Raw genomic sequence first — 144179 nt, forward strand, 5'->3', positions numbered from 1 at the left:
GACTCCAGCTCTAGTAGTAAAAGAAACAGACAAATTGGCTTGTCCAGTGCTTGTCCTGGTGATACTTCTAATTGTTAACTGCAGCCTGTTTGTGTAAATATCCAAAAGAACATGCCAGTCAGGATCTGCCTTATTGCTTGGAATAGCAATGTGTCTTGGCCACAAAGACACAGGGAAATGGAGGGCAGTCCTGCTGTTCCTGCTGTGCAACTTCATCCCAGCGTACTTTTCCAAAGTCGGTGAACAGCTGTATGGTCAGAGGAGCAGGTTGATGTACGGTGGGATGTGCAGAAGACGTGTGCGTGGTCATAGCAGAATTGGCTCTATCTTGTGTCTATTCTAGTGTCTCCTCAGGTCTGCAGAGCTCTGATATTGACTGAATTGTAAGTTTTGCTGTGTTTGGAGCTGGTTTTTCAGGTCTCTCTCAGTTGGGGAAAAGAAGCATGTGAGGAGATTGTTTGGAAAGAACAAGTGAACACTGGCAGCTGTGTGCAGACACTCCACAAGTAGTTGCAGCTCTGATTTTTATTTATTATTTTTTTTTTACTCCTTTATGCTCCCCAGTCCAAGGAGCTTACAGAAGACAAGGCAACAGTTTTGCTGGATCTCTTCCTAAGGCCCTTCAGCTCTGCAGAGCAGCCTTGGAGAAAAGTCTGGGAGCAGCTTCCTCAGGAGTTCAGAGCAGTGTGGAAAATATCTAACAGGCTCTTTCAAAAATGCAAAGGCTAGCTCGGGGTCCATAAGGCCTTTTCTGATCACATTTTGGCTTTTAAATTGCAGGGAGCCCTAGCACAAATGCAAAAGCGTGGCTGTTTTGGAAACAAACTGAAAGCAGACATGAAGCATCCCCCACACACCTCCACATCCTCCCTTTCCTCTCCCTCCCTAGCCCCAAATCTCATGAAATGTTTTGTCCCGATCTCAGCAACTTGGACCTGAAACCTGTTTGCACACGAATTCTGCTACCAAAAAGGGGTTTTTTTCATGGCTGTGTTACTTTACTGAATGCAGGGACTGTGTTTTCATTAGGAGGACTAAAGCCTTTTGTCACTTTGTTAATGCTGAAGCCAGTTAAGAACCAACATGCAGCTGGCGATGGCTGTTTTGCAGCTGTTAGGACTGTTGCAGGTTACTCCACTTTCTCTTGGACTGAGCTGCCCCCCTCTGACAATGGCAAAATGAGCAGTTGTATGGCTGCTTTATGCTCTTACAGGTACAATTTTCCCTCCTTTGCCATTTTGAAGGGGTGTCCTCCCCCTGTCTCTCTCTCTTTGTCCACCTAGATGAAGTCTGTTCTGGCAACTTTCCTCCTCCGTTGGCCAGGGAGGAGGAAGCAGGGTGGAAAGGGAGGAACAAACAGCTGTCCTTTAGGTTTCAAATCAATGCAGCTCCTTAGCAGGCTGCCAGTGTGAGCTCAGTCATTAGGAAAGCTGCTCTTTGATTCAGAAGGCGACCTGAGCCAATTCTCCCCCAGTCCAAGACCAAAGAGGTAGGGAGTTTGGTCCTTTCCAGCTTGTAGGACCATTGCAGCTGGCACAGGCTCCTATTCCCAGTGTTTCATTCACGCAGTGCACTGGAGGACGATGTTGGCACTTCGGAGGTTAGCCTGTCTCAGGAAACTACTGAAATGTTGCAGTGCGCGTGCTTGAATTCCCATCTTTTCATGAAAGCCACCTCCCCTGAAATTGGGAGTGGGTATAGGAAGGAGATCTGGATTTTTCAGTTGAGGCTTGCTCGGGTTAAACCTGTAAATTGAGCAGGCTTTAAGAAAACAAGATGGATGGGGTCAGCCCCTCAGATGCCATTAGTACTGTAGTTCCCTTTGGCCTGCATGGGCAGTGCTGTGTAGCAACCGGAGGTTCTGCATACAGGGATAGTGAACACCTGAAGCTCCTAGGTGATTTTGGCAGGACTTGCAGATCTTACCTCGGTCCTGGTGAGAAAGATGGCATTTGGCTTCACCTTCCAAAATGTGTGCTGTGCTCCCCTTGCAGTTTTTCCTGCAAACTGCATGTGTATTGTGGCTCTGCTAAGCTGGTGTGCTGCATGTTGGGTTGTATTGTGTCATTTATATGGGCTGAAAAATACTGAACCCCCAGGAAAAAATAGACCAGAGTTAGACTGATGCACACTTAGACTAGACCGTAACTAGAAGTGGTGAGGTTTAGCACTGCCCAGGCCAGCCTAATGGCACCGCAGCATCAGGGGAGATAGTTCAGGACTTGCTGTCAACCTGTTTCTGAGCATTCTAATCTCTGCAGTGTGTTATGATCTCAGGGAGGATCGCAGCTAAAATCTCATTAGCAAATAATAGGTCTTGTGTGCAGAAATCTGCCTTGCTGACATCTTGAGCTTACTCTGCCACTTCTGATCAGCAGGGTTGAAAATTCATTCTGGTTTTGCAAGTGTGAACACCATGTCACTGCCCTGATTTACAAGTGACGGTGGAAAGAGCCGTGGTATGCAGTGGCAAGGGGGGGGTTAGCATGTTTACAGGAGGCATTTTCCAGACTTCCCAGTGTTGCTGATAGAGAAGTTCATTTTTTGAAGGATACAGAAAGTGCTGTCTGCAGCTATGGGATTTGAAAGATAAATATGCCTGTAATAAGACAGCAGATCTCATTTAGCAGCAGAAGGGTTGGTTAGTGGAAAAAGTACTTCTTTCTCAGGTGCTGTGTTGTTTTCTCCATGAATTTGAGCGTCTAATACCCTTCTGCCACCTGGCATACTGCTAAGTGGTCTCTAAATCAGTAATGGTCCTCAAATCTGAGAGCTTGCAGGGTGATGACGTCACTACTGGCAACAGATGAAAAAGGAAGTAATGCAATGGTATACTATACTGCCCCAAATTAAATATTTCCACCTTCAAAAGCATAGACCTGCTCTCCAAATTTTAAAGAAACCTTTCAAGATGCTGTTGTGCTGTAGGCAGGGACATATTTGCAGTGCGTTCGAACAGCATGAGGCATGCGAGGAACTCCAGACCGTACGTTAGCACATGCGTCCCCGATGTAAAGCAGGAGGGGAAGCTGTACAGCCACGGGATTGCATCACATTATATACACGCACGTGATTTTCTGGCCCTGCAAGCTTCCTGATCTTCTGTGTTTGGGAAAGTTAACGCTGCTGGAAGACAAGTATCAGTAGTGCCATTAGCTCCAGGTAGGCTTTCCTTCAATTGGCAGGCTTGTAAGTGAAGGTGAACTCTGCAGGTGCTGAGATGAACAGGGTGGTTCTGATTGCAAGGAACTCCTGTCAGCAGCTCTCCAGAAGTTTTTAAAAAAGGACAGATAAGAGGAGGGGGAAAAAAAGGCGGGGAGAAGCGTGGGGTTTTTGCTTTGGAAGTGCTGCGTTGGTTCTGCGGTGACAAGGGTGTGACAGGCAGAATACAGCAAAGATACACTAAGGGTTTCTCTCGGCCCCTGCTTCCCTGCCGCGAACCTAGCACTGACTTCCTTGGAGCCAGAAGCATTAGGGTAAAGCTAAAGGAGGTGGGGGAAGACTTTGATTTATGCCCTTGTAGGGTATGTTCAATCTTTTGATGGCCTTTTTCTCTTATTTTCTGTCTGCGTTGCTTATTTTTGTCTCCCTGGGTACTTCTCCCAAGACTTCTTAGCTCGTTTGTGTTTAATCTTCCTGATTTGTCTACAGCCTGGGTTGCTCTAATCTCTGCAGGTCACTGTGCAGTTTGCATGTTTGTTACTCCTTGGCTGTTTGCTGCGATCAGCACATTTGATTGTGGTTGAATTTACATCAAAGAAACACCTGACAAAGAAGCAGGCCTGATAATAGGCTTTAGTTTCTTCTGAGCAACCCAAACAGGTAGAGACGGGCGAGGGAACGCTGGCAGGATCACAGGGGAGTTCGTGCTCTACTTTCAACGCGGTGTGCTTTTCTCTCCTGCCTGACGGAGTACTGCAGACCCCGCTGCTGCTGTAGGTCCCCCCAAAATAGAGCTGCCACTGGAAAAGAGGAAAACAAGACAGAGGTAGGCCTTGCTCTACTCCTGCAAAGCAAACCCACACGTGGGAAACTAACTAGACGAGGAAGAAAAGGCTCTTCTGCAGTTGCTGTTGTAGCTGCAGAAGTGCAGCTCACAAATGACGGGTGCCCTTTCCCGGCAGGGAGAGTTGGCTCAAATGCCAGGGTCAAGAGAGACGCTACAGTCGCAGCGTGACTGTTACCTGCTTCTTCCGAGTTGGTCAAAGAAGAGGCTGATAAATTCAAGACTGGCTTCTCTAGAAAACGCTTCAACTGAAGCGTCTAAATAGGGATTTTTCATTTGCTTTTCTATGTATAACTTATGCTGGCCAGACCATTTTCCCTGTCTGGAGTTTGCTGTTAGGAGCTGGTTTTATGGAATGATTATATATAGTTATGTATGGCCACACACACACACAATGGCGGATGCACAGAGACAGATATATGTGACATTTGGTGCAGCAGGGAGTATTCTGTGAGGTATGGGATGCTGTTTAGGTTGGTGCCAGGGTCCAGTACAGAGGTGTCTCATGGGTGCATTGCTCAGGGTTTTGCAGCACACTGGAGACGCTCATCTTCGATATTGAAATGTTGTTTGGGGTGCTTACTGAACCTCAGCCCTTTCTCCTCTGCTGAAAGGAAAACTGGGGCACCATATCACGTCTCCTGTGGGTTTCACCCAGTGGTGGTCAACAGCTGCTACTCTTGAGGCCTGCAGTTCTCCAAGAAATAATTCTCCAGGCTCTGATGGATCCTGGGAGTCTGCGTGTGCTTGCCCTATGCTGGAGACCTCTGACAAGGAGAAAGCTCAGCTTCCCAAAAGGCTGTGAGGGGAGATTTGGAGCAAGGGGATGTCTTTGTTCCTCTGGCACAGCAGCAGCTTTAGAGTAGGAGCTGTGAAACCAGGAGTAATTGCAAGTCTGTCTAGAGGGGCAGAAGTGTGTGTGCTGGGAGCTCCCTGAAACTTCTCTCTCCTCCTGGGACATGGCCAAGGACCGTGAGGTCCTGGTGTGCAGGAACCCCAGCTCCCCACACTCTTCTGCACAGAACCAAGCTTTTTATTCTTTCATTTAACTCAGGCTAGCAAGGCACCTGGGTGTTTTGTGGGGTGCTGTAAATTGGAGGGGGAATGGCTAAGATCCTGTCACCTTTGGCTGAAGAAATGGTAACTGGAGCTACTTGGTGCTAGAGCTCCCTGGGCTTCTGCTCTGAGTGTGCAGGGCTAAAAGCAACATCCCCCTGGGAGGCATTTCCAGCTCCTTTCGTTTGGAGCAGGGGCAGAGATGGCTGGTTTCTCCCTGGTGTGAGTGTTGTGTCCCGGGAGGGCTGAGGATGGATGAGCCCTTCGCACCTCACCTGTGGGAAATGCCGCTGCCTCATGGACCAGAGATGCCGTGCTGCCCAGCTGCTCGCCTCTAGCCCTGCTGTGTCCCTGTAGTGCTGATAGCCGGCCGTTTGGGGATTAAAGGCGCTATTTTAAAAAATAATAATAATAAATCAAACCTGCCTGTGGTGTTATGTAGGGACACTAGTATTCAAATGAACTCATGATAAATGGAGGTACTGCCTCATTAAATACTGCTTTGGAGTTTGTCCTTGGAAGGCTACAGTTCCGTAGTGTAGTTGTGATTTGAGATGGTCCAAGTTCTGCTTTTTTTTTTTTTTTCTTCCAAGATTTCTCTGGGTTCAAAGCCGCTTTGAGCTGTGAGCTGTTAATTTCCAGCAAACTGTCACTCCTCATCCTTATGTGTTTATGAAATAGGAAAACCACTTTTATTTTGTTTTCTACTGTTTTAAAGCCAGGCTTGTGTGTGACATTTGGAATATCTGCTCTTTGCTTTCTACCTTTTCTGCTGAGGACCGTGGTGGGAAGCTGTGAATTACAACGGCGGGCTGTGCTAAAGCCCAGCTTAACTTAAAAATACGGCAGCTAGAAAAAATACAGCAGCATCGCCTTGCTCCCGCTTTCTGCCCTGGCACGTGAAGTGATCATATTCCAAATGAAAATGTAGATAAATCTGAATAAATCTCATCAATTTCTTTGGGCCCACATGAAGGGCACGGCTCCCGTCCCAGCTTGCCAGCCTGTGTCCCCATTTGAGGCATCAGAGCTGTTGAGCAGTCTGTATTAAACCCCCAGCAAAAGGCTGGGGGGAGGGCGGAGGCCATCCCAATTTCTGGAAGTGCGTACGGATGGATGCCTTTTCTTCTTCATCCCAGGGATTTAACTCCTCGCTGCCCTGGGTCTCTATGTATGCCTGCTGCATAGGTAGGTGCAACTACAGAGCACAAATAAGCAGAGACATAAATGAAAGAAATTGGGAAATGAAATGAGAATCTCACTGCGGCGTGGCGTTAAATCCTTGAATTGCATTAGTCTGAGTGGAAAGTCAGAAACCTGAATCCCAGGATTAAAAATAACACCGCCTTTATGAGAGCAGTGAGAATGCCCGCTAATTGTTGGTTTACAGGAGAAAAGCAGAAACACGCTGAAAAATTGGCTCACAATAGCAGTTGCTGTATCATAATCTCCTGGTTCCTTTCTTGCCTTGCTAATAAGAACTAAGACTAATTTAATTTTTACAACGTCCCAAATCTGTGGCTATACGATTCAGAGACTTAATAAGATTCTCCTGCCGAGCCAAGAAAAGCTTAGCGGTTTTTAGCTTACTTTCTTCTTCTGGGTTTCAGTTTCAGGACATTTGTGCAGTGGCTAAGACTTTTTTTTTTAAAGCCTGTATTTCATCAGGATTACTAATGTCTCTGTTTAAGTTATTATAGGTGTAAATTGGTTGTGCTGGAGCTGGGTAAAATCTTGAGCAAAAAAAGCAAATTTTGGCAAAATGAAAAGATTTTATGAGTTGTTTTAATTTGCCAAACTTTTTTCCTGGAGAGAAAAGGAAAAAAAAACCCCAACCTATTTTGTTTCAGCATTTTCCAGATGAAAGGCTTTGAAATTTCTCTTTGAAGCAACTTTTCATTTTGAATGATCTTCAGAGCTAACTTTTGTAAAGGCTGCAGAGTCAAAGCGAAACGTTTGTTTCGGTCGACCCCAAATGATTTTTTTTTTTTTTAACCTTTTTTTTTCAGGATTGCCAGCGAACCGAAAAATCAGTTATTCACCCAGCTTTATATACCGTATACTGATAGAAACTTCAGAGCGCCCCAGTGGCTGTTTATGTAGTGCAGCTGCCGCTAAGCCCTCCATTTATATGTTGGTAAATTATTATGCTTCTCAGGGTTGCGTGAGATAGTAAACCATCAGTAAGCGCCTGGTTTTTCTCCCTTGGGTTAACAAGGAGGCAATGTTTTACAAAATACGTTTCTGACTTTATTCTCATTGCGTGGCAGGTATTAACTTTGGCCGATGTACAGTTGCAGGACCTGTTTTACGCAGAAGGCGCACGTTAACCTCTTTAGAGACTTGGCTGTGTTAGGAGAAGGCGTCGCGTTGGGAGCTGTTTTAAAGCGGCAGAGTTGAGCTCGGCTTTGGGGATAGCTGTACTTCAAAAAGATGAGTGCAATAATCAAGAAAAGATAGAGTCCCTAATTTCAGGGTTAACCACAGTCAAAATAATGCATTTAAATTGTACTTTTCCTATGGTTACTCTGGGTGATACGTTATCTATAAACATGATGCTATTTATTGAAAACAGGTTGTTTTTAACCTTTTTTCAGTTATATGCAGATGGCACAGGACGTTCTGGAACAACAAGGCCAAATCGCCTGTTTCACTGAAGCTGATGGAAAAAAGTTTAGATTGATTCCTGCAGAACAGAGACCGTAACCAGAAATTGTTAGTCCTGGATTCCAAGTCTGCTGGCGAAAACGGAGTTGCACTAAATAGGTTTGTTCTGCTGTTCATCTTAAATCTTAATTTAAGCTTAAATTAAATGCCTCTCAGGTAAAGGCCTTCAGCATTTAGAACAGCAGAAGAAAACAGGCTCAGCGTGTTAAGTGCTCCTCAGGTTGCAGTTTTTCGTTCGTGCCATTGTCCCACCGAGATCTCGCCAGCCAGCCAGGGTGCGTTTCAGCACCCAGCTGTGATGCATAAAGCCGGGTTTGCCTGGGCACAGGTGCTAGGCAGGCTGGACCCACTGTGCCTGCTCTGAACCTGGCGAGCAGGGCCAGGAAGGCACCAGCTAGGCTGGGATTAACTGGAGAAGGGTATTCTTTATTTTTAATTTTTTTTTTTTTTTTTTTTTTATCCTCACCTTTGGAGAGCACTGACCCTGGCTCAGGTTGAGGCATGAAATGAAGTTAGTCTGCGCCAAGCAGATTCACTGCCCCCCAGGAGGAGCATGTGGACAGGTCAGTTTTTCTCCCATCCCTTCTGAGGACACTTCAATTCAGCAAGTCCCATGCCCTTGGAGCCCTCCTCCTTCCCTGGTCTCAGTCACTTCATCCCCTGCCCCTCCACTCCCCATGGGGACCTGTTTTCTAGGCTCCCATTTGATCTCCAGGTGCCAGCTCCTGCCTGGAGGGAGCAGCCCCGTGCGTGCTGGGAGGGAGGTCGCGTCAGGAGCACGGGGCGTGGGAGGGGAGGCAGGAATAAGTTTCTGGCAGGAGGGAGCAAGCTGGAACTTGCCACCTTTCTGAGCTCATCCGCAGGGCCACGTTGGAGAGCCGTCCCTCCTGCCCGGCACGTTTCTCTCCCCTTCTCCCCCGCTCCTTTGCCTGGGATTACACCGTCCCAGGTTGTCTTTGCTTTCGGGTGTGGGCCTTTAAACTGGTTGAACCAATTCATAGCGGATGATTCACTGGATGCGTTTCGGCCCTTGCTTTGTTCACGCAGCGTCTGTCAGCAGCTCACAATTTTTACAGACATGCTAGCTGTTGTTCTGTATCGCTGCCATCCCAGGAGCCCCTGCCATGCACCAGGCGCTGCTCCGTCACGCAGTGGGGATGGACAAATCATAATCATACTCTTTTCTGCAAGTAATTCTGGGTGTCCTGGTGATCCCTGACCCATTAAGTCGAGGCTTTTCAATAACCCAATTTGAGTGGCAGAGGTGATTAGGTGATTTTTTTTTTTTTGTTGTTGCATTAGGGTTATTTATTTAGATTGGACAAATGTAACCGTCCAGAATTAGGTTTGTAGTAATAAGCAGAGAGACTGTTGAGGCCACACAGTGCTTGGGGAGTAATCTGTAGCGCGGGAGGGATGGAGGTGGTGTTTTGAGCTCTGCTGAGAGCTGCTTTGGCTCTCTGTGTTTGTTGCTAAATGTGTGTGTTGGGGGGTCATCCAAACAGGGGTGGCCTCGCTGCCAGCATCACTTCTGCCAGAGCTGTCGCCTGCATCTGAGACGTCAAAGAGCAAACTGGAAGCTCAGCTCTTTCCCAGCTCCCCTGCCCTATTGCTTCCCTGAACTCTTTTCCTTTGCAAGGTGGGAGCAAGCTGGCTCCCAGAGCAGCAAAATCCAGTTTTCCCTCCCCAGCTACAGCAGCTGTGAGTCACTGTGCTCATGGGTTTCATCAGCAGGAGAAACTGGTCGGAGGAACCATGATGCCCTTGGAGCGTGACCAGCTTGCTTCTGTGCTGATGGTTACCCTGGGCTTTGCTTTCTCCTGTTGGATGGTGTCAGAGGGCAGGAGAGAGAGCAGCTGCTGCTGCTGCTGGAGGCCACGAGGATCCGCAGGTAACCCCAAAGGCTTTGGAGATCCTGGAGTTGGGCTGCTCCTGTCCTGACCTCCAAGCCCCTCCTTGGATGAAAGCTCCATAGCTGGGATGAAGTCTTGCTGCTGAAGGGGGATTATCTCTGAGCTGCACTGGCCAGCCCCATGTGGGTTTTGCGTATCGCTGCTGCTTCTATTTTTACATGTTTCCTCCTGGGGGATATGATCTGTGTCCAGACCCCACTCTTGCTTTCATCCAGTAAAAGCCGAGGTTTGGCAGCTCAGCTCGCCAGACCTTCCTTACACGCTGGCGCAGCCTAAAGCTACAGCCTTGCAGGTGGATTCACAGAGGCCCATGCCTGTAGCCTGCAGGGAAGAAAGATGTTTTGATGCACTTGCGCCAGGTGGTCTCCTGCTTTAAAAATGGAGTTACAGGACAGGTGTTCTCCAAATTGAGAAAAGGTGCTCCTCAGCCCTGAAATGAAAGCATTAATTTGTCTGTCTTCTCTGTTTGGAGGCAGCCATCAGGGGCTGAAGCGACCCTCAGTTCTATTCAGAGCCCAGAAGCAGCTTCTTTACGCTTGCTGGAGGCAGGAGGTGTGAAAGCTGACCCAGGACCTGTGCCGATTCCCACAGGCCGGGCATCGGCTGATGCCGCTGTTAGAGGCAAGACGTCACTGCGGAGGGCAGCCCTCCTGGCAGCCACCGCAGGCCTCTTCCTGACTCCCTCCCAGCCCCACGGAGGGCTGCACTTAAAAATGGCTGTCGTGAAATTGATAGCCCCTCGTGTTCGTGTTCTGAGCCAGCTGCCTCGCCTCGCTTGCAAATGCTGCTGTGTCTTCTAAAACAGGCAGGCCTCAAAGCCTCCCTCATCCCCCACGTCCCTCAGGCCCCTGGGTTTGTGGCCGAAATTCCCCTTCTGATTTTTCCCACTGCGGTCTCCTGCTTTGCGCCCCCCCCCCCCGCCGTTAATTTAAGGTCATGTTAGGCAGATCTGCTTCACCAAGCTGTCCCACCAGACAGGGCAGGGGAAGACACGCAGACCACTTCGAGTGACAATGCTAAAGGATTTAGGAGGGAACCTTTGCTTCAATTAAGGTGAATTGGCTGCAACAATATCAACCCCTGGCAGGCCTGAGGCAGGAAAAAGGTGGCGGTAGGCGATGACATTAGAGCGGAGGGAAGGGGATTTGTCCCTCCGTGCCTCCCTCACCAGAGCAGACACGCACACACACCCCAGCAGGCAGGAGCAGGCAGGAGCAGGCAGCAGGAGCTGGCTGGCCGCACTAGCTCTGATGAGGGATTGCAAACAATACAGCAAACTTTGTTTGGAGCAGCCCAAATAATCCCGTCCCCATGTGAGCTCTAAGACAGCGTGAGGGGAAAGCAAGACTGACGTACCCTGCCTGAGTATTGTCTTTTAGCAAACTTCCAGGGTTTCGTGGCTTTTTTTTTTTTCTTCTTCCCTCTCTAATAAATGCAGAGCTGGGCACAAGCACAAAATCCATCATCCCTGCTCACACCAGGAAGGGAGACGTAAAGGCAGCAGGCAATGAAGGCTGTAGGCCAAACTGCGCAAGGGAGAGAAAGCAAGGGGAGGAACGGGGAGGAGGAGGAAACCCAGTCAATAGGGGGAAAAGGAGAGGAAATAGTCCGGGGAGAGCAGCGTGAGGTGGGTAAGGCAAGGCTAGAAGAATGGAAGGAAATCCTTGCAGAAGTGGGTGATTTGAAAGCTGTTCCTTCTGTGCCGTGTGATGTGCCTTCCCCTGGCAGATGCTCTAGATCTGGAGATATCTGGGGGGGGGAATAGGCTGGCTTTTGGGGACACATCGGTTGGAAAAGGGAGAGGGAAGCAGAGCCAGAAAGAAACCTCCCTGCCCATGAGCCCAAGCACCTGGAGTACCTGGAACATCAGTCCCTGAGGATGAGTTTTGGAAGTCGGCAGGTGTGCCCAGCCCACTGCCGCAGTCCGTAGGGGTCTGAGGGATGCTGGCCTCTGCGGCCACAGCATGCAAGGTCTCAAGGCTCCTTCCCCTTCCCTGGCCATCTCGTTATTTGGAGGAGCGGGGGGTGGAAGGAAAAAAACCCATGATCTTGCTGGCCTGCTGCCAGTTGCTAAGGCAGTTTCTTCAAAAGGGAGAGGAGCCGTGGAAGGAGGGAGCTGCCTGGAGAGGAGGCAGATGATGCGCGCAGGGACCAGGCAGAGAGAGGAGCCTGCAACCATCAGCAATGGAAGCAAGTGGGACCACGGGCTCAACGGGAGTGGAGGTGAAGGAGCCCAGAGGAAAGGGATGAAGTGGAAAGGGGCGGGGGGGGGAGATGACCAGGGAGAAACAGCTCCTTGCACAGCTCAGCCATTGAGCCAGCATCCCTATGGACCTGTCGCAGCTGATCGGATAGCTGTGGTTCAGAGCAGCTCTATGAAACGTTGTCTGTGGCTGGAGGATTTTTTTTCCCCAATGGCTTTTCCCCTCTGTGGTTTCTCTGGTGAGTAGGAGATGCATGCAGTCCAGGGAAGCAGGCTCAGCTGTGCGGGCAGGGCTGGGAGCAGGGCTTGCTCCTGCTGCCAACCAGGGGAGGAACACGCACCCCTGCGAGCTGGGTTAGAGGCAGGGAGCCATTATCCCTCCTGGGCAAGGGCACCAGGTGTGCGGTGGGACAAAGGACCCTTTTGCTGCCCCCCTCCTTGCCTTGGTGCTGCGTCTGAGCGCGTTTCTGCCCACATGGCATATTCTTGAGCAAGGTTTGTGGAAGCTGGTGACTGCCTGGCCACAATGCCTCAATCTTCCAAGTATTTGGGCCCAGAGAGGAGCTTAGTAGCTGGTGTCAGCTGTCGAGTTGCTGCACTAGCTTGTGGTGACACCAGGCAGTGGCAGAGCTGAATGCCGACCTGAGCCAGCTCCGGGCCATCTCTGCCGGCAAGGAGCTGCTGCTCTGCACTGGGGTGGCTCCTCTGCCTGGAAACCCCAGTCCTGGGGTACATCAGCAGGTGCAGCTCAGACAGGAGGGACTGTCCTTCAGTCCTGAGACACCCCGGACTCCTGTCACCCCGAGAAACAAGGTAAGGGCTCTTTTCCTCTGGTGTGGTGTCAGTGTGTGAGGTACCTCAGCCCTGAACCTTGTCCACTGCAGGTCAGTGCCTGTGCTGAACCCCAGACCAGCTTTCTCTTGCCTCTCCCTGCATGGGTGAGCTTGGAGCAAGGGCTGGTTGGGGACAAATGCCTGGCACCTGCCGGGAAGCCCTCCAGCTGGGGGCAGACACTTGGAGGGAGGTGCAGCTCACTGCCTCCCCACGCAGGTACCCCATTTTAAAAGCCCAGAGCAATGGTTTGCCCTTGCTGAGCTGGAAAGCTGTAAGGTCTGGAGTGGGTGGCAAGCTGCTCACCTAAGGAAAGGGGTAAGCATGCAGCCTTGCGGTTTTTGGGCTGGAGGCATCTCTTGGTAACAAGTCACAAGCAAGAAAATGAGCTCTTAAATAGTAGGCGGCAACAAAACCAGAGCAGCTTTTGGGAATGCAACAGTGGCATCTCCACGTGTCCTGCATCAGGTCGATGCGCTGACAACTGGAAATGTCTGTATGGGAGCGGGCAGTGCATCGGTTCAGGGCGAGCACTGTTGTACCCTGCAAGGGAGCGGAGATGCCAGGGAAAGTGTTCACACTGTAGTCTCGGGTGCGTTTCACCCCTTTGAGCACGGTGCTTGCTGAGCAGACAGAAATTCAATCCCTGGGCTGGCTTTAATTCTTCCACTTCTCCTTTCTTTGCGTGTCCCCGCAGCCATTTGTCCCCGAGCGGCAGCTGGTGTGCAGGGCCCTGTGCCCCGTGCTGCCGCTGCTGCCTGCCGCCCTGGTAACACGAGCCAGTTCGCCGCAGCTGAGATGTTACGTGCGGCATGTCAGGACGGGGAAAACTTGCTGCTTTTCTGTCTGGTTTTTGGTTTGCCGTAAATCCAAAATGGAGCAGTTGCGTTTCCGTGGGTGTAGGAGGCCGGGCGAAGCGTGTGCTGGGGGGGTGGGGGTGGGGGTGTGTGACTCATTTGCTGTGCGCTGCAGCCAGGGCCAGCCCAACTGGCACTGCTCCATTGCCACAAAAGGCTTGAGCCAAAGACGGGTGAGATCTCCCTCCTGGCTGGCCCTGAAAGTAACACCAGTCACCTGAGGGGGGGAAAGAGGGCACCGATACATGAAGAAGTGGATTAAGGTATCAGATGTTTCCTGCTGGGATTTAATGCCCTACAGGCCAGCGCATTATACATATTAAAGCAGGGTAGATTCTGCTCCCAGGTAAGCGGCACGCACCGCTCGGGGCTGCAGCTCGCACCACAGCAGAGCTGAGCATCCCCTGGCACTCACCATCCAAGAATGGTGATGGGATGCGGCACGGCAGGCACCCACCTCTGTGTGGGGGACAAGAGCCTCGTGCCATGAAGGGGCCCCCATGCAAGACGACATTTCTCTTGTTCTGTAAGGCAACACGGGGTGAGAGCAGGCTGTCGAGACCCTCTCCTGCTGCTGGCCCCTGGGGCACATCTCCCCCTTTTTGTCCTCTTTTGTGCAGGGAAAGAAGGAAGCCGGGTGTTATTTTAATTGTTTATTGTATAATATAAAACTACAAAAGTAAGACTGCTCATTTCCATGTACATTTGTCCAATTGTTTTTTTTGATTACAGCCCATACCTACATGTGAATACAGTAATCTGGTTTCAGATGTATATGTCTGTAATATTGCATAGAAAAGGCACAGCTCTAAGGTCTGTGGGAGGGGAAGGGGAAATACAGCCGCCTTCTTTTTTTTTTTTTTCTTTTTTAAACAATAACAAGCCCTGTTCAAACAACCATGCACTGAACATGTCACACTATTTACACCTTTTCCAGAATCTTGGCCTTTGTAGGCACTAGTACGGATTACACTGGGAACTAGATAGGAGTTGAGGTTGGGATTTTTATCTGCAATTTGTGTTTTTAAAGAGGTTCCAGAACTTGCATTAGGCTTATTTTCAGAAAAAGTGCTTAAAAAATAACTAATTTATTTAAAAATGTTCAGTCTCATTAATTAATAGAAGCACTGAAAGCAACTTGCACAGAAGCAGGGTACTGAAACCCGACAGGGGAGTGGGAAACAAACCCCAAAACCAAACCAAAAGAAACCCTGTAACAAGAACAAAAAGTTCATGATATGCCGGAGTGACTCAAACCGTTTGTCAGACAGGACCCATTACAATTTACTCAATTTCACGGTGCTAAAAGTGTAAACTTTGGATTCAAAACATTGGTTTTAAACAACCTAGGCTATTGCCACGCAGCACTGAGGAAAGACCACGCAACCTTTCACAAGGCCTGAATTCATTCTTACAGCCATTGCTTCAGCCAGTGGCTGTAGGGTCTTGCTGTTCTAGATGGCTGCAAGCAAGGTGGCAGGTTGATGCAGCCAAATATGATGCTGCTCAACAATGTTCTCTTGAAGAGGAAGGTTCCCCTTCCTTTGCATATAGGGCTGTGGGGTCCCACCGGGCTCTGGAGGGGACCTGGGGGGGTCCGAGGACAGGTCGGTGGGACGCGCAGAGCAACACAGGGAGTTTGAACTTGAGCAAGCAAACCTTCTGCCACGTGTGCAGCGTGCGGTCGCGGCTCCTTGTCTGGCCTTACCTTCTGTGTCAGCTCTGTCGCAGCTTCTGGGGCTGGAGGCAACATCCTCCAACCTTCTTCAGCCATCCAGCCCCAGGGACTTCAGCTGGGCTTCCCTTGTGTGGTTAAAAAACAAAAAACACAAACCCTTAAAAAAAAAAAAAAAAAATCACTTTTTTCAAATATTTACCAGGCCAGCACGATGGAGATGATTGCATTTGCTCCTGGCTCCTGTTGCAGATTCCAGCAGAGTGCCGGGGGAGGCCAATCTTGAGAAGCTGGCGGGGTAGGAGCCTGACTGTGACTAATTTTGAACATAAAACTGTCCCTCATCCATACCTTTTTTTGCATATTTCAAACAACCAGACCCATATTAGAAAAAGAGTGGGGAAAAATAAAAAAAGTCCTGTGAACCATGCATATCCTGACTGGAACTCAATTCATTTTCTCTGAATCTGGCTCCCATACCCTTTTTCATACAGATTTACATTCCTACAAGAGAATACATTCCTACCATACATTCTGTACATGTTACAATCCAGATGTTGTTAGCTTCACAATAAAATAAATATATTTACAGAAGGAAAAAAAAAATAAATAATTTATGAAAAACAGGAAAAAAAAAAAAATCACTTCAAATCCAAAGCTCTGTTATTCTGCTCCCATCTTGTCACTTCATTGCACATTAATGTCGATCTCCATCCCTGGTGTAGACGTTCCACGTGTGGCTGCTGTTTGGACCGTGGCAAAGCCACCACTGAGCCCTTCCCTCCACAGCCTGCCATGGTTCCGGACCAGCACCAGCCTTGCTGACCTTTTATCTAGCCCCTATCTCGGGTATGTTTGTGTCCTATGGGATTTCCTCTACCGTAGGACATGCGCTTCAGCACCAAGGATACACAGACATCATCCTCCAAGTGGTAAAGTGGATTTAGAGCTCGTCTCCTGTTCTGTGGATACAAAAACTTCAACTAACCCCACTTAAATGCCAGCACAGCTCCCCAAAACTGGCATTCATTATGAACTTTTGACTAGCATACGGTCTTTGTTTAAATGCACAAGTAATCCTAAAAAAAAAAGGTAGCTCCGGCGCACTGTAAATTGGTTTTTAAATAAGTTACTGCATGCCTACATGTTGGTGCAGACGGGGGTCCTGCACGGCTAGCATTCTCCCAGTTACGAAAGGTGCAGAATCCAGCAGGGCTGTTTTCCTACAAGGGCCAAGGACTGCAGCTGAGCAACATCCAGTCGCTGCTGGGGGAGAGACAGACTGTCTCTCCCTCCTTGCCCACCCCCTCACTTCTGATGGTCCCTAAAGCTACGCTTGGTCAAGGGTTTTCTCTTTGAAGCAAAACTTTTTTTTTTCTTTTTTTTTTTTTTTTTTTTTGTAGTCAGTGTAAGGAAAAGACTGCGAATCCATCAGCAATCCTGCTGCTTCACTGAGTCTGGCTTGGAAAAAAAGAAGAAAGCACACACACCCTGCTCAGCCAGTTCCCCCCCCTCCTCCCCCAGCCTGATGTCTCACCCCAGCAGATGAATTAGGAGCCAAAAGCGCATTTTGTAATTGTACATGACGCATTTCATTTCGATTAGGAGTTCCTTCATTGCGAAACGTATTTGCTTTTATACTGTGTCTGTGTGCATATCTATGTTACATCTAGCTATATACTAATAAATATATATGGCCTGTTTTAAAGTGCCAATTTATAAAAAGCTGCCTCCTTAAAAGGCAGACAAGACCCAATTTCATCCATGACAAGAAGGGAGCAGAATTGACTGAATATTGCCAAATGACGTAAAACATAATTTAAAATTTCTTAAATAAATATAAAAGTTATTCCTAAAGAAGCCATAGGCATGTCAACAATATAGGTTGTAACCGGTGCTCAACAGCTAAAGTACCATTGAAAAACTAAAATGCCATAGCAACTTCAGCAATAGGCATGATACATTGCAAACATTTTTTTTTTTTTAAATTAAATGTACACCACAATGAACTTAAAAAAATGCTATTGGTGCAGTAATGAGAAGACTTCTCGGGTGTTACGGGGAACGGGACCATGCATAGAAAGCTGTGTCTGTATATTCGTTGTAAAATGGGTCTATAAAGTGTAAAGCAGGTAACACAGTTGATACAAGAAACCAACCCTATACGAGATGCCAAGTGATGTAACACGACTGGCTCCAGTTTCAACAGCAATGGATATTAACATGAGTCCATCCAGTGCAGGTAAGAGATGAGCTTCACTGCAGTAATACTGAAGTTGCCTTTTTCAGCACTTAGCACAGTGAGGTGGGGAGAGGGAAGGAGAAACGCTCCAAGAAAGGGCGAGTGGACACCGTCAATGCCGGTCTTCTGCCCGCTCCGCACATACGCCCGTCAGTCAGGAAGCTTGCCAGCAGAGGTGGTTCTCGGCGGGTGACGGGCACATGCCCCCTCAAAACCATTCCCAGGAGCTTCAGGTGAGGAAGTGCTGATCTGCCGCCGTGTTAAGGCGCTCCACGTCACGCAGGATGGATGCCCCGGCAAGGGGGACACGGGTGGGCTCGGGGATGCCGGCCCGATGCCGGGGCAGGGAGGCTGCAGCCGTGGTGGTGCGCAGGACCTCTTCGGGCGAAGTTCCACAACTGTTTCCTGCCAACTGCTTCACATACGTGTTGGAAAAGGACATGGCTCTAAGTTTCAGGAATCACAGTAGTGCGCAGTGGGTACAGCAGGGAGCAAACACTTGTGAAACTCCTGCAGAAGCAGCTCCCAGCCCTTTCTTAAAGCACTTTTTTGTTTGCATTCAGGGAAACCGACTGCAGGCTTATTTGATCCAATTTTCTCTTTGCACCATACACATATAAAACATTACAACTCTGTATAAAAGTACAAGTGGTTCTTGTACATCTGAATTATGCAGGAACTATGTGAGCAAATCCTATCAAAATAGCTATTTTTTTGTGTGTATAAACAGCATTTGTTTTTAGAAAAAACAATATCATAAACTGCAGAATCTGTACAAAAATATAAAATAAATTTGGGCAGCAGTTTCTAAACAGCCATGTAAATGCAACACTTAAAGAGGAGCAGGTTAATGCCTCCAAAAGGCTGAATTGCTAAGTCAACCTATACAGGGCTAAAATGGTATTGAGATTATCTAAATAATAAAATTTTTTACCTCTTGCAATAAAACTTATAGAAAAAATAGACAAATATGCACATGCAATTTACAGCTTTCCCCAACATAATCCTTGTGCTTAGCTGTTACAATTTTTTTTTCTTCTTTTTTTGTAATAACATAACATTGTCTACAATACATATTCTTTCCTATACCAGGATATTCGGTCTTCCTTGAGGAACCACTTTAAAAAAAATACATTAAAAGTGGTCATACATGGATGAAGGCACTCCAACTCTGCTTGAAGCAAAAACTAGTGTGATCCTTTTCTTTTCAAAAAAGGCAAGCAAGGATGCATGCACAGTGCTGTGAATTGGGGGTGGGAGGGACTATGGAAATACTACCAAGTGTATATACTGGTACTTAAAATTAAAATTTTTTTTAAAAAAAAGTTGCTATATTTCTATATTTTAAGACCCAACAAGCACCTCCATGATGTGATCCAGTTCTGTGAGGTCCATTTTGAAAGGCTGATTTGGAGTTACTGGTTGACTGCTGTATGGAGCAAGAGTTTTTAGGAGCTCATCTGCTGAGACAGGAGCCATTTTTGAGGCAGCCCCTGTGGCAGATGTGCAGGGATCAAAATCATACATGGACGTATCAATGTCAGCAAACAGAATATCATCCAGGGTCAAGTCTGTGAGGAAACCTGTGGAAGTCGTTATCTCAAAGTTGCCAGGTAGCGAGTCCATGAGTTTTGATTCGGCTGTTCTGCTCTCCGGGAGGCCCTCGGGCTTTTGAACATTGGACTCGCTGGGGTGGTCTTTAGAGTCATCAGCTGCTGTTTCAGCTGCTACTGCCTCTGCAGAGGTAGGTGCTGGACAAAGCTCCTCGATTTCATCCAAGGCTGAGGAGAAGCTGTCCTTGACTGGTTGGAGAGCAGGAGGTGGTGGTTTCGTCGGACCATCGTGCTGGACAGTCGGGGAAGTGCAAAAAGTGTCGTCCTCGAGCAAAGAGGCTGGGGTGAGGCAAGACTCCAGGGGCGTAGTGCTTACAAAGTCAGTGGGGAGAAGGGGCTGGGAGGCAAGATGGCTGAACGCCGGCTGGGCCTCACGGAAGTTGTCGCTGAGAGGGTCGGCGGGCTGCGAAGCGGTCACGAACACGGGCCTCAAGCTGCCTTCTTGTTTGAGTTCTTCCTGGATTCGCCTCAACATGTTGTTAATTAAAACTGTCTTTTGCAAGCTTGGCTCGGTTAATGGCCTGTGGTTATAAAGTTTCATAAGGGAAATGTTGAAGATAGTCTGACGCTGTAAGGTGTAAGACACCTTAGAGGGACCGTCAGTAGGAGACACCACTTTGCCTTCCAACCCATCTTCATGCTCGTCAAACTTCCGCTTTCCTCCTTTCCCCAACATATATCTGAAAGGAAAGAGAAGGCATCGATGAAGCCAGCAAAGCTTGAAGCCTGTTCTTCCCACCTGAATCACCACCCCAGTCCACCTACTCCCTTGCACGTGTGGTGTGGACAGATTGCCTGTCCTCTCCTCGCTTACCCTGAACAGTCATGAGCGGAAATCTGGCCACATCAGTAACTCGCTCTTGGCCCACAGCAGCGTTAATGAGGAAGCAGAAGCCGCCTCAACACAGTGCTCTGGTCCATCATGTTTATGCATGGGTACACTGGTAAATTCCAAGCAGGAATTCAAATGGCATCTATAAAACTCAAGCCCTTGCGTGCTTGGCAGCAAATTTTAGTCTTGCATCTGTTAAACGTATGGTCCCCAAATATCTGTACATAGGTGCACAAGCCACAGATACTGTATCGAACGTTCCTTTACATTTGCAGTACTATATCTGGGAATACAAACACAATACACCAAGGTTCTTGTATGAATTTCCCTTTTTATTCATAAGTCTCTTTGCAGGGGGAAGGGGAACAAGGCTCAAGCAATCATATAATGAGAGAAACCTTCCTGGTGAAGTCAGGAGATTCAACCCTTTGGGCACAGCGGGATCTATGCGTATCTGACCTCATGGGTTTATTAACTGATCACACAAGGACTAAACTGCTAGAGCAGGAACTGCAGTTGTTACATTCAGATAAATTACAGATGAAGATGATGATCCATCAGGTCATTTGGCCTGATCCCCAAGACCATTCTCTGCACTACCCTCTGCTGCCGCATCCAGGGCCTTCAATCCAGACAGTGCCTGGGTCCCAGTTTGAGGACAGGGGCGGCTGCCTCAGAAAGCCTGAAAGGAGTTTGGTGTCTCCTGAAGCGCTGAGCACCCCCCTCCAGGAACTGGGCCCCCGGGGAGCACCCCTAGTCCCACACTTGGAATCCACGTGGGAGCATGGGACCTGCCTGCCCCTTGTGCTGGGGGGGATGCACCGCGTCCCCACCTGCGCATGAAACAATGGCAGCTCTGACAGAGGGCTGGGGTGGGCTGTGCTCTCAGCCCCTGCTCTTCTGGGAAGCATTTTCACATAGCGGTGTTTGAACTCCCTTCCTCAGCTTCTGCCTGGCTAAGGCAATGCCAGCAGCCTTTGCCTCGTCCAGTAAGACTTTTGGGAGCTTGTTAGCCACGGACAGAATAGCTTTTGCACCAGAGCAAGAATGCATTGCTCCAGATGCAGCATTTGTCTTCACTTCTTCCCCATCAAAGCACGTCCCTCGCTCAGGACTACAACCATGTCAGGTTTCATTTGAGAACAAAAGACTGCCCTAGGGCTTTCTAAAGAAACAAAAATCAGCATAAATGCATGTGCTTTTCCTGGTCAGATGGCAGATTTTGAAGAGGGAAACAAAAGGAATTTTACCAAACTTGCCCCACATTGTAAATAATTTCTGAGCTAAGAGTAAGTAGGGCAGTTCAGTCCCTGGTGCGGTCTCTTCCAAGATGTTTCAGAGCACCTGGAAATGCTCCTCTACACAGCACAGTCCCAGCCTTGTTTTGTCACCGTTATTTTTGTGACATGAAGATCCCCTTAAATGCAGAGGAATGAAGGAATCGCTGTGCTGTGACAGATGCACCACCTAACGTTATGCATCTGAATGGGGAGGGCATTAGGGTCAGAAACCTTCTGCCCCACACCACCACCCATCTTCGGTGAGTAGCCAGGGTTTGGTCTGTTGAAATATCTGTGATTACTTGGGTGAAACAGCACCATCCCTGTAACAGGCAGTGCTTGTGAGACGGCTGGTTCCCTCGGACCCTCTCCCCCACTACCTGCATGGACCCAGTTTACCAGATAAGCTGTTTTATCAAATCTAACTCAAAACTAGAAGGAGCAGAGACTGTTACTACACTTCACTTGCCTGTCCCATGGGCTGCATCAAATCACCCGAGGAAAAGTCCTACGGAGACAGGAGTAGGATCGCAGGCGTTGCAGAGCAGCAGCTGTGCTTGGCCTGCTTCCACATCTTAGGGCAAATGTTTGGCTTTCCTCTCTTATTTTCCCAGGTACAGTAGTGAGGTGCTAACCCAGTTGCCCTTTTAATAGGATCACAGACAGCCCCCTATTCATCCCTGCATCCCTCTCTCCATTTAACAAAATTTTAATAAAATGGCATGAAGATTTCTCCCTGATTTTTTTTTTAAAAAGTAGAAGATGCTTTCTAGCTCCAGCTACCCAGAGAGACGTTGCAACAGGCATATAAATAGATTTTTAACCCCAAACCTGACTCCTCTCATACAAGCTTTATTATGCAGCTATCACCTAGCTATCGTCTAGGAGACAAAACTCGCCTTCCTTATTTGAGTACAATTCCCAGTTCCCCCAACGGGATACATGCCTGCAAAATGACTGCACCAGGCAAGTCTAACACCAATTTGATCATCGTACGCTGGTCTCGCAGTAGCTAAGGACTTGCGAACAGCCCCAAGAATGTCTGACAAGCATTTAAAAGCAAAGAGCCCTTGCGAAGCTGGAGAGGGGCAAAAGTAGTCAAGGTTTCAATGCAAAAAGAAAAGAGCTTCAGAAAGCATTTGCTGAACGTTAAATCCAAAATCAGATTGGGTGAAGTGAGCCTCTTCTGGTTAAAAATAAGTCCCAAATCCAGATCATTTTCTAGCATATTATGCAATTAAAGAAAGAAAGGCAGGGGGGAGGGAGGCAAGCTGAGCAGAGCTGAGGAATGGTAGGCTACCATCCAAGCTCCTTGGCCAGCTACCAGCGATCCCCGCGCCTGGAATCTCGGGTGAACAAAACCTCTGAAATTTAGCACTACTGCCGAAGTCTGGTTTTTCTCTGCTCCCTAGTGTCACTTCCATGGACTACTCCAGAGCTGTGCACGTGGGTTTGGGGTGCGAGGGGGGGTTTGCTGTTCAAATGTTCACAACAGACACGCTTCCTTCCACTTCGGACAGATAGAGCAAGAAAGGGAGGACCAGGCTAGCAAGAATCAAAACCCCTGCCCAAGTCCAGCACTTTTTCAAAGCAGGAATGGGTTAGGAGGAGAGCTAGCAGCTTTCCATCCCTTCCTACCATCTCCTCCCCCTGAAAAAAGACAGACTCTGTCCTAAAGACATACCAGTGCTCCTTCTGCAATGCTCTGTTTAAAGGAGAAATTTTTAAATGGCTTGGGCACGAGAAGAGTTTTGAAGTTTGTCAGACTCTGCGAGGAATGTATAAAAATATTCACTGCACAAAGCAAACCTTTTTCCCCCATGATAAAGAAAACAGACCATTCAGGTGGCCATGCTCCATTCCCTGTGCTTGCTTATTAATTATTATTGTCAGGGGACATCAGCAGGCATTTTGAATTAACCCAGTTGAGCCCATTTGCATCCAAGATTGAGGTGCTGGTGGCGAAGATATTTTTTAAGCTGATTGGTAAGAGCTATGGGATCATCACTAGTAAATACAACGATAACCTCACTACGTCATTTTCCAGGAAGCTTAGAAATGATTCAAGGTTTCCTGTATGTATGACTGTCAAGGTTTCATATCTCACTCTATCTTCACATAGCTTGGTTCAGATCTTGTCCTTTTAAAAGATAAAATAGATCAGGCAACTCCCAATTTCACCTACTAGCTTTTCAGCGCAGCTTTCAGTTTCCTTTTCCCCAGAAATGCTCTCTGAAGTGAGTTTAACCACTAAAGTGGCAAAGCAGGATGCTAGCCTAAGCAAGGGGATTTTATTACCCAAAACAGAGGGCTCAAATAAGCACCTGTAGACTCTCAGCTTTACAGTTTTATTTTATCCCCCTTCTCCTTTGGCATGCAAATGGAAATTGTAAAAACATTTTCCTCCAGTTTCCATACATCACTTTATTCATTCTAAGGAAAGCAAGGAGGTGGTATCTTTTTAGACCAACTGATAAAGTTGGTAAAAACAGACTGGCTTCAGGCTTGCAAGCCTTTCTCTGGATCTCCATAAAGGAATTTTATAGTTTCTGACTGCCACAGCTTAAGAAAACATTGCCTGTTTATTCTTTACAGTTCAAACCATCTCTTCCTTCCTTCAACCCACAGTTTCATCTCTACACTGAAGAAATTGATTTTGTACGTCTTAAGATACTGAACAACATTAAAAAAAAGCAAGCTGTACAATGCCAACATTTGATCTGGTTCAGTTCTGTTCATCTCAAAAACTTTGCTCCCGGCCTTTCCAGCCAAAGCTCCTGCTGGGAGAATGAAAACGCCAAGCTTACAGATTGAGTCGGGCAAAGATCAGTACAAAATGAGATCTACTCGCACTCTCCCAAGCATCAGAAGACAGAGTTGGCCTACCAAGTCATATGGCCGTAATGAGGTGAGCCAGACAACAGCAACCCACCAAATTGCGTGACTATACAGGCAGCAACAAGGGGTCATGTCCACGGAGGGTCTTCTGTGCATCTGTTTTGGCTGAGCAGCAATTCCAGCCAGAAATATTTCTGCTGCATTTCCATCTGTCTGCCAGCAAACATCATTTTGGGCCAAGCATTAAAGAGTCAAGATGGGATGTCGTTTTGTTGTTGTTGTTTTAATCTAGGGTGTTGCAGGGTTTTGGTATCCAAGTTAGTTTTCAATATTACTTATATATGTGGAACCAGAATACTGCATTTATCTGGGGACTGGGGTGGGGGGAGTTACTTGGAGATCTTCCTCAATATTATCCACCAGTTGGCTCCAGCTCTGGAAGACCCAGACCCAAAAGCTGAACCATTGTTGCTGAGAAAGATTCAACTTGCTTTTTTGCCCATTTAGGGCGATTGCACGCGCCTCTGAGCCAGAGAAACCCTAGCATTGTTTGGGAGTTGGCTTTTCTTAATTGAAAAACAAAAGTAATATGTATTTTTTTCATTTGCATGTCATTTAGCTTCCTTTTATTGGCTCTGCATGCTCTTCAGACAGAGCTGGAAAAAAATGCAGTTGGGGCTTAGTAGAAGAGATAATCAGCCTGGAGCGGGTGGTTCTCTGGAGTCAACCATCATCGATTAAACACAGAAAAGCTTGTGCAATGCCTGACTACGTCTCTGAGCCCACTTAGTGACGAATCCTTCGCTCTCCAGAGGACAGAGGTACGCGCACATCGTGAGAGAAGTACTGTATTTATCGACTGAACTTAGGACGTTATACCTTGTCACTGCTGGACTATTTCTGAAGTCTTTAATAATTGGGAGTTTGGCATACGGAAGTGCTAGATATGTAAAAATGGAGGAGAAAAGCGATTTGGTTATCTCACCAATAATAAAAATATCCTTTAATGTTAATTCTCAAAGGCTTTTAACAGTTTAGTTTAAAACGTCTCTCAAGACTGAGGGCTTTTCTTGGAAATCAATTCCACAACCCACTAGTCCCTCCCCGCTCAACAAGGCAGGCAGGAAGAAAAAAAGAAAGAGGAACCGAACACCAAGAGGGACGGCGGAAAAGAATCTTTAAGAAGTCACATTTCCACTCACATATTTACGCCAGCCTATCAGTCGGTCTAGAGGACGAACAGCTTAATACAGCAAAGTTCACTTTTAGAACGAGTGCCACGTTGCTCAAAAAGGTAAGAGCATCAAACCCCAGAGTCCACAGGCAACCATTCCTCCCCACGCAGCTGAAAGCCGAAGGAGAGATGTGAACAGCAGGGGCTCGTGCAAAAAGTGGAGTTTAAAGCAGGACCAGTTACTTTCTGAAATCTTGCGTAATTAAAACCACAGGGGGGAAAAAAAAAAAGAGAGACAGAAAGAAAAAGGCAACTTGGGGGAATTAAAATAAAGGACTACTTCACACACACACACGCAGAAAAAAAAACCACAAAAGCCCCCGAACCTCTAAGAGAGTACTGAATTTGCACATTTCATTCCCAAAACAAAGCTTCCCAAACCTCAGGTGTAAGTGAACCTCACCAGGGTCTCTCAGAGACTCTATCCAGTAAATTACGCAAGCACTTTCTGTGTCACTTCTGGCACATGAAATATTATTTTCCTCTCCTTCATCCCTCACTCCTCATCCTTGAGGGTTGCATTGGCTGTATCCTGGCCCAACAGCAGTCAATGAGTGTTTTGTTACTGACTTCAGCAGGATCAGGATTTGGCATAGATAGCTGCAGGACCAAAATAAAAAGGCCTTTTGTGCCAACTGGGTTCAACTGGCAAGATGAGGGCTGGATCCTCTGAGCTAGCAGAGGCAGGCTGGGCTGCTGTGAGGCATTTCAGTGCTGCCAGATCCAGCCTGAGGGACCACCTGAACTTGTAACCAGTCCCCAGACTTCAAAGCATCTGTCCCCTAGAGCTAGGGAGGCAAACAGGTAAAACTCTCTCTCTCCCTATCCTTGTTTCCACAATCCCCAAGGCCATGGCAGTGAGAGGTAGAGCAGCTGAACCTCAAGAAGACACCCTTGGGGCAGGACCACAGGCTCACCCACCACGGAACGATGCTCCTTGGCCTGCAGGATCCTGGCAAAGCAGAGCAAACCTGCTGCAGCAGCTGGGAGCCAGCCTGCCCTCCGAGAGCACAGGCATCCTCCTCCCGTTCAAAGTTGGAAAGGAAGGGAACAGTCAAGGGGAACGCCAGTATAATCTGGCACCTTCTCCCAGCCTTGCTAAAAACAAGGAAGAAAGCCGAACAGCCCAGGTGTCAAGGTTTAACTCCAGGACCGGAGCAAATAAGCAACATGGATTTTCAGAGGTGACAGCCACCATGTGATGGAAATCATCCCTCCTTGAAGGTTTCATCTGTTGACACTGGGGTCTTTAAATTCTGGCACGGCAGCATCCCTGGGAGCTAGTACAGCATGTACCACGCAGTAACGCACAGCTACGTTCAATATGCTGCAGCTGGCTTGCAATTTGTACACTGACGGGTGGTGGGGGTTTGTTGGGTTCTGGTGGTTTTTTGGTTTTGGTTTGTTTTTTTTTTGTGCAAGGCTGCTTCTCAGGATCTGATGCAGATTTTACTTGTTTCAGTGTAATGCGTCCATGGTGCCTGGCTCAGAGAGGACTCCCAACAACCACTGCCTGATAAGAATTGGGTCTCATGTCACACATGAGTTAGAAAACAAAACCCCCAATCCTAGAAAAGAGGTACAGGGAATGGAGCTGTGCTGGGATTTCTGTCTTCTCCAGACCCAGTGGTCAGACATTTCCCATTTACAAGGTTTGTTTTCCCTGACACATTTTACATTAATTCTGAGTGCCTTTTTTTTTTTTTTTAACTGAGTGAGGTTTAATAAGCACTTACAAAACTCTCCTTTAGAGCTATATCAAAAAATTGGCCTCCTGGGTAGCTCAGTGCTTCCAGAGAGTACAGTGAATTGTTTTTATGTTTGCAAGCCTTCGCTGCAAGTCTGTCGGTGCCAGCAGTGACTGTAAGTGGCAGGTATTTTTCACATATATTTAATAGGCACCAAACTCTTCCCATCTCCTGTGGTGGACGGGTGAACCTCAGCTCTTCCAGAAGCAGCACAGGTGAAGACTGGGGGAGAGCAAGTAGCAAGCTGAGTGACAGCAGTCTTTTCTAGACTCGAGTTAAAATCGAAATAAGAAGGGAAACCATAGTGTGTGGCTTTTGGAGGATAATCTAAGCAGGAATCAGCTAGGGACTGCACAAGGAAACCTCTCAGCAAACAGGAGACAAGACATCAGAGGAAGCTCAGACTCTCATTTGACGAGCATCTGAAGTCATACAGCTCTCATGGGGCTTGACTTTGTACTTGGAGCCTGGATTCCCCAGGTCCCTGAAGGAGCATACATGTTAATCACAAAGTAAGGTGAAGCCTTCCCTAGCAAATAAGCAATGCAATTATAAAGCCAGTCCATAGCGTAACGCCAGCCAACGTGTTCCAGCAATATTTTGAAACTGTAATCTGATCCTACTGTTTCCATCCTCATGCCTTGCCTGCTCTCCCTTGTTGCATACTGTACTATTTGAGGCCCAGAGGGCAAAGCAAGCTCTTGCTGTTTGTTAATGATCAGAAACTGCATTTTGAGTGAGAGCTCTACATGTGCCGCCCACATTACTTTCTTGATAGTTTCTTAAACTTGCAGCCCATCAGCCCTGCTAGAAGGTTCTCTGAAAAACAAAAGTGAGCAAAACAACCAAAAACACAACTATAAACTTCACTTCTGCCTTTAGTTTCCAGCTTCTTTTCACCATGCTAAAAAAAGGCAAAAGCCACAGTCTAAGGCAATCTCCTACTCTGTAGTGTGTTAAGTCTTGCAGGAAACATATGCTTCTATTAAATTGGAAACAGTTTCTAATGCTGTCAGTTTGCTAAATGTAACATGTTCCCTTGGAAGAAGTGGAGCAGTTTTAATGTTTTTGACTAACTGTACACACCAAACAGAGTATGTCTGATAAAGCTGGAATGGGCTCCAATAAATATAGCTTAGAATAAATTACTGCCTCATTAAGTAATTGTTTGGAAAAAGGAGAGCAGGTTTTCTAGATTATAGCAGTGTTATTAAGGGTGTTTATAATATTAGGAATTCTATCAGGGTAGCAGAACATAATGCAAGTTTAAATCAGACAAGCACTTGTTAGCTTGTTAAACCATTAAAGACTACCCTGGCAGAATTAGAAGGTGAACAAGACTGCACAGGTTTTGTGCGTGGAAAGCTAGCTGGGCGTATTTCAAACCAGCTGCGAGGCTGAAGTCCAGAGCAAAAGCTCGGAGCAACTCTGACAACTTCTTTTCAGTACGAAGTAAGAGAGGGGTTATAGCTTTGTAACATATCAGGGCTAGAAAACATTTATTCAAACTAGGTTTTATTCACATACAGGAAAGCAGTTGCCTTTACTGGAAAAAAAAAAAAAAAAGGGTTTGGATTGCCCAGAAATAATTTCTATCATCTCAGAGGTCTCACACAGCCAAAATGTCAATTCTCACATGTTCTGCTTCAGAAAGGACTTCCCATCAGCATCCTTACAACAGTACTCAGCAGATGCAAACAAGACCCCAGCCTGTCCTTTTTTGGTCTTGTCCTTAACTGGAAGTTTTATGAAACGAGCTTTCTACAATTGCTAATGCCGCCTCAGCCCTCTGCAGACCTGGTGCAGATGCAGCCCCGCTGACCACCAACCCCAGCAGTACCTGCTTTGAGCCAGACCGGGGTGGAGGATTCTCCCCTTCCCACTACCAGGAGCTGTTTTGTTAGGGTTAGTCACGGGGGGGAGAGAGATTTTCAGCAAGACTGCCAAGTTGCTGTCTCCTCAGGTCACCTCTGTGCCGAATCCTCTTTACATCCTTCCTCAGGATGGCTGCATGCACCATCTTCCCACAACAGCGCCCGTGCCACCACAGGAGCCTCTTCATTAGGGATCAACTTGGCTGAGCCTCTGTGCTTCAAAGAGCCACCCCAAAGAGCTGGGACAACGTTATGTTGAAATTTGGGTCTCCACATGGCAGCGTTAAGGAAGCAGCTAGGCCTGCCAAGCATGAATCAAATTATAGTGTGCTGTGTACACACAGGTTGAGCATCTCTGCTGCCAATATCAAAAGCTCAAGGACCACGAGCTGCATTACACACCTGGGCATCAGTAGTAGGAAATCAGAGCTGCAGTAAATAAAACCAGGCACAGCACTAGGCCAGCTCCTCGCACTGTACTACGTGATTAGCTGATTATTCAGCAGACTCTGCTTGTTGTCACCCGAAAAATATGCAAGGGCTTCTACGTACAAGCCTTCCTGGGATCAGCCAACAAGCTCCCCCTGCTCCACATCATGGTTTCTTTTCACAAGTCCGGCACTCTGGGCATCCTTGCACAGCAGCAGGAGATGCCAGTCTCAGAAGCAGGGCCACGGCACAACAAAATCTCCCCACCAGCGGGCAAGGAGCCACACCAGAGCCAGTGCGCACAGCTCCGTGCTGGAAGAAGCAGGGATATAATCTCTTCAAGTGGTGGGGCAGCAGCAATTAAGATGGCTGTGTACCACTTCAGGGCCCGATTCAGCCAAGGCCTGACTGCCTTCCATTTCTTCCACTGCAGAGCCAGCAGGCATTGGCACAGTGAAAGTGCTGGCTAAGAAGCAGCACCTTACTTGTAAATTAAATTCAAAACAATTGGAAAGAGCGAGCACAGCCACCAGAAAGTGACACAGGCTAGCAAACATACACTCCTTTTTCACTGCTAAAATTACACGCCTGTAGTGACAAGATGCTACTGGTCAGACTCTAAGGGAGAATGATGAAATAGCAAGACTGGCTATACATCCCTCCTCCTCTGCAACATCGCTCTGAACAATAGATTACAGCAATGTTGTGTTATATTGTACAAGACATCTCTACTAGCACATGCATGTCATGGTCTAGATGGTATTTTTAGTCCATGTAGGGACTGAGTATTACAGACCCATCTTCACTGGATGTGCCTACAAAGGTTAATGAGAATTGTGCGTGCATCCAAGAGAGACGAGACCCCTTTGTGTATAATCAGAGGTTTTTCTTGCATATACATAATTACGCGGATAGAGTCTTTGCTTTCAAGCATATCATAGCATCTTTTCCCCAAAGATATCCATTTTTCCCCCTTGTTGTAGACCCTTAATAAACACATGGGGAAAAAAATATCCACGCCACTGTGGAAAGAACTGAATGGTTTGCCAAAAAGTAGGTTATTGCTCTGAAAACAGTGTTGAATAAATTATCACAGTCAAACTGAAAAGCAGCAAATGGCAGGGGGGAAGAAGAGGAGAGAGAATAAAGAGAAATGTATACTGCAAAATGTAACATACATGCCAGCAATGACAAGTCATTTTCGGTTCTGGCCTGCAGGTTTTATTTGCTAACCAGTTTCTCGCTACTGGGAGTTAAAAGAGGAGAAAAGAAAGGTGTTTCCCTGGCATTTTTTTAAAGCGGATATATGGCATATGAGTTGTTTTCAACATTTTTGCTTAAATGAAATGAACACAGCCCTGCAAACAAGTATATTCTGTGAAAAAAGCACCCACTCACCCTCAAGTTTCTCTTAAAGAGGAGGAAAAGCTGTTGGACATTTCTCCACCACTAGTGAAAAAAAAAAGGTGGTTAAAATTTGACAGGAATGTTTGCTAAGACAGTGTTAAGTGATGTTAGACAAGATGATAACTGTTGGCCTTTCAGTCAGTGTACTAAAAACTCCTGCATTTTTTTGAAATACAGCATGTGTTTTCACGTCCAACAAAGGAGCCTTCTGAAAACTGATAAAAGGAACTTTGGCCAGCCTTGAACTATTCTCAACCCGTAACAGCTATGAGTTAGAGACAAAAGAGATCCATTTTTTGTGGCACTTGCTTGATTTCACAATAAAAACTACTACACCAAAGCGATACCCTTTAAAACAGCCACCATGGGATCCACCTTTTATGTGTAGTAATTTAAACATTCTCAAATAAATAAACTTATACGGGGATACTCTTTTAATAGCATATTTTAACAACATGCGCATTAAACCTGTATTTCAAAGCAGGCTTAGTACAGGTCAATTAACATGGAACAAACAAACTTAACCACAAACTAAGTCTTTGGAAATTGGGAGTGGAAAATACAGAAGGAGAAGAGATCAGGAAACTGAAACTAAATGTCCTAAACTTCATTTCATATTCAGTCAGGCACAACCCATTCACCTCACCCAAAATAGTATTACACTGATCTTCCCCACAATTAAAAAAAAAAAACAAACCATGCATCAGAGCACATATGTATCATGTATGTTCCACTGCCAACGAGGGGAAGCACAGCAGCAACAGGAAGGTTTACACTGTACGTTACACACAGAGAAAATATTCTCCTTTTTCTATTCATTCACAAGTTATTTCTGGAATACTTTAGTTAGGGGAGGAAAGGGGGAGGGTTGTTCAGAAGAGCCAATTTTGCCAAACAGATGGAGTAGGAGGGTAAGGGAGACCATGAGCTAGATCACAGGAGGGTAACCTAAGCAGGTTATTGTACCCCTGGGACAGCCAGCATGAAAGCAGCCCTGGTCAAAATCCCTCTGATCGCAGCACAGACTAATAAAGTGTAAGCCCCTCCTCCAACACAAGGACAGGCGAAGGCACAAGAACTGACTGACAACAAATCATGCTATACAAAAAATGCTTAAATGGAGTGGCTTCTCTCTCACATGTACACACACACAAAGCAGTAAGAAAGCAAAATGTTAGCACTGTTTAATAAAAACACTGTGGTTTGCACACCAACGCCAGTCTCCTATCTTGATGAAATGTGTATTTTAAAAATATGCTAATAATATGCATGCACGTGTACATGTACCTATTAAACACTTCTTCCAAGGGTGAAAGAGTGCTTGTAAAAACACATGAAAAGTAAGGAGTTTGTGGAGGCACCGGAAGATGATGATGTATTTCTGAATTAGGTTTTAAACTTCATTTTGCAGCTACCTGAAGTTAAGACAAAGCTGCCTTTAGGCATCTCAAACTAGTCAGACCTGCTGTAGCAGTTGCACAGTCTGCTTCAAATATGCCCTCCACGCTCCTTTCAACCTCCACCCCAACATATATCCGCATAGTTTACCTCCAATCATGGGTGGTTCTTTCTATAGCGCAGTTCACTCAACCTTATTGCCTGCCTGGCACGACAGAAGTTTTTAAGAGACTAATGTTACAGGTTACTATAAGAAACTGTAAGAAAACAGCTGATAATTGTCACATTTCCATTAAAGGTGAGTGTGGCTCAAACAGCACAAGGGTTTCCTGGGGGAACTGAAAATCTGGGATCGAGAAAACAGTTTTATTCGTTACACATCACCCAAGCAAGTTTTAGAGTGAGTTTAGATCTTTCCACCAACTCAAGAGTTCCTTTGAAAAGGGAACTTCTTTCTTCTGCTACTTCCATATACCACCCAGTTTTAAAAATAACATTAAAGAAAACAACCCACATTTGCCCTTTTCTCTTTGTATTGTACTATATAAAGAATACAATTTTTATTCTAACTTCACTGGAAGCAGCATGTGTCAGATGAAATCCAATACATCTTATCGGTGTGAAAGCAAAGTAAACAGGCTTTGGCTCCTAATAATTACACAGACCAAGACTCATGTCATTCAATGCCACTTAAAACTCAATTCCAGAGTGATATTAATGAGAAATTCCTCTTTAAGCCCACTGCTCCTCAAAACAGTGATCATGTTATATAGGTTGGGAACCTCAGACGTTACATGGCAACACCTCTGGTTTTACCTACCAAGCAGAGCAGAGTACCAAACCCAGCCCCTTATTTGGAAGAATAATGAACTCACATAACGCAGGACTCTGAGTACGGTTTTAATATCACTGGAGCAGCCTGAATCCACAGTCACTCTGATGTGGTGGTGCCTGCTGTCTCCCTTGAGCTAGCTGAGCCTCCACCCTCAAAGAAGGGACATGTGAAAATCAAAAACTTGTTTCCTGGTGACTTGACAGCTTCTTTGGTCCTTTCAAGCCATCTTGCTCCTCACCACGACTTAAAGCCATTTCTGAAGACCGATGAGGCTGTACTGCCAGCTGCCCAATGCCCCAGAGACCAGTCCCGCTCTCCCTTGGAAATGCCCCTCAAATCAGCTCTTCCCCACTCAGGAATTCCCCTTTGCGCCAGAGGAATCTCCCAGCTGCAGGTTTAGCACGTCTTCACAGCTCCTCCTTGCCACTTTGCAATGACACCGAGCATCTGACACATTCACTGGGAGCCATCAGTGAAGCGAACATCACCATGCAGTTTCTATTTTGCACGACGACGACACACCGTTCAATACCCGTACAGCCATGAGACAGAGGGCAGGGACTCGGCTTTGATCAGTGCTGTACAGACACAGGACATACAGGCCTATTTCTTCCACAAAATCTCTGCAGTCTCCCAGAAACACATTTGCTTTGGACTCTCTTTTCCTCAACCTCAGTTGAGCTCAGCTCAGAACACTCAACAGCAAAGTTAGCACTGCATTTACAGGGCTTGCTTCCCCTGCTTGTGTTGAACAGTCAGCATTGTTATCTTCTTTTTTGTTACAGTGTTTGCACTGGTAATGCTGAACAAACCCTGAAGCCTCCACTACAGCAAACATAAAAATTGACTTTGTTTATAAAAGAATTAAAGAACTAACACATGTTGAAGGTCTCTCTCCACTTAAAAAAACCAGGCACTTCATGACAGCACAGTTTCTCTGGCTGATGGAAGTTTAGAAATAAAACAAGTGGCAGAAAACATGCAAATATGTCCCCCCCTGAAGAAAATGAGTGCTGTTCTCAGATTTGCTAATTAATAGTTTGTAGAAAATGGAATTTGCCAAAGATTCATCTACACTAAAGATTTGTGCTTACTGCCAACCTGCTTACATTTAAGCTGGACTTTGCTCTCTCCTTTGGAACACTCCTGATCTTTGGACTTAGTAACTGAAAGCTGCTGTTTCTGGCACTGATTTGCGTCTGTGTTAAGGAACAGTTGCAACTGGAGCTGCCTCCTCATGAGCTGGTTACACATGTAAAGCTGAATTAAAAGAAGGTGTCTCTCTTGCTACCCAGCCCTTACAAAAAGTACATCACCAGAAGACTACTTACACTTTCAAAGTACTGCATTCTCCTTGCTTGACAGATTACACTTTAAGATGTTACATAAAAGCAAAAATAGTCACAAGTATTTTGGATCACCTGTCTAGCGTTAGCACTGCTGGAGATGAACTGTGCCAGGAGTGTTTTACATCAGAGTGAAAAAAAGTCAGAGTTCCTAAAAAAAATTTTTTTTCCTATGAATTATTTATTGGAAAAATAAAAGCAGCTTGTGTGAATGATGGCAAACTAGATATTGCATAAGATCTGTTATATTTCATGGAAGCTAAAAAAATTTAGAATATGAAATTTGAGATTTTCCTTGATATTAGGACATTATCTCAAACTCCTTGATGCCTCTCAGGCAGACAATTCGAGTGCTTGGATTATTTATATTATTATTTCCACCAAAACACTGAGAAACTGTCATTATTTCATCTTTCCCATTAAAAAGAGCAGGTGTATAAAGGAATACAATTACAATTCTTAATAAATCAGTACCTACAGACATATTTAATGCCCTTTAAGACTGCTTCATCTACAGACAAAACCTGAAGTACCTACAGCTAACAAGGTTTTTTGTGTGTTTGTTTTTAATCAGCTTCAGAGAGAAAGAAATCAGCTTGACAGGAAAATCAAAGCGGTGTTTTAATATGCACAAAGTCTAGCTTCATTCGTTAGCAGTCCAATCCAGTTCCTGCAGAAAAGGAGTGGGTGGCTTTTGCTACCAACTCAAATCGAAGTAGGATCAGTCACGAAAGGAAGAAGCATCTAACATAACAGCTGTAGATCTGCAACACTTTCCTGGACAATGGAAGTATTCCCTAGGACACACTCTCAGATACCTGTCTGGCAGCACAAACTGCTAATCCTCCTCCTATCTCTACCACCACCACTAGCTCATTATGTTAAATCAGATTCCAAAGATACCATCTCATTATGTAAAAATGTATGCATTTTAACTTCAAGCAGAAAGGGCTACTTTCAATTTACCCTGCTTAATCAACTGCTTCATTTCTTAAAGCAATATAAGTACAAGTAGCAGCAACTTGTAAGAAAACACAATTAATTTCTATGGCTCGCTTTACCATGTGAAAGCCTCCTGTGCACTTAGATGGAAACTGAGGTGCCTTTGCCAATTTTGCACCCTGTGAGAAGCCCGTAAGACACGGGCATCTTCATTTGGATTGAGTATTTTACGCAGGTGAATCCCTAAAAACCAGAATAAAAAGGAAGTGTCATTTCAACTCACACAAATAGAAACCGCTTACTGCATGTGAGAGACACAAGCATAAAACTGATGTTAGGGGGCAGCCAAGCCCTCTACCACCATTGTTTGAGCAAGAGCATGTTCTACGGTGGCCAAATCCAGCACCCACTGACGGCAGCGACAGCCACCCTGCTGACTTCACCGGGCACCAGCTGAGAGAGCCTGGACTTTGCTGATCCCGAGAGCTCTGGACTTGTCTGAACACAGACTGCCACACGCAACACGCAACAGCTCTGACGTGCTACACTGAAGTTCGGGTAAGGGGGCTGACAGGCCCCCCCCCCCCCCCGCCCCGGATAGAGATGAAATGGGCAGATTCGCTTTATTTTACACCGGCAGCTGACCTGTAGCTGTAAATCAGCCACTAAGGGTCTCGGGGGGACAGCACACAAACCCCTCCATAGATTTTCAACAAAAGTGCCCCCCGGTTTTCCAGCTGTGCTTCAGAAAATGCAAGAAATGACAGCAGGTATCTGCACTCCTATTTTCACGCTTAAGGAGAACTATCCTTCCAGATCCTGACACACTGACATGAGTAAAGCAGCAAACACTCTAAATGAAAGTGCCATCGCAAAAGGATTTTTTTTCAAGCCTTCCCCCACCCTGAAGGAAAACCCAATAAAGAGTTTTTTCGCCATCGCTTCCAAAAGATGAACCACCCTGCTCACAAAAGCTCCCCCCTCCCGAGCGCCTGCGTCTCCGTGCTGGCGGTGCTGGCAAGGAAGACCCAAGTGCGCTATTGCTCAGGGAAAAGACACGCTAATCCCCTGCCCTGCTGCCGCCCTAACACCAACCCCTGGAAAGGTCCAGTCAGCGGGGCCAGGCAGGTCCTGCCCAGCCATATGTCAGCTTTGTTCCAGCAGAGTGAAAGTCTCCCCCGGGCCCTTTTAGCCCTCCTGGCACTACGGCACGCACTTTTAGGGGTACCCTAAAGTCCCCGCTCTTGCTAGTAAAACGGAGCAAGGCTGTAGCCTCCCGCCTCGTCGGGCTCCCCGCCGCACAGGCTAACTTACCGGAGTAAAGCCGGTTTCTTCGAGTTGGATGTAGCACGGCTCTTGAGAGCACAACCGCCCGCACTATCGGGGCCGGCACAGCAGCCCCGATAAAAGTATATTCCAACTACACGCAGGCACCTGCTTCGGCCCGGGATCCCCGTGCATCGGCGTGCGGGTGAGGTATTTTTAAGAGCAACTCCGTCGCTCTCACTTCTCTGCTCATCTCAGCACGATTCTCCCCCGCCCCCCGGAGGAGAGGGGGAGGACACCCGCCCCGAGCTCTCTGCCCCGGGCACAAATTTAAAGGTAGAGATAAACCAAGCTCCGATGACTGGGAAAGCCGGGGCGGGGGGAGTGGGTGTCGCGGCCCCCCGCTCCCCCCGAGCTGACGCCGCTACCCCGCAGCCCCCCAGCCCCACTCACCACATGCAGCTCCACCTGAGAACTAACGCATGGAGGGGGGGGGAGGTCGCAAACTCGCGCCCTAGAGCAGCTCCATATGTCGCTCCCTCGCCGCGCCGCTCCGGGGAGGGGCCGGGTGGGATGCGGAGGAGGAGGAAGAGGAGGCGGCGGCAGGCGCAGGCGGCGTGAGGATTTAAGCCTCCGCTCTGCCCCAGCGGCTGCGATCACGCAGCATTATACAATGGAGGAGGAGAGGAGGGAGGAGGCACCAGCCCCGGCTCCCAGCACTTGCCGCCAGCACTGACGACAGGGGCGGCTCCGGCGAGCTCCTCGCCCTCCGGCCCGCGTCAAAGCTCCGCCTCGGCCCCGTCCTTCCTCCCCCGCCCCCCCGCCCCGTCCTCCTCCCCCCGCTCCCCGGCGCGGCTCCCCGCGCTGCCCACGCGTGCCTCTGCCCCGGGCGGACGGCGCGGCCCCCGCAGCGCGGCCGCCGGGGGTTCCCCGGGGAGCGCCGGGCCCCGCGCCGGGACAAAGGCGGGTGCCAACGCGCCCCGACCGCAAATATGACAAGTATCCCTGCTATCCGGCGGCGAGGACCCGGCCGGGGGACGGGGCTCGGCTGCCCTCGGCCAGCTCTGCTCCCCCGCTGGGCTGGCCCCCGCACCCTACCCCGGGTCGGCCCCCAAGCAGAGCCAAAGGGCTGCCAGCCGCCCCCCGCCCCGGGAGCTCACCTGGGAGCTGAGGGAGGCGGCGGCCCCCTTCCGTGGGATCCTCGCTGCTAATTTGGGCTGTGCAGATACCACCGAAGCACAAAAATGAGGCCAAACGGAGATGTTCGAGCGCACGAAGACTTGGGGGAAGGGGGGGGGTAGAGCTCGGCACCAGGCGCTATCTGGAAAGACGACGATTATTTTAAGTTACCTCAATGACTGTGTTTCGAAAGGGACTGTATCCCAGCCGGCGCTGTAAGAGGCGATTCAAACACCTCACAGTTTTGGCTGCAGCCCCAGTGGCATCTCGGATCATTCCAGCCTTTCGTGTTCCACTAAACCGGTTGTACTGCGGGACAATAAAGCTTTAAGACCTAACATAAAGGCGATTATTAGTCATTAATATCATGACTCGTTTAGGTATTATGCTCAAAATGGTCTGTAATGATTTGTGATCAGTCAAGCTGATGGTCTTGTTAGAAATTACGTTCCATTATCAGCTAGAAACCCAAAAAGGAAAAGGATACTTTTAAAGGGAAGATTTCTTTAACCTGGAAATTGTCTCTCTCAAAAATCCACAAAGGAAAAAACCCCAAACAATTAAAATAGTGAATCTGCCAAAACAGAAGGCGATTAAGTGATGATTTTATGGATTCTTAAAATTGTAATTGAAAAGACCCCATCTGATTGAGGCTTAAACACCAAGACTGGTATTTCAGATAATACTCTGCTGAAGTCACTAAAACGGGAGGAAAGGGCATCACATCTAAAAACCTCCATTTGACTTTGCCAGTTCTGGAAGCCTCGGCACACCTTTCCCTTTCCACCCGTGCTATCAGCCATTCCTTTGAGGAGACCCAAACTCTGTTATCCTCTGTCTGCAGTACAGAGGTAGTCCTGAGCCAGATCTGCAAAGCAATTCACGAACCATTTACTGAATTTCAACCAGTGACTTGCAAATTGCTCAGGAGTTGGCAAAAATTAAAACCAGAATTTCCCCTGGCTGGATACTTTCTAGCAGCAAGGCACTGAAATTTGGTCCTTCTACTTCAGGAAACAAATATCTTCTTGAAATTACAACAGTCATAATAAAAATCACTAAATAAAAGGAAAGATTCCTTTTGTTTAGGGCCTGAGTGGAATGATACCTGTTCAGTGGGCTTCGGCCTACTCAAAAGCCAGCCAGAATATTTGTAATACTTGCACATATATGACTGTTTTTTGTTGTTTTGGAGGTTTTTTGGTGGTTGTTGGTTTGGGGTTTTGTTGGGGGTTTTTTTTGCATGTCAGATCCACTGAATTTCAAGGCCACATTCTGCCCTCCTTTACACCTGATTTGTAACGCAGCAGGATCTGGCCTTGCGTAATTGCGCTGTGGATGCACCCAGCCGAGCAGCGCCTGCCTTCCCAAGCTCAAAGTCCGCCGTAGGTTTACAGGCCCTGTGCCTGGGTGTGTGCACACTATCACCAGCACGATGGGCATAACCACAAACATTTGCTAAATAAGCACCTGGGCTCCATCCAGTCCGATATCCACAGCCCTGATCTTGCCATGTTATACTCGGCAGTAAAAGGCCTGAGCCTGTATCGTCCAAGTTTTAAATGCTTCTGACTTTGTTAGGTTGCTCCAATTTTACACTAGCATAAGAGAAAACTCACTGCCCCTTCTGTTTCCTACTGTAACTCCCCTGGGCCTTTCTTGGCAGGAGTTTATAGTCACACTGTAACTCAGATTGTTCCTCCAAACACAACTAGTACAACCTGCATCCACACTCAGAAGCACTCTCAACCAAGCACAGGTCATGATCCAAATCAATATGAGTAGAGCTCCTTCCTACGCTTCACACACAGCAGAGGCTCCACTGTGACTGGATGAGGTTAGGCTACATAAGGCGAATAATCCTACCACTGACTGTTCTTCGCATTGCCTCGCACCTGATTTAACAAGACCTTTCTGGCCAAGAAACTCCGCTCTGCAGCTCCAGAGCAATCTGACCAGAAGGTGTCTGCAAGGCCCGAATGCAGTTTGCCCGAACTTGTTAGTAAGCACTGAGAAACAGTCTGCAACTGAGCCACGAAATGCTGTACAAGGAAATGTGTCGGCAGAGGCTTCCAGAGCCTGCAGGAATGGGGGGAAAAGTCTGCGTGCCTGCGAGGAGGAGCCACCCAAAACACATCCCATTTTGGAACGGTGCACGCAAGGGCTTCCCGAGGCGCGGTAGCACAGATGTAATCATGCAGTCGTAGCCTTGACGCAGGCCCTCAAACTGCTCACACATGAAGGCAACACGGTAAAAGAGAAAGAACCAAACTCCATTTTTCTACAGTGGTACTGACCTGACATGGGCCACAGGCACAGTCTAAGCGCAGCCTTGTCTTTGAGCAAGGATGGTCAAAGCTTGCCTGACTGAGGCCAGGTCTCCTGTAGATCATTCAAAAACCCTCCCTGTGTTAAAGATAAATAAATGTACAAACAGAAATCAAAGACTGGAAAGATTGAGAGGGGGAGGGAGGGAAACAGACACCAGACTTCATAGGGCAATTCATTAGAAATACTACAGACTGCCAGGTAATCACTGCCTATCAACACGTGTGCTGATTAGGAAAGAGCAGAAACGTTTTGTGTGCTGGAACGTCAGCATCCCTCATGTTTTTCAAAAAAAAGAAAGTGGCAGTGAACTGCTTCCTATGTTTCTAATTGCATCCTTGGCCTTTTTCTTTATAATTGCAGTACACGTTAATACTGTGAGATTTCATCAGGTAATTGTAAGAACAAAACATCTTCATTTTCTCCCTGGATGTTTTTGCTTCAGTGCATTCAGGAGCAGATGGGCAAGTACCTAATACTACTACCACCAAAGCAGACAACTTTTTGCAAATGAAGACCCCATCAGCACCAGTAACTTGGGAAAAGCTGAATGAAGGGCCTGCCTACAGTCAAGGCTGCTTGTTCCACCAGAGCAGCGCTCCCCACCAAACAATGCAGGTCTCATGGGAAAGAAACAAGCACGCTACAAGCAAAGACATCATTAAACATGGCTAAGACTTCGTGCTGTCTCCTTTCAGGCCAGCTCAGGGGTCAATACTGACCTTCCGGAGCAGGGCCCTTCTCATGTAATGCTCAGCCACAAATAAAACCAAGCCCCTCAAAAAAAATTGGAGTGCTGTATTACTGCAGTCTGCACCTGTACCTTAGCAGGGAGGGAGCTGCACCCGTGAGATGGGCTGCTTTTCTTGAGATTTCAATTGCCTTTTTTTTTTTCTTCTGATACAACTATTCCACTGTAACAAGGCTGCCTCACACATCCCAAGGCACAGAGGAATCAGTTAAAACCAAAGGAAGGAATGCCTTCTTACTCCAATTTTAGCTCTTTTTTCCTTCATTTTCTGCTTTAGTCCATGGTTTTCTCCTTTAATGTTTTTGTGGCAGTAGGAGAAACACCATTCCCTAGAATACATTATATGCTTAATTATCATTCTCCGTTAGTTCTCTAGGAAAAAAAAAAACCTACAGGAGAAATCAGTTTAATTAATGAGTATGACCAAATGCAGCCTTAGTTCTAATGCAGTATCATATATTATATGTCCAGTTGGGCAGTTGATCTTACTTGGGTAAAATGAACAGAGATGCAAAAAACCCATAGAGCTCATGAATCAATATTCTGAGTGCAACTAGCCCCTTTTATACAGTTATTCTAAGTCTTCCTACAGATTTTGATGCCAATGTCTGTTCCCAAATACTGCCTTGGGTTCAGTAACTCAGGATTGGGCCTGTATAGTCTAGTAATAGAAAGCTGTTGCTTGGCATTACCAAGGGTTGTGCCACATGGTAAATTCATTAAGTAATTAAGAAAAAAACCAAAAACCTTAATCCAAGATAGCACTCAAATAGTTATACCCAGTAAAAATCCCTGGTGCGTGTCAAGGACAAGGGTGGCAAGGTTTCTCTGAAAGTCAGACTTGGTGATTTAGATGCTTTTCAAAAGGGCTACTCTTCAAGTATTAAATTATTAAGGAAATATTATGGAACAGGATTATCAGGAAAGAAAAAAAAAAACCAAAACACACAGCGTGCATTAGCTGGCTTAGGCAGAGGAGGTTTTGCTGCATTCCTCATGCACAGAGATGACTCCCTCCCTCTGTAATTCCCTGTGCACTCCCAGTCCTCTGGAGACTGCTGGTGTGCATCATCCTTGCTCCAGCTGAAACACACTGTCCTCTGACAAGAGATTCAGGCTGCCTACCACTGCTGTATATGTTCTCACATCTTTTTGCCTTTTCATAAACATCCGTGTTCTTTCCCAAATCCCATTTAGGCTGTATCACCTGCAAGATGTGCTTCATTTTTGACCCAGGCCAGACTGTTCACACAGACAGTGTCTGTGCGGCACACAGGCTCCTAAAACAGTCTCCCCTTTCCATTCTTGCTTTATGAGACACAGTGGATTGTACTTTGCATTGAGCTGAGTTTTAAACAATTTTAGGCTGCTTTTCTTTCCTTTCCAGTGTTCACTCTGCAGTCTCTATCAAAAGCACAAGTCATTCTTTCCCCGAACACTTGGTTACTTTCTTGAAGACAGGTTATGCTGATGTCCTGATATTCATGTCATACTGGGGCCAGTGGATTAAGAGGAAAAAAAAAATCTGCAGATAAAACCAAAGGCTCTGTTTTACAACCAAGGAGGGAATACTTCTAATAAAGAAAAAACACACAACTGGTGGGGGAAAAATACAGAGAGATGGCCAGTCTTCAGGCCTAATTAACCACTGGTGTAAACAGATGTCACTGCAATCAAGCCAGAAGACTTCGACCACCCACTAGTTTTGAGCACAAACTCAACATGAGCCTGAAAATCTTAACAACATGGGGCTGTCAAACATGCGAGCCACACACATGCTTCAATACAAAGGTCGTCACCATCTTCCTTACACGGATGCACTACCTGTTCCTGGTTCACTAGGGGAGAACAGCTCTACTGATCGGGCTTATTGTGCATGCTGCACATATTACAGCCCTTTTCTGAAGCAAAGCTACTCCAACAGAGGTCTATGTGAAGCCATACATTTCTGGAGCGCATATGCCCCCTGCACTCTTCTTATACGCACTTGAAACCTGGGAGTCACCTGGCTGCATAGGCAAGTTGGAATATGTTTAGCACCGCTCAACCCTGCTGAAGGTTTGGCTTGATAGACCAAACCGGGCCACCAGCAGGGTGACTAGAGGCTTCTAGAAGTGGATGTTCCTGCTCAGATTTGTTGCATTGAAGCACTGTACAACAGTAGTGATGTGTTTGAGGCTGGGAGGGCAAAACCAAAATGGTGTCATGGCTACAGTGTTGATGTAGGGTGTTATATAGCATTGCAATATATTATGTAGCACTTAAAACCATGTCACTGGAGTTCAATGTGTTCATGCTCAGATGCATTATCAGGTAATAAAACCTATTTCAATCCTTATTTGCATGGAAACATGAGTTAATACATCCATATCCAAACGAATGCACCCACCTCTAGTGCTTCTGCTGGCCGGAATACAACCTGTAGAGCATATTAAAGCTCCTACAGCATTTTGGGGGCTCGTGTGTTTTGTTTAAAAACAGTTTCTGCAGCTTCTTAGAGCCACTAGATTCAAGCAATGCTTACCAAGTAAGATAGAGGCATTTTCAAGGTAATTCAAATTTGCAATGATAAATCCTTCCTCTGGCTGTCCCAAGTGCAAAATTCTTTACAGGTAATGTTTATCTGTACTCCTTTCAGACAGATAGAGGTTTCTGAGGGTCTAATTTTAAGTAAACAGTGAGTGACCTACACAGCTTCTTTAAAAAAAAACAAACCCAAAAACCCACACCAAACCCCAATAAAGCAGAAGTTGAATCTGCAGGGCCAAATTTAGAAGAGGAAAAAAAAATGGAGCTGGCAAGAAACCTAGCACAAGAACATCAAATGTAGCATAAACTCCCACTGCCATTCTGTTCCACTACAAATAAATGAAGATCATATAGAACTGAACTCATTGAGTCAGCGCAGTGAATGCACAAGTCTTTCCGTTTTAACCCTTCACAAAACGTGTGATTTCTTAGATTATGTGCAAAGAGATTAAAAAAAAAACAAAGAGTGAATGAGTACATCAGTTGCTTTTACTGACTATGCCTGTGGTAATGATTCATTTTGCCTCTCTACATTCCCTCATGCTAGCACGGCTGAAAGTCAGCAAAAGCTCATACTGTATATGCAGGTAAACGGACTGTGGGTGAAGTATTTCTTAACTCTACCTAAAACCACCCCCTGTAACGGTCAGAAATGCATTTTAGCTTTCTGAAGAAAAAAGGAACTGCACAAATTAATTTAGGTTCTCCTCTAACCTTTTTTACGCTCTCTCACTTTAAAGGAAGCTGTTCATTTACAGTGATCATTAGCCAAAGGCTAAAAGAGGTTTACACCTAATTAGTATTCCCAAGCAAAGATGAAACACTAAATCACTGCAAACCCACCTAGTATTTAGGATCTACCACCAGGACAAAGAAAAAAGCTGAGAATCCACCATTTATCATCATAGTCCATCTTTGCCTTCCTTTCACACCTCTTATGCTTTCTTCCTCCAGAATGGCTTTGGGGTGCTAATGTCCTTGAAATGTGGCAGAGGGCCTAGAAGAGGGGAGAAGCAGCTGCCCTGCTTGGTCACCCCCATCTCTCTTGTACCACAGCATGTGTCAGGATTGGGGGGGGGGGGGGGGGCAGGCAGAGATATGTTGTGGGCAGGATGGCATGGAGGTAGGGAAACAGAGGTTGCATGTGGCATATTGCTCCCTAAAGCCAGTAGGGGCTGAGACAGCCATAAGCAGCTCTCTCAATTTTTTTTAAATTTTAGCCTTGGGGGGGGAGCAACATGGAGACATGGTGGGAGTACAGAGGGGAACAGGCCAAGGGAAACGAGTAGACCTAAGAAACAGGGGGAAGAGCTGCATCCCCATCAACGATGCTGCTACCAAGTCTGGTGAGTTCTCTGGTTTGATCTCTGGACAGCAGCAGTGAAGAAAATACCATGAGGAATATCACTGAGGCTCTCCCTGCTTCTTCTCCCAATCACGGACTTTCCCAGAACAAAGGGATAGGCAGAAGTTTCCCAAGCCCCTCTTTCTTTTACAGAGAACGTCATTTTCCTGCAGAGATCCAGCTTTACAAAACAGCTTCTATCAGTTTTATTTGTAGAAAGATAGATATGAATGGCTGTCTTGAGCCATAACTCTTGTTCTACGACCAGCCCACAAGCGCAGCTGGTGGCCAGGTACTTCACAGAAAGGGACCAGCCTATTTGCAATAGCTGGGCAGAAACAGGCACCCTCTGTGAGGGGCCAAGTCAAGGAAAGATGATTGCCCATCTGTTATAACTCATGCCCCAGGGAATTTTCTAATCATCCACATCCAGGGGATATTCCTAGTGTAATTCCTGCTAAGCAAAAAAAAGTCCTAATAGTCATAAAAGTCATACTTTGCTTGCTTACCTACACCTATAGTCCAAGTAGTGTTAACCATCAGGTTAAATATTTTTTCTTCACACCCCCCCTCCCCCCCAACTGGTCTTCCGCTAACTTTCCTTAACTCTTGACTGGATGTTCAGCCCCTGCCGTAAGAGCAAAAGAAGAAGTTAGGCAGATGTCAAAGTGCTGATAATTTGACTACACACACACACAAATACTATTCCCATGCAGGTCAGACGACAGAAACCTCTTTTTGATGCCAGCGCTCTTCAAAGGAAACTCTTTCTCATCTGAGCAGCTGGGAAAGTGCAAGTGCCCACACCTCTAGTTATGGGGTTTGTAGAAAGAGCTGCCCCCCAAGAACACTGGTACATTCCTCTTACCAGCAAGAAGGGAGGCCTGATATCTGATGAGTTTGTTTTGGTTTTAAAACCAGAACAACCTAAAACAAACCACCTCTGTTAGAGAAACATTGTCTTCCATGAGATGTTCAGGTGAAAGACCTCAGACTCCCAACATATTTTTGCTAGCTGTCACAGCTGATGCGGGCAAAATCATGAGACAGGAATGCATTTGTTGTTTTGAACTTTTTTCTTTCATTTAGCAAAGATTCCCCTTAAATAAATGGAAGCAGGGAGATCTTGAAATAAGCCCTAGCAAGTTTTAATCACACTTTTTCTTCTTGTGAGCGAGCCGTCATTCAGTAGCTAGGTGGTTCTAAATAAAGAACTCTAGTCAACAACAGGAAATAACTCCCACAGAAAAAAAAGGGCAGAATACAAACTCTCAGCAACTCTCGTACATAGCTCACAACGGCCTTTTGTTCCATGCACATTAAGTCTAAAATCTTTAATTTCAGAACATGTTCTTGCTCTAAGTAATTAAAACTTTTTTTTTCTTGTTGCAAGTACGGATCCCTTCCTTGCCTTTCTTCCAAAATAGTCACATCTAAGAGTTGGAAAATCACAAGCTATTCCCATTTCATTTAATAAGTAAGGACATTCTAGGAACACCATGCGATGACCAGGATTTTCAAAAGTTACTGATGGTGGGTTTTTCTTTTTACTGTTTTTTTGTTTTTTTTTTTTTTTTGCAGGGGGGAGGTGCACCATTGTGTCCTCAGCTGCAAACAGTTTACATCCTTCTTAACGTTCAGAAACCACTTTGTGTTCAGAAAGTACAGAGCACCTGGTCTGTGGGGAGGGGGATAAAGGAGAAACCACACATCTCTAGCCACTTTTTAAAAACTCAGGCTAGCGTCTAGAATTGTCAGCTTTTAAATTATACAAGACATCATGGGCCAATGCCTGCAAACATTACCAAAGACCACCTGTCTTCTCCTGGAAACAGTCTTTCCAAATTCAGCAGAACAGCCTGGCACTGGGATCTGACCCAGCCGTAAGACAAGTGCCACACACGAGAAGCACTGGCTGTGCTTTGTGGAGGAAACATTTTCAACTACAGCCCCAGGATTTCTGGAGTTTTGACAGTTCAGATTAACCCGCCTGGGTTGACAGGCTACTCCTGCCTTTGCTGCACAGGTTAGGCAGAGAGGACAACAGCATCCCTGCTGATCCCACTCCTCAATTCTCTTCCTCCTTCCAGCCTGTGGTTCATCCTCTTGGTAGGAAAACAGCAATAGTCCCTGGCTATGGGAGAGAGCCGAGTTGTTAGCAAAGCTGGTTGGAGCTGAATGTGTCCAACTTCTTCAGGCAGGAGAGTACAAGAAGATGCACCTCAGACTGCTCAAGACAAGGTGCTTTGACATGCTCTAGGAGGAAATCTTATCTAGCATGGATTTAGGCAGAAGGGTGAGTAGGACAAAAGCCTTTAGGAGATTCTGGAAAGCAGGCTGGGGACAAAAGCAGCACAGACCAACCTGGAACAAAATATAAAAACTCCAGTTAACAAGAAATGTAGCCATACCAGCACTGGATGGATGAGAAACCAAGGGCATATAAATAGGAGGAAAGAAGGAAAAGAACACAAAACAACGCAAGAGTTTGTTCTGGTAAAACTTTAGGCTGTGAAATAGCATCAAAAGCTACTTTCACAGGAGCATGTCTAGCCTATAGTGCCCACAATAGCTACACAAACAGTTCTATAGTCTTGATAGTGGGGCTTTCAGGAAAACCAGCATTAACAATTTGTTGGTTTTGTTGGCTTTTTGTTTTCTTTTCTTTTTTTTTTTTTTTTTAAAGTGATTCCTTAAAGTTTTCACTTGTAGACTGGTGCTGTCAACAACGAAGCTCTTCTGTTAGGTGTCATTTGGGAACATACCTCAGTCTTACCACAGCTTCCAGTTTATGCTGAGCAAAGATGATCTGAGGTTCCAAGAAAGGGGATAAATTCCCCTTTTCACCCTCAAAGAAATTTCATCTGCAATCCCTCAGAGTGGTAAGACTGCCCCCTCAGTGGAGAAGTACAACTCCAAAACATGCATACTGCAGACTTGGGCCAGATTCTCTCATCTCCATTAGGTCGCAGCAGGCACAACTTCGTTTATAAGAGACAGAAAGAGACTTATCTCCATACAAAACTGGCAGTATCAGACCAGAAGACAGAAGCACCTGGCAATCTGATCAATAGTCCACAAATGGCTCCCTTTGCTTTGCTGGAGAAGTAACAGGGTTAGGGCTAGTGAAAAAAAAAAAAACAAAAACAAAAAAACCCAGATTGCAGGACTGAGCAGAATATACAAAAATGCACAACCAAATTGCCTGAAAAGAATACACTGGTTGACTCCGTCTGGCTTCAAAAAAGTGTGGTTTTGGTGTGCCAGGGGAGGAATTTTAAGATGGCTGCTGCTTGTTAGGTCTCTGCAGAAGGTGGGAGAGTGCCTTTAGGAACCTTGCTATGATTTGTGGCAAGTATCTTCTGGAGTACAAACACATATACAGCAGATTTTAGTCGTCAGCTGATTCCAGCATCTCTCCATCAAATCACCTGATGTGGCCCTGTTCTATTACAACCTAACTGTAAAACCAATTTCATTTTAGAAATACATCCTGGTTTAATTATACAGCTGCAAGAATCAAGGTTACAGATCCAGACTGGATTTTTGTAGCTGGGATATGTGAACTAGCTCAGTATCTGTGTGTTTGCGTGCATCATCAAAAGTTTACAGGAAGACCAAATCCAATTTGCTTCCTAATGCAAAATGAACACATAGGCTGAAGCAACTCCACATTCAAATCTAGCCCAGAATAAGTCTTGGTGGTTGTATTATAAAGTCCTCGAAAGTGGGTTCAAACCTGAACTTGCGGAGTTCTTCAGAAAGGAAGAAAAAGCCATGTAGCAAAGTATCCTAGAGCAGCTGCCCCACCATTTCTCAGCTCTCACCCATTAGGTTAAATACTACACTGATTTCAGTGGGACCAGCACACTTTAAGAGATGTAGTCTCTCTGTCTTCTTCCTCTCTCTCACTGAATGATATTTCTGCCCACGTGCACTGACACATACAGTGTCTAACAAGGCTGTGATTCATTTTCAGTTTTAGTCATGCTCACAAGTGATGTAGCACACTCGCTGTGCCTTCAGGAGCTGCGTAATTTAGCTTCATTTTCTCTGCCCCCATCCTGCATTAAGTGAAGTTCCAACAAAGCCAAGTCATCTCCCACCAACTCACCCTCCCACCTGCTTGGGGGATGTGTATGGCAGGAGTCCGAATAATAAATAATAATAATAATACTAAAACAACAATAATAATAATATTAAAAATATAGAGAAGGGGATGAGAGCTTGAGAGATACCGTGAGAATTGTTAGAAAGCTTTGTAACATCTACAGGGAGTGAATAATAACGATGGGATGTATACTACGAGATCACTGAAGAAGCTGTATCAATTCTGAATCATCTCCCCTAACATGTTAAAAGCAGCACTGCACCTTGCTTTGTGAATATCATGCACGTTCATGCTAAAAAATGATTGACATTAAATCGGAATCCCTGATTTACAAAGGCAAACACCTCCTCGGCCTCTCCCACAGTAACCTTGTAGCAACCATTTGCTTGCCCTTCATTCTGTTGCAGTGACTTTGACCCAGTGCAAACATCAGGGAAAGCCATTAGCACATCTCAACTGCAAACCTCTCCTATCCAGTGGCTACCATCCATCATGAATTACACACGGTGGTTTTGTGATACAAATTACAAGCTGCTTCTGAGCTAAGCTCCATGTATTTGAGGCATGAGGCCAAGCTTGAACAAAGTGGAAGACGGGCATTTTATTTGATAAATCTCATTATCTCACAGACATTCAAAATTCATCTCAGACACAGAAACGCATCACAAAGTAGTTCTCTAGTTATATGGAAGAGCCAGGATGCTTTAACATGTAAGTTAAAAGGTGTTTACACCCCCATCACACTAACATTTCTAGCTCTACCCCCACCTTCAACCTGGAACTATGTTTTGATGGAACAGAAATCTTGATTTTCAAAAGAAAAAACACTCAAATGCATTTCTTCAGCAAGCGTCCCCAGACAAAAGTGAGTCACTGCAGACTCCTTCAAGCAGATCTTAGTGATCTGCATGATTTCCTTAATCCTTAACCGATGACACAGGGAAAGAAGAATCAGCACCAAAAGCTAGAAGGTACTTTAACATTACAGATACAATACCAAGAGGGTCGCTGTCAGCACAGGGCTACAGCTAATTAAGAGGACACATACAGTCTTTCTCCCTTTACGTGAAACACATGTGCAAGGCTCCCCACCACATAAGACACACACACTCCCCAGCTCAGCAGCCTTTTCTGGTTGCTGCCCCTCATTCATGACCAACACAAGCAAGCCAGAACAGAGATAAAATTCCTTACTTGCTGTAGGGGCCCATCTCCTCCTCTTCCTCACTCACTAAATGCTCACTCAGTTTGGCCACACAGCTCACCAGCCCACTTACTAGCATGTCCCCAATTTGGGCACACTTAGCGATCCTGCAAAGGCAGAGCCCAAGAGGACACCAGAGTTTCAGGCCACCCCAGGCTTGTCCAAGCCTAATGGTTGGGGAAGGTGGAGTTCCTCTCTCTGCCTTCCCACCAACCTCCTCTTTTCTACCAGGACAAGCCTGGGCTGATCAGAGGCTGAAGAAATACATTGAAATTTCCTCATAGTCGTTTGTTCCTGATCCCTTCTCCTCCTCTGAAGCTCTCAGCTCTATCAAAGAAACAGAGGAGGGACCACAGCCAGGAAAGGGTTGATGTACATTTGTGATGTATACCATACACGACTGGGAAGGAACTGGATCATCCCGTGAGGCTGATACCACAAAGGGCCCTAAGAGCTCTGAAACACTGGGAGAAGGATAGTTCCTGGGGCTGGATACTTGTTGGGAGTAACGGGTCAGGCAGAGAAAGCAGCGGACTGTGATTTCATCAGACGGGCTACTGCCTCATTTTGCAAATTGAAGAAATGAGGCACAGGGAAACGACCGGATGGCTTATTGTGGAAATGAAAGTCAAGCCTATGTGTTTTGATTTCCAGAGCACTCAACGCAAGTCCAGCCTTCCTCATCCATGAAGTCGCATTGTAAATATCCTCAGGGCAGGGCCTGCACCTCTCATTTGCTTTACGTCTGTGGCTTCCAATCTTTCCTAGTTTGCAGATCCCTTCATGCTTTCCAATAGGGCTGTGCGTTTAAACCCGCTGACAACAGGCTTGCTTTCCCTGGCTTTCCTGCACATCTTACACATAGCCTGTGGATCCTTGTGAGATGAAAACCATGATCTGTTCTCCCTTGTTGTGAATTCCAGTGTGTCCCTCTCTTCCCACTGATCCCTGTACACTGCAAGAGACAGCAGCAGGCATTTTCAAAGTAGCCCTAACTCAATCTAGTTGCCCTAATTCAAGATGAAAGCACAGAGCTTCCCTGTCACTTCAGCATTTCCCATCTCAAGGTAAGGGAGCTGTTGATCTCCCACATGAAAATGTATTATGCTGTCAGCCCAGCCTAAGGGCTGTTATTTAATTTACTTGAGGAGGTAAGTGAAAGCCCCTTCATGCAAATGCTTACAATGTGATCTGGAAAACAGCAGGCGTAATTAGATAAAATGGCAGCAAAACCCACCAGGGAAATAATGTTAATTCATGAGGATTTTCCTTTCCACCTCCCTCTCAGCAAGACTTGAAGCCAAGGAGGGGAGAAAAATAAATAAATTAAATCAGAATGTACCTCAATGATCTATCTCTTGGTGAAACAGAAAAACAGTACAGCAACCAGTGGGGTCATCTAAAAGATGTCTCAGCATGCCACCTCTGGCAGGATTGGCAGCCCATGCTCCTAAGTAATGAAGCACTGAAAGCAAAAATTGCTCTGTCACTGTCATAAGTTATTCCAAGTAAAGACATAATGAGCCAACATCCCTAAACTTCACACCATCTCCTGATCAAGGCCTAACCAGGCAATGGAGAAGACATGTCACATGATAACGCCATCACTGCAAACTCCTAACTCCCAGTAACAATAATAAAACCAGAGCTCTTTTGCAAGTCTTGAGAACAGATCTGGCATTTCCAACCCACTCAAATTCTTTCTCTCAAAAACATCCAGGAAAGGGTTTTGACCAAACTGTGTCACAACATCATCAGTAAAGGAGAGCGCTAGGGCACCAATATGAACAGCAGCGATGCTCTCACAGCGGCCTTAGGAAGCTGTAGTTCTGTGTTTCAATTTCTGCCGGCTTCTCCCTCCCACCCAGAAGCCAGCCAGGAAAGTCACCTCCTGATTGCTGACCTGCCACTACCAAAATGGATTCCAATTAGCCAACTCACTCACGGCTATTAGGAAAGCAAGACATTTTTTGTTGTTGAGTAATTACTCCTCATGAAATGGCTTACATCCCTAGTTGATTAGGTCACAACACACTGTGAACAAACTGATGTAACAGAGATATCTTTAACCTGCTAAATTAAGGCATACTTTCTCAATATAGAAAACTTAATTGAAGCCATGCATAGGGTACTTACCAAAGGCATCTAGACACAGAATTGTAACATTCACAAACAAACAATGGCAGAGACTGAAAGACAACCCATACACATCCAACTTGAATGTTACTTGTGGAAAAAAAAAAAAAGCTGGTTTGTTTGCTTACTGTGAGGATAGTAAATGACTCAAAGTGAACAGAGTAGTTTGACATCAACACTTAAATATATAATGGCAATATTCAGGTGACACATATGGAAGAAAAGAGATTGTTTATTTCCCTATATACTTTCACCCAACTAACAAAGCAAAAACCTCTTCTTCTAGTCAGGGATTGACTTGTTAAAGCAATCAGAAATACACAAAGTTATTTTTTATACAAAGTCCAAATGACCACATAGTAAGTGCCAGCCCTGCCACAGCGTGAGTTCCCAAAACACAGTCCACGAAGCCCCCCAGAAGAATCTTTGACCACATTCAGCCCAGACTGTATTGCAAATAAGTTTGATCTCTCCCTTCACACAATCCCAACCTTTAGCGTCCCTCGGCAAACAAATGTTCAGCTGCCTGGAGAACAGCAGCTCCACTACCATTTCTATCAAGTCATCCATTGTAGTACACTGGTTTACTTAAAACCAAACCCAATTCCCAAGCCCGTAAATACCAATGGCTTCCTGATTTTGGGACTTGCCCATCTATTAAAAAGGAAGCCGTTCGCTTTACGGACCATGGCCCTAATCTTTCAAACAGTTACGCCTGTGCTTAGCAGAAGCACACAAGCACTTCAGTCCAATGTAAGCATTTGTCGACACGAGGCCAGTATTTCCTGTTGCAGTTAAAAACACATTATACAGTTAGGGTGGAAAAAAATATGACTGCAACACAAAATCAACCCTTCTCTTCCCATTTCGGGGGGTGGGGTGTCAGGGAAGCACTCGCAATGAAAATATAAGCAACAAGGGCCCGGATAGAGTGAGTGCCATGAACAGCTTTATACCATGTTGGCTTTCTATGTCGGGAAACCGACTGGGTGTCATTTAATCTCCTAGATTAAAATCACTTAGCGAATATTGTATTGTTTCACTGTTCTCGCTGTCATTTCAGTGTTCGGGGCCTCGCCGGAGCTCTGCTGCTGGCTAACTTGCCACTAATGAAACCTCGCATGGGAGCAGCTGCCGGAATCTGTGTCAAACTGCATCTGGCACCCATCTATCTTCCAGCCATCTAAATTCACCTCTGAAATCATACAAAAGCAGCCGCAGAGCTCCCTGCAGCCACTCCAACACACCAGTCTTTGTCTCATCAAGCCTGTTAAGCAATTTAAAGCAATTTTTTTTTTTTAATTTGCCTTGTATTTTACAGCAGCAGCTTTTTTCAAAAGAAGCGAAGAAGTTAAGAAAAAAAATAGGGGGCAGGGGAGAGAAGGGAAAAAAGTGCCTTTTTTTTTTTTTTTTTTTTTTTTTTTAAACCCTGTCAAGCTCTCAGTAGACTATCATTAAACCAGTTTTGGCTGAAACTGTATGTTTAGGGGTTTTCCAATGGAGACACTCTGGTGCCTGCAACACTCAGACAGGGAGGGGAGGCTGCTATACAATTGTTGAATTGTTGTCATGGCTATTAAATATGCTGTAGCACAAATACCCAACAGGGCTGAAGGTTTGCAGTGTATTGGCTCTGGAGAGGTATCAAAAATACTGGTATTAACTAGCAGATAACTGAGTTATACAGACACTGAATTGATTAAGTCAAAAATTGTAAAAGGTTTATTAACTTCACTCCAATCCCTTCCCTCCCTTCCTCCCCCTCGCCCCCCGCTTCAGGCTTAAAGTACCCTGTAAATTCAAAATATTTGACATTTACTGTAGCGTTAATTTAACTGAGTCTCCTCTAACATTTGGGGTAAAACTGCCTCTTCTCTCTTTGCATTTCTGCAGAGGACAGGAGTTTTGGTCCACCGTCTCGTTAGGCTTATGAGCAGCAGTTTGAGAGAGTGGCACAGTAAAGCCATGACTTGCTGACTAAAACAGGTTAATAAAAAACAGGCTAGTGACTGAAATTGAAACTTCTCATTTCTCTCAAGAAAAGGGTGTATTGTCAAGATAAAGTAGAGCCTAGCATGTCTATTAAGCAACTTCCAGAGAAGCCCTGCTCAAAACAGCAGTATGGCAAGCTCTACCATGCGAGAGGAGGGAACGCGGCCCCTGGCGCAGGCACAGCCACAGCCCTGCCAGGAGAGATGCCATCCTCTCCAGGCCAAAACTTAGCCAGCTGCCGGGAAGAAGCATTAAAGAACATGGCGTGTGGAGGGCATGGGATGTGCTGGGCTCCCCTCCCAGGGTGAAGTTATCCATCCAGCCAAACAGGTCACGAGCCAGGTCTCGGTGACATCCAGCTATACGGCATGGAGGACTCTAGGTGAGTGTGCCAGGCCTACCATAAGGGCACTGGTGGGAGAATTCAGGAGGCGTTTCCTAGACTGAATGCTGCTAACTGCAGAAGGAGCAGGAGAAACAGGATCTGTCAACCCAACTAATTAAGGTGCATTTTCCCCACGCAGACTCATACACGTCTCTCCAGGCTATAGGGCCCTCATTTCTTGCCTCAACCCAAAACAGATTGAATGTATTTTGCATTTCTATGACAATTTGTTCTCAGCACTTCTCAGGAAGGAGAAGCACAACTTACATGTCCTAAGAAAATGTTTGCATGCTCACAGACACCTCCATCTCTGCTGCTAAGTGCGTTGTGTCCATCCCCTTTGCAGCCAATCTGTTGCAGCAACTGGCCCTGTTACTCCATGCTAACCCCATCTGAAAAAAACCTGAAAGTGTGCTCCTTTCCTGCGAGCTTCCCAAAGTAACCACGTAGATGGGAAACTGCATTCTTGCGCAAAGGCCTGGCCACTGATGTTACTGTTCTTCTGCCCACTAAGTAAAGAGAAGACTTGTTTATGTCCAGTGTAGGGTCACATTGTAAGGATGCCCAAAATCACCAGTTCTGAGAGGCCAAGTGAATATCCCAGGCAGCCCACTCCAGCCCCCAGTTGAGTTCTGCAGTAGGACTGACAACAGCCCCTGAACCATGGCCACTAGGAAAAGCAACCATAGATCAACAACTCATTTTTTACAGGCCAACAGGCCGACCTCTAGGCAGCATTGGAACAAGTCAGCATAAAGGTGACAAAGCTCTGTATACCATTATAAATCATCCAAACCAGACAGCAGAAAATCTGTGTGCTGATGGAGTTAGCTTATACCTTTTTCTATTTTTTTCTTTTTTTCTTTTGTAAACAGAGTGCTCCCCTCTGCCATCTCCAAACGCCCATATGGCAGGTATCACAAGGGGCGTTCTCACATCCCGCTCTCCAGAAAGCTGTTCCTGCTAACCAAGCACTCGCACAGCACGCTCTGCGTCTCGTCGGACATCACACCAACAGATGACGCAAGCAGTGCTTGTTGTCCAGGTGGTGGTGTGTGACCTATTTCTGGGCTACAGAAGTTTGGTTTGGAAGGGATATGCAATGTCTAGTGACAGAGGAAGGAGGAGGAGCAAATCATTGTAAGAAAGGCAGGAATGAATCCTAAATCCTACGTACTGGGTCTGTGTTTTCAGTGGGAAGTAAGAGGCCAAAACAAAGGCATAGTGTCACAGCCTTAGGACCTCACCAACCTGGAAGAGAAAGCATCCCCACTGCAGGAAGTAGAAACTTCTGCTGCTTGCAGCACTAACATCACCAATAGCTGATTTCCTTAACAGCACATGGCATCACAAAGGAGAAATACTTTAAAGACAGATAGTAAATTCCCTCCTCCCCTGCCTTCCAACAAGCCCATTCATTCAAAAACTATCTGCTTCCCCACCTGATCATTAATAGACAGTACCTGCCCAGCACCACTACCAGGTGTCTCAGGTTTTATACATGTATAAGCTGTACTGTAACTGGGGCAAATGTATTCTCTGTTCATTTACCCAGTGGAGTATTTCTTCAGTCATTCCTCTCTCATGATATACACAACCTAATGAGCTCCGTAGCAACTGGGTAAATTTTCACAGCTAACTCCCTCTTGCAGGATTTTCTTTGGCATGGGCTGAAGCATCATTAGTTTTCTTGTCACTTGATGATTTTGCTGTATTTTAGAGCGACTCCTCTGACCCATAAGGAGGCCAGCACTGACCTACACATACAAACAGTATTTGCAAATTTACACCCTTGGCCTCAGGTTGCAATCCAGAGGGCATCCCCAGAGGTTGCCAAGAAAGCAGAAGCAAAAGATGTTGATTTGCACAAGGCATAGCACTCCTTTAGTTAAAGGAGACTGTTGGGTGGTCTGCACGCACTTTCTTGAAATCTTTGGGGCCTTCCAACCCTCCCAACCTGCTGATCTCTTCAGCCTTAGGGAAGTCTCCCCAGATCTCTGTATGTAAGCTGTCCTGGCACTTCAGTCCACACACACAGTCCCCTACAGAGCTGTGGTTGGTTTGTGCTATGTGGCATGTGCACACGGTCTATCCAGAAAAAAAAATAATATAACAAACAAAAAACTCCTCTCCAAAATACCCCATTCCCTCTATTGATTATGGAAATGTCTCAATTTCCAATTTGCAGGAACTCCCGGGAAAGCAGGCAAGTCTTTGTGCCTACATCCCTTGCAATACCACTTGGGGGAAATTACTGTTTAAATAATAAAAGGATTTTTTTTAATGGGGAAAACCAGAAAACTGAATAGAGCTGGGTTTGTATCAGGTGCTCTGTTCACTTAATGAGTTTTTCTGCAGTGTAATAGTTTTTAAAACAGGGCAGTCAAGAATTCCCTTCTCCAGTTATCTATAAATCAGGGCTGGAGAGAGAAGAAACAGTGCTAGAGTGTGGTATGCATCAGTCTGAGCAATCGCTCCAGCAAGTCATGCAGGTAAACAGCTACACAGCCTCAATTAGGAAAAAAAAAAAAGTCATCTACAAACCAAATACAGAAAAAAGCTTACAACTCCACCAACCAGCCATGCTTAATCTGTTTAAAGAGGGGGGAAGAGGCAGCTACCTCCCACACCCCCTCAGCAGACACTGCTCAAGACAAGCAGAGAGACCAGGTTCTACTTTTAGGAGCTTCAATCGCAGAAAGAGCACCAGACACTGGGACAAAACCATTTAGCAAGGCAGTCATTGTGTCCTGACTGCACTCCTCCATAAGCTGTGCGAACAAGCTGCGTGAACAAGCTGTGCAAATGCGCTGGCTGACAGGCAGAGGGTCAGTCGCAGGGCTGGTATGTTTAATGGTATGCTTGAGCCATACCTCAAATTGTAGGGGTCACCAGAAGACGGCACAGAGATCGGAGCACGGAGCAGTATGGAAAGAGCAAGGGAGGAAAGGAAAGCACCTGAATACAGAGAGAAATAAGGGCTAGAAATTGGGGAGGGGGCTTGCAGGCAAATATGAGAAAAATATATATACACAGCTGCCAACTGGTGTAGGAAGAGCTTGAAAGCAAGGAGATGGGAAGGGAAAAGTAAAGGCAAGAGGGGGATCTAGACCTGACTATGGCAGCAGGAAACAGTTTTGGGGCTTTTCACATACACATTCATCTGGATAAAAATAATAATGACCAAGATGTGAGTCCAAGAGGACAAAGATGGGAAAATCTGCTAAACAAGAAGCAAAAGATGATCCAGTTTGGACAAGAGGTTTAAGCAGAAGGAAATCAAGAGGAGAGAAGGAAGTTTGGAAACTTATGTAGAGAAGATAACAGCAGGATTTAGCAACCATAAGGAATGAGAAGGGGGATGGGCAAGGAGAGGGGAGTTAAAAACAACAGACTCGCAAGCTATGTTTCATGGCACTAATTCAGCAAAGAAACAGCCTCAAATGGACGTAAACAATGGACTATTCATTAGGGGTTTCATTCCCTGCAACCCAGCATACTATTGTCTACAAGTTTTAAATACTCCCTTCACACACACTAAATTACAGAAACGTGAAACATCAGATAATCTCAACAACTTGCCTCAAGAATCACTGCCCTCAAGGATGCACCATGCTCGGCAGGCTCTTCTTCCAACCATCTGCCAGCACGTGTAGGAAAATAAATGATTAGGACCCCAATGCAGCAGTTCTGTAGGGGTCCAAAAATAAAAAGCACTCTGCAAACATCTGAACAATGCACATAATGTTTGTGAAGCTTAAAATGTAATTTTGCTCTTGCCCGCTCCCGTCCATCTCCCTCACTTTTAATGTAGGAGGTGGCTGTTCCATGTGTCATATCCAATGGCCACACCACCACCAGCCATCTTTGCAGGGCCAGAGCTGATCGGTCTCCCTACCTGCCCTCTTTGTGCCATCGCTAGCACAGCTAATCAGTCTCTTAAGTGCCATACTTTGCTTTTACACCGCCTGAGACGCTGAGGCCAATGGGGAGCAAAGACTAGGCTGCAGAGCCTGTGAGCCAAGCTCAGGACTAGGGAAAGACACTCAATGCTGCTGTGCTTAGGCAGATGATGGTTTCTCATAGCAGCTGGCACTTCATAAGTAGTTAGTATCAGGGTTTGAAGCTTGTAAGGCCAAGTACTGCTGGTGCAGAAATCAAGAAATAGCACAGAGGAAATCTGATGGTGCTATTTCCATTTGGCTGGTAGGAGGTGAGCCATGCACATCTGGGGTCAGAGTGCAAGCTGCAGCAGCCAGCCTGAAATTCATGCACATACCTTTGCACGAGTGAAGGACAGGCAGTGACTAACAGCACAGGTAGACGAGCTCTGTGAAGCCTTTGTAAGCTGTCCCACCCTAGCATCCTTTCCACCCTGCAGCAGGAGCCTCCCACACTTACAGAAGATGATGCATGCTTGTATCTCACACTACCTATCTGACAGAGCAGCTAAACCAGCAATTCAGAGTTTGGGGCTACATTTTCAGTTGCAGAAGGTACAGATGCATATTTCCTTCTGCTGCTTCTGTTATGATGAGGAGCAGCTTGGATAGTTAGAGAATATGTTTGACATCTGTATTTGCTCATCAGAGCTTTGGGTGTTAGAGCTCTCTAGTAATATCCTTTCCTGAGCACTGGGGTACATGACAGGGCATGCCAGTATCATCTGTATATCCTCCTCTTGCTCTCAAAGGTGACTTGGCTCTTTGGGCTGCCCTAGTGCAAGCACTCACCACCTCAGATTCACAGCCCCTTGGAGGGAAGGGTCTTGTGCTTCCCAGTAAAGGGCTAGTAACTGTGGGAGGCAGTTGTAGGGCAAGATGGCAGTAGAGGCAAGTTACTTGCTTTTTCCTCATCTATATGAAGGCACCTGCATAAAGGACCTTTCGCAGTCTGTCCTTCCTGTACTCATGGGCAAAGGCTCAAAGGACTTATTAGTCTGCAGACCTGCAGAGCACAGGCTGTACAGCCTCTCTCAGTGTCTCTCATGTCTGGCAGGATATGACCTGTCTTTCAGGAATACAGCCAGCCTGTCTGGAGGACTGCAGGAAAAAGCTCCTGACAAGAGGCTGTCTCTCAGCATTTCTTCCCCTCGCCCAGGTCCAAAGTTATACGAGCACCGTGCCTCTGCTCAGTATTACGTCACCATGAATTACGCAGACGTAAGAACTACTTGGATTCCCTTGAGGTTTTCACTCTTCTTCAAACTCTGACTCCTTGCACTGAAGGTCTGTGGAGAAGAGGGAGGGAAGAGACAAAAAAATCTTTTCTTATCCTTAGTCTTCGGCATATGGGTAACAACAAAGCACCTAATTCTGTTTTGTCTGTTATCCAGAAGTGCTGCACGTTTCATTGAGCCCTGGAAGCACACAAGCAACACACAACCCACGCAGGAAAAAACTGGCCTGGAAAAGTGGCAGAAGGAGGGGAAGAGCTCGACAGTTTTAATTCGTGTCTTTAACATTGCATGGATGCTCTTTGTTCATGTTACGCAGCGTACAAATGGCACACACAACAAATCACTGTCCACTACACTGGGAGAAATAAAGACAGATAAGCTGAAAATTCAGATTTATTTATGTTTCCCCTCTCATCTCAGTGTGCTTTTATGTATTTGGTTCACATTTAGGATTCACAGAGTATCTCAGTATAGCAATCACAGACAACTACTACAGTTTAGGGACACCTTCACAACTGCCACGTAAACAGCAGGAAGCAAAATCTTCACGTACAACACTGAAATTCCCCTTTTCAGCTCTCTGAAAAGCCCCTGAACTGGGTAGAAGGCAGCCTCTGGGGCTGTAGATGAGTCCCAGAGCTTCTGCAGCTCTATGTGTTTTAATTTTAACCTAAGCTTTCAGTGTGAAAGGGAACACAATTTCTACCTCTTTTCATGGTGAAGATAGCCACCAAAATGTGAACTGAACGTTGGGCAGAAAAACCGAGGCAGCGCAGAGCGGGTGTTCTAAGTCACATGTGGTCTCCAGCATATGGGTAACAGTCACACTTAAATAAGGAAATCAAATGTCAGTCCACTACTACCCTTTCTAAAATGAATCTCTCTACTGACTTGCAAGAATACCCAGCTTCAAAGGCTGAGTGCCTGCTCACAGAAACAGGCAAACAGTAGAAAATACACACAGAGAAATAACTTGAGTTTGCTCTCCTCCTCTCTCAGCCAAAGTCCTTTTCATTAAGCATTTTTCACTGAGCTATGTAAGAAAGAGAAGCAGGAGAGGAAGGGGGCAGTGGGAGGAGGGAAGGGGGAAATAGGGCATTTCCCATCAGCTCTACCAGAGGAAAAGCACAGTGAGGAAACGGTAGAGGAGCCAGCTGCAGATCTCTTCCAGCCAGACAAGTGCAACCGAGGAACAAAAAGGAGTAACACATGGAGATCAGGAGAGGGAAAACCAGCACACAGGGGAAAGACCAAGAGAATACATAGGAAAGGAAAAGAGCATAAGGAGGCTCTGTGTTTTAGTGGGACAGAACTACTGAGGAAACAGCCAGACACACCAGTTTAAGAATCAAAGAGAAGCAGCTGAAGGTTTGAAGAAAGTATCCAAACACAGAAGAGAATAGACTCAGTCTTAGGAAAAAACATGGTCTGAAAAACACCAACAAGAAAATAAGTGCTAGCAAGGAGGTGGGAAAAAAGGTAGTGAGAAGGGAAAAAACAGAATACAGGGGTTTAGCTTTCTTTTACACTTTGAAGCTTTCACTCAAGTTCATGTTTAACTTCAAGAAGAGAGTCTCAAATCTCAATTTCAGCAGAAAAGATCCAAGTTTGAATTAGTCAGCCCATAAAGGATATGTCGCCACCACCTCTAATCAGCCTCCTATCACAACCAAGGCTATGCCAAATATCTTAAGTAGACTCAGTTTAAAAGCTAAAACAGTACCAGTAATAGTAACAATTCCTGGCTGAGTCACATTTTCATTTTAAGCTACACACATTACCCATTCAAAAGGCTTTAATTTGAAAATTGTTATTGTTGAAACTTGTTGGTTTCTTTTTTTTTTTAGTAGCTCAGATGAGTAGGAACAACATTTCCTGTACTATGGATGAAATGCTTTTTTGAACATTACAGGGTTTTTCCTTCCTCCTCTTCCCAGCCCTCACACACCTCTATTGGTGGAACTTTCCTTGCAGACACTGTCCTTCCCAAGGACAGACTTAGAAAAGTTGATTTCCCTTACATAGTTTTAACACTGACTTGGGGGCTGATGAAAATGGTCGTTTGGGTGTACTGTGTGAGTCGATGAAGCTGCAACCAAATGTCTTCACTCTTTCTCTTGTAATTTGATACCTGGCTTTAGCGATCCCTCCAGCTCTTGAATTAGGAATGGAAAATATGAGCACTGTGTTTCGCAGCAAAGGTTTAGAGACAGGGGGGAGAAAAAAAAAAAAGGAAAAAAGACATCTCGGGGCTACTTGCAAATGGTATTTGCTTTACACTGGACTTTAACACCTGACAGGAACAACCCACGTGGGCTCTGTGTACCCACACATACATACCTACATCTATGCCACAAAGCACTGCTCAGCCTTGTCAGAGTTGGTGATTTGAAGCCTCCACCCGAATCGGGCCTGAAACCTGATTTTTTAAAGCCATTCCCTTTACTTTGTACCTCTCAGCTCCAACTGCTGTGCGTGCAAATGACATTTAAAAGCAAACAGCTACTGCTAGCTGCTGAGGGAATGAGACATTAAAAAAGCCAATAGCTGCTTTCTGCATAACAGCAATTTGTTGCAAGAGTAAAACAGGATGCCGGGCTGAAGGCTTTATAAAAACGTTGTCCCTAATCATCACGCTCATCTTCCAAGTCCTTTGAAAAGTATTTTTAAAGCATCTCTCTAGTTATGTCTTGCTACATGTTCTCAGCCACACAAGCGGCACATTTCCAGTCCTAAAAGAGTACAAGAAACCCCCCACAAACAGCACTCACGGCATAACTGGTGTTCCCAGACTGCCCTCGTGCACCAGGGAAGGGTATAGTGCGTTCACAGGCTTGCAAGGCAAAACCTTCTCCCTGAGCATTGTGGTTTAGCCATTTCAGTGACACAATTACAGCATTTGCCAAGTAGCTTGCCTCATGTAACATGTTGTGTGGCTTTTCATGGCAACACGACGTGCAAGCTTCTCTTCGGGGGCCCATACCCAAAAGCCCTGCTGCAAAGTGCTGTAACTCCTGACACCCGTGAGCTTCCCCCACCTCTGTGTGAACAGTAGCAGGAATCCTGCACCTCTTTTGCTCCTTTTTGTAGGAAGGTCAGCCCTGCTGAGCTTGGTTTAACACTGGCTCCCAGTGTTTACAGGGAAAGATAACTCTTGTCACCTTTCAGACTATCACCCAAGTCATCCTCCCAAGAAGGTTCTGATGTAAATCAGGTGGGAAAGCAACAGGGAACCAGCAAAAATGCTTTTGTTGTGTTCTCAGGAATATGCATTTGTGGTATTACTGGTTGTTTGACAGAGGCCAAATTTTAGTTAATGCAGGATTAAATCCTCTCCATATGATGATACTGGCAGGTAATACTGAAGATCCAGGAGGAAACAAAGCTTAACTTTGCCTTCTTCCACTATAGCATAAGAGCACACATTTTTACAGACTGGCTACAAGATTTCTAAAGCAACACACAATAGCTATGAGATGACATGTATCAAAAAAGCCATAGCTTTGTTGGGATGGTGAGAAACAAGCAGTGTGCAGTGCAAACTAAATAGTACAAAAAACACAGCGAATTAAGCAGTTGGTTCCTGAGCTGAGGTTTGTAGAGATCTGGTGAGCTGCAGGATATTGGCTCTCCATCTTGCTTCCAGCTGCTTCTACAGATGTCCAGGCTCCTCATTGCCAAGAAGAGCTAGGAGGCTAGTGAAAGCAGCTGGAAGAGAAGGAGGTGGAGGAGGAGTCAGGCTTGCTGCCTCTGGAGAGGGCATGAAGAGGAGAGGGAAGCAGGCACTGCCCACACATGCTCCACAACTCTGGCTGAAGGTGCTGACCACTAGGAAAAGGCGTAATGTCCAGGAAGAGGGGAATGAGGCACTGGATACTTTGGACTGTTTTTTTTCCCTTTTTTCCCCTCTTTTTTCTTTTTTTCCTTTTTTTTAAAGGAGCTAGGGGAGAGAATCAAGTCATTGGGTAGCATCTCTGCAAGAAGGTGGGAGCAAGGAGGTGAGAGACCCAAGAAAGAACCAACAAGGAGAGGGAAAAAGGCAGAGAGAGAAAGTGATCAAATATTAGGGGTGTATGCAAGAGCCAGAGAATCACTGAGCAGATGGGAGGAGGGGAGAAGAAATGATTAATAGTGAGTGTGAGGCCCTTCCCCCTCCCTCGAGCAGGGCTAATCACGTGGAAGACAGCTAAAGTGTTACTTCCTAATATTGCTTAGCTGTGGTAGCTGCCACATGATGGAGCAGAGCAAGCCTGTCCCCAAGACAAAAATCTCCCTAAAAGATGGGAACAAACCCCTCACAGCAGGGGTTTAGCACCTTTTGACTGCTAATGCTAAAGGGTCATCTATGAGGATGCATCTGTCATACCCTGAGAGCTTATATCTGTGCTCTTACCACCAAGTCAAAAGCAGCATTCTTGCTTTCTCCCTGGTCACCTCCCCTGCCTTCAGACTCCTGGAGAAAAAAGACTGGCAGCCTTGGGCAAGCCAAATTCAAATGTTCAACTTCTCTGCATCAGGAGCCAAAAGTGTCATTGCCTGATGTCAGAGCACACCTCTGACCAAGCATTTTGTGGAGCCGCACCTGGATACTAATCCACTGCCTTCTCAACATGAAAGCACAGGGCAAGCTTTGCCATTACACATAATTGATCAGAGGTGCAGGTCAGCTGTGCAGCTGTCCTGCCCTCCTCAGCTTTCAGGACAAGAAACAACTCTCCTGCAACGGAAGCACAGGCTTTCCTTGCACCACGCATTTCTCAGGCTGGCCACCATGAAACAGGAGAGAAGGGACATCGCCACCAAAACAAAGACCCAGATGAATATATTTGCGAAAAAGAAGGAGGTTCCCATGAATTTCTGGTGACAGCCTACCGCGAGGACTGCTCTGCACAAAGCTTCCACAAGACACAAGTATACAGTCCTGTTCCTGAGGTACATGCTAAACAGTTTATTCCTTCCTACGTGTTAAAGTGCTCTCATGTCCATCCATCCCCTCAGTTTCTTCTTCTGACTGAAGAACCCCAATACCTTCATTTTATTCTCACTGATCATGTCTGCTAAATCACCCATTCATGTTATTTTCCTCTAGATGAGGGGGCCACATTTGAGCCATTTTGCTGTTTTTGAAGGCTGTGAACAGACAACTTGTTCAAGACACCAGCTGAGTTCAGACCAAGCTGAGTTGAGTGGAAGGATAGCTACACCTTCTTGCTTATAAACCCCAGCTTGCCTTTTCACAACCATACAAGCCTGGTAACTCATGGTCAGCCTGGAATCCACCATCAACTCCAGTCCCTTTCTGCAGAGCTGCTACTCAGCCAGCCATCTCCCATTTCATATCTGGGCAGTTCATTATTCTTACCTCAGTTTACAACTTTGTGCTCGTCCTTTTCTGAATCATCTCTTATTTTTTTCCAGGTGATTTCTCTACTTGGTCAACTTTTTGAATCCTAACCCTGCTCTCCAGAAAGCTCAGAGCTCCTCCCAGCATCATCTGCAAGCATAATCAGCATCCACAGCAGAAAAATCCCCACCGGGTGTCGCTTCTGGGGAAGACAGGCGGAAATTGACCACTGTGGACACAGACTGGTCCTAGTGTGTTCGTGACATTGCACCCCACAACAGCCAGTCCCTAGAATTTCCCCTGGAAGTAACCCAAGAGCCACAACAAAGCACGGAAGATGAGAGTGTCAAGAGTATCATGTAAACATGCTCTGCTCATGATGGACCACTATGGTCTGCCACAGGTCATAATAAAAATAATTTAGATCAAGTGCCATGCTGCAATCCAACCCAGTGTGAGGGAGATAACCACAGCTGATTAAAAAAAGTGCAAAAGTCTCAGCAAGACAAAAATGAAAAGGAACATTTGCCTGATCATGATCATGGAGCATCCAGAAGAACTACCTGTGATGTCCCCTGCCAAGAAACAGGCAAGCTCCCCTCAAAATCTTCACCAGCATCACTCCTGCAGTATTCAAAGCCAGTTAAATCCAAACAAGATATCTTTTCCATCAGGCATTGTTTCTTTCCAGGGCTTTGACACTACACTGTGATGGCAGGTATATTTAGACTGATATAAAGTAAGCAAAAATTCAGCTGTGGCTAAAGGCAAGGAGGCAGGGGTAGGCAGAAGGGGTGGCTACGTTTGCATCAGACAACTGAGCTAGAAGAAAGGACCTGAGGGCATTTCACACACAAGTTACCCCACTCAGCCCTCCTCTTCTCCCTGTGAAAGAGCAGCAAACGTGCCCTGGGCTGCAAGAGGGTCTGGCCACCATCCATAGCTCATGGGCAATATGGCAGAAGGGCATTTTGATCCCAAGCAGTGTTTCAGGGCAGAAAATTGCAGGTGTCCTACAGGCCTGCTTATTAATCCTGTAGCACATAGTAGTGGGCTATAAATTTCTTCAGTTGCCCACTGTTTAAATAAATTACTTTTCTTATGAACAGGAGCATGTTAGGATCAGTTATAAAAACATCTCCGACTCAAATCCATCTGATCCCTCTCCCAGTTACACAGCTGGAAAGACTTTGACTTTACATTGGGAAAAACAATGCTCAAAATTTGACACATCCTTTTACTCCCAGTGTCCATACTTAACAGAAAAGCAAAGACCAAAGCACAGCCTCTGTCTACTTATGATTTGACTCAGCAGGCACATGGGACAAGCCCAAATGCCAGGAAAGTAAGGAAATCCTGGATCTTACAGACCTCCAGCAGAAAAGTAGCTGGTTATAATGCCAGGGGGGACTCCCAACATTTTCCTTATGAATAAAAAGCCTCCTTTAGCATGGTGTATGGCAGTAAGATTGCCAAGAGATTATCATAATCACCAGCACTGCAAACCTTTGCTTTGAACTGTTTCAGTCCCAGAATGACCAGCTCCTACCTCTGAGGCCAGACAGTGTAACCACTGCCCACAGCGTTTCATAAGATGATGATGACAGTCTAGAAGGGCACCACAACTGGACCACTTAAAGCAGTAAGAATGTATTTTACTTATTCCCTTATGCCAGATCATTTAAAAAACACTGCAGGAGACTGCAGTAGAGACAAATTAAGATTTTTGTTTGTACTTGGGTAGAGCAGCCTCACCAAATGAGGTTTACACAGTATGGGGAAAAAAAAGAAAAAAGAAATTAGTTCAATACTCTTAATAATTTTATTAGGATTTCTTTCCTAAGCTCAATAGAGCTTTGTAGTTTTTCTATCTCCATATACCGTATGAGTCCCCTGATCAGCAAGATTTACTGCATTCGGAAGTCCTGGGTGGAGTGCTCCTGCAGAACTGGACCACTGCTACAGAAGGATTTAAAATAAAAGTGATGTCAGGAAATGGGTGGGGGCAGGGAAGGGGAGAATAGCAAATGACATAGCCCACGATCAGGAAACTCACTTGGCAAGATTTGTGGAAAACCGGAGGTATACAGGAGTAAAGCCCCATAAAGCAGTGCTCCGGCAGCTCCCACCACTAATCTGTTCCTGTTATCAGAGCTCAAAGAAAAAAGGACAGTTGCCAGCTCTGGAGAATTGGGAATGGTGCCAGCTGACGACACACTGTGATAGGCAGCCGCTTGGGTCTGGGTGAGGCCTGCTATCATGTGATGTGCGCTTGATAGCAAGGGAACAGGAGGAAAGCACCAACTACAGAAAGCACCTACTGTCTAGATATTGAATAAAGGTAAGGAGGATGCTGCAGGAAGGAAAAAAAAAAGAAAACATCCTGCAGTTGTAAGTCAGATACAGTAGATTACTATTACAGAGGTAGTTTTCCCAGAGATGGCAAAAGCCAGGAGGCTTCACAGCAGCACACAGATTAGGCAACACCACCCTGAGCCAGATGTGGCTGCAGTGCTACATCGCTTTCAGAGGGAAATCTGTTGAGACAGAAGTGAAGTAACAAAGCCTTTAAACACCTGCAAACAGGCCAGCTAATCCCCTAAAGCTCACCAGAAAAGGGGTGACAGCAAAAGTCACCCTGGTAGGTCTGGTTAATAAAGTTTGGGTCTCCTGGATAACCACCACTGCACCTCCTCAGACCACATGTGCTGTATGGGCTGAAGCGATCATAGAGCCTCAGGGAAGGAGAGGACTGGATGTGGCAAGATGCCCCTGGTTATATCTGCTGCAGAAACTTGCAGAGGAGTGTGGTTTTCTTGTTCTTACACTGAGGAGTTACCTAGAGACAAGCAACCTCAAATACAGGAGCTCCCAAGATGGGAATATAATCATGGCAACTGCAGGATGGTAACACTGTCACTGCTATCCTCTCCCGGAACTGGGAGATTCACCGGGTACCTGCTCTGCACATACATCCATGCCTGGACACGCAATTCTGCGCCACACATCTTAGAAGCTAAACAGATATGTCAGAGGGATGGGAAAAGGAAATAAAATTATCAGGAATTAAACAGAGCAAAGGGAATAGTAAATGGAATACAGCAAAGGGAATGCTTAAGGGCTAGACACTCCACTCAGGGCTCCTGAGTTGCCCTCCCATTCTGCACAGCCCTTGCTCTTCTCTCCTACATTCCAGTCCACTGGAAGACACCTGTTTTAGGGGGATTTAAAAAAAAAATAAATTAGTCTGCAAAGCACCTATACTATTAGATAGGTTAAGTATTAACCAAAAAGTTTTCCTCTCTAAAGAAACCAGTAAACCCAAATGAAAAAACAACACAAGCCAACTTTGAAAGCCAAAACCAGTATTAGCGTAACATAATCATGACAAATTTGGGACAGCAGAGAAAAGATGGAAGTACGTATAACATAGGCAAGAGTTAAAGCAAACACATCCAAAAAGAGAAAAATTCAAAGGGATGAAGGCCTTTGAAGTCATTTATGTTCTCACAACAGTTTGTAGTCATAAAACATTAGGTACCAAACAATAAAAATTAGGTGTTTCATTTAAGAGCACCTCAGCCTGGAAAGATACTTCCTTTGGCACCAACTGGTTTTTGATGAACAGAGTGCAAGACAAACAGCTCTGTGCTGCAGGCAGAGACTCAAAGCTATGAGTTAGCAGATCTAAGAGCTCAACCAGGTTAGAAGCAAGAGGATCACAGATGGAAATTTTACCTATAGTAGGTCTGGCTTTTCACCAAGTACCATATTTAAAACAAAGCAAGCAAAAAAAGCACTAAGACTGTGCATCCCTTGGAGCATCCTACTCAGCACACCAAAATGTTTTATTTCACACGCACAGTACCCCCCAAAATTGAACGGTTATTCTGCTAAGCAAAATACATTTTGCTGCATTATTCCTCCATTATACTTGCACAGAGAAACGGAAGCTTTACTTTCCATAGCTCTTTTTTCTCATACACTCCGAGACACACGCATCTAAGAAGTAAGGGCCCAATTAACACTTAGGTACAGATACTTGTTTATAAGCCCTAGAAATTTCCCCATCCAAACCAGCCACCCTAGGCAGCCATCCAGTGTGCTCACACAACAGCACAGTCCTGCACACTCATGACAGATATCACTTATGGTTTGGCAATCTGATGGCAGGCAGGCAGATGATTTAACACCATGTTTCTGACTTTCCAAGAGACAGAAAAACACTTGGATGTGCTTAGTAAAAACACAGCTAATGCTGGGATTGTATTCTTTTTGAGACTGTTTAATTAGGTCATGAGTCACACATGATACAGTAACTTACAATGCAGTTTGGAGAGAACCAGGCTTTACTCACAACTGCAAGATAGTAGGGTTTGGTCCCTTGGCCTAGAAGAATTCTGTTTTTCCCCACTGATTAAAAGAAATTAAAATTAGAGGAGCAAAATCAATCAATTGTGACTGTCTGAGTGGTAGTTGGAAAGCTATTGCTGGCACTATAACGTAACACTCCCTGTGTACACTGTCTCTGCCATGTGAAACCAGTACAGTCACTACCTGAAACTAGAATCACCAGTTTGGTTTAATTTCTTATGTCTAGTTATTGGTAATTCTCTTTCTTTAGGTGTCTGTGTTCCTACTTAATTACCTCAAGTCTCTGCCTCTGGGCAGTGGCAACTCCTATAGTCACATACCCGTATCTACAGTTATGTGAAGGAAAATATCTTCTACCCTCTTTACACACCAACTCTAAACTCCTTTTTTTTTTTTTTAAAAAAAAAGGGTCAGCAGGTGACACTGAGTCCATTACAGTCAGTAGCAGCTGACTTTCCAGGGCCCAAGTTTCATACCAACTGTTCAGCTGACTTCTAAAAACATTATCATCTCCTTGGAGTAATTGGCATGTTTTAACGGCTGGTGGCTTCAAAAGCTGCACTAACTTCAGCAACATTAGAAATAGACTTTCTTTTTTGCTTTGTTTTTACTCTGAGTTGTCTTCAGGTCTGAAAACAAAGCTTCTTAGTTTTGCTTGGTTCAGTTTTGAAATTGTGCACAGATACAGAATTTTGTGGCATTTATGCCTAACTTCTGTCCTAAGCTCATTTAAATCACTGCTGAAGTTTGCCCAGTTCACCCCAGAAAATGTTAAGGTAATGGAAAATTTATGAAAAAGAAAAGCTGAAGTCAAACAGATCTTGACCAGTCAGTTTCTGGAACAAAAAGAGGAAGACAGGAAAAAAAAGCATTTGTAGTATATACAACCAAACAAAACCAATACTTTAAGAAGAGCGTGCACTTCAAGCAGGAACACATGCCACTAAAAATATTTCTGTGCTCACATGTACCTAAGCACAAAGGACCACATTATACCTTGACTTATACCCCAAAACCAGCCCTACTAAACCCATCAGCACTGTCTGATCATAACTAAGAAAAAAAATTGATCTGTTATACAAAAATCAAATCAACTGACAACAGGCTGAAATGTGAACTCACTATCAGAGAGTGGCAACTCAAGGGACCAGACTGAAACTATACACCAAAGCCCAAGCTGAAATAACCAAAATCCAAAGACATCCTCCTCTCCTTGGAATCTACATACACATAACTTCCCTTTGGTGAATTTATAGGTAATTTTTGTCCCTGCAAGCTTTTTGGTACATGACCCCCTCAAAAATCTTGCCAACGGTATAAAAATCATCAGCGATCGTGGCAGGAAAAAAATCAGTCTGAGCTCCTTGCATCCTTTCAGAATGAGGTCACTTCAATTTAAGGCTGAATGATCCTGTCACAGAAACCTGTGAGGGCATTCTGCCCATGATCATGCCCATCCTGAACAAGAAGCATGCTTTGAAAATAGTTTAATTAAGGGGTTTTGCCCCCCCCCCCCCCCTTTTTTATCATGTAGTTTTCAAACAGCTGTTAAATATACTGTACTGATAACAGATGAAAAGAGAAATGCATGAATGTTTTGGCTTCAGCATTCATTAAGAACACATAGAACAGTATAAGGCTTCCTGCTCATTGATACAATCAGTGTCAGACCTTACACCTTCATGCCTACAGCCATACCACCTTTAGCTGTGATCTAGGCAGTTCCTGCAAGGCAAGCAGGGTCAGGTTGGGTCAATACGCAAAGGAGAGGCCCCCAGGGAAAGATCCAAGTGCTGCAGATACTAGAACTGCTAGTGATGTAGCAGCACTGCTCTTCTCTCATGGACTGCCTACCCCCAGGGAACCTGCTATGCAGTCACCAGCTGCGTATCTGCAGCACAGTATCTTACAGACTAACTGCTCTCTGTGTAAATATCAAAGGAAGCATAAGATGCCCTTATGCAACACAGATAACTCCACTTTCAAAGCAGATAAAACAGTATCCATACAGGAGGGGATAAGGCAGAGCACCTTGTACATCACCTTGCATACCCCGACCCTTGGCTTGCTAATTGCCCTACAACCAAACCTGGAGGAAGTGAAGTTGAACCAAAGAACGAGCAGTTTTTCATACCTCAGGGAAAAAAAACCCCAAACCAACAGTATGTACTTCGCAGAGAAGTGAAACTTCTCAATCAGCCAACTGTTAAACCCTCATGTCCTGATCAGCTTCCATTTTGGATTACCTTAAATTCTTCATAGTTTTTACAGGACATAGTGAAGTTCTCCTACTTCTCATCCCAATGCCACACGTGCTGTCGTGCTGTCAAACAACTGTTGCATTCCACCCCACGTCAGGCTGTGTCAGAGGAGAGAGGAAGAGTTCCCGAGTTCAAGCATATATTGTTTGCAAAGTGCATTAGGATCTTCTGTGATTAAGTCTGTTAGAAGTATCTACTGTTATTTTTGTTAGTGTTATTAATGCAACATAGGGAAAAAAGGTGTCTGAAAAGCACAGAAACTCTTATTCAGCATTTTATTTATGAACAAGCTCTAAAACCATTTGGAAAAAGTTTATGGGAACCTTTAGTATCAGTTAGTAACATGATTGGGTTTACAGACCTAGACTACATGTGGCAATTCCTGCCACCCATGTCAATTTGACTTGACCAGAGATGATATAAACACTGAGAGACATGTTTTGCAAAGAACTTTGTAATCATTGCAATGAAGGGAAACTGTACAATTCAGATGAGGAAAATCCCCAGAATTCTCAAATATCTATCCCTCAGAGTCAAGGTGATTTCATAGTCACGCAGTTTAATAATGGGACTTCCTCAGGGACACAGTATTAAACATTTAGGAGGAAGCATTTGAAAAGAAACTGTATTATCAACTTGATTTCTAATCTTTTCACTTTCAGCTACTTAGAGGTACTTCAGGGTTACTCCTAAATGATGCAAAGTGACTATGCTTGGCATTCTGCAAGGGGCAGGGTTGGAAGGGGGGAATACATACTCCACTTCTCTCATTAGTATTTCCTACAGATAAAGTTCAGATTTTCATTTTTATTGATTGACATTTTTAATTTCTCAGTCCCCTGGGTTCTTCTTAATATTAAGAACAGCGCCTTTGACAGACTGCTATATGAAAACCAAAAGAATTAAAAAAACTAGCCCCAAAACACAGTTTCACTTTCCATTCATCTTGCAATAAGTAGTCCATCAGAAACTCAGCCTTCTAAAAAACATATATGAAAATGGAGGGGACAGGAAGAGAAAGCAAAAGCAAACCACGAAAGTCCTTTTCTGTTGTAGCTGCCTGCAGACTCCAGGATCATCATCGCACACACTCAGTGTGTACTTAGAAGGAAGAAACAACAGGATTCTTCTATAAGGCTGATCTGAGTGAAGTAGAAGATAGTACAACTTCAGGCTGCCTTTTGATGTTGCTAGAAGAAAATCTCCAGATAAATCATTACAAGAGTCTTTAAAACTTCTCACATCAGGAAATTGTACATAAAATAACCTCAGAAACTCCCCACTCTCCCCCCAAAAAATGGATCTGAAGCACAGCATCGCATTACTGCCTGTTTTTCCCCTGTATATCACAAGCACTGTACAACCTAAAAGCAAGCTCTAGGATCACTACTTGTTAGGAGTTGGCAAGTCTGAGACAAATTTTACTCTTAGATGCACATCAGGTTTTTTTCCCCCATTGACTTCATGGGTGACATGAAAGAAACCAAATCTCCCCATATTCCTTTAGTTTGTTGATGTTTTTTTCTAATTTAATGAAAAAATTAAAAGTAAACAACCAATGAGTCTTAGGAGGCAACAAAAAAATCTATGCCTTACTTTAAAAAAGCAAAACAAACCAAAATACTTTTTGTCCTTTCCATCCAAAAGGAAACCTAGCCAACTCTGGAGCAAACTACAAAATAAAGCAGGGCCTGCATCTGTCTTTACAGTCTGCTCATTTTCTTGTGACTTTACAGATGCCATGTCCCTGTTAAAATATATACAGATATACTTTCCCTCTCAGTTGCTCTGGAAAATACTGCCGCCATCAAGAAAACCTGACAGAACAAAGAAAAAAAACTAGTGACTCACAAAACATTGTTGAAACACAGAAACAAGTTAAAGAATGGATTGTAAGAGAGAAGTGCTCTCTGTAATATCTGTCATTTATAGTAACCTTAAGTCAAAGCTAATAGACAATGTTTTCAGATTCACATGCTGATCTGTTTATTCCCCTTGACTATTTTGCTTAAAATAACATTCATTATTAAAAAAAAAAAACCCATAAAACAAAAAAACCCGCCTCTTGTGAGAGTTAGAGCCTAAGAAACTACCACGAGATAAGCATAGCCATGCCAGTCATGCCGAGCCTGCTCTGCTGCTATCGCAGAGGCAGTTCTGCTGAAGGCTTTGGTTGGCAAAGCCACACTGGGTGCTTGGCACAGGGCGCCCACAGCTCCTGGCTCCTCCACACAGCCCTGCCCAAGACCAGCGCTGCAGAAAGAAGCAAGCTTGGGCCAGCAGATGTTACTAACATTTACGCTTGTCACCAACAGAAAGTTCAAGAATCACCCTGGAGAGGCAGCAACTTTCTTTGTCAAGAATTGGGAGATGGGGCTGAGGGGAGGGAGCAGGATGGCACCCCTTAGGACTGATACTCATTCAGAGCTGTCTTTGTTGTCATGCCATTGCTTGACTGTTATTGCACCAAAAAGAAAAATTAAATTGGTATTAGAATTAAAGAAGGTCTTCAGCCATTTTAATTCAACACATTATCGTAGTAGTCAGAAAACTGAGTTTTGACTAGTAAAAAAGGCATTTCAGTTGCAAGACCTTTTTTGTTTGGGTTTTGGGGTTTTTAACCAGAACATTTTATTCAGGGTGAAAAACACCCACAAGGCATTAGCACAGGTAAAACTGTGGGGGCCTTGACAGGGAGCAAAAATACTATGGAGCTGAACAAAGGGCGGCATACTTTACCTGTCCAAATAGCACATGAATCCCTGTTTTGCTCTGTGTAGATCCAGAAGTGTGATTCCTCCTGCTCAGTTTACCCCACTCTCTGCTCTGCTTTTCTTGATTTCTTCCTCCCTGTTGGACTTTCATGACTTTGCCAACAAGAAGAAATAAGTACGTTTTGTGTGCTTGATACTACCCTTAAAAAGGTCAAACAAGATAGAGAACCTTTCCAGTCTGAGAAAAGGGCTTGAGGAACTTTGGGATCCCTCTGGGTGGGACTGGTCTTCTGTTCAGTGAGACATGAGCAAGGGAGGGGATGCGAAGGCATCACATGCCCCATAGGACTCTGTGCACGCTGGAGGGAAAAAATAATAATAGGGGGAAAAAAGGAAGGAGTAAGCCACGGTAGCTATATCTAAGCCATGAAACAGGGTCATTGTGGCTCCCTTCCTTTTTGCTCTTTCTGGTCTCCTTCAGTTGGAAATCCAGACTTTATGCCAATAAGCTGTAAGGACCTGGCCAAGGTATGAAACCAGATGTGGGAATTGTTCTTGGGGGTTTGTAGTTTAGATGGAGCCAGTGCAAGTTGCAGAGTTATTCTGCTCCTTCACTTTGTAGGAGCGTCTTAAAACAAACAAGAAAACCCCAAATCCCCAACATCTACTGGGGACTGTCCTCCACCTCATTAAAACTTGCTGATGTGCGTGCTGCAGCAGACACGGAACAGGTTAGGGAGCAGCACTTGCCTTATAAAGCAGCAAAGCTCCAGTTGTAAATGCTTGTACGAAATGCTGCCTCCCTCAGTCTTGCTCAGAGCTGTTTGTGCAGTCTGCTCCCATCTTACATTGCAATCCAGTATGGGGAGAGGCCATCCTTATGATGATTTTTTACGGTTCAGAAAAGTTGTAACCATTTTAGAAGCACAGAAGGGGCAAAGGCAGGAGCATGCAGTCTTGCCCAGTACTGAAAAGTGATTAAATAAAAACTTCAGCTTCACTCTCTTTCTTTTGGTTTGTAGCCCTTTATGTTAGACCGAAACATTGAAAATATCAATCCACAAGGATCAAAAAATAATCTGAGAACAAAAAAGAAATATTTGCCATCATTTCTTTAGAAGCCTTGCAACATTACTTTGAAGGGGCTGACCACAAGATTTTTCTGAATCTTTGAGGAAGGATAATTCCTTTAAGATGTATGACAAAATTGTAGCAAAATTACACCTTGATATCAGACCAGCCTATTTAGAATCCTTTTTAGGACTATCTCCATAATACCAAAAGCAAATTCAAGATTTTCTGCAACTGGGTAAAATGCCGTATTATTGGATCTCTGGCCACATTAAAGCTAAACTTAATGCTTCGGTCAATACAAAGTGAACAATACACTCACCAGCCATCCAGTAAACTGTTTACATGAAGAAAAGAGCCAAGCAGGGCTGGCTATCCAAAAGGCCATTCTGCAGGTTCCCAGCAAGAAGAAACATGCTGCAACATGTCTCTGACTTGTTGTTTAGGTCAAGGCTGGTGTGAGCAGTTCTGGCTACCTCTTACCACTGGCAGCAAATCCAAATGCTACCCACTGGGAGGTAGAGGCAAAGTGCACAGGCCTTTCCCACCAAGCTCATCTCCCTACTTGGAGCAGTAACAGGCTGGTTGGACAAGATGAGAGGCAGTAAAAGGAAGGCAAAAAAAAAAAAAAAAGAACATAAAGGAACTTTCCTGCTGCACGTCTCCTCCCACTCATGGCATAACAGATCTTCAGTGAGGCTGCAGCTGAGAGATTAACTGCCTTTGCTAGTTGCTGGTACAGTTTTTGGAAGAGGAAGTTCTGCTGGGGGTTGTGACAAGCCCCATGCAATGCACAGTACTGCTGAAGTGACCTAGGACGAGATCCCTGCTCAGCTAAGTCCACTGTAAGAGTTTTGCAATCCTACAAGTCATAATTTTACCCTCCCCAGGCACAAGCTAGACCCCAGAAAAGGAGGCAGGCTGTAGGGAAGGCACTGACAGTCTAGCAGCCTGCCACCAGACCACAGGTAAGGAAAGAGATAATAAACAGACCTAAGGCAACCTGCTCCAAATTTTGTACACAGGTAACGCTGGGAAGGACAACTGAAGAGACCTGACATTTTCCTACACACAGGCAAGTACACATTTGCATGGGGCCAAAGTTGTGATGCTGGAGTTGCCCACAAGCCCTGAAGTGTAATTAGTCTGCAGTTGGAGAAAGGTCACCTCACCACACTGATGTGGCTCCAGGGGCCTCACCACCCACCTCCCACGTCTCCTGCGCTGCAGCAGAGCTCCAATTCTGCCCTCAGCCATTTGCCAGCCCACCTATTGTCAGCCTGGCTATTTAGCCTGAGATTTTGGAAAGTTTTGCTCCAGCCAATTCCTCTTCAACAAATTCCTTACCTGAGCTGTCAACCCTTGTGCTACTGCAAGCTCTCAAGCTTTCTGACGGCTTGGCTCCTGGTCTCTTCTAAAACAGTCCTGGGCTTTTCTTGTAAATCAAGAATGGTCAGGCCCTGCCACATGCCAGCCCTGCTGGGGAGCAGGATGTCAAGCAGCCACGAGTCTCCAAGGGCAGTCAGACTCATAGCAAGTCAGGACTTTCCTGGTTTTGAAAGAGCTGCTGTTCACCCTTTCCTTCCCCTCTGCAAGATCAACAATCCCAGTTGCATCATTCTCTTAATAAGATGCACAGATCTATCCCACACTTGCTTTTGATCTCTGTGAATTCACTGAGAAGTATCAGCTCAGACAGATCCTCACTTTCTTGCCCATTTTCACAGAAATGGTGAATCTTTGAGACTTGTGTATCTCCATCAGATTTGGTCAAAAGGCTCCAAAGCTATTAACAGGACAGACACCATCCTAGAAAAAAATTCCAATTTTTCTTTCTCTCTTGCATTCTTGTCCTTCCCTACTAAGGCAAATTTTATGATTAACCTAGTTTGAATATACCCTAAAAGCAGATGTAAAAATTTGTACATTAGAAAATGTTAATATTGGCAGTTATTCACATTCCCTTCCAGGATTTCACAAAACTCTGTAAATCCCTCATGACAGGACCTAGATGGAATATGGACTTTTTGCTATCTTTGCAGCAGTACAAGAAACAAAGCAGAAGTCGATGTACTATTCTTTATATCCTTGAAATATTTGCTTGGAAGTGTCATTGATTCAAGAATAGCCCATCAAATAGTTATTCTGGTAGGTTTATCAACTTTTTTTTACTTTAATATTCCAATTTGCTGTCACACAACACAATGATTTTCATGTTTGTTTTGTCCTGTTACCAGAGCAAACCATTCATTTTTAACTGTTGGTTTTGGCATAAGAGTACTGTACATTCATAATGGAAATGTGTTTTCAGTGGTAGTACTGAACAATAGAAAAGTCTCTTTCAACTGTCGGGTTATGAGGAGAACCATCTGTTATTAAATTTAAGTCACAGTGGCTCTGTTTCAGAAATGCAACGGAGGCTTCGGTAACTTTGCAGTCAAGGCCTTTGTAGCATTGCAGGAAAACAGCTACTTTTCTAAAGGCCTTATGTGAAACTAGCACCACAAAACGGTACCTTTATTCTAGCCTACTTTGATAATGATGAATAACCAAGTATCTTTCAAGTAAACCTTTTCTGGGTGTTGTGGTCACAATTTGGGGCCTCAAGAACTTATATACTTACATCCCAGTAACAGAAATCGAATATACAGAAACTAGTAAAAAAAAATCTTAGCATCGCCAGGCTCAGTTCTTTGAACTGTATCTACAACTGAATAAAGCAAACATCAGGAATTAAAAATCATAATGAAAGTGCTTAATTCAACACAATAGAAAAGTCAGATTTCATCATCTGCTTGATTGACTGTTATATGGCACTTGAATTGTTCTCTGACTTCCAACACAGAATGAATGTGAATTCTACAGAGCAGACAGGATTTCAGAACCTGGAATAACACTGGAGAGAATGACTGCAGCCACCGAGGTGGACATCAAAATACCCTTCAGTGTAAGACTTAAAAATCACCTCTCCACTTCATATGAAGTTATCAGGAATTGCTCTATTATTTCTGTCATTAACCAACCATTCCTCCCCCCACCTTTGCACCAATTCCTCTCAAGTGGAGCCAGAGATTATCAAACCCAGCGATAGCCTTTCAACAGCTTGGCCAGTTGAAAAATCTCTCAAGTTATACTGCTATCACCACTGCGTGAGCTGACGTCAGGCTGTTGTTTACTGGAGATGGGATGGTGCCAATTTCCACTGAGCTGAAGACAGCAGTGTCCGGCCTCTTTTGGCTGCACACAAGCAAGAACAAACTCCTTGTGTGTGTTTGCATGCATGCGCACATGTGGGAGAGAAAGAGTGTGCGTGTGTGTCTATTTGTGGGCACACACAAATGTGGGGGAAAAGCGACTTGCTTTTATTTTCCACTGCGATACCAGAAGCAAAAACAGACAAAAAAATGCAACACTCCATCTTTTCTGAGAGACTGCAAAGGAGAGAAAAGGAAACACTGACAGTTTTCTTTCAAGAACTATCACAGTATGGATGAAAAAAATAATGAAAAAGTAATGGAGTAAAAGAAAGCTTGGAATACCCCTAAAACCCCTACAAAGATGCTTACACAATTAAATAATTAAAAAACCCAATGCTTGTCCATCATTAAAAGGACTGAGGTGAAAATTTGAATACTTGACAGCACAGAATAAATAGCTAAGTTTTACTAGGACTATTTCAGTTTTCAGAGTAACTGCATTGCCTTTCTCTAAGACTAGGAAAGCCCCAGGTCAGTGTTAAGTAAAACTACTAAATTAAAATTTGCTAAATGAAAATATGCTAAAACATTAACAGTCCAGAGGAAGGAAAAAAAAAAAGAAAAATTCCAACCAAGTTTGACTTTTTTTTGCAACATTTGTTCACTTATGTTATTCCCTGTAATGGGGCAGACTTTGTGAGTGGTGAATGTGTGCACATGGGAAGGGACAGAAGATACATGACAGCATCTAGTCCTGTTTTCAAGCAGAACTTTTATACATTATAAATAATATTATCTCGATGGCTGTAAGGATCCATTTGAAGTTTTAAGTGTTACACTGTCATTTCTGCTTGGAAAAACATTCCAGCATATTTGAATTTGAGGAATACAAAATGCAATTATGTGCACCTTGAGCGAAGTTTCCAGTATTTGCATCCAAGCACGGACCACCACTGTCATCTGAGTAAAAGAAGTAACTGTACTGAAGATTTTTTTTGTTCCACTTAATGGCTTCTTCCCCTCAGCACCTAAATACACACTCCTCTGCCTTCTCACTTCCCACGAATGCATCACAAGAGGATATTCATATGCACACCAACTCTCTCTCCTAGGATTTTAACTCCGTCTTACCCCATCTTCTCATGGAACTTCTCTTTCAAGTTTATATACTTTCTCAAAAGTTTCTATTGAGTCAACTATCTGAAGAGGTTTTACAGACCATTAATACTGCTCTGTAGGTTAACCACAAACAACATAAATAATTGTTTTCCTCCTTGTTTCGGGAACTACTGAGTTTGAGATACCCCCCCCCAACATCAGTGGCACAGTACACAGAAAATATGCAAAACTGGAGGAACTTAATTTGAACTACCGGAAATACTGAACTTAACTCCTTAGGTCCAATGTTCTAAATTTGTGTTTATCAAGTCACCTACAAAAAAAAAGCTGGGAACCAGCACATCCATCCCAACTCGCAAGACAGCTAAAACATGAAAGAAGCCAAAATATTTAACTTTTAACATAAGATGTATGAAAAAGACACATTGGCTACGGAATGCAAGTTAATCAAGACTTTGCAGACTGCCTTCAAAAAGAACACTTTCCATCACTGCTGGCCACTGGTGGTATTAAATTGATACACAGACAATAAAATACACACTGCCTTTCCAGTCTGTGACAAGTTTTGAGGGCTTGTGACAGTTTTCAATGTGAAAGTTTGGGAGCTTTTACTCTGAAATGATACATGGCATCCCCTATGTTACTGACTGTTTCTTTCTCTCAGTCAATTATTTCTCCTCCATACAGGCTCAAAGATACCAGACAGGATATCACCACCTAAAACAAAACTGAGAACTGGCATTTTGAAGTCTAGACATGATTTCCTCTTTTGGAAGTCTTCTCATCTGTGTACCTTCCTCATGTAACCACATTGGGGTAAAGAGTTCTCAAGGTGGCCTCATTTAGACTTTATGTATACAGACAACAGGTCAAAAAAGCATTTATTTCTTTAAACCAGAACCATATGCTAATAACTTGGTCGATAACTACATTGAATGAGCACCACTTATTTTTAACACTTTCACCTTTTGCTTCATCTCTCAGGGACAAGGAGGACAAGCATGGATCATACATACTGTTGGGATGCAAGGACCCGTATCAGTATCTCGCACAACTTCCTTAATCCACTCTTCCTTGAAATGCTGCCTCTTCAAAAACGCTGCTCAGCACATACATTTGTAAAACTGTGTTTGCAGAGTGTTTCCAGTCAGGCTTATGAGACTTTCTGTTCCATAGCAAAGCACTACTGAATAGTATTGAACTTTATATAGACATACCAACACTGGCTTTGCCACATGGGCCGATATTGTGCCCAGCAGGTGAATCTGAGGGGGCTTATTTTTTTGCTTTTATAAGGCTGGCACCAATCCTTTCTGCATTCATGTACTTGAAATTTCACTGTACCTAGCTCCAGCACCTATTTGGAAATTAACTTTCTGTGAATTTGCTTGCCAATGCATTGTAAAGGCTTAAAGGGTTGCTTTAAACAAAGTGACCCCCAAGGAACACTGTTTCTGTGGTGATCTTGGTATTATGTTCTCCAGCTATGTCTTTTTGAACTCCTGTGCGTGTTCTGTACTTTGCAATTTGTTCTGATGACAGGCTTTCAGAATGTATGATTGCATATATTACCTACATATATATGTATTATCTATGCATGGTAATATTCCTTGGGCTGGCCACCTTCATTTTATACTGCATTCTCTGTATGTATTGCAAATAGGTTTAGCCTCTGCATTTAGTCTACACAGTTTGACCTTTGTTTAGCTGTGCTTTTCAGCTCTTTTACTGCTTTTTCATTAGGGAATCATTTTCACTTGCCTTCCACATGCACACTGCTCTTTGGAAAAAAAAAAACCAACCAACCAGCTATATTTCTCACTGTGACTGACTTTCAGTTTTATCTGTCTGTTAGATGCTGGGAAGTCTTCTGGTCTGGAGAACTATTTCAAGGGTGTGCACAGCATTGCTCTAAATAAGGGAGCTGAACAGTTGTGATTACACCCCAATGATACAGGAGAGATTCTAGCTGCTAGTACAGTGAGCAGCTAGGGGAACTACAGTGCCCTTTCCCTCTGCAGGTGAATCTGTCCCATGTTATGTTCAGCAAAATGTGGATTCAGGAGGACTGAAATCAATTTTAATTCAATGAACAGCCCTTAAGATTCCTGTTTCTCTAAAACTAGAAAGCTTTTCAATCACTTAATCTTTAACCTAAAGGAGTTTAGACAATCCAAACTACTTGGGTTTAGGATTATCCAAAAATCTTAAGAGGTTTTTCATCTTTCAGTTCAAACCAACCTACATTTTTGGTTCAGCCACAAAATCAAAAGCACCACAGTTAATCACAGCTCTAATCACTTCTATCACTACTCCCCAATTTGCTAACTGTTCAAAAATAAGAGTCCCATGACTGAGTTTTACACTACTATATAATGCTAGAGCAAATGGTCTCAGCTGATCTCTAGTTCCTTCTAAAGGAGGAGGACTTCCTCACACAAGTACACATAGCATTCAAACGATGTTCTGGGAGCTTGCAATCCTCTCCGTTTCTCCCACTGGAGCCTGCGGTAAATCTCAATTACCACGTATGCCAGATTCAGAACCAACACAGAGGATTTCAGCCTCTCCAATTCCCTGACACAACATCACTCAGGCCAGGAAGATGTGCAATGCTGTAGCCAGCACGTCCTCTGCCAGGCTCTGTTCCACACACTAAACAGCTTTAGTGGCTTCATTTACTCAGTTTATTTTTTCCTGGTCTAAGATGCGGTTTGCTCCGAGCTCCAGTCATTGAACATCAGTCCCTTAGACACACATGTAGGAGACTGTTTCCTGCCTTTTGCCACCTGACACGCTATCCTCTCCTCCATGCCCACCCCAGTACAATGTATGAACATTATATTAGATCACAGACGATTACTGTAAGAGTTTCAATCATACGCTCAAGCCAATTCAGTTACAGGTTTTCAGCATATCCCTTTTTATTTTTCCTATGAAACCAACTCATATTTATCCCCCTCCTCTTTTGGTCAGAGGTTGGCAACCTTCAGTATAAGAAGAAAAATCCAGCCCCTGATATCCAAAGTCTCAAGAGACATGGATCACTGCTGCGATCTTTTGTGTCAGAGGGCCTTGGTGCTGCCAAGGATACAGTTTCCCTACTGGGTCTTCTTTGAGATTCCAAGTTTTTGAGATTCACAGGTTTCATTTTATTTTGTCTGGCAGACGTACTTGAGAATGGCTTCTAGCAATATCAAGGAAACAAAAGAAACTTTTGGTAGGTGAGCATACCAGCTGTATCCACTGATACACAGGCAGCATACAAAAGCATGGAGCCCTTAGTGATGGGTGAGAAAACAGTACATCAAAGTCTATAGTAGTGTCCCATGCAGAGCTGTATAAAAATTGATAGCAGAGTGAGCCTGAGAAGAAGGCAGGCCTCAGATCTCAGCTACAGACCTCTGAATGCAACCAGGAGATCCCATGGAAGGTTAAGGTCTACTCTGATACCAAAGAAATCTTTTGAAAAAGACCCAAAGCACGAGGGAAAGACCACTGGCTGCATTCTCCAGCCTGCACACAGCCTCGGCATCATTGCAGGTCAAGAAAGCTGACTTTTTTTGTCACACTCAGCAACACAAGCCAGAAAATGGCTCCCACTGCCAACTTCTCTTTCCACAAGCATCAAAACACCAAAGGGACTCTGTGGACTTGTTGACTGTTTAGCCAGAAGCTTGTGAGGACTTCCTGGAACAGGGGGGGCACAGAGGGGCTTTGCACCTTCAGTGGTTCTTGGTTAAGTCAGAAACACACGTCATGAGCACTCTGCAGTGGAGTTACACAATCAAATTAAACATTGTGTTGAGTACCCAGTCTCCTTCTCCCTACCATGCCCCCTCACACACACAGAGTGGGGAAATGCACTCCAAACAGTCCCAGAGATCCCTCAGTAAGCCAAGTATTTGGTTCTCCATTAAAAAAAGAAAGGCTTTTATTTGTGCTACTCCCTGGTATCTTCAGGGACAAGAGGCTCAAGATCATCACAGTGCTGAAGGCCTCAAGTCAGAAGAACAGTGCAACTTGTCCTTCCATGGGCCAGCCCACGTTGTGTGCTGTAGCCATGCTGGAAGGAGACAGAGGCAGAGGACGGCTGTCAGAAGCAGCACGCTAGCACAGACGTGACACTGGCCCCACACACAGCTTCTGCTGCCTGTGCTTGTAAAGGTGCCAGAGCTGGATGCAGTTAAATACCCCAGGGTAAGGGGAAAGCCCCAGTGATTTTCAAGCCACAGCTGCTACACCATTTGTACAGTGGAGAAAAGTCTTAGTAGGTAGAGAGGCACAGAAGGAGCTGGCAAAGGATTGGAAGTTTTCCTTTGCTGTCCCTTTTTTAGGCAGTGGCGGATGATTTTGCTGTGGAGCCTCAGGTGTCCTGAACAATAGCTGTGGAGCCAGTCCCTATTTTGGTGGCAGAAAATAAACTGGCTTTCCGGGGAGAGACAGAGACAAGTCAAGCCAGTTCCAGACTGTCATTTTTCCCTACTGGCTCATTCTGCTAAAATCACAAGCTGGAAAAACTGGAAAGGTAAGCAGTCCAAATTAATGGGAACATCAAGCAAACTGGTTTGTTTATGTATTGGTTTAACTGGAACAGGGAGCACAATTCGAGCTTTGGGCACTAGCTTTGTAGACATTCCCTTAGCTTACCTTCTACCTGAGAAAGCCATGTGTAGGCCTGAATTATTCCTGGTCTGTCCTCAAAACACATCACAGTCTCTTGAAGCTTCATGCTTGCATGGCACCCATGACCTCAACTCTTATTATGGGATGGCAACACTCATATCCTACCAACTCATTCTTCCAACTCCATGTAATTAAGAAAAAAAAACCTGAAACAACACAGAGCAGGAAGCTGTCTTTTTCCTCACACCGCTCCTCATGCATTATTGTTGCCACATCTTACCCATAGCATTTGCCTACCGAACTGATATTTTTCTTATGGAAGGAGAAAAAAGCAGTTTTTAGGAATCCTACAACTGGTAGGAAATAATCAATTTACGCTTAATGATTAAAAAATCCCCAGGTATATATTTATAGTTAATTTCTGCCATAGAGCAGACTTCACCAGATGCTCAATTGCATTTCATCCTTAAGAGCAAACAAGGGCTCCTGCAGATTAGACCTTTCCAGCAGAGCTGTTGCAGATGGGTAGATCACGGTGTCCTGCTAACTATCACCGAGACCACAGCAGTACAATGATTCCACTTACTAAAAGCAATAAGTTAAAATAAGCACCACAAAGGGAAGAAAAGTGGCATGGATCTTGCACATCATTCCTCTTAAAATTCTTTATATAAACTGTAGGATGGACCCATATTCTGCAGACAGGGAAATTTGAGCATAGCGGCTTTGTTACAAAACTCAGTGGAAGAGCAAGTGCCTAATATCCCTGTACTCCAGGGCTGGTCATCCCCACCTTCCATCTGTATGATCAACAATCCCAGAAACCAGCTGCTTCTGCGTGCACATTAAAGACCTGAATGAGAACATAAACGAGTCAAACCGCCTTGCACAGTTTAAAACTACAGCATGACATAACTACAAGTCATTGCCATTAAAAGTTAAGAAAAAAAAAGTCCACACCTGCCAAATACAGCTCCATTGTCCACTGCTGAGTTTTAATGACATCTGCTGCATCTTGAAATCTGTTCAATAATAAGGCACTACATTTCCCCTCCAGGACCAGAAATCAGGTACTGTCACTTATATACATGAAAGGCACACATAGGAAAATATCCCACAGCCATGTGGCTCACACAGCAATCAAAATCTTGGACATCCTCTGCACACAGAAATTTGCTCTTATTACAATATATTCCAGTTCGCCAGCATGCTAAAAATCTCCACTCAAGATTCCTGGCTTTTCCAATTAAGCTTATAGACAAAAAGTCTTTTTTCCTTTAACGACATTGCCATTTATTGCAAAGCTATGATGAGTTCTTATCTCATTGCGGTGCCCCATGATAACTCATTCTTCACTGAGCTTCACTTTTTGATGTATGAGGAACAGCAACATATACTTAAATAGCTCTATTTAAACTGGCCCTATAGTTGAAACAAATCATTCCAAGAACAGCACTGCATTACAGTCAGAACTGCTCAAAAGCTTAGGATACGATATTCTTCAGTATTCACAGAGCTTAATATCTTCAAACAGAAATTACTCAAGCTGATGTATCTCTCATTATTATTAAGTCAAAGTTCTTCCAAACGAGAAGAGGATGATTGATTACCAGGGCCAACATAGTGAGAGATCACACTCTTTATAGCCACAAGCAAGCCTGGGAGGGCTCAGGTCGCCCACAGCCAAGCATGCTGGGAATGCTGCAAAGCACCCTCAGCGCCCCTTGTCCGAGAGCCCAAGCATCTCCCTCGTTCAACACCAGATCTATCTGGTGCTGACGGGTAACAGAGCGTTGCCTAGTCCTTCTAGACCATGGGTGCAATGCAAGCTTTCAAACTTTATAAGAGGGAAAAACAAAAGAACCTACAAAAACAACAGCAAAAAAACCCCCAAGCCAGAAAACAACACATGTACCAGCATAGCTCCAGGCCTCTTCCCCGCCCCTCCAGTTACCCTCCAGAAGGTAAATGCTGCAAGATATGAGAGGCTTTCCAGGAATAAGCAGTACTGCTTGGATCAGGTTCTTTGCTCTGCCTAACACAGATGGGATTGGCTTAAGAATTCAAACTGGACCCAGATAAGAGGTGGGGAATCCCATGCAGTATGTCTAGAAACACTTTGGAAAGTGAAAATATGGTCATTGGCCTGGCCTGTTCACTACTGGCTTCCTACATTAGATGCTTATGGCACACTGGTGTCACAGGAGAGGAGGAGCCAGATTCACATGCCCTAAACTGCACCTAAGTCTCTCTCTTTTATTTCCTTCCAGCTGACTCCTGGCCTTCAACCACAGAGCCCTAAGTGGAATTTAGGCCATGAGAACCCAGTCTTCAGCATCCCAGCAAGTGGAAATACCCACAGCTGACTTGGGCTGGAAGATATTGAACACATCACAGGAGAAAATACACGTGCTGAGTGTACACATACAAACACACACAGCAACACAATTCTTCTGCCTCAGGGGTCCCCAGACTTTGAACACTGACCTGTCACACAAGGAAAAGCAGCATTGAATTTATATACATGGAGCATGTTGCAACTGGACACTGCAGGTGAAGCATGCAACGTGAACAACCTCCACCTGCTGACTATGCTCCAGAGGATCCAGAAGCCAGTTTTCAAAGCAAGACACTGTACATATCACCCCTCATCCCTATTCCCACTGTACTGCTTACCAAAGTCAAGCTACCAAAATGTTTCCAAGAACATGGGGAGTGTTACTTCCTTTCCATAGCTGTTATGTGTCAGGAAATATTGTAGGCAGATAATATCTCAGGCACAGGTAAGAAAGATGGCAGAGTTAATGCATCCAAATCTTTTTCACATGCAAGCACACACCCTTGAAATAAGCCAGAAATGCTAATCGTGTTTAGTACACTGTAGTATAAACAGCAATCATGAAACTAAAAAGTAACAAAACATCCCTGCCTGAAGGGTCTTCTCCAGGCTATTACATATCAGAGAAAAGATAACAGCAGAAGTTTGAGCCATAGCAAAAGAAAAGCTCTCCCCAGATACGAAGTCCAGCGCTGAGCCCTAATATGCGGGAATATTTCACTCTCCAGGGCAGAGTAGCGTTCTACAAGACAGTTTCACATCCCAGCTCCAGAGCATCCTCCTGAAAGCACTTTGGGAGGGAGCAGATACAGTCCCTCACACAGCGTTCAACTTCAGCAGCCCAGGAGGGTTTCATAGTCTCCACCACAGAGAGCCTACAGACCCCATTGGCCATCTCCCTCTCCCCCAAACCCAAAGTACACTAGCGAACAGGCCAGTACTTTGCACCCCTGAGATCAGCATACCACTGTCTAGAGTCAGCTAATAAGAGATGTTAAGAGCAGGGCTACATCTTAAACCCACCCATCACAAAGAAGCAGAAAGGAGGTTCCTCCATCAATGCACGAAGACAGGAACTTGTCCTTCAAAAAGCCAAAGTTCCTCACTTCATATACGAAGGCACTAGCAGCAGTGGCCACAGGTCTGTATCCTCCATGTAGCAGCGCAGGACTTAGCTCCTTCAGGAGATGATTTCCTCCATGCCATTCCCACCACAATCTGAGTTGGCTGAGGTTTTGCAGGAACAGTGCCCTAAACCTCCAGACTGTCCTGTGTGAGATGGAGAGATGACTCTCAGCTCCTGCAGCAGAAACAAGCCTGCCTTGCAGAACAGACACTGGTTAAAATGCAGAGCAGGGAAGGGGAGCAGAGAGGCTCTTCCTGTTTGCACAGGTACTCCCCAGGGAGAAAGAGCCACTGGTCCCAGCTCTGAGAACAGCTGGTCCAAACACCAGCTCGTTAAATGTACCAAAGGCCCTGGGGGCATGGAGCATATCCTGGACTCTCCCCTACCTCATCGCCAACCATCCTTCAAAAGAAGGAAGCAGTGACGACGACCGGTCCTGTGGGCATGTGTTTGGTGAGTTTCAAGAGTGCCTCAGGGAGCTTCAGCAGAAGAACATCCAGCTTCTACATTTAGGTTTGAACTGCATATTGAGCTGGTCACTGCTGCAAGATGTGGGCATTTCCAGTCACACTCAGCAACACAGAAGCATAACAATAGATTTGTTAAAGCAGAGTACTGAGATTAAGGGGCCCTTCTTTCTACTGCCCATTCTGACACCACATTAAACATTCCTTTACAAAAAGATGGGCAATAAAATTCTTTCTTGACATCACAGAACACTTGAGACTAAAGTTAACTGAGTCATGGCCTTGGTCTTCTTACAAACTAAGTGAAGGACAGAATATATACAAGGTAGCCAGTTTACATGAACAACATAGGACATTTTTTAAAATCAAACTTTTTTCCTTGTGCACTCACTACTAAATTTTGCCTCGTCCTGTTGAAAGCATACAAGGTTAGAAGTAAAACAAGGTCTTCTCGCACACTTGATGTTACACTGGCAGTGCTAGATACCTTGCTGCTCTTTTTCCCATACCTGAGGATGTTCCACAAGTACCCTGTGTTCCCATTCACTCCATGTCACACTCTAATAAAGAAAACCAGTTCATCGCTGTTACTCCCACTTCCCAGTTCTTGGGCCGCTGAGGAGGCACCACAAACAAAAGCGAACAACATGCAACTGCTCTGTTTGCATGTCCCGAGGACTGGGTCTGCACACTGGTGCCCAAAGAACAAGCATATTGCAAAAGCATTATGTTTCCAGTGGCAAGATGGATGGGAAAAGTGCCAGCCACTAGCTGTAACCCTTTTGTCATGCCAGTTGCTGGCTGCTGTAAGGATGTACGTTAGATACCTCCCTAGAAAAAAGCTCTGCATCTCATCCTTCCAGATGGAGGAGGAATGATTCATACGCATATAAGCAATGCTAGAATGACGGCTGAAGAGAAAACATTTTCTTTTTGTTTTCTGTTTTGTGTTACAGACATGCTCAGGGGCCTTAATCGCAGCACAAAATTGAATTGAAGATGATGACATTTTGTGCCTCAAGGAAGGCATGTGAAAAACCCCAATGCTACTTCTCACTGGCCTTGTCAAGCCTCATGTTGCATGCACATACCTCACGTGCATTTCCCTGCTTTCTCATTTTCACAGCATTTCCCTGCACAGAACATAACAGAATAACTCCACTTAAACAGCCATCACATCACGCAATGACAAACACAGGGGAAAACATCCAAGAGATGGATCAGGTGTCAGGAGCTCTAAACTGACCAAGGACTGACTTGTAATGCAGAAGCAAAGCAAAGGATCTCTTTTCTTTCCAGACACACCAGGGACCAAAATGTGTACATTTACTAGGCCTAGATGGCTGATAAATGCAGAACAGACAGAAGGCTTGGCAGTCAGGGCACTTGTCTGCATGATGCCCGTTTCTTTCATGGAGGCCACTGCACGTATCCTCCTCCCCACCTCACCTGCACGGCACCCTTGCCACATACTCACACTCCTCTCAAGGGCTCTGTGTCCTGTGAATCTGTTTTTCAGTACTAACCTATATATTCCCACCTATTTACTTTCCTCTGGCCTGTCTCAGATTTGTGGAGTCCTTGGAGATTATCTGTAAGCACCTGGAATATCCTGAGTCCTACTGCAAGTAAATAAACAGCAATTCATAAGCATGCAATATGTATATTAAGACAAGTATATAGCAGTCATCTCTGACAACAAATGTGAGAGAGGTAGCTTCTTTGTGCAAACAGTGGTAGAAAAATCCACACTTTGGGGTACATCCACTGACCAGGAAAACCTTCAGATTTACCTTCCCTGACACCCACTTCCTCCATCATACTATCCATTTCTGAAATCCATGTCCCACTTTTTATTATAAATTATTCTAATCAGTTTTGTGGCATGGCAGAAATCCAGCATAACCTTCAGAAATATGCATGCACACCCTAGCTATATAGCTTCTTCATTTCATAAGAGCTTTTCTCAACAGCCTAGTGCAGAGTCTGGGAGGATTTGGCAACCTTTCTTAGCAGCACCCCCATGGTGGTGACCCTTTCCTAAAGGGTGCTAGATGCATTCACCTACACTACCTCCCCTATTTGTAAAGAAAGATTTTTCCTCAATCTCTCATTAAAACCAGGAAAAAAGAAGTGTTCAAGCTGGAATTTTTCCTCTGCTGTTTTTCAGGTTAAAGTGTGACTTGGAGGTGGTGAAAGGGCTAGAGAGAACATCTGCAGCCCAGCGCAGACCTTCTTTCCCACCCTGCCCTCTTCTGAATGGAAATATGTAAGATAGGCTGTGTAATTGCTCCAGCTCCTTCAGAATCAGGGTTCAAGTGGAGAAGAAAGGGAAAAGGAAAAAGAAAAAACACAAAAAAACATAGAAAAGCCCCAGAGGTAGTAAGGATTCTTAACTTTTCTTGGGTAACGAGCACAGGCTACTTTCATAGCTCTTGAAAGAAAAGCCCTACACAGTTTGTTCACTCATGCTGCAACAGCTCCAGAAGGAATCTGGATCTGTGGCTTTCCCATAAAGCTAATAAGGAGGTCTGAACCCCACACTGGGGAGGGAGAATTAAAAAAAACGCAACAACAAGCAATTTAAACAGAGAGCAGTACCATCTTGTTAAATAGTATGTTAAGAACTCATCTGCAAGTCTGTCTTGGCCAATATGGGACATAAATCAGGAAGATACAGTAATACTTACTAGCATGGAATTAGTCACTGCTGTAAGCACTTTAACTCTGAATTTCTTGGATTATAACATTTCAAACTCTGTTGTTTTATAGAAGTGATATGATAGCTGTTCAAGCACCACAATCAAATTATGCTACCAGGACATTCGGGCAATGGATTATCACAGTAAAGGAAATGGATTATCACAGCTTTTATTCTGAACAAGGGAAGACGATCTCATTTTGAACATGGCGGGGGGAGAGTACACGACTATACCTGAGACTTTTTTTCCTCTTTTTGGACTTTCTAAGGTAGGAATGCCACAAAAATTTGCCAGCCTGAAAAGACAGACACTGCCTTTCCCTAGAATTTGCACTGAAATACCTGAAAACAGGGAGTAAATTAAAAACATTCCCAATCAAAGAGCAGTTGAAACAGCCTCCTCCTTGCATTGGCTGAATGTTGGAAGGATGCCTTATTCCTGGGCATTTTCCCATTGCATATCTGGCTGCTACTTCTCTCACTTCATACCAGGCAACGACCATCACCACCACCAGACTTAGAGACTTGAGCTCTGTTTATAAACTTTACTATCAGATATGTTCCATCTCAGAGGAAGATGGGCCACTTACCTTCCAAAACCTTCAAATTAGCAGGTTCAGCAAAGGATTGGTGTGCTCCTTTAAAAAGGTTTAATAGTTTAAAAGTTCTCTTTAAAAGACTGCATCTTTTACCTTTACATCAGCACAGAAAACCTATCTCATTTTATACTTTAGTTCTCACATTGCATCACAAACCAAACATTAACTTTTTTAACTTCACAAATCTTGTTTGGTTTCGTTTATTTTTTAAGAGTATTTTGGTACCTTCAACACATACATGCATACTTTTTGGTGCACGGTACTCAAGAGACCCTGATTCTGACCTCAATTTCTTTGGCAACAGCCAAATATTCCAGCACAGGATGAGGGAAAACCCACCAAGTCTTAATATCCCTGCGATGCTGTCTGAGAGGTCACTAGTAGCCATGACACATTAAAGACGAGAAGAGACCGAAACAGGGAAGACAGCCAAATAAATAGAAGCAGAAGAACCAAAAAAATAAATAGAACTGAGCTCCACAACGCACAGAAGCGGCAAAAAGCCTGCTCTGCTACAGCATGGGGCACGTGTCTGAAGCTGATGACACCTGGGTATTATTCCTGGCTGTGGTCCTGACTCCTTCTGGATGACTGCACCAACTCATGTCCAAACTCCAACAGGCGCTCCCTTCACATTTTCCTTTTGGACTACGGGTCAGCAGTGGTGAACCTTTTTCTTGCCAAGGGCAGAGGACACTTAAGTATTGCTGGCATCCCGTACCTCAGCATGTGCCTTAGCACTGCACGACAGCAGCACAACCACTCTCCATACCAAAACCAAGAAGTGTGGGCCACAAAAAACAGGAGCTAGATGCCAGTCCCCCAGATTTCACATTCCCGCTGTAAGCTTTTTAAGGAAGGATCAGTTGCTATTTATTTGTACCCTGTGTAGAGCAGTGTTATTTGGAGCTGTTCATGTGATTCTATAAGCAAGCAGCAACACTGGTCATTGATTAAGACTAGAAAGAACAATAAATGAAAAAAAAATGGCTGGAGAGAAGTGGAGGGAATCAAAAGCAATGACAGAAAAGGAATGCAGTAGGACAGAAAGAAGGAAAGCAGATGATAAAAAGATACTCAGAAGAAAGGAAACAAAAAAAAACCTAAAGTGAAAGAGGCATCCACAGGAATATGTGACTTCATTTCAACAAAAAACAGGGTGTGTTTTTTTTAAATGAGAATGTTGAATTTGGATAATCAAACAAGCAGTATTTTATTTTGCCCCACAGCAAATATATGAATATAGACTTTTAAATTTTAAGGAGGAAGAATCCAAGCTCTCAACACACTTGTTCTCAGAACTAATGCTTTAACCACATTAGTAACAGCTTATGAAAAGACAGCAAAGTGATTACAATTCCTTCTATCTACAAGCTACTTTTTCAGAGTCACCATCACTACTGTAATTTTGCAGTTATGACAGACTTTATCCTCATTATTTCTTGGGACTTTCCTCCCTATTTCACGCAGTAGGAGCTAAAAAGGTTTTATTCAGGTTCAGCTGAGATCTCTCCATCCCTGTTTGGTTTTGGGTTTTTTTCATTTCTGTGTTCTTACTGTCATTAACTGGACACCCGTGGCAATGCCAGAGATATGAAGTACTGTGGATCACTGCAATTATAGGCAAATATTTTAGAGAATCAGAAATTGACTTGCATACTACATTACTCCAACTACCCCTGCCCCCCACCATGACTTCACCTGTTAATAATCATTAGAAAGTGGAATGTCATTTCTAAGCTGAGTTGAACACTAGAAGCACCATGCTGGCCTTCACTGGCTCTATTTAATTAGAGATTAGACAAAACAATAAAGCATAGGGAGAATATAAACATAATGTTGCCAGTTTGTCAGTAAAAAAGTTTGGGTTACCAAAGAGATAAGAGGAAGGCTGCCTATGTTATCTGTGCAGCCGGACCAACAAGTTTACATTCGCTGGAACCACGCCCCCATCAGAATTCCCTCTGAAATGTCAACACAAGCCATATTATTAATTTTCCAAGTTGCTGACCTTTACTGTTGCCTGCATCATAAATCCAGCATTTTGAACTGTTTCTATTCACACAAGAACATGCTCCACATGCCTCACAATATCTGAACTCTGTACACAGGCTGCTCACACGTCACAAAACAGATGCTTGCTGCAGCATCCCTGAAGAAGCTGCTGAGTTGGACCTTCTTAGTTCCATGAAGTCCACCAGATTACCATCAGTTATGCTATCCACCACTAAGGCAGCCAGGTTTCCCAGGTTCCCCCAAAGCCCTTAGTGTATCTTAGCTTGAATACAATGTTTCAGAGTGTTTTATCAAAGGTCATAGCATACAGATATTTTAAAATAAAATAATTTGATTATGAACTTAAGTTTAATTTCAGTCAGGAAGAAGAAGGAAAAAAACCAAAGTCCTTGGATTAGAAGACAGACGTTCCCATTTACTGTTCCTCCCAATTAAAATGTTTTATATAGATCATCAGAACTTAATGCATCATACATGTTACAATGTGCTCAACATAAGGCTGTCGATCTGTCATTTCTTTGTAAGTGCTTAATGTGATGAATGATCTAGTTACTTGTCTTTCTCGTATAAAAGCAGAGAAGCTTTGAGACAAAGAAATAAAGGCCAATGCATATTACAGATCTTACGGTGATTAATATCAACCCTTCTGACTCACATCTCTGAAAACAGTTAAGGTCACTATTCTCTTTTATTTTTATCATGGATTTCAGTACATCTCATCAGAACCCTCCAAACACTTGAGATAATTTAATTTAAAGCAGAAACAGGAATATCAGAAACAGAGCATTTGAGCTACAACAAACAATGCCACACCAGCATGTCATAAGAAAAATAAGTGACCTTCACTCTTGCCTCTGCTGACAGACACACACACTTGAAGCCACTTGCAGGCCAAGGTGTTAGCATGATTTCTGAAAGACAGACTAATAAATAAAAGAGTTTTAAAAGAAAAGAGTTTTAAAAAAATCTGAATACTTACTGTCTGAACTGAAAAACCTGCCTTTCCAAATCAACTAATGGTTTGGCAAGCCTACATGGAAGGCAGACAAACAAACAGCATCTTTTCCTTTTAACATGGAATCTGCAATATGAAAAAAACCCCAGCATTTTATTGATTTCCATAATACCATCTCTACAGCTTAACAAACTCACTCAGCTGCTAATGCTAATTCACTGATGCTATGGAGCCTTCCCATATAATTATACACCCTCCACTTCAGTGAGCCCCAGGGCGCTGTTTCTAACTTTCCAGAGGACCACTGCACTGAAAGTAGAAACAAAAAACTTCTCTTTCATTACCCAAAACAAGCTGCAAACCAAGTTTTACTTATTTAAATGGGAAATTAGAGAGACTTAATTTTTAAGACAGGGAATAATCTGCCAAGTCTGCGTATATTTTCAGACTTGATATTATGACAGCAAGTTCTCATTTAAACTCTTCTCCCCACCCCCCTCTTTTTTTCTTCCTGAGAGTACACAACAATACAACATATAAATACTGCAACAATTACTATTTCTAGGGAGAGATTCTAAAGTCCTTCTCAGCTCAGAAGTGCTTCAAGGGGGTGATTCAGAATCAGAGACTTTTGTGATTGTCACTATAATTAACATTATACAAAGATGGTGAAATGTTACCATTGCTATAGGGAATATTTTATAAGTGAATGTATATTTCAAAGATATTTTTAATAAGTTTTTCTTTTAAAAAAACCCCGCAGAACACCCTGGAACACCTTCTAAACCAAATTAAAGGAAGATACCTTCTCCGAGTCTCAAATCCAAAATGTCCTAAATAATTAATGAAGTAAACTCTGCCATTTTTCTCCATTTCTCGAACAAATTCAGCAGTCCACAACCAAGCGAGCAGACAGCTCCAGTATACTTCAGTGAGAGTTTTGTTCAATTAGGGACTGCAGAATTTGGCCCAATTAATCTAGTACTGTGTATCTGGAAAGAATGTGGTGGAACTCTGCAGTGTAAACACCCTCCCCAAATGGCTGTACCTAGTCCCCTTTCTTGCTCTCCTACCCATTTACCCTGCCTTGATATTTCAGAACCAACCGTACTATATTCACCATCTCCATCAAGATTCAATGTGGTGTTAGAGCTAAAATCGCTTAATTTTATTATGGTTTCCCATGCATATATTAATTTGGAACCGGTTAATCAATTTCCTCTGAGAATGGTGAAATGTGTGGATTTTTGTTCAACAAACAAACAAGTTGACAGTATCAATACAGAGTTGGAGTGCCTCTAAAAACAATCTAGTTTGCATAATTAATGTTAATTACAATAACATCTCAATCAGTGACACAAAAGCTTAGCAATGAACACAGTCATATGAGGAAGTGAAAACATGAAACAAACATGAAAGAATTGTGTCTTGTTCTGAAGGAGTATCAAGCAAACTTTCAAGAGATTTCTAAATAAGAATATAAAGGCAGAAGACAGTTCTGCTTTGTTAGACATATTTTCTTTACAGGCTGCTTACTATGGAGCTTTCTTCTGAGATTGTAATAAGACATTGGATCTGAGCTGTGGACACACCAGATATTATCTTTCTACAACATCACGTCCAAGCCATTATCAACTGCTTTAAAGAAAAACAACTGAGGGCCTGATCCTGCTGCCAGTGATTTCAATAGCAAACATTTAAACAACGTGATGTCAATATTTAGGGGGGGGTCTGGAGAAGGAGGGGAAGAAAAAAAACCAACTCCAACCTGAACACTGCATGTAAGTATGGAGTCCCTCAGGCATATAGGAATTTCAGGACAAGATAATGTATTTTTCAACAATCTTTTTCCTACTTTCCATAGCAACAAGGGAAAGCTAAACACACAGAAAACTTACCTACCTGTTTCACTGGTAGCACAGAAGTCTTAAACAGGGCTTTTTTGGTATGGTCACTTAACAGAGCAGCTTTACATTTAATCCTCAGAAGTTTTCTTCATGACCCAAGAGAAATAGTTATCCAATATATTATTTCAAGGGAAGGGAAAAAAATAGGTGTGAAAAAATAAGCGCCACTCTACCTCACCCAGATTGGTACTGTAGTACACAAGTAGTCATACAAGCGTTGCAGGGAGTACTTGCGCAGTAAAGTACCACTCAGCATGAGTAAGGGTGGTGTAATTGGGTCTGATGAGGGAAGGATTCAGAGCTTGTCACGTCACTACTACAGAGGCCTTTCTGAAAATATGTGTTTCTTGATTACTTTTCACATTAATGCAAATCTGGTCCGTTAAAGTTAATGAAGTTGCACTGGTGCTAAACTAGTACCAGAGGAAAAGTGGGCACTCTTCATATTGATTTAAAAGGCCACAGCTGAAGGACCCCCCTCATAAAGGCAAAACAACAGACATTTAGGAAGTTTTTGGGTTATGCTGGGCAAGTTACTCCTTGGGATAAGGAGTGATTTTCTATTTGGTATGAACCTCAGGGCTGATTTTTTTGTTTCCCTCCCTCTCTTTATAGATAGAAGCAAGACAAGATTTGTTCAAGACTTCATTGCCTCTAGAAATCTACTGATCTTAAGCATACTTAAGACTACACTTAAGTAGTCACTGACTAAAGCCATACTTCTTATTTACAAGACTGCTTGCTCTAAAAAAAAAAAAAGAGCAACTTCATGTGGAAGATTCTCAGAATGATGCTAGCCTTTCCTCTTAACAAAAGTTCAGTAGATTTATTTTTCAGATGTCTGAAAAAGTTCATTTTGGAGCACTGTGAGGTTTGTTAAACCTTCAATTCAGCAATTAGTTTCCATATAATATGAATTACAAAGATCAAGCAATTAATATTAATAACTAAACCCTGCAAAGTATTAAAGCTTCAGTTGCCCTGCACTTGAAAACACTGCTGTACTTGCTGGGGTTTTCCATGTATCTGTTTTATTTTAGCTACTCTGAACGTACGGCACATGAGAACGTACACCACATTCACGTTTCTAAAAATACATTAAGGAGGAAAAAAAAAAATCAATAGCAATGAAATAGAGACATAACCATTTTACATTAAGCACTCCCAGTATCAATCCAAGCCACCAAAACTCCCCACTGCGGACCATGGCTTCACCCTACGATACACGCATTTTCCTGCCACGCCAAGTCAAGCCCAGGTAATACCGAAACATCCAGGCACGACAGGGTGGGGAGGAGGATGGTGCACCTGGAAATAAAAAAAAGGTGACTTTCCCTGGTTTTCCAGGAAAGACAGTGGACAGAGCCTGGTCCGGAGGGGTCTGGCCCACCACTCGAGCAGCGTGGCTTTCAGGATCCCCTTGCCCCTCACGTCAACCTTCACCACAGCCTCAACCGCAGTCTTAACCGGGGAAAAAAAATAAAATAAAAATTACAATCAAATGTGTCATCGACAGCCTGACACGCATTTGTAGTTGGCAAAACTGCCAGGTTTTAATAGATTTTTTTTTTCCCCCTTTCTTTTCCAGTGCGAGGTGGAAAGTATCTCCCCGGCCAGTGCCAGGCTGCGCGGTGAGGCGAATGCCCCCAACTTTCTAACAGTTGGCAGCCAGCGGAGCCACCCGGCCCGTCGCCGCCGCCGCGCTCCCCCCGCCCGCTCCGCCGCCTCCACGGGCAACTGGGGGCTGCCCCGGCCCTCCGCCCACCCCCTACCCCCCCAACCCACACCCCCCAGCCCCGGCAGGCAGAAAGGAGCGAGGCCGGGAAGGCCGTGCCCGGCACTCACCCGCTCCGGGGGGCTCCGCGGCGAGGGCCGTTGAGGACCGTTGAGGGAGGCGCTGAGGGGAACGGGGGGCAGCCAAACGGGAGGGGAAGGGGGTGCCAACGGAAAGAGGGGGTGTGGGGGATGAAGAGGCAGCGGGGGGGAACACGGGTGAGGAATTTAAACCGGAGGGGAGGAAATTAATTTAAAATGAGCGTGCGGCGAGGCGCCGGGCTGCGCGACGGAGGCGGCGGCCAGGCGCTGAGGCGGCTGTGCTCTATCCCATGCCGCTGCGGTGGCCCCGGGCGGCGGCGGCAGCCGAGCTAGGGGGGAAGTTGGGGCCGCAGCCGGCAGGGAGGATGTGACACCGTGACAAGTACGGCCCGCCAGCCATGTACCGGGGGAGGAGGCGGGGGAGGCGGCCGCCCGCACGCAGGGGGCCGGGGCAGCCCAGGCAGCACCGCCCGCCCGCACACGGCATTTAACGGCGCTGACGGGCCGCGCCGTGACTCACACACGGGAGTTAGTCACAGGGCGGGACCGGGGGGGGGGGGGAGGCCGCCCCGCCCCCCGGGCGCCCCGCCAGCCTACGAGGCGCCGCGGCCTGGCGGATTGGCGCGGCGACCGACCAATGGGCGCGGGGATCTGCCGCCAGCGCTGGAGCGGCCCCTTCGGCCCAATGAGTCTTCTGAGGACATTGCCGCGAAGTGTTGGGGAGGGCTGGAGGGACCCCCGCAGGGCGGGAGCTGTGCGCTGGCTTGCCGCTGCGGCCAACCAGCATAGAGGATTGAGTTGATGGGCGGCCCAGCTCAGTCCAATCAAAAGGGTGCGGGGGGGGGAAGTGCCTTCTCCCGCCCCCTCCCCGGGAGATGGTCACGCAGAGAGCGGAGGGCGGGGGAGGGAGCGTGACTGGAGCCGGCGGGCGGCCCGGTGCGGTGCGGCCCGGCCCGGCCCGGGGGAGGGGCGCGGGCATCCAGCCGGCCCCGAGGCCGGCGGGCTGGCGCCGGTGTGAGGGCGCGGGCGGGGGTTACCTCAGCGAGCGGCGGGGGCGGGCACCGAGCCGGCCGACGCGGGGGTTGCCTTGGCGAGGGGGGGGTACCGAGCCGGCTGAGGCGGGGGTTACCTCAGCGAGCCAGGCGGGATCGGGCGGGGCGTAGGGAGCGGGCCCGGCGCTTCTGAGACCCCGGGGAGGGAAAGGGCTCGCCCCGGGGCTGCCTGCGGAACGGGGCCGGTGGCCCGGAGATGTCCGGGGCGAGCCCCTCTCCACCTTGGCTCAGCCAAGGTCGTTTCCCGCGGGAGGAAGGAGAGCGGAGCTGGGGCCTGCTCCGGGGGAAGCCGGGGCGGCCCCGCTGCCATCGGGCGGGGAAGGGCTGGCCGGGTGCTGGGTGGGAGGTGAAAACCCGGGGGGGGGGGAGGGAGGACGAAGGGGACTGACTGCAGCCAGCTCGGCTGTGAAGGCCTCGGCTTCCCTCAGCCCCAAAGGACCCCCGGGTTTGGACTTGGGAACTTGGGGTTTGCTTGTGTTTGCCAGGTGTCATGACTTAAGGTTTGAGTATTTCCGCCTTAGTCCTCCACCTTTTCCTCTTTTTTTTTTTTTTAAATTTCTAACATTTTTAGAGAATAAAGCACATCTTGGGTTCCAGCATGATGTCAAAATTTGACCAGATTAATGAAAAAATAAAAGTAATAGCATCAACAGCTGTGTTACAAAGAGCAATTCCTCTTGTGCTACTGGAGGGAATTGACAGATAGGAACAGTATCAGTGGTGTAAAAAAGCAGTGCTGTTTTCACAAATTATTAATATCGGAGGAGTTTATTTTAAGGTAGAATGAGGAAGTAATGCTCACTACAAGTTTCCAACAAATACTGGAGCCTTACAAAAAATTTAATCCCAGTGAAGGAAATGTGATACTCAATTTGTGTTTCACCTCTTCATCTCTACATACAAACTTTTAAACTAAAACCTGGGGTTTTTTTGCAGAAAAGCATAAAATAGCTGAGAGATTTCTATAAGAGAATGAAATAACACTATCAGAATAAGGGACTACATTTGCATTTTCCCGGGCTGCAAAAATAGGCAGTTTTGTTTGCTTTAAAAACTTGTTGCCTGGACAGATTGCTATCAATACAGATTTTTTTTTCATATTTTGGCATCCACAGTAATTGAAGAGCTGAAAAAGCTATAACCTGCAATAATTTGTTCTTGGTTTTTGCTTTAGAAACAGTGGGACTAATGACAGGGGTTTTTTCTGCTTGCTTTTATTGAGATCCGGATAGCTGCAAATTTCAGAGTTCCTCATTTGAAGCCGGAATGTTAAATCATGAACCAAAAAAATGGCCTTCAGAGTTGTCTCTTAGCATCTAAGGCGTCATTCTGCCCATTGTGTCTTGCAAGAAATCCAGAATGGTACTCAGATTGCTCTCGTATGAAAGGGGAAGAAAAACAAGACCAGTAAGGGTGTCGTGTCAGGAAAACAAGAAGGAAAAAAAAAATGGTGGCATACAGATTTGGTGGGGTTTGAATGGGATTTTTTCTTATGCCTTCCTGAGCATCCAGCACTGGCACACAGTGAATTTTAAGAAATTAGCTATAATATTTTATGTTATGAAACATACCTGACATTATGCTTTTGGGGTTTCTCCCAACACCTTCAAACTGAGGCTCCAGGGAGTTTCTTACATGCAGAATTCCTTGGGCAGTGGCACTGGTCTGCTCATCAGCTGCATAAAGCTGTAAATCTTCCAATTCTAAGATAATATTGGGAAAATAACGTAGTTGAATAGCTACCCCATCTTCCCTGTTTCTTCAGACTGCTTTGAAAGCATGTGAAGGCTTCCCCACCCCGACTGGCATGTTCATAAAACTTGGAGAATTTGTTGACTAATATTTCCTTTCCTGTTGGAATCTGCTGAGCTCTGCTATTGTAAGTGCTCCTGCTTTAACTGCTTTTGGATCAGAATAAACTGAATCCACCCTATTGTTCTTTTATTGCATTTTATTTTACACATACTGCATTTTGCTCATCTTCTGAGCCATTGGATATTTGCATTAAAATTTATGAATACGAACGCATATTTTGTTTGGCACAGACCTGTTTCCATTGAAACCCAAGACGGTTACCTCGGCGTAAGGGATTAATTTCAGCTCATCATTGGGAATAACAGAGGATTTTTAGAAGTTATCCCCATATTTGAATTGATAGCAAAAGCAGAGAATTTAAGATCTATCATAATTTGTTTTTTCTTCCATAGTAAGAGGTTAAAATACTTGCAAGGTTCTGCAGCCTTCAGCAATGCTCACACACTGATTCGTGCTTAGCGACTTCTGAACACTGCGCAAAAGAGGGCTTTGCATCATATTCTGTGCAATTTGGCAAATAAAATGAAGAATAGAGTATTTACCATTCAATGGCGTATATATACGCACACAGCCCCTCTTCAAAGAACTGGAACAGGTGGGAATTTCAGGGTAGATGCTTGTCTTTTTTTGTAGTTGTATCTTCTTTAACAGTGATATTTGAACGGAATTGAGACAGAAATTGAGCTCGATATTGGGCACGATACCTTCTGGAGGGTGAAAGTCTATAAGCAATCATCCTGCTTTGCTGCTACAACCAACTACTGGGCCTTTGTGCACGCACATGCTCTTGGAGAGGGCAACTGAGGCAATATTTCATATCATCACGGTGCTGCAGCTTTCCTAATGTACAGCAGTTTTTTTTCAGGGCCAGCACTGGCAAGGAAGCGATTATAGGAAGATCTTGGCATTTACTTTTAAAAATCTCTATTTCGCAGTTACAGAGAAAAGTTTGAAAATGCGGCCCGCTGCCCAAGGTGATTTCTGTTTGAGGTGGGTTCTTTTGGGTTTTGTGAGTTTGGTTGCTTAGGGTCAGTTGTTCAGGAACATGTTTGCTTCAGCTGAACTAAGCCAAGCCGCTCTTCAGTTAGACTGGGTTTAGAAATTACAGCGTTTTTACCAAACTGCTTACAATTAAACTAGCGCTGCTTAGACAGGGATCAGCTCAGCAGTGATAGTTGTTGTCCCTGGTTTGGAAATTCAGCTCGCCCTCCATAATTTGTGTGGTGCAAAACCGTGGAGAAAGGTCACACGTTTTGGGTTTGGCTCCAGCTTTACCTGAAGGTTTCCGCAGCTGCTGCTACAGAAGTCATTCGAGAGAAAGAAACAAACCACAAAACCCAAAGTAAAAAGGGCTCAGGGAACCAGGTCTGCTCGAGGTGCGTAGTGTGCCTGTAGCCGGGGTAGGTCCCAGGAGATTGATGCAGCTCTCCCACCCTTGTAAACAGGCAGTAATTCCCCTGAAGCACGTGAATTTGAGGTCTCAAAGCCCAAATCAACCCAGGGTCTGGCAAGAGGGGCCTGATCCCTCTCCACCTGCATCCATGCGCATCTCAGGCAGTCAGAAATCTTTGGTCCCTTTGCAGGTGCCCTGGTGACATAAACTTCACTTTCAGCTACATCTTCCAGGGAGCATCAGGAGGGATCGTGTTCAAGGGAACACTTGTTAAAATATTCTTTCTTTTCAGCATAATTGAGATGATTTGGTAGATAGTTTCACACAAAGATTTCAGAGCCTGGCATTTTTACTGCACCATAGCTGCTTACAAAATAAGGTTGTTTAGTTAGTTGTTGACCTTGGGGAATACCTTTAAAAATCTGCAAATATTCACTTATATGTGAATAAAAGCAGTGAATTTCCTTCAGCTGTGTTTTCTTTTTTGAAAACATTCCAGTCAATTAGATTAGTGGCTAGAAATGTTTATGGAAAGAATTTTAAGCCCATTTTACAGGGTATTCATGGAAAGCAAAATTTTATCTCAAAAACACAGTCATCTCACTGGGTGTTAATTTATGTTTGTCAACTCAGGGAATGGAAACCAGTATTGTATGTCTGATTTGTTCAGGTCGTGTATCTCTTTATCCAGTCTTGTCTCTTCTTCTGCCGTGCTGTTTCCTATTCCTCTGCTGTGCCAGGGATGGAAAAATGTAACATTTTATTTGTTCACTTCACACCTTCTGCATTTCCCTCTGAACAGAGGGCTCCTTTTTGGAGCAACAGTGAAAGTAAACCACTATCACAAAGCAAACTTGAGGCCCTGGAGTATAAAACCGCTCCCTGCAATATTTAAATTCCTTTGAAAACCATCCCCTGCCATATGTCTATAAACACTGTCCAGCTGCAACGAGCTTATAGATTCTTGGAGACCATCTGAATTTAGCAAAGAAATAACAATACCGTGTGCTGAGATGCAGTCAATTGCCATTTTAAACATTTCACCTTGATCTTCAGATACTTTTTATTCTTTCTCTGTTGGCAATTGTTAGGTAGCACTGGGAACAAAGGTATACCAGTGTAATATACTTGCTTTTCTTAAATGAGGTTCATTTTTCTGAGTAGTTATATGAAAATTATCAGATTTATTGCAGGACATATAGTATAATTGTGCAGTTTAAAAGACTGAGATTTAAGCCTAATGTGTTAGGACCATCACGTAATCCGGCTAATGTGTGTGCTCCAGCAGTTTAGCACCACGTTCCCAAACCCTTCGCTTAGCAAATGACAAAGAGAGAAGATCCAGAGCTTTTGTTGCAAGAAAACAGACCCTCCTTTACCTAAAGGAAAAAAATCTGTAATGGTTTTTATCCCTAAAGCATACCATTTACACATGTGTTTGTAAGCTGCTCCTACACCTTACACCATGCTGGTTCTAAGGGTTAACGCTTTTGGCTGTCCAGTGTAACTGTGTCCCCACGCAGCACTGTCAAACATCAACTTTTCATGTAATTGTAAAACTCAAATTACTTCACTAATATCTTGTAAGTACTTCTGCTCAAACAACATTATTGCCTGGTTTACAAACATTTCTGATCTAATACATGAATGTATAATGTGCTGAGTTGCTTGTATTATTCCATTACCAAAAAACACGTGACATTTATTAAATTAAAATACAATACTGAACATTCCACTTCTAAGTCCAAAGTCCAAACCACAGCTTAAATATGTTCTTTTCTTGCCCCCTCCTCCCCCCCCCATTTATCGTAGAAACTAGCAGAACTTTTACACAGCCTCTTAAATGCCTAACAGGTATTTGTTTGCAAACTTCCACAGCGAGGCATGCCAGAAGCATTAAGATTACCTGCAGCACCTCAGTATTGTCACTTCTCCTCTGACTGCAGCCCGTCCGGGGCAGATGCCGTATGGTTTTTCCTGCTTAGGAATGGCAGAACTGGGACACCGACAAAAACACAGTAAGTAATGGCGATGAACCACGCACACTTCCTCTGTCAAATGCCAAGTGTCAAGTATGTGTAGCAGGGATGCTTTTGTGTGGTCCATGAGAACAAGGTTTAATTGTAGGAAATGTAGGAAAATTTCAAACAAACACACAAGTTTGAGAAAACTAATCCACGTGTGGACAAGCATGCTGAATTCAAGAGTAAATTATATCCTCTGAGATCTTTGTCCAGCTCAAGTTGCAAGTCCCTCAAAATCAGGATTTTATCATAGGAGAACTACCAGACATTTATTGTGAGCCACAACCACCAACTCCTTATCCATTGGTGCTGGCGGAAAGTGGGGTATAAATGAAAGGAACCATTTTAGTCATATGGCAATCTGGCAAAGTGCTTTTTCATTTTAATTATACTGCAGAAAGGTCAAGGCTGGATCCGTGTCGGTGGAGGGATAATTTGCTTTTAAGGTTTATGAATGTGCCTCTCCAAAACTGAAGAACCAAGAACTGGAGAATGTAAACAAAATTTTCCTGTGTAGGCTGTCAGTTCTGATCTGCTTTTAAAACAGCCTTCCAGAGGCATCCTGAAATTTTACTGGCTTATCCCACATTTCCAGGGTGACCATGCAGTTCTCAAGGCAGGGCTGGGCCATCTCCAAGTTGAGAAGAATGCAAACCCAAGTGTCCTGGCTGGCTGTTGCGGCAGCGTACGGCAGGCCAAGGGGAATCCGTACGTGCAGGAGGCAATCCAAGGGGAATCTGTACGTGCTGACCTGCCTCTGAAAAAGCGTCTATAGGCTTTCAGCTTTGCAGAGGAATGGTGTGAGGACAGAGGACAATGTGTTACGTGGCTTTTTACTATAACACCGTGCACCCTCCAGCATGGTTGGATGAGAGGGGGTGCTTTCCCTGTGCCCGGACACTTCCCATCCCCTTTCCATCAACTTGTTTTTAACTGGTGGCAGCCTGCTTACCTTAGCAGGGACAGCAAATACAATTTGTGAGACCTCTAAAGGAGCTGTATAGTGGTAATAAGAATTTTCTTTCTCTTACCCAGTTTTCAGACCCAGTGCCACATAGCTCATAAGACCAGGTCATAACACAGGTCCCAGTAAGACGTCTTCAGCAAGAGCCTCGTGCACATCGAGGTATAAAAACGTGATCAGGAAGTTGTGAAGGGATGATCTTGTCAAGAGAAGATGACATGCTCTTGTTTTTAGGCCAAATGTTAAGCACCATCCCCAAGTTCAAATACAGCTCTTGAATTATCTGTACCCATTTTCAATAAGCTATTTTCTAAAAATAAAAATAATAACTTAAAAAAAAGCATAATACATTAGCTTTGGGGCTAGCTATTTGCAGATGGGTGTGTGGTTCCTCTCCAAGGAGAAAGACCCAGGCCGTGTCATTTGTTTGCTGGCATTGCTGCAAGCCTCAAACCCCCCAGGGATGTGGCCGGAGTTGGTGCTGTATGTCCCTCCCCAGCAGCGGGAGACAGCCCCGGAGCCTGCAAGTCTGAATAGATAAGCATGGAGCAGGGTGCCATACAAAAACAGAGAGGTAAAGTGATTTACTTAGGGATAAGACTCATCTCTCCTGAGAAGACACTCCCACCCCTTGATTGCTTTATCTCTGAGGTGCTGGTGGATCTGCAAGGAATTCAGTCTCTCAGGTAGGGCAATGGTTAATTCAGTGAGAAAGAAGAAGGAAAATGTCTTGCTACAGATTTAATTCCCACAGTTGTCCTCTCCTACCTCTGTTGTAAACCCGAGGGCAGGAGTGTTTCTGTTAGAAATGCTTCTGACAATAAATATTGTGAAAATCAGCATTGTTTTGTTAAAAAAAGAAAGGATGTGCACCTCCAGTGACCTCTATTTTTCACTTCACTGAAGTGATTATAAAAGGCTTTACTTCTCCATCAGTGCCTGTGCTGTGGACACTATTCATTGTTTTTACCTCACTGCTCATATCGAGGTATATGGAATTTTTTACTCACATTTCCAAATGCCGCCTTTGCCCCAAGCTGAGGTGGTCTGTGCTCCTGCAACAGCAATTCAAAACTTATTGCTGTGGTTATCTACGCTAAAGGACAGCCCAGGATCGACGCACGGGGACTGCACTGACCATTTCCGTGCTCAGCTTGGTCCTCATCAGCTCATCTACCGGCACAGGAAGAGGGCAGAGGCTGGAGAGATACGTGTGTGAAAAGGGTGCTGGACCAGTGCATCTCTCCTTCAGAGAGTGAGCGTGGGAGCTGTAGGCTGGCCGTGCGGTCAGGAGAGCATCAGAAGATGTTGTGGGCCAAACTAAGGGTCAGGGCTCAGCCTGGGTATGGGAAGAGACACACGGGGAAGTGCTTGGCAGGAATCAGGGAACATTTGCTGAGCTCAATAGAGAGAGGTTTCCCCCTCTCTGGGCTTTATCCAGCCCTGCCGAGGAATAGTCGAGCCAATGCCAGGAACCGAAAAGTGAAACTGTGCAAAGACAGAGAGGAGGAGAAAATAAAAGGCAAAAAGAAAAAGAAATCCAAGCTGAAAAGCTGGGAGGAAAGAACACCAGACTGAAAAGCCAGTGTGCTGGAAATAATTTGTTTAGACTGAATCCGCCGGGTGATTTTGATAGCGGAGGGGCAGGAACCTTGCCGTGCTGAAGAACATCGTGCTTGGACCCACTAGTTTATTTACAGCATTTCTTTTGCTCCCCCTCCTGCACTGAGCTAAAGCCAGTGAGTGAGATGGAGGGAGGGAGAGAGAAAAAGAGAGGCCGACAGCCTTCTGCGGTCGGCAGGCGCCTATAAATAGCCAGTGAAGTCTTCTAATACCAATCGGGTGCGTCATTATGGCCCTCCCCGACTCCGCTCAGCAGCAGCCGTGCCAGCGGGAGCGGGAGCTGCAGCAGCACCCAGAGCCGAGCAGCTCGGCTTGGCACAGACAGAGCTGGGAGAGGGAGGCCGGGAGGTGCAAGGGGGGTTGCACACTGTCTGCCACAGTCTGTCTCGGGGAGAATTTGGCGGGGGGGAAATGAGCCACGCGTCCTTATGAGCTGCCTCGCCCCAGCGTTGCAAAGCGTATTCCAGTTCTTGCTTTCAAAATGCCTTTTCCCAGAATAAATGGGCGTCCGAGGTCTGTGTCTCCACCTGACTTGGATGTTGGGGGGATTTCTGAAGCCCTGCTGTGCTGTTGGCTCCCTCACCTCGCTCCTCCTCACCCCGTAGCAAGGGTCAGAGGAGGAAGAAGAGGTGATGGAGTAAGTTTGGCAAGTTGGGCAGGCTGGTTCAGCGCCAGCCAGTGATCCCTTCTCTGCAGGTTTAATTGTTGCTTTCAAAGGTGACTAAAAGCAAAAGTCTGAGGAATGCTAGAAGAGATTTCTAGCCCAAATTTCCCATCCTTGTCACCACCTCCCCACACCACTGGAGATAACCCTCTTGTAAATAAGGCTGCTGCTCCTGCCTGGTCTTTTTAAGCCATTGCTGTCTAATCCAGATTTCAGGGCTGGGGTGTTAGAAAACCTGGTGCTTTCATTTCCTGAGGTCCTGCTATCAGCCCCTCAGATGCAGCAAGCTATGGTAAAGCACTTCTTGCAAAGAACCCTTACTTAAGACAGTATGAAATGCTTGCATAAATATGGGGAGGGCTTTTTGTAGTGATTAAAAGGAGACTCCAGTCATTTTTCCTTTTTTTGCAACACTGCTGTATTTTTTGAGCATCCTGACCTGCTTTGTATCAGTCATTTCTCTTCTCCATCTGCTTTGTATTCCTTTATTGCTCCTTGGAAGGTTTTGCAAACTCAGATGCAATTTGATGTATATTTCCAGGAGTGCAGTTAATGGAGATCTCTTTATCAGACACCAGTTTCAGTGACTTATGATGCCACTGATAAAAGGGTGAGGATGGACTGGTCAAAACTCATTGGTTTCTACCGTCTTCCGAAAGAAATTTTTCATTACGGAGTGTTGTAGAAATTGCTTACGTCAATGTGACGGAAAGAAATGGAGTAACCCACTGATGAATTCTCCCTATCTGGGTCTACTTGCTCAAAAATTGACCTTTTAGATGAAAATATGCCAGGCTGACACAGGCAGGTCTCTCTGCCAAGCCAATGCCATGAGATACGCTCCTTCTCAAGAAAGATGGTTCAATTCTCCCAGACTTGGGGCTCTCCATGGGGTCCACCAGCGTTGCATCAGCCCCAGGGCAATGCCCTGTGCAGGAACTGGTTCTCCATGAAGTCACACCCTACATCCAGCAACTGAAGACTCCTCCAGGCATCCTAATTTCCTAAATTTCCTGAAGATATTGATGCCCCAGAGCAGCATGGAGCTGGCTAAGAGCAGCCTCTGCAAGATGTTAAACAGCCAACAGATTTATCAGGACAAAACCCAGCACAGAGAGAGGGGAACAAGGATGATGGTCAATCTGTTTGAGTATCGATGGAGGTCACTGGCACTTAAGGAGCAGCATGTGGTGGGCTCTGCTGTGTCAGGGGAGGCTGGAGTGCTTGCAGCAAGTGATAAAATGCCACTGGGAGAGAGCGGGACCATCCCTGCCTAGGAACAACTTGCTCCCAAGCTGAGCATTTGACTCCAAGCATTGCTAGTTTCTCAGTGTCCAAAAAATTTAAGCTTCAAAACACTTGGTTTTGTGAGCGTTTTGAAAGGATGGGTGTAGAAGGAACATCCTGCCTCCCCCTGCCCCTGCCAAAAACCACCCTAAAATCCAGTGAATAAAATTCTTGATGTGAAACTTCTGCCTGGGCTGACTTTTAAGAGGAGACAGTGGATTTGGGAATAATCAATAAATTATTATAATAAAATAATATTATGTTATATAAAATATAATTATTACAAATTGAGCTCTGAAAGCGGGACCCAGACTCACCCTCGGATGTGCTCTTCTGTATCCCTTTGCACCCAAGCCAAGCTCCGTACAGGTTGCAGGAGCCTGGGATGGAGATGGTTGTGCCCTGCCCTGTATTCTCTGCACCAGGCAAACCTTATTCCCAAGGATGTGATGTCTTGGGTGCCCGTGTCCCACTGGCTGCTTGTCTTTTTCCATCATGCTGGAAATACCTCCATCATGCTGATGTGGTCCCCAGCTCTGCTCTCAGCAAAACACAACCGGAGCAAGAGCAGCCTCCCCAGGCAGACCTGTCTCAGTCCTGGGAAAAACTCAAACCCTCTTTCCCCATCCCACACTAGCCTCTTCCTTGTCCTTGTTAATCTGAAGAAGTTTGGATTTGTACATTTTCTCACGGGGAAAAATAAAATGCGACTTAAAAGAGGTTTATGACATCTTTTTTTTTTTTTTTTCCCTAATGTTGAGGTCCATATCAAGCAACAGGCTTGATATGAGCTAGGATCTACCTTTCTGAACTGAAATCATGAGGATTACTCACATGTTTAAAAATAAACCCATGCTGAAATTCCCTTGTTGGATTAAGACCTAAGCCCTGCAATTGTCACTTTTCCCACCAGAGGAAAGTGCCAGTGGCTTAACTAAATATACCATCTGCATCGCTGCCTGCCGTTTCCGGATTGTTTCTTTTTCCCCTTTTACTGGAACTCCTCCACGTTTCTGTAAGTTTATTTTACTTTTTGGTCAGTTTGCTTTTTTCACCAATTCATCACCTTTCCCGCTACGTCCCTTTCCCTGAGCCGTATGTGATCTCTCATCCTGCCCTTTCCATTTCTTCCCCATCTTTCTCTGCCTGTTTGCCACCCATTGCTTCAAACTTGGGAGAAACTACCCAAACTATAAATGGTGGACAAAATAAAGCTCAATTCACCCTGGATTTGTGTCTCTTCCGTGTCTAACAATATGCAAGAGCTGACAGAAGTTTTTTCCAGGGTTGGGGCAATTTGCTGTTAGGGATTCTCTTATGTCTAAGAAGAGTTGTGCTGATGTGCAACCATTTCCATCCAGGTGGTATGCCCAGTCTTTGGGATGAGTCTGATAAAAAACGTGGAGTCCTAGTTTTGTCACATCTAAAGATGAAGCTAAGTGCAAGAACCAGGAAAAGGCAAGGATTTCATGTGAGTCCAGTGTTCTACTTTCTGCTTATTTTGCTTTGAAACAAAAAAATGTCCATGAACAGCTTTTTAAGCATTTTGGTTTCTGTTTATTCACCTGGTCTGGCCTCTCTCTCCTTCTGCAGTTTTCCTTGCTAGAAAAGAAAAAAAGATGCTAAATTAAAAAAAAAAAAAAAAAGGAAGGAAAACTGATTACTTTTGAGAAAAGCTTCACAGAAAAACAGAATACTTCCATTAAATCAGATGTGTAGGATTGACCAGCACCTCTGCTTCCAATATAATGCTGACACTCCTTTTAGATGTCGTTTCCAGGCATGAGCTGCATACCCACATGGTGTGCTCTGCCCGTGGGCTTGCTCAGGGACTTGGCTGGACCCAGCTACTTAGCTCTGGCCCTCGCTGTCCATGGGAAGTGCTCAATCAGGAGCGGCACTGAAGGCAGCTTTTGCCTTGATTGCCGGCCAGCCCTCGGCTTGCCAGCCCGATTTCAAGGAGCTTGGGGAGCTCACGGGCTCCCTGGATTCTGGGGAGCTCCCTCGAATGCTGCTCCGCTGTTTGAGCTGAGGCTGCCCACGCACCCGCAGCTGCCGCTCGGCTATTGCTTCGGTTGCAATCGTGCTAAAAATGCAGCAATAGAAGCGTGCGGCGTTTTGCTGATTGCTTAAACCACTGCCACAGGAAAAAGTCCAGCCATACTCGAGTCACTCCTAACATAGGCAATACCAAAACCCCGTGGGACTCCCCTAAGAGACAGGAAGGTGTCAGCTTGTTAGCTTTTCACTCAGCGGGGCTCTTCTACCCAAAAACTTGGGGAAAAGCCTTTTCTGTGCATTCATCCTATATATTGCTAAAGAAGAGAGCCTGAGAGCAGCCTCCAGCCCCAAAGCCAAACACTAGGCTGACCATGTGCTCCCTGTGTAGCATGCCATGGAGTGCAAAGCCATTCTTACTATTTGTCATGTGGGGTTTTTTCAGTATTTAAAATAGCTCTCTGTTGCAGCCTGCCAGCAAGAGATTTTCATGGCATGATCAGGAAGGGGGTTTTGCATGCCCCTCGGTGTGGCATGAGGGTGTTCAGGATGCAAAACCTCACTGGGATAATGTGGGGGGATGGAGGCCAGCACTGCTGGAGATGAGCTTGTCTCTGTTCCAGGAGAGCATCCACAGCATCTGAGCCAGGGAGGCAGCTAACAGCGGGGCAGTGCTGCCAGGCGGGCATCCCACCACTGGTCCTCCTTCATTTCGTGGCTTAGACACAGCCTTTGGGTCCCTTCTCCATCTGCTGAATTTGGTTTCTGCTGGGGGTATGGGACTGAAAGGGGACAGAGAGGGATGTCAGGACACTTGAGGACCTCTGCCTTTCTGTAGGAAAACTTCCTGAAAGGCTCAAATGGCCAAAAACCCCAAGAGGATACCTTTACAGTTGACCCCAAAGGTGGGTCTCAGTGTTTCAGCTGAATTTACTGCCTTATTTTACAAGGCATATCCTTCCTTAACACACTCACCCACCCCACGTCTCGAAAGTAACCCCTTAGTGGTTCTAAAAACAACCTCTGTTTACTTACCGATACTGGCTTGCTCATCACTAGCAACGTTATGCTGCTTGTCAGCCCCCATAAATTGCCAGCAGCAGCTCTCCCAGCCCGTCCCTCTCCACCGGCAGTATTTCAGCCCAGGGGAGAGCAGGGTGCAGCCCAGGACTCACACACCACTCAGACATACCTGATTATACAGGAACAGGATCTGTCCTACACCCCGAAGGGTTGATTTTACCCACGTCAGGCCATGATGTTAATTCCAAGACATCTCCCCTTCGTTGCTATTTATTTTTGCTGAAGCTAAGCGGTTGCAGCCATGCCTGCCAATTCCCCAAGCACCTGCACTCTCAGCCCCCCCAAATCAGCTTTCTACAAAGTGAGGAGGTCTTTGTGTTAATAACCCTCGTGTTTTGATAGCTCAGTCAATATTTTGGTAGCTTTAGGCAGCACCTATAAATTTTGATGAGTGTGCCAATCTGATAGACCCCTCTTGTTAGCTGTTGAGAGCCAGCTAATGAAACAAGATGGGGGTTCGTTCTCCTTTTCTGGCCATCTCTTTCCACCACCCGCTTGCAAGAGCTTCATTTTTCCATCATCACAGCCCAATTGACCGCTGAGACACTGCAGCGATGGCCGTGATTTAATCACTTCTCCAGTTCCACGATAACAGCTCCATTAGGTGCCTGGAGTTTAACAGCATGTGGGGTATTTACCCCCGTAGAAGCAGGATTGCCTCTACGGGCACCTTGCCTGGGTGCAAATCCACCAACTATAGGCTTGCATAGGAAAAGTTAAGACACAAACATTGTTGCTCATAATGCAGCGTAAGCTCCCCCCATCTGTGTTTACAATAAATAGCCCTTTCTTGCTGGGAAGAAATAATTTTCCCTCTACAAGATGCTTTTTTTTTTTTTTTTTCCCTCCTAGCCTTCCTAGCCACTGCATTGATCAGCGTCTCAAAGAGGTCCTAATTTGAGTAGTTTCCTAATGCACAATGTGTACAAGATTAAGCTTTTTTCAAGAATTTGCTGGTACGAAAGAAATGTATTTCACAATGAGGAGAACAATTGCCATTATAAATATCAAAGCATGATGATAGCCACTTTGTAGTTATGTTCCAAAGGACACTTTTTATTCAAATTCTGTCTTTTCAGGAGCTTTCCCTTCTGAAATTTCTTGCTGTTGTTAAGTAGCCCAAAGGGGGATTTTTGTTTGTGTGTGTGTATGCATGGGACGTTTGGCATAATTCATTCAGGATATTGTGGTAATGGGGTTACTCTAAGCATGAAACAAGATAATTTTCACGCTTTGTGGAAGCCATTCTCCTGTTTGCCTTATTTCAAATTATTTCCCTTTTGATGGGTTACTCCTGTAGCTGAATGCGAGGCTGCGTGCTCTGGACACTGGGGCAATGTGTCTGACCAGCCAGGACTGATCCCAACATGGGCACCAGGCTCTTCACCATCACCTGGAATAAGTCCCATCGGTGTGAGCAGGAGCTGTGGATAGGGCCAAGGAGAAACCACAGCCTCTGGTCTCCTCGCTTGCTCCTCCCAGCAAGCCCACTCCATCACCTGGGGGGTCTGATGGTACCCCCCAAAATAGATAGGGATATCCTGCAAATTTGGGAAAGGCTGGCAGTAATCTCTCTGGGCTTGCTCTTTCGCTGGGCTGGGTGAGCTGTGATCTGCACACTCAGATCCTCATCTCCTTGCCAAAAAGAGGAGGCAAGCAGCCTGTGCCTGCTCTTACACATTGTCCACTCCATCCCGTCCTGTTCATGTTATCCCCTGTTAACCATGGGTTAGATGCTTCAAGTGTATTTAGGGGCCTGGAAGTGCAAATAGATGCTTAAAATCCCAGTGACAGCACAGGGAATTAGATGCTGAACTGGCTTAGATGGTTTTGGATCTTCCCATCCCATAGCAAACTTCTGCTGAGCCCCTTGCTGTGTCTTCAGGGATGAAATAGCCTTGGGAGTTTGACCCGTGAGCATGCACACCACGCATAAGTGCTCTGCTGAATTAGAGCCTGGGGGTGTAAGCTTTCCCTCAGTTTGGGAAGACAACGATTAACAACTGATTTTTGCTATACCCCAGTCCTTCTCACCATTATCCTGAAAGTATAAGAGCAGTATGCATGATTCTGGTGACGATGATTTATAGTACCTATAAACACTGCTACGATTGCAGCTAAGCCCTGCACACACCCCCCCCCCCCCAGTGCATGTGATGCTGTTGTTACGGATATATAAAATGCACGTGGCAAGCGAGACTCAGCGATTCCAGGAGGTCCAGACCCCCCACGCTCCAGCGTGACGGCGCTGCCCGTTGTGCCAGGCGGAGGAGGGACGAAGGCTTGCCAATGGAGGCTTTATATCATCTCGGGGCTGCCCCCGTGCTGCAGCTGGCAGGGGACCAGTGCGGCTCCTGGCACCCTTTCTTGCTGTCTCAGGGCAGCTCTGATTTATGCCTGGCTCCAGTGGCCCTCCAAGGGCTGTCCCAGCCAGGGCATCGGGTGCTTCCCTTATCTCCTGGCCATCTCCTATGAATTCCATCCCAAACCTGGTTCTGGGCAGAGAAGCAAGGATTGCTATGCTTATGCGTGGCATATCTTGGCATCCCAGCTATACAGGAAACTATAATCTGTATGGAAGAAAACATATTTGTCTGAAATGCGAATTAATCAATAAACCTGCTTTTTGGTGGTGGAACTGAGCACGTATTTCCCTGCCACATGAGATAGGGGCATTCCCAGCCTCTGAAGCTTACCAAATAAAATAAAATACTACTGAAATTTTAATGCTGAACTGTGAAATGACAACCAGAAGAAAGGCTTTTGTTTTCCCTCTCCTTTTTTCTTGAACCAAACAGTACCTAACTGTTTAACTTGCGGCTAAGGATTATTTATGTAGGGCTCTTGTGTAGGTAAAGCGCCACGTCCTTGGCCCTCTGCCCACGTAGCACAGCGCGGGATCTCTCGTTACAAATTGCAGCTGTATAACATAACAGGAAACGTGGGGCTTTAAGTTATTCCACTGGAAAGATTAATTATTTGGAAAACAGTTATGCAGCAGCTTTGTGTATTTTTGGAGCAAAGGTGACCAGCACCATCTTAAATTTAAAGAAAGAAAGTCACTGGGAAGGAAGAAAAAGAGGTGCTTTAGAGAGTGGAAGTATTGTGGGACAATTTTATTTTATTTTTTTTAAATACTGTTTGAATTGTCTGCTGTCGTGGAAGGAGCAAAGCTGGCCTCCATGAAGGGCAGCCCCAGCAGGGTAAGGGTGGTGGAGGACTGGGAGCATGTGAGAGCTGCTGGATTCAACTGGACCTCAACCCTTCCCATCCAAAATCCCATCCACCTGCTTGAGGGGAAGATGCAGGAGCCCTGCCGATGGGGGAGGCAGATGAGAAGCAGCTTGGAGGCACAGGCTCAGCGTGATGGGTCATGGTCTCCTCAAAGTATACTGTGGAGATCCTGTGGGAAGACACCGGATCCCGAGGACCCCCTTCCTCCAGGTGAACACTCTTGAAAAGGCAAACTCGGTGTCTGGAGGAGATCTTCTCCCATGGGGCAGAGGATGGGGTGACAAGTGATACCTGCTGCTCACGTCAGTCCATCCAGCCTCGTCCGTCTAGCCATGAGCTTCTTTATATAGCCTAGTTCATGGGATTTTAATTTGGTCCTCTGCATGCGAGCAATCACCCCAATTAAAGGAAACCACTAAAACAGCACACTCGCTGCTGCAGTGCGTAGGCATGGGTGACGGCCAAGTTCTCCCATCGCCTCTGTGGATGCTTCCCAGTGACTTCAGAGAGGTCTGCGGCCAAGGCAAAATGTCTCACTGATTAGGATTCCTCTTAGCATCCAAATGTGCTTAAATACTGGAGCTCTCCGGAGGGATGTGGTTTGAATAAAGGAGCGGTAGTTATTTTTAGGTAGCACAATGCACCTCTTAGTAAAGTTTTTCCACTCAGACACTTAACCCATGGCCATTTCGCGAGAACAGCTATCCCACACCTAGATTTGCACTAACGTGGTCTCCTTGGGCTTTTGCCCATGGCTGTGATAGGGACCTGGCGGTCCCTCTCTCTTTGCTCAACTAGAGCTGCTGAAACAAAAGCCCCGAGGGAGAAACCCTCTTCCATGGGCATCTCGGTGGGTTTTGGGGAGGAACCTAGTGAAGACCATGACTTCTGGCCTAGCAGTCATACTCCTGGACTCCTCCCCTGCAGGCAGGAGGAACAGGCAGGAGGTGCCCCAGGAACAAAATGTGGATCCCAGCAAACCCACCTTCCATCAATGCATAGGGGAAGCCTGTTTTCAAAGCAGCCTGGTTTTCTCGATCCATATTGGGAAAAGGATGATTAATAATAGATTAATAATAGCAATAGGCTACATTCAAGGTGTAAATGTCTCATAATTGATTCAGGATGGTCCATTATTTTTAATTTTTACGTTCCAGGTCCTGGCAAAGAACAACATCAGATTAAGGAGGGGCGTAAAGAAAATTTCTTATAAAATCAAGAATGCTTCCTACGTAAGTAGCAAACCGAATAGAGAGAGCAGTCTCTTAACTTTCCAAGTTTTTTATTTCTGCCTCATTTGCTGCTACCTCAGACTAACCAAAACTCCATGTTTGTCTAATATAAAACAACTATTTTTGCAAAACTCTTCAAGCCACAGTAGTTTAGCTCTACCACAATAACTCACCACTCTACTATAGCAAATGTTAATATATGAAAAAACATGCTGGGTATAAAAAAAAAAAAAAAAAGGAGGAGGAAATTATTTAATTTAATGCCTCTACATTTCAGTGCATTTGATAGAAGACAGAAGGCATATTTTTCATCAGCTAAAAAATAGCATTAGTGGAAGGCTACTTTCTTTGCCACATCACACCTCATGTGGCTGTTGGCTGTTGAGCCAAACCCCATGCATACCACCAAGCTGAGTTGAATTTTATACCCATGGTGCTTCCCCAGAGCAGATATCTGGTCTGGGACCTGGGGAATCCCACCCTGCCCCATAGTTCAGCTCTTAGTGACTGTCATTTTGCATATCTGTGTTACACCTGGCCAAGGTCTGGACAAAGCATCCCTGGTGTCATCACATCACTAGGCTGTCCAAGGTAAGGCCATGGTCATTCAAGGCCTTGTCTAGACTCAGTGGAAAGAGAGACCATATAGAGGACAATCCTGCCTAGCTATAACTCCTATTGGGAGAAATGTCTCGTGCATCTTCTAGGCCATTGATTGGGGCAACCCAGGATGACAAAAATCCGTATTTAGGTTTTTCAGAGAACTGCTTGAAATTGGCTGAGACAAATACAAGGAAAATATGAGGTATATGGGGAAAAGGTCAGTAAATCTTGGTGTCGTACATAATATAAACCTTTTACAAGGAAAGAAGAGGCTGCTGTAAATAGGAGAAGGGTGATTAGGTCTGAGGCTAGCAAAAAAGTTCAGCTGAGAAACAAGGACAGCATAGATAAGCCGAGAAGCTTTCAAGGAACCAGGTTTTTTGGGCAAAGCAACAGATCTTCTACATGCAACAGTTACCTGAAGACAGAAGGTGCCTGGAAGAGCAAGATTTTACTGCCAGCTCACGTACAACCTCATTGTAGAACTGAGAGCAACAGCAGAGAGGTTGGTCGGCATGATGATCATTTGAGTTTGCCAAAGAGCCAGATGTTCCTTGCCATGGGGAAATTATATTCCGCACCTTGGCATCTGGTTCCTGTAGCTACCAGTAAAAGAACAGGACAGGCACATTGTGTGGAGGGGCAGGTGGCACATTGCAACGGCTTTTTCAAATAATTACCAAGAAGAAGTATTACGACAATTTTTGGCTGAAGGGATACAGATAAACGCTGTGAACAAGCTCTGTGAATGCAGCTCCGGGAATCGCTGAAATTAGCATTTATCGCTTGATATTTCAGAGTGCCAGGGTAGAGGATTTCAAGAATGAAGGATTATTTGGCATTAAACCCCTATTCCTGGTGCTATGCGCATCAATGAACAGATCCCTAAGCGAGCAGCCAGGCAGGCAGGCCATGAGTTATTGTGCGCTCGCTTGCACCGACTTGTACTCTAAGGGGTGAACACCAAGCTCTTGCTAGCCTTCCTGCAGGGTCGGGCATTTCAGAAACTGATCTAAGAGCAAGCAAAGGGCTTGAAAAATAAGACAGAAAACCAGCAATTCTCTTTATACTGCATTCAAGGAATGAACAAAATGCTTTAGAGGCTTTTGCAAATCTACCATCTCAGTTATCAGCTGGGGCCAGGCTATTGCCTTCATAAAGCTTCTGTGAGGTCCTGTTCCTGGTGAGAAGAGCAGTATGAGCACAGGAACAACAGCTCCAGGAGCAAATCCTCTGCTCATGGGAGAAGGTTATCCATTGCAGATCCCCACAGGGCAGAAGTTACACCAGCCTCATTGCTCCCCATCCTGGGCTGGAGGTGCTCCAGCCAGTCCCTCCTACCTTTCCCTGGCTACCCATCCACCACCATCTCACTTTGGCTTTTGCCAGTCTCCATGGGGCTAAAGAAAAGGTAACGGGATGGTCTTGAGAAGTCTGGAAAAATCAGGAATGCTTCCTAAAACCTTGGCTTGTGTGGCATCCATCTGCTCAGAGCACACATTAGCGGGTTGTTTCTTCTATTCTAAATTAAAAGCTGTGATAAACTCAGCTGCTCTCAGCTCCATCACCATCTTTATCCTTTGGAGTTAATTTGCTGAGAGGAAAGGGGCTATTCCCACCTCCTAGATAACTACTGGCCTGAGTGCCCTGCACACTGGGGCAGACCTCTGCATCCCACCATAACAGATCATGGGGTTTTTTTTATTTTCCCAGAGCTGCCAATGGATCACGGCAGGGTCATGAGAGGCAGCAGGGAATCCTCGGGATGCAGCTTGGACTATGCGTGGTGGACCTGCCCGGCTCCCCGAGCATCGTTGCTGTAATCACGGCAGAGCTTGGCAGACGTCTGAGACACCGACACTAGCAATTAAGTGCAATTATCTCAGGAGGCGTGTGTGTGTTGTATGGAAACACAGCCCTGCCGTGAGTGCTGATGTTCAGAGGTAAACACGGAGCCGAGTGGAGAAATAAAAGTCAACCCTCTGAATTTTTATTATTTTTTTTACAGATCTGCTCACTGTTACAGAGCTGAGCCTTAAGGTGTGGGGTTTTTTTTACAGAGACCTTGTTCAGGTGGATGAGGGACACCCCACTCCTCCCCAAATGCCACAGAGGGATGAGGATCTGGCCACGTCCTCTGTGCAGAATTACCCCAGCAAATCCTACCCATGGCAGGGACTGGTGAGACGTCACCATGAGGGAATGAGTAATCTCACGAGCTCTTGATCGACATGGTGGGAAATAAGATGGAGAAGGTGATGTGGGCATCCAAAGGATGGATGAAGACAGATCCCACAAACTGGGAGCTCCCAGTGTTATGATTTATACGTTGTTTTGGGTTACCTTGAGCAGGGCTGAGCAGGAAAGGTAGAACAATGACCCAGATAACAGTCCTGGGGAAAACAAAGGAGAAGATGTTTATTGGGGAGTAGCTCCTAGCTGGCTCCAACCAGGCGGAGAAGAGTTTACTCTTCTCAAGGCTAAATCTGAGATCAAAAGGGAGCTCTCAAACATTAGAGGACCCCAGGGCCCAGCCAAGGCTGGGGAGGAGGGGGATGGAGGGGGATGGAGCTGTGCCTGCTGCCAGCAGCCGAGGAGAGCAACTGCATGTTTGAAATAAATAAAAATGGCTTTACTTGGATGGAGCTGTTTTGACATGGTTCTGACTGGCCAGCTGGAAGGGACCACTGGGCACAAAATGCCAGACAGATGTGCCGTAGCCACCCGGGAGAGCTGTCCCTCTGCCTTAGGGGACCACTGGACCACCTCACTTTGGCTTTCATCTGTTTGGCAGCATGCACCACCTCGAAGAGACACTAACACCTCCCCTCCCTGAAAAAGTAGCTCTTGGGGAAAAAAAAAAAAAAAAGATAAAATATTGCAAGGAAAAAACTACTTTGCAGAACGTCTTTCTTTGGGCTAAGGAACTTTGAGTGGTTAGCAAGATTTTTAAAAGTGTCTTATAATTATAAAACAAGAAGCCATGGGTTTGTGCCAAAGTGTCCTGAAGCTACCAGAGGGATGACCTTGAATCTGGCCCAACGGGAATTGAAGGGGATAGTACATTATATCCCCTCGACTTTAAATTACAAATGCCTCAGGACAGCAGGGTTTTTACATATCAAGCAGAGTACTTGGTGAGAAGATTTGAGGTGAGAATGGTAGCCCTTTATTTTTCTGAGCATCCCAGAAATGTATCAAGGCCGTAGGGAATGTTAATATATTTTATTGGACAAGCCGCTAGAGCTGGAAACAGCTTGTCAGCTGTTGGGCACACGAATGCTTCCAGAATAAAAGCAAAAAAAACTTAAAAGCTTTAAAAAAGTGCCCAGAAATACTTCACTCATGCCAACAACACCTTAAATAAACCATCAAAAGTAGCCAGACAAAAGCTAGAAATATTCCCAGAAACCAAAGAAGTTCTGTGAATGTGGATCAGCTTTGGGCAAATTATAGCTGGTTTGCTTAAAAGGCAAAATATTTCCCCACAAAATTTTCCTGGAGAGTGTACTCAATCCTCCTTTCTTTTCTATCAAAACTTGAAAATTTAATAAAAAGATTGATTGAAAACCAGCCAGGCTTGACACGGGTAGAACGTTGAACTAAACAGTTTTCCTTTGATTCAAAATTCTCTTTTTTTTTTCCTAAAAATACCACTATAGGAAATCCCTGTGGATTGGCAGGGTATTCTTGTGGTTGCCGGGAGAGCCTGAGCAACCCAGGCATCTTGAACAAACAAGACGTGATGGCAGGAGAAATATTGATATTATGAATGAACCCAAACGGGGGAATTCCAGCTCTGAAGACTCATCCCATTTTGTGTTGGATCCTATTCAGTGTCCGGGACCAGACAGCTTGTGAGTCCGAAGCTCTCCCAGTCGCTGGGGTAGTTTTGGATTTCTTAGAAACGCAATTTAAAAGACAAGACAAAAATCAAGGCAAAATAGAGCGTTTCTCATTCTCTGTATTCTTTCATGTTTCTTGCTTTCCTACTTCCCTTGGTTTATGGTATGACTCATAAGGAAGATTAGACGATTTGCGGTGAACCTGTACAGCCAAAGAGTTATTTAATCACTTATTACCCAGGCACTTGCTACCTGTTATTGCCTATCTAGAAGTAATTTTATAAATAAACAAACAATCAAACAAATAAATAAATATTTTTTTTTCCTCAACTGAGAGCCTGGATATTGGTCTGACATTACTTATTCACATTCAGAATTTGTGTCACGTCACGTTGAGTCAAGCTGTGGAGTTTATCCCTGCATCCCCTCTCACTCCAAGCACTTCTCCATCCGAAGAAATGGGGAATGTCACAAGCAAAGTCCGCAGGGTGTTGTTTCATCTGTTGCTATGCAAAAGGCACTTCAAGCAAGGTTGACATCAAAGTGCTACCGTAAGCACCAAGCATAATAAGCGCCAAGGAAGGGCTGCCATGATTCATACATCAGGAGAGAAGCAGAGACTGCAGAACAGCATTTCCCTCTCTTTGGTCTCCTTATTGTGGTGAGGTTCTTGTCAAAGGCACAAAAAAACCCAGCCCCTTGGAATATCAGACATTTGTTTAAGTCATGGTGGCTGCCAGAAGATAATAGCCATCAGTGTAAAATTACATATCATTCTGCATAATGCTGTGCTGATTACCATGAAAGCAATGGCAGTATTTGAATTTTACTCTTTTTTTTTTTTTCCCAGTCTTTGTTGCCATGCTTAGCTGAAGAGCTCGACGCGGCAGCCTTGCTAAGGCAGCGTTTTGCATTTGGATCTGCGCGGCTGGCCTGACGTCGCTTGTGAATCGCTCTTTTGCCACTCAACAGAAAGTTTCAGCAGGTACCTGAGGGCAGGTGGACGATCCTACCACACATCATCCTCACAGAAAGCCTTTGTGGGCTCCTCCTCGGGTCCCCTTCAGCAGCAGCACCATATGGCTCTCCTGTGATGGGGGAAGTGATTTTCACCTTCCTTTCAGGTCTGAAGAAGGGAAGCACAAAAGCCTGAAGTCACTTGCCTGCGTTCACACCTGTACGTATGGAGTCACAAGGAATGATGTAACCAGCCGCTCGCCCAGGTATCCTTTAGCAGCACCGATACCATAATGCTGCCATGAAACAGAGCTCAGCTAAGATTTTCCCTACCACCACCTTGAGTATTTACCCCAAGTATTTCTCTGAAGTCGTGGCTATGCTTCCCACAAAACCTGAGCTAGACTGTTTAAGATGAGCTCAGGTTAAACCGTGACATCAGTGTCATGGTGTTATTGCAGTAGGACAGTCCTGGAACTCTTGACCAGGGGGATAATTAGGGAGTACCTTAGGAAGATACTATTTTGTGATGAGCAATTATCTAAAGGGAATCCTCTGCTGAGAGAGGAGAATGTTTTGTAGCCATGACAAAAGCTGGCATGTAATTCTACGGGATGTGAAGAAAAAAAATATAAATATTATCACCAACATTTCTCTGTGCTACAGGATGAGACATTGCTTGAGTCAGGGATGCTGCTGTGGGGAGTCAACTGGATTAAGAAAATAATTAAAAGAGATGTAGGAATGAAGTATGACAAGGGGGATAATTATGAAACAAGGAGCAGAAGAAGGGCTGATGTTTTCACCTTAGCAATCAGGAAACCCAGTCAGGACAGCTATTCAGTCACAAATGAAACGTATTTCAATATCTCTGCTTGCCTGGACAGCCGGGGCTCCTGCGATCATCTCCTGTGAAGCACACCCATGGTAGCAAAAAGCAAGAGAGCAGCACATCTGGGGTATCGGGGTAATGTCTGGGCAGCCAGATGTGTCTGTCGGCTTCATGCTGTGCCCTGCCTTGGTCAGAAAGTGTTTGCCAAAATGTTGAGGAGCTGGAGGTGCCATACTTGCCCACCACCAGCTCCTAGGTTTACTGGTGGCACGTGGTCCTGTGGGGCCTGAAGAGCCCTGGTTTCACGCAGCCAGACTCTAACCCAAATTAATCATACATGTGCTGCGCTTAATAAACACATAGGTGTCTCCTTCCTTCTGTCCTGTAGCAATTTAGCTGGTAAAACTGCAATTCATGTGACACGTCCTCAAGTCTCTGGCTCCGCTGCACCCAGTGCCACTCATGCGGAGCTGTGTCTGAAGTACAGATGGGGTTCAGGGTGATGCTCAGGTGCTTTCCCGATCCCCGCTCCCACCACTTCTTCTCAAAGAGGGGTTTTGTGGGAAGCCTGAAGATGGGATTTTTGGACTGTGGGAGGGGTTATGGGTCACAAAAGCATCTGGAAAACATGCCAGGCCCCCTAAAGCATGAGGTATTGCAAAAAAAGAAGGTGCACTGCCCTCAAAGGAGCTGGCATGTCCCCTTCCCATGCAGGAGCTTGCTCTGCATACAGCTGAACCCACCTTTCATTCACAGCCAGCTTTCCAAAGTCCAAGAATTCACTGTAAACAAGGCTTTCTGTGTTTTAACCCACCCCTGGAAATGTTGTTTCCCCTCTTCCTGGCATCACAAAGCTGCCAGCAGTGCTATTTCAGAGAGCAAAGATGAACCGTTCATCTTCTTCTTTAACACCCTCAGTTTTAGCTTAGGTCAAGATGTGCTCATCTACCATTTTCCGGTGATTCACAAGCCAGAAAAAGATCCTGGCTGCTTTAGAGGAGGGATGCACGAAGCCCTCAGTCACCGTAAGTCACTTTTCTGCCAAATGCTAATTTTGTATCAGAAGCATGTTTTACTTGGATTTGGAGAGGACTTTTTTTTTCCTTTTTTTTTTCTTCTCAGTTCTGTCATTTGAGGACGCACTCTGCCTGGGAAGTGGTGAGCACCAAAAAATCCTGTGAAATGTGTGGGTGCCAGAGCCTCTCATGTGAGATTTGGGACCAGGTCCTCCTGGGGTGCAAATTAGTGTAGAACCTCCTGATTTTTGAGGAGCAACTTCATCAAGTTCGTAATCTGTATGGTGGTCTAAGCAGGATGTTAAAATTAATCAGGAAGGTGAAGTTTCATATAGGCTTCTGCAAGGAGAAAGATTTCTTAGGGGGTCATTGAAAGCACTTTTTTTTTTTTTTTTTGGACTTTTTTTGGTCTATTTGCTGCCATCTATCATTATACTTTAAAAACCTTCTTCCCCAGTGGCAGCAATAAGGAAGTCTGGTAGGTTTTATGGCATTTTCAGGACTTTTCCTTTCTGGTGATCTGTATACTTGATCTTGATCTTTAGCTGTGGTGTTCTCCCTTTCTTTTCCTTATTTTTATTGAGATAAGCCGTGTGATTATTAGCTGCCACAGCAAATACATGTCAATGATCCTGAGTTAAGAGGAAATAGAGCAGTCGGTACCATTGCAAGCTCCTCTTTTCCTTGTAGATAAAACTTGGTAGGTCTTACTTGATCCACACATGCTGTCATGTTTAAATGATTAAATGTTGACCCTCAGTGGCCAAAGCCTCAGTAGTATACAGTGAAGATGAAGCTTGCAGAGGACATGCCTCCTCAGTAATGAAGTCAGTGAGGGTGCCAGAGATTTGAGTCCCTGTTCCCCCGCAAACATGGTACAGGCTGCACCGCTAGAAACCATGTGGAAGTTTCTCTTCTTTCTTCGTTTTCCATCTAATCAAAGGTCAGAGTGGAGGCCACAGACAGATGACAACCCACAAAGTCATGCTGTGAGATGGCCTTGTTTGGTAGGGTAATGTAGAGTAGCTCCGCTGGGAAACAGAAACTGGGGCTGAGTTTGGAAGGGAGGCAGGCAAGAAAAAGAAGAAAGAGAGGAAGCAGAAGCCAGAAAATTCCTCTTCAACCCCTTTCCCACCACTTGTCTCATCACTGTACACTCCCATGAACATTAAGTGTGAGTGAAACAGCCTGAAACACCAAACAAAACACAGGCTGTAGCCACAGAATTAAGATAGAAAGAATTAACATAGCCAAACGTTATCCCTCCTCTGGGAGATGTGGGACATAACCCATCACAGGGAAACCTGCTTTGCATCTTGCGTGAAATATGCCCAACCAACATCTTCAGCACTTAGTCCCCCCAAATGAGAGCTTCTAATTATTTATTTACATCTGTGATTGTCTCTGCTTGATGCTCACATACCTGTGTGTGCTGTGGATGCTCACTAGCAAGTGATGGGAAAGCCCTATTAAATCATTAAGCCTCTCCCCTGAAGTGCGGGCCGCATGCTCTCGATCTGACAGAAACCGATACTGCAGTTTATCTCTGTCAGAAGCACTGTGAACACTTAGTGTCTGTCTCTTAATCTCATCATTTTCTTAAAATACCACGTCTTCGGGCTCTGCTGTTATTTCAGCGGAAAAAGGGAAACGTGAAGGGGAGATTAACCGACCTGATTGCCTCCTGCAATGAGGTGACTGAGTCGATGAGGGGGAATGGTGGATGTTGTTTACCTTAACTTTCATAAGGCTTTTGACACTGCCTTCCATACCATCCTCACAAGCCAGCTGAAAAAGTATGGCTTAGATGAGTGGATGGTGAGGTGGACTGAAAACCAGGTGAACAGCTGGGTCGAGAGGGTTGCAGTCAGTGGTGGAGGCAAGTGATGGTCCCCAGGGGTTGATACTGGGGCCAGTGCTGTTCAACATCTTCATTAATGACCTCAACGATGGGACAGGGTGCATCCACAGTGAGTTCACAGATGATACAAAACTGGGAGGAATGGCTGATACACCAGATGGTTGTTCTGCCATCCAGAGGGACCTCAACAGGCTGGAGAACTGACCTGTCATGAAGTTCACAAGGGGAAATGCAAAGTGCTGCCCCTGGACAGGAATAACGGCAGGTGCCAGTACACACTGAGGGCTCACTGGCTGGAAGACACCTCTGCAGAGAAGAACCTGGGGGTCCTGGTGGACACCAAGTTGCACATAAGCCAGCAATGCATTTTTGTGCCAAGGAAGGCACAGATTGGGCTGGAGGAGGTGATCCTGCATGAGGAGGGTTGTTGCCAGCAGGTGGAGGGAGGTGATCCTTCCTCTCTGCTCAGCACTGGTGAGGCCACATTTGGAGTGCTGGGTCCAGTTATGGGGTCCTCAGTATGAGACAGACAAGGACATATTGGAGAGAGTCCAGCAAAGGGCCAATAAGATAATGAAGGGACTGGAGCATCTTTCACATGAGGAAGGGCTGAGATAGCTAGGACTGTCCAGCCTGGATAAAAGAATGCTCAGGGGGGATCTCATCAATGTGTATAAATACCTGAAGGGAGGGTGTAAAGAGGACAGAACCAGGCTTTTCTCCGTGGTCCCCTGTGACAGGACCAGAGGCAATGAGATAAACTGAAACACAAGAGGTTCCCTCTGAATACCAGGAAATGCTTTTTCACTGTGGGGGTGACCAAGCCCTGGCATAGGTTGTCCAGGGAGGTTGTGGAGTCTCCATCCTTGTGAATATTGAAAAGCCACTTGGACATGCTCCTGGGCAACCAGCTCTAGATGGCCCTGCTTGAGCAGGGGGGCTGGGCCAGATGACCTCCAGAGGTCCCTTCCCACCTCAACCACTCTCTGATTCCCTTTCTGACTTTTTTTTTTCCAACTGAGGAAGCCTTCTCTGCCTCACATTGCCTATATTTTTCTAGGCATCATCAGCCGAGATATTTGGCATCGTTAGCCAAGATTTCCAATATGGGCAAACTGAATCCTATTCCTGGGGCTTCAAAGACAGATATTCAGTAACAAGCGCTACATTTCATCAGATATTTCACCTCTCTTCTCCAAAGGAATGGCATTATAATCATAATCTTCAGTGGGTATCAGCAACTGTAGGATTTTTTAATCCAGTAAACTAGGACTGTGCTATAGCACTGTGATATTAGCAGGGTCTTCCTCTGTTAGGTCTTGCCTGTAATTTATATTTCAATAGGGGAAACAATTTGTACCCCGCCAGATCCTGAGCTGGCCAAACATCCACAAGCCTATTGCTAATCTGCTTTCTCTAATGAAAGCATCAATTCTTAGCAGCGATAGTTGTCATTAAATCAATATGACACGTAACCCATTCTTCTGCTGCCTCACATGAACACTTGAGCAGCTTGTTAACAAGATTTGCTAATGCTGAGGTCCCACAGTGCAGAAGTTTCCCACTTAATGCCACAAAACATAATGGTATTTGGCTTATGGAAGAACTTCCCCAGTTTGCTTTGTTCACCTAAATATTTTAACCCTGTTTTCCCTCCGATTTTTCAACATTTGAAACCTGTGAAGCAACTTTGCTCAGGTGGAGGCGGTTCAGGCTTGAATGAAACCCTGACAGCAAATGCCAGGCATTGTTTTCTGCAGGTAGTTGAACGCTGCCTCAGAGACAGTCAGTTCTTGGTTTGCCCAGCAATTTATTTTTCTCCCAGGGAAGCACTAAATTAACTCCTAGTCATCCTTAAGGGGTTGCCTTCTTTCCCTGGGATCTATTCCTGATAATTTTTTTTTTAATCATTTGAAAGTAAAATAGTGCCCCACTTATAGTCCCCCAACACTATTTTGGCCAGTAAAAACCCCGTTCCTGGAAATCTGGAAGCTGGCTAATGTTTTAAGGATGAGAAGATGACCCCAAGGTGGGCAGAATATTTCCTGACATTAAAGTGTAGCTGATGTGGCTTTTCTCTTGAGCAGCAAGAGCAGCCTGTGCTGACAAGGGGGTACTACTGTGGTGCAAACTAGCCTTTTTTTACTGGTTTTACAGGTTTTTAGTGGCTGGGTCTGACCATGTCCCTGAAAGACCTTCATCCTTTCTCCATGCACATTTGTGTGACATAGTGGGATCGAGGACTGGAAAAATAAGGATCATACCGCTGACCTGCTGGCTTGTAGACCGTAATTAGTTTATGTCTGAAAAGCACAGCAACAGCGAAATGTTTCATACGTGTCTGTTCAGAGAGATGAGCACGGAGGTAAGGAGGGTGATGATGCTAGAGGAAGAAGAGGAGAAATATAAAAGGAGTGAACAAGCTGGCAAAGAGAAGGCCAGAGGTGCTCAAGGACAGAGACACAAGAAGTCAAGCTGATTATGGAGAAGAGGCTGTTCTTTAAAGCATAAAGGGGAGCAGCATAGAGAGATGCAAAAGAGCAGTAACGACAGGGAGATGGATCAGATGGGCAAGCCGTGGATTGAAGGCGAAGGCACAAAAGGGCAAGGACAGATACATACGGCTTTGTAATTAGTGGCTATGATTTATGTTCGCTGTTTTGTCATATCATCCTTCCCTGGCAGATGTCCTGCAAGCAGCAGCAGTCGGGGGGTATTTGGGGAGGGGAGACAGGGGATTTTAAATAGTCAGGCTAACCATGAGGTATGGAAGGAACTTTCTAGTAGTCTGTACAACTTACCCAGGCAATTTGCATTAGAAATATATTCTAAATTAAGTAGTAGCTGACCTTTTTAAAACAATTTTAAGAGATCTCTCCTCCCTTTACCCCAACATTTGTGCAGGTTTCTGTCCCCTTGGTCACAGCCTGAGCACTCAAAGCTGGTTTGGGTTTCAGCTGGTGGCTGGTGATGGGCTGGGAGGAGGGAAGCAGGAGCAAAGGTGGTACAGGGGAAAAACTTTCTTCGCTGGAAAAAATCTGCTGCACTGCTCCCCTTTCTCCTCAGCCTGACCATCCCCTTTCCCCGCCCCCCCCCCCCCCCAAGTTTCTATCCCATCCATTGTGCCACGTGGCAATCACTTAATTAGCTGGTGAGGCTGTGAGGCTAATGGAGAAGCTGGAAACCAGGGAGGGGGCTGAGATATCTAATTTTGATTTATTTTCAATGAGTTTTTTCCATCCCTGCTCACACAGTTAGATTAACACCATAAGTAGGGAGCAACGGGCTAATCTTAAACCAGGGCTGGCCTGGAGGGAGCTCCATCACCTCTGGGGCCCGTCATGGAGGAGGGGGCACCCGAAGGAGGAACTGGGGCTGCGCAGGAGGAGAAGCAGGAGGCAGACAGGGTGAATTTGGGAAAGGAGGGGTGCACTCCCTTGGGAGCAGAGGTCAGAGAGGCTCGGCTGTTTGGAGGGGGCTAGCGGCAGCCACAGCAAAGGCAAGTGGTGGGGCAGGAGGGATGTGCGGGTTACCGCAAGCTGCTCTGCTGAGTGTCCCTCGGGGAGTGAGTCAGGACTTGTGGGTTCACCCTTTCCTATAATGGGGCTGATGGTGTTTACCCTGTCTGCTCGGGCAGCCCGAGCACAGGCATGCTTTGTAGTCCTCCCACCCCTGGGAACCCACCCGCATCTCCAGGCTGACGGGCTTCATGCTCAGGGCACCTCAGGACTCGTGTCCCTCTCAGGGGAATCTAGAAATAATGACACTATAGACCCATATATAAATGCAACTACATGAATATATTAACTTTGCTTTGCTGTTCAGTAGCTCCAGGAAAACTCTTTGGAGTGAGCACACCCCAGTAAATCACTCCCAGACAGCTAATTTGTTGGCCCGGCAGGGCTCACACCATGACATCCTGGAAATGAGACTAAAAGCGTATTTCCCCCCCCCCACCTCATATTCTTCTTTTGGAATTTCTTTTGCTGTTTGTCCTGGTTTCGGCTGGAATAGAGTTAATTTTCTTCCTAGGAGCTGGTACAGTGCTGTGTTTTGGATTTAGGATGAGAATAATGTTGATAACACACTGATATTTTGGTTGTTGCTAGGCAATGTTTACACCAACTCAAGGACTTTTCAGCTTCTCACACCACCCCGCCAGCAAGGATGCTGGGGGTGCACAAGGAGCTGGGAGGGGACACAGCCAGGACAGCTGATCCAAACTGGCCAAAGGGGTATTCCATACCATATGACATCATGCTCCGTATATAACTTGGGGGAAACTGGCCAGGGGTTGGGACCACGACTCAAGAACTAGCTGGGCATTGGTGGTCTGCAGGTGGTGAGCAATTGTGCTGTGTATCACTTGTTTTGTATATTATTTTATCATCATCATCATTGTCATCATCATCTTCCTTTTCTGTCCTATTAAATTGTCTTTATTTCAACCCATGAGTTTTACTTTTCCCCTGATTCTCTCCCGCATCCCACTGGGGGTGGGGAGTGAGCAAACGGCTGTGCGGTTGTTTCAGCCACCTGCCGGGTTAAACCATGACACTGTTTTTCCTCTGATCCGCAGGTCCTTTGGGTGAGCATCTGGTACCTGTTTGCCCAGCTTGGCTGCTTTTTCTTGATATCCCGGCATCTTCCCGGTCTTCCTTAGAGGCTGTATCAGCTGCCCTGCCCTTAGCAGAGCTCAGGAGGAGCCTTGCCTGGGAAATGGGGATTTGCTGCCTCTTAGGCCAAACAAGAGCACACACTCGTGGTAGTAAAGTGTTAAATCTCCTCTGATGTTACATGTAAGAGATGCAAACCCCTGGTTTTCTTTCTGGTCTGGGGAATGGGCATCCCTGGTTTTCCTCTAAGGGAATCTGCAAACAGCACTTGAGAAACACAAGCCAGGTGAAATACAGGGGTCCCCATTTCCACTAGCAGCTTTTAAGGGAGTCTGTATACCCTAAAAAGGCTGGAAACAGCTGCAAGGGACAGTGTCCCCAGCTTGTTCCTGGCCAGAGCTCATCCCTGTGCTTGGAGATGACCTCTCCTCCCAGCTGTCTCCTGCTTCCCCCTGGAGCCAAGAGCCTGCAGCAGGCTCTTGCGAAAGATGCCTCAGCCAAGCGTCTGTGGATCCCAGATTATGGAATAAAAGGAAAAAGTGGAATACTTTAAGAATTAAATCTATTTTTATTCTGGAAAGCAAAGGTTACTGGCCCAGCTCGGCTCGGTGTAGTGCTTCAGGTTCTCCAGAGAACTGGAGGGTTCTCCCTTCCTTGATCGGAGCAGCTTTGACAAGTTTAGGAGGGAGGGAAGTGGTGGGAAGGGATAGGAATGAGTAAAATAAAGCTAGGGGAGAAAGAATGTCCTGATATTAATATTCACTGCCCAGTTGCAGACAGGGAAAAAAAATACTTGGACGTTTGCTGCCCTTCCAAAAACACCTTGAAGTAGAAGTTTATAACTGTTTAAAAAAACGTGTATTAAATAATATTTACCTGCCAAAACTCAAGGGGAAAAAAAAGAAAAAAGAAAAAGACATCAATTAGAGGGGGAGTGGAAAGTATTTTGACTGAAAAATGTCAACAAGCTCTCCTAGAAGCACCAACAAGCAGCGGTGATTGTGCTTGTTACAAAACAAGCCCCTCTTCCCTACACAGAATGTTGGCTTTATTTTTCCAGTTTCAGATCACCTACCTTTCCCACAAGTAAACCCCCCCCAAACATCCAGACTCCCCCACTGAACTCTCCAGAAAGCTGGAGAGAGGAGGAAAGAAGAAAAAAACCTCAGAAACAAAATATGACAGCAAGGTCCAGATCCTCAAAGACCTAAAAATAGCTCTGAGGACTGGGGTCTGCGTTGGCGATGACATTTCAATGGAGAAGCTCTTTCTGCGCATCCTGGCTCCTAGCTCAAATCTGGGCAGGGAGAGGGATTTTCTAGGTGTTTGGGTTGTTGCAGGTTTAGTGGCTTGCTGATGACTTCTAGGTTTTTTTATTCCCTAATCCTACATGAGCACTGTAGGCTGAGAGAGACATAATCCAGGCTCCTTGAATGAATCTCACAGAGTTTTGTTCTTAGACAGAAAATTAATTAGGTTAAGCAGGGATTAGAGGAGACACACCACATGCCCGCTTGGCCACATGCAATCGCAATTGTTTATGTGTGAGCTGGGAAAAAAAATGGTTTGGGAAAGAATAGCTGTAAAAATTACTGGGTGTTCCAAAGCAAAAACCAGTAATAATAAAAATGAACCTCAGAGGTTTGGGGAGACTTTCTCAAAATGGCAATCCCATGGCACTGAACAGCCCTGGAGGTTCGGGGCAAAATATATTTAGGATGGAGACAGCATCCATGGAAAGGTGGAGGTTCAATGGCTGTGGATGGGTCTGAGAATATCAAGACAAAGCTTTGCTGAGCAAAGAAGGGCTGATAGAGAGAGGATACCTTTAGGCCACTAAGATCATGAAGATTCGGGTGGTGGTTTAAAAACTGCAGTTGCAGTGGGTGGGCGGTGATGGCCCACAGGTCGTCCTCCTCAGCCCCGGCATTTCGCCAACCCTGAGAGGTCAGATCCTGCCCTCCCTGCTGCGCTGGAGCCAGGCTTGCCGAGCATGGAGCGCGGTGCCCGCTTTCTGGATTTTCTATTTTAGGCAGCTTCCGTCAGAGGTGAGGAGTTGAAAGTTGCCATGCCGACAGGGAAATTTCAGGCCCTAAAATAGTCAAAACTTGCTCCTGCATCATGCGAGCGTGCGTATGCTTCCTGCGAGGGAGGCGAGGACCGGGCTAGGAGGGCACAGGGAGGCTGTAAGGATCCTTCCTATGCAGGGGGGAAACAACTCCCTTGAGAACACATCCATAGAATGCTTTCAGACTCCTTCTCTATAGGTACCTGGATAAATTAAGCAGCAGCAGGTAACAGGCAGCAGCAGCAATGAGGGGATCCTAATGATCACAGCATTAAAAAAGCCTGATTATTCCTGGTTTTATGATTATTGTCACTGCTAGAGGCCTTAGCCTCCACACCAGGGATCCAGTCCTTGATGTAAGGCACAGAGAGCAGAGGAAAAGAAACCGGGTGGTTTAGGAGGGAATATGCATTTCTCAAGGAGCTCTTGCACTATGCTCTTGGGGCAATAGCGGTCCATCACGATATGAAAGATTTGCAGCTACAAGCTGGAGATACCTGAGGGCTGTGCCAAGCACCCAGCTGTGTCCTGCCGATCATGGACCTGAAGCCTCCCGTTGTGCAGGACTAAATGATCTTGGTTTTGCATTTCCCCCCGCTGTGCAATCCAATTTGACCAAAGATCCCAAAATGTGGGGTTTTTGTTTGTTGTTGTTTTTTTTTAAAAGGGGGTAGCCCCCACAGAGATTCCCAGACCACTCAAGGGGATGGTTTTGCCTCTTGCACGTGCTCGGGTGAGGTTATTCTCCAGCCTCACAGAAGCACAAATGCAAAGGCTGTTTAGCCATCCCTGAGCGAGGAGAAAATCAATTCGCTTCACATGCTCAGAGCCAGCCGTGCTGCCAACCCCAGTGGGCGCTGGAGCGTCTCTGCAGCCACCAGAAGCGAAGCCCAGCAGAGCCCAGGAGGCTCCGTGCCATGGGGAGACTCAACGTGCATTTTGGCAGGGGGAAATTACAGCTCATCTTTCGTTTCCCGGGTTCTGCCTTTTTTTTTTCTCTCTCCCTCTCTCCTATTGTTTTTCCCCACTCACCCCTCCAGCCAGTTGTCGCTCCACAGTCCACACTTACAAATGTAATTTCTTCTGATGTATGAATATTTTACAAGCACTCCCTCCCTGGGGACGGTGCCTGCCGAGGAGGAGGCAGCCTCTGTGGGGATGGAAATGGTAGCAAATGACAATCTTAATGAAAGATCTCTTCTCTGAGGGCATCTCTGCAGAAGAGTACACCATCCTGCAAGAGCTCCCAGCTCATCAGAGGACGCCCTGCTATCCAACTGCTTGACTTGCCTTTGGCCATGGATGGTGGCTAGTATAGAGAAATACAGCTTGGTCTTTCCCAGGATACTCTGTTTCATAGGTATTGAGATGTGTTGGGATGCTCTGGTCTGAGCTCCTTGTAAGACTGATGGAAATATCCTACTATAGACGTACAATGGCATAGCCTAGAGTGTGGCATGATGCTTTGGGTGAATTTTTTTCCACCTGATGTCTGGACAGAGGAAATTCTTCACATAATTCCCTCCATCCTGACACACATAAGTAGCTGATAATCAAAGTGCATATCAAATCCAAACAACAAACTAAGCATCTTCACCAAAGAAATGTGCACATGGGCCTGTGTTTCCGCATACCTCCATATCTCCATCCCCACCCAATCTCCTTGCCCATCTCTTCTACGTCTGCAGGCCACCGAGAGGGGCTGGCACCCAAGTGACATGTTTTCCTGGGTGCTTGTGACGCCCAGACTCACCCAAGGTTTTTCCATCGAGGCCTCCTCCCCGCTGGATCTCCTGCACGGTGCGGGACCTCTCGCTTCATACCGGCATTCTCTGCCCCATCCAGACTCAGGATGGTCGTGTGCATAAACATTCACATTTGCCTGACCCCAGCAGTATGTATACAGCTGTGTGTATATATCCCACTGTATGTATAGAGCTGCCTTATAGATATCCTAGCTGTCTTAGGGATCTGAATGATACATCTTAGATGCATCTTAGTTATTTATCCGAGCAGCAAGCGCAGCCTATGCAGGAGCAGCAGCCACAGTGCTGTCTGTCTCTCCGACAGTGGGTGGCACTGTGCAATCAAAATAGCTTTTCTTCACCTTTATTCCACTCGTTTTTCAGCCTGGTGGGGTTTGAGCCATGCGGTTTCAGAGGGGCAGGGAGCATGGGTTTCACACCGACAGCATCTCCAAGCCGAGGTTCATCGGAGGGGAACTCATACGGCAAACCGCTTCCCTAGGAAAATCAGAAATGGCAAAGAAGTTACTCTGTAGGCTGAGCCTGGTTTGACTTGTACTCTTCACTTTTTTTTTTATTTTATTTTATTTAAGGAGCAAGATGTGTCTATTAGGAAAAATTGAGTATCGTTGTTAATTTGTTGCCCTCTTTTCTTGCAAAACACAGACAATAACTGCTGGTCCACATTTTCAGGATGGTCTTAGTTTGTGACACACTCCTACAAATTACTTTAAAATATTGGGACTTGGTATTGGGACTCACTCTTGATAATAAGAGATGTGGAACTCGATTTTCATCTGTTGCAATAATTTTTCATTTCATTTCTGTTCTGTTAGAGATGCAAGGGAGATACTCAGGTCTGGCTTTCATCTGCCCTAGGACTTTCTCATCAGCAGGCTCTCCCTAATTAGCTCCCATTGCAAAACTTCTGCCAAATTGAACCGACCACAAGCGAATGACAGTGAGATGGTGCAGTCCATGAATCCATGAGTGATGGTACAGTCAGGTTCATCACTAGGGAAAAGGACACAGAAATGTTTGCCCAGATTGCTAGGCTTAGCAGGAGCACAGAGCGCTCGAACCTGTATGAAAATGATGTTCTCAAAGAAATTAATAAAGTTTCTGTGATATTAGGGAACATGAGCTGTATGGCAAATTGTATTTGAAAGCTGAATGGTGTTTTTTACCTAAACCACACCCTTGACAGGGAAACAGTGGGACGCTAAAGAACTAATGAGAAAACAACCACATGTTCATGAATGCAGAATCCCCTGCCATCTCAATGGAAGACCTGGTTTCAAGGTGGCCCATGCACCAGAGTAAAATCCAGTGTGTTGTGCTGGGTATAACCCAAACCGGAGTTTCTCAGGTGAGGGCTGGTGAATCATTTCCAAGTGATACATCATACCAGGAGGTGTCAGTGTCTCCTGCCTCTGCTCTGTGTGCTTGCCAGGGGTGTAAGGTAGGAGCTGCTCACAGTTTGCAGCTGGGACTGGGACTGGATCTATTTGATGGAAAATTGCTTTAAGCAGAGGGATGGGATCAGCTTTCAACAGCAGCATGGTCTGTGGAGCAAAGCAGCAACGTTTGAAGAGGTCAGTAGGGAAATTACCACTTCTGTTTGGCTCTTCAAATAGGACAGGGGTATATCCATATTTGTACAAGTCTTGGTTTCACCCTAAATGAAAATGACCCCTAAATAGGATGATGCTAGGAGCAAAACACTGTGCTCATACTTTGCTCAGGCAACCCAAGTAATGCGATGCCCTTCTGAAGTCAGGGTGATGGAGGGTTTGTCAAACAACAATACATCATGTCCTTGGAGGGTATTTTATCTGAGGGTCCTCGACTCTCTGCCACATCTTTGCCAGTTCACCGTCCCCAAGATGGATGAAGACCCAAGTGAGGAAACTGGAACACAAACATCTTCAGAGCCAAAATCATTGTGTGACCCTGGGAGCCGCTGGTCGTGCCCACAGCACCTCAGGCTCAGGTTAGAAGACAGGCTGTGCCCGGCCTGGCATACTGACTGTGTGGGCACATCCATCAACAAAGATGTAAGTCATGCCTGGAAAATAAAATGCAATAAAATGCAAACAAAGCAAGTCTGCAAACTGGAAATGCTCAATGATGTCACGCGATGGGGTCTGTGCTGGCACTGGCAACCAGGAGGGCTTGGGGAGGCCCTGCTTATGGTCGTGATGTGGGACCAAGCTTCCCTCCACAGAGAGAACATTCCCAGGACCTCGGAAAGCAATAGTTTACCTTGGAGTTGTGAGGAGCTAATCTTCATTCTTTTAGATGGTTGGAGGAAGTTTTGAGAAGAAAATCCATGCTTCTTTTGAGGGCCTGGACTAGAGAAAAGGAGACTTTTACAGCACTTGGAGCCCTGGTCCCTACACATAGAGGGAGCATCAAATCCCCCTGAAGTTCAGCGAGAGGCTGGGCAAGCATACACAGGGTTCATGCAACATGGTGGACACTCATTGCAGACCCCAAAAGACCTACACCAGCAAAGGACATGATCGTGCCAGAGGGAGAACTGCTTTTTCTGCTTCCAGAGGAGACCCCTTTGGCAATTACAAAGCACACTCCACTTTTGCAGGCCAGATCGGGTGACTGCTGTCTCCAGGTACTCCAACTCAAGGGACAATGGCTTCTGCAACACCGGTCCATTACCGATCCCAACTGCCTTGTGTCTCCTTTCACAGCTGTGTCAAGGTCACACCCTGCTCTTCTTTATTTTAAAGCAAATGACTCCATGGACTTTATGCTAACACTTTAGATTCTCTAGTGTCTATACATTAGCCTAGCCTCAGCAACCGGTGGGTTTACATTAGCTCATGCTAGCTAGGGGCTGGCTCAGCCTCTTTGCTGATGGTGGTGCCATATGTTTTAGTGTAACTCCAGCAAGGTTCATCTGAGTAGGACCAGATGGGAAAACAAGGGGCTGTTGTCCCAGGGGAGATGTCTGGGGGTGAGAAAACACCAGTTTCCCTGAGGCACGCTGCCTTTCTGCACCTCGGCATCCGAACTGGCAAAGACCTCAACACAACGTCAGCCTCTCTCCTCCCTTTTGCTGAGGCCCTGGGGCTCAGGTGTGCAAACAACATGGGCCAGACCTTCACCATCCCCTTCACAGCATCTGCTCTGCTCAGATGGATGGTGCTCAGTCGCAGGGAAGCACCAGGGGAGAACATCCACCGCTGTGGCAGTTGCTGTCAGTGTGGTGTGTTTTTTCTATTGGTAGAAAAGCCAAACTCTGCCCTCACAATTAAATCTGTGAGGTTTTACTGAAAATCAGGCAAGGTAACCATGGTCCTGTCACCTATGCCAGAGCCTGAGGGGCCAGTTTCTCCTAAGATCAGCCCCACCAGTCCCCCATCTTTCTTCCTCCAATGGGAGCAGAAGCTCATCGCCCAAGAGCCGTTCCCACCATTCCCTTCCCATACAGCGTATGCCCCAGTTCCTCGTCCTTTTGGTGGCAAAATTAAATTCAGCCTACGCAGCTGGAAAATGTCAAGCTTCGCCCAGACTTGTGCCTGTCTAGTGCCCACGCAGGCTGCAATGCTCAGAAAGCCCCAAGGCTGAAGCCCTTGGCTCAGACCTGTCCACCCACCTTTGCTCTCCATCACTCCTCTTCATGCCGACTGTGGACATTATGCTTAATGTGGAGGATTCACAGCCCTGGCCTGAAGGGTTTGCCATCAACAAGATGCCCTTTATGAAATTATTTCTGCCAGGGTCATTTAATGAGAAGTGTTTTGCCATGTTTTATCTCGGCTGGATGCCTCGGTGGGACTGGCGGCAGGTTTGCTCCAACAGGGCCAGAGTCTCGCCCATGAGCCAGAGACTCTCAGAAGTGGCTTTGGCTTTTCCCAAATTAGGCTGCTTGTGACTCACAAACTTGTGTGTTGCTTTCAGATCAGAGAGAGAGATAGAGGAAAGATGGGTAAATAGGCAGACTGGTGCAGGTTTCATCCCAGACTCTGCAAATTGCTTTAGCTAAATCAGAGATGTTGCTAGTGGGCTTTTGACGTGCAATTCCTGCCTGCTCCTCAGTTAACCCTTCCCTGGGAGCAGAAAATGAGGGGATTTAATTTCCTCACCAGGACCAAATCACAGTGCTAGGAAGGTGAAATGACCCCTCCTGCTTGTGCGCTGTGGGGGCCTGACAAGCAGCAGGACCATGCGATGTGTATGGGGCTCCATCACGGCTCTCCAAGTGGCTGGGGGACCTCTGGGTTTGTCCTGAAATCCTTCACTAAAATCTGTAACCTTTCCCACCAGCCTTCCCATCTGCCTGAGATCTGGAGAAGGAAACTCTGCATACAGTAACCAGCCACAGGGACGGCTAAGGAAGGAGTTGGCAACAAGAAGTTGGGTAAAACTGTCCCATGTCCCCTTCATGCTGGATACCTGCTTCACAAATGGTGGGCTATAAGCTCCCAGGAGATTATTTTTGAATATGCGCAAGGCTAAAGGGGAATTGCTGCATTCCTGCTGGCTACACAAGAGCTGAGAGTACAGTTACATACCTGCTTGCAACAGTTTAATTATTAGAGACTTGAATTTCACTAAATGTATTCAGAAATAAAAGATGTATTTGCCAGTGAGGCTTCTGATACGATGACAAGAGAAGATCCTAAGATATTTGTGGGGTTTTCACTTTTGGAATTGCTTTATCTGGTGTTAATGAAAATCTAGGCATATATTTAGGAGTTCTCCCACTGTCAGTTGGAATTGCTTTCCATAGAGCCCAGGTCCTGGGGAAGGGCTCAGGGTCCTGAATATAATATTTACCTGTTTCAGAGTTGGAGCTGTGTACCCTACGTGTTTGCATGTACTCTCACATAAACTAACACATCCCTTCTTATTTATCCATTTCAGGCTCTTGTGAAATACTTCTACCAGATTCTGTGCATTTTCAGCTCTGAATGTAATTACTCAATCTCACTAAAACTGTTTAAATGCGATTAGCCAATGTAATTATACCATAACAGAGCTGGTCCAAAAATTAAAAGCAGCAGGAAGAAAAAGAGAGGAGGGGAAAAAAGAAAATTGAGGTATTTGCAACAGATATTTTTTTATTACTTTTCCTCTTTGACGGTGAGGAGGAACAACCCTCTGAAGCTAGAAAAAGATTGGTTTCAAAGTGGAAAAAAACAATCCTGCCTTATCATCAGAATTCATTCCTCGAAAACAGTTTTCTGTCTGAAAATGCTGACCCAGGGAAGATTTTTTGCTGTTTTCCCTGTAGTCCTCTTCAGTCACCTGGAGGCACATGAGAGATGGCGTTGCCTTGTTCCACATGAGCAGGATCAACAGTGGTCAATGTCCCGCAAAGACAAATGCATCCGGAACCTGCTGGAGCTGGCTGGTGATGCTCTCCCATGAAAGACGCTAAGCCCCGGTGATCTCCTTGTGTTCCCAGGGCAATCATTTGGGGATGAAGTGGGAACCTTGCTCCAGGTCTGCAGGCAAACGCTGTGCCATGCACAGCAGCATCTCAAAGGCTTGCGTACTTCTTTGCCCAAAATAGTCCCTCCAAGAACATCCAGTGGTCAGTGCCTCGGTTTTCACTCACAGGCCCTGAGGTTGAGAGCTATTGAAAAACAGTCCCTTCCTTTGCATTCGGTTCTTCACCATTTTCTGCACCATGTGAACAGGCACATTAAACCTCCAGACACCAAATCAACACAACTCTCCCAGCTCAGTAACGGAGGTTAGAAGCCAGCTGAACAAGTTGAGGCTTACTTCTGTGCATTCACTTTTCATTCTTTGTTTGACTAATTAAGCAAGAAACCTGGCTCGTAAATTAATATGATTAAAACAAACGAAGCAGTGTAGAGTACACCCTTAACTGTGCAGATCATAGGTCACTCCATCTGTACTTGTTTGCTTAGCCCACTCCGGACAAAGTCCTAGCAGGTTTTGAGCATTTAATTGTCAACTCTTCATTTTTTACGGTTCACTGCTTGCAAGCCTACAGATTGCGCGGGCATTGAGAGACAAAGGGCCAAATCCTGCCCCACTGGGAATGAACTGAATCAACAAGATGGGTGAGCGTGCCACCAAGCTGTGCCTGGCCACTCGTGCTGTACTTTGGATTGAACAGAAGTAGGAGGCAGCGGTGTTTCACTGCCGAGGAATTTCCTGCCTTGCAAGACCCACAGTACTGACATCCTGTCCCCATCAGCTTCGTGTTTTCAGCTCAGGCTGGATCTCGCAATTTGCCCTGAACCCTTTCTCTGGCTGTTTCCAGCTGGGAGCAAGGGGAGGCCAGTCTCTGGTCACGGAGCTCGTGGCTGTAGCTCATCCTTGTGCAGGTCCTGGGGTACCCTGGCTGCTCCCTTTTATTTCTGCTCAGCACCAGATCATTAGGGGACTCAGTATCACCCTGACACCATCTGCATAATTGTGCTGCAGCACTGGAGGTATCTGTGCTCCCCCTGGCAGCACACATGGTCCCTTGGAGGAGAATTGATACGAACCCAATCATTTCATTTTGGGGAGGGAAACAAGGGAGATCAAAGTGACCTGTACTCCTGTCTCAGTCGCGCATCTCCTGGCCAAGCTGGGGTGAAAATGTCACGAGGCTTTTGCAGGCAGATCTCCGACCCCTTCTTAGCCAGGCCCAGCTGAACATCTCCCTTCATGCCTTGTTAGAAGCTGTGGGCCCTGTACAGGTAAGTCAGGATTCAGGATGGATGCATGGGAGGACAAACTCCAAACACCAGCATTTTTCTGTGCCCCAAGGGCACAGGTGAGACAGTGCATCTGCTGGCTTGAAGTGGATATTGTTACTGGAATTTGGGATTCCTTTCAGATTAAGCATCATGCAGCGCTCACAAGGCTCCACTTAGCCGACATGTCTGAGCTCTGCCTGAAAATCTGATTTCCCTGTCATTACTTCTAAAGCTATACTTGCCTCTCCTTCTTTCTTTTTTGATTCTTTTCATCCTAGCCAGTTGTAACATGCACCTCCCTGTTATGTTCTTCAGATATACTGCTCTGTTTTTACTTGAACTAAATAATTCTCCATGCTTTTTTCTCCCCCCCCCTTTCCCAGTATTGGCCCCTTCCCCAAATTCCTGGCGCAGGCAGTTTGTTTTCTATGGTTTTGCTTCAGCTGAGCTTGGTTATTGAATGTGCTTTCTTCCTTCCAGAGAGACTCCTGGTCCAGCCCCTGGGCTGTTTTTCCAACACATTAAATGTTTCCATGTCTTTTCTGTCCTCCACTCTGAGAAGATTTAGTTTTATCCTTTAAAAAAGTAGCAGTAACCTTTTACATCTCTATTTCTGGCCCATTTTCTAAGGACACAAGGTGTATTTAATGGTGCTATGCATGTATTCGTCTGCCTGTTAATTCCCTCATAACTTGAACCCATTGGCCAAATTTAATGAAGGTGGACAGAGAGTTAGGGGGGCTTAAAGACTTCAGTTTCTGAAAAGTCTCGTGAATATGTGTGAGTGAGCAGACAATGAAGGTGCTCTGTGTTCCCTAACCAAAGAGCAGAATAGATACTGTGGTTTTGGGGGGAAAAGCTCAAAAATGTGACCCAAGGGCTCCAGATCCAAAGGCAAATGAAGAACATGCACTTAGTTTTCTTTTAAAACCCGTACTTTTTAAACCATAAAGTCTTGTGATTTTGGAGGGACCAGACTCATGACTTTTAAGCCCTTGGGTATGAAAGCAGCGATGCTGGAGTCTCCTTGCAGCCAAGAGTAGTCAATAGACCATCACAACCCCACAAGTGCCTTGCCTCCTCCCACGTGCTGGTTCCCTGCCAGAGGCAGGAAAGCAACGCTCCGAGCCTGGAGCTATGCTACTGCCTCCGAATATGTGGTACAGGTCCAGGGAGGGGACAGCATGGGACAAAGCAGATCAAAGAACCTTGGGCAAGTTGCTTTACCTCCCCGTGCCTCTGCTTCTCTTCTCACCCCGCAGAAACCCTTGACAGTAGGACTTTTCCCTGCTGTGTCTGTACAACACCTACCACTACAGGGTTCCCACCAGGTTGTGCCCTGCGGGGAGGGACTGCATTTGGGTCCTAAAAAGTAATAGTTATGGGCACAGCAATCTCATTCAGGTGCCACAGGATCAGCATCACCTTGGAGAGCAAAGGGGATAGCCTGGTTTGTATGAGGCATTTCTTGGGGGCTTATGTTACTTGGATGGGTGCCCCTTGGCTACGGTTTGTCTCACAGGCACTCTTCCCAAACAGCTCCAAGGAGATAAAAAGCTGAGGTGGGGAAAAGGAAAGAAAAATGGAAGAGTAGGCAGGAAAGGAAGACAGAAATTGGGAGACAGAAAGCAGGAGACAGCTCTCTTGTCTGTCAGAACAGGTAGCTGCTGACTCAGGGCAAAATATTCCCATTTGAAAACTGAAGATCTTCCCTAGCCCCAGCCTCCAGCCTCCAGCATGCACAGACCCTGCACAACAGCCAGTGTGGAGTAGGTCAGCGTTGCTCCCCGCTGAGGAATACAGTGGAAAACAGCAACATTTGCTTCCTTTAGGAGTTCAAGTCACTCCCTGTATGGTCTGATAATTCAAGGAGGGCTTCTCCAGGGTGTACATTTGCCTTCTTTCCTAACTGTATTTTGCTGTGATATGGGTGTTTTACCTACAGTTCCCACATGAAGAAACCCCCTTAGCTGTAACCCAGCTTCTCTCTCCCTGCAGACAGCTATTTACAGGATTTCAATGGGTAGGTCTGAAATGGTTCCATGTCCAGAATCACCACTGCCAAAGGAAGGAGACGGAGGTCTTTGCAAAGGGCTTTAATAATCTTCCTGTTGCTCTGGCTGGCAGCTTTCGGCATGCGTCCCACATTCTTCAGTAGCCCTTTCCTTAGCAATGAATAGGCTTTTAGCACGCTCTCATAATGGTTTCTTTTCCTGTGGCACTCAGAAAAAGCTTTCAGCCTGCTCCAGCTGCCACCTCTGCTGCCTCTCCTTACCCACCAGAAAGATGCAGTGGCTCTGCTCAGCATATCCTCTGCTGCTAATAGAGCCACAGTTTCACCTCTGAAAAGAGGTGGCGTGTGAGCAAGGAGTGGAGGATAGCTTTGCCTCTGTTTAGTTTTCTTAAAGCTCCTTTGCAAGCTGGGGGTTACAAGGCTGAGTTAGGACCTTCACCCGCCCGCCCCAAGAAGCACACATGCTCTGCGGGTCAGCAGCCCCGATGCAGGATCAGGGGGCTTCAGCCTGGAGCTGCCACCCTGCTCTGTGGCTGCACGGTGCCAGAGACTGAACTTGCACTCCCCGATGCAGGAGGTCTTGGCTCTGATTTAAGGCAGGTGGAAAGTGCATGCTCCTCCTGCCTTGTTTTCCTCGTCTTAATTCCCAGTGGGGCTGTTACTCCAGAACCTGCAGGGACAGGACTCTTACACAGCCACAGTAGTGTGTAATCTACTCTGTACGGGTATGTTGTTGTTTGTTTGTTTTCCTCCTGGATTTGATAATGATGCTACTTAATTAGGGAGCCAAAATTGCTTTAGTTCAGGCTAATAAAAAGGCCTTTGGAGCTTCCAGCATTTATCTCAGACACCTACATTAGCAGGTAGCCTAGACAGCTTTGAAAATTGTACAATAGATAACGTAAGATCAGATTATCAAAGGCTTTGAGGTCAATGAGAATTACAACCCCCAGAAAAACATTAGGTACCTATGTACTTTTCTAGGTCTGGCTAATGCGACTGAAACTGTGGACTTCAGCAGCAAAAAGCTCATTTTCAGTGATGCAAACATGATGGGAGGAAAGGGAGACAGTGGCAATGCAACACGCTGCTGTGACTTCTTGAGAATTTGAGGTTATTTTCATGCTAACCAGCAGTCTCATTGCATGACTTTCTGTGTTTCACCTTTCTCTTAACATTGGGGTTTTTTTTTTATTTCGTTACCCAGGAAAGCATTGAGTATGTGTTTACCATTTTCCTTATGTACATGTGACTCCCCCACATTACCACATATCTCTATGTATCTTTTCAGGATTAAAGAGAA

At 45.5% G+C, this 144179-nt stretch overlaps 1 protein-coding gene and 1 long non-coding RNA gene across 9 annotated transcripts; both read right to left on the reverse strand.

The window, feature by feature from the left end:
- Nucleotides 1-14171: 14171 nt before the first annotated feature.
- Nucleotides 14172-17683, reverse strand: LOC142601153 (uncharacterized). The gene is made up of 2 exons (XR_012834782.1): nucleotides 17368-17683; nucleotides 14172-15336 (listed from the first exon to the last, which is right to left on the reverse strand). It is a non-coding gene; the product is annotated as an uncharacterized LOC142601153 (long non-coding RNA).
- A 212-nt stretch (nucleotides 17684-17895) lies between these two features.
- SERTAD2 (SERTA domain containing 2) lies at nucleotides 17896-98759 on the reverse strand. 8 transcript variants are annotated; one of them, XM_075749683.1, is made up of 2 exons: nucleotides 98292-98754; nucleotides 17896-19743 (listed from the first exon to the last, which is right to left on the reverse strand). In XM_075749683.1, the coding sequence occupies exon 2, from the start codon at nucleotides 19737-19739 to the stop codon at nucleotides 18795-18797; it is 945 nt and encodes a 314-aa protein (XP_075605798.1). In that variant the 5' UTR covers nucleotides 19740-19743; nucleotides 98292-98754; the 3' UTR covers nucleotides 17896-18794. The 8 variants fall into 8 exon arrangements, 6 of the variants coding, with proteins under 6 accessions (XP_075605798.1, XP_075605801.1, XP_075605799.1 ...); XM_075749686.1 differs by lacking the exon at nucleotides 98292-98754 and adding an exon at nucleotides 39969-39988; XM_075749684.1 differs by lacking the exon at nucleotides 98292-98754 and adding an exon at nucleotides 37653-37785.
- Between the last annotated feature and the right edge of the window lie 45420 nt (nucleotides 98760-144179).

Source organism: Balearica regulorum, chromosome 3, assembly GCF_011004875.1.
Source record: "Balearica regulorum gibbericeps isolate bBalReg1 chromosome 3, bBalReg1.pri, whole genome shotgun sequence".
Classification (NCBI taxonomy): domain Eukaryota; kingdom Metazoa; phylum Chordata; class Aves; order Gruiformes; family Gruidae; genus Balearica; species Balearica regulorum.

Excerpts from the sequence above, each read along its gene's own strand:
- SERTAD2 (XM_075749683.1), bottom strand. The coding sequence starts at position 19,739 with ATGTTGGGGAAAGGAGGAAAGCGGAAGTTTGACGAGCATGAAGATGGG.